Below are 144,179 nucleotides of genomic sequence, written 5' to 3'. Positions count from 1 at the left end.
CTTGAGGGAAGCAGTAAAAATTACCACAAACAGGTTAAACTCTGACAAATCTACTTGTTTAAAACAAGCTACGAATTGCTACTGTGTCTTTCTCCTGTCTTATCCTGAGATCCCTCCAGCATGTGTTACAGCAGTCATGGCCAGGTCTTCAAAAGATGCACATTATAGTCATTCTTGTAGAGATGTGCAACACTTTTAGGAGTTTATGGTCTAACACAAAGTGTAGGAATACTGCCCCAGGAGCTCAGCGCTGCTAGTGAAAACCATTAATTCACTTATCAGCTCCAAGGAACAGATTGGTGTAAAAGCAAAACATATTTTAAAGGGGAGGGAGAAAGTATTCGTTGAGAACTTGCCTGTTCATAGAGCTTTTTAGATACGTGACTTAAATGTTTACTTTTCTTTTTTAATGAAAATTAACATTTACACGTTTATATTTAAACCTTTACGCTCAATCATGTATTGAGAAATGGAGGCAAACACCATACTGGCAGCCAAGGAGAACAATCCTGTTTCTTTTCAGCTGGAGCTCAGAGCTGATGGGGAGTTAGAAAACTCCCGATTCATTTTTGCCCATCTAGTACCAAGTACAGGACACTGTTAACTTAGAGAAGCTGCCAAACCTCTGACAATATGGGCTTTTTACTGATAACTTGGGGGGGAAGCTCTTTCTTAACTTCAAGTTAATACTGTAGTCTGAAGGGCAAACTTCCTGTGTTGTTAATTTACCAGCTTCTATAATCACAACATTCCAGATCCTAATTATCTTGTAAACTACATGCCATGCCTTGGTAGGACTATTGGTTGACCCCATTTCGGAGGCTTCCTGACAGATTAACTGTCAGAGTTTCATGAGAGTCGCACTGGGTCTTATCTGATGGTGAGCTTTGCTGACAGGACAGAGCAGCTTGTCTGTCTGTCTGTCTGTCTTTATGAGCCCACATATACTCTGCAGGACATTTGTCAGTGTTTGGACTCCTGCAGAGGTAATATTTCAGATGAGATGAGAGTAGACAGCTTAATTGCATACAGACTAAACCAGAGAGCTCAAGGAATGGAAACAACAAGGAGAAAAAAAGAAAAAGAAAGATTGGGACATCTTAGTACTTAATACTAATCTGAACTCAAAAGTGGCGTCTTATCCTCAGATGCCCTTTAATTAGATGTATATTGACGTCTTGACATGGCATCTTGAGGAAGGGAGAAGCTAAGAGTTGGGGAGTTAAAAGCCTGAAATCATTTTCCTAAAGCACTTGAGTTTGCTTGGCGATAGATATCCCAAATAAAGGGCATGTCTTTTACAAGAAGTTCTGGTTTTTCTGCCTTGCCAAAGATTCACTGATTTATCTGTTGGGATTTTTCCTTCATCTTCCTTCTCCTCCTCTTCTCTTTATCCCACCCAAAAATCTGTTTAGCTTTTCAAATCACCATAAAGTAGAAGGAGCAGGACAGAAAGAAAACAGCTACTATTGTGAGAACTTAGCAGACGGAGGAGAATAATAAAGAAAACCAGTGGAGTTAGTAAAATCTATTCATCATTTCTATGCATGGTCTATGTTTAATCTGCAGATTTTCATAAAATCTCCGATTTTGGCATTTGCAAAAGGGATAGTGTTCATGAAACTATGAAACTAGCCAGTCCTAGAACTCTTCCCTTTCCAATCTGATCTCTTTACTTTTTAGAATTGAAGATACATACCCATCTAGAGTGAAAACTGCAGTTGTTACGCTGGATCCCCAACAGTATCTAGTATTCTGTTTTACACTTAGCTCATATTCATAACATATGAAAACTTACATTAATGCTTGTTCTTAAGAAGCAACACCTATGCAGTAGCAGCAATTCCATGAACAGTGTACTCACCTTTACCATCTTGGTGAGTTTATTCCTTTCCCGATGGAGCGAAACAGCCAAGCTAAAGTCTCTGGATGAAAAGCACAAGCCCAAAGGGAGGATGAAGTGGCTCAGAGCAGTTGTGGCTGTTGGAGTGCAAAAGCTCACAGAGCTGAGGTTCCCTCTGAGCCGGCAAGCAGACGTTAGCTGGAATCGCACTTGCTCCTGGGCATCCTTCAGGCAGAATGGCTTCGAGAAAGAGCACTGTTTGCTAGTGCTTTATAAATCAGCATCTTGTGCTGCCACTCCACCCCTCCCCTTCCAGGTCCAGCCCATCTTCTGTTTCACCTGTAGTAGGTGGAAAAATACCACAGTAATGGGCATGTGGGTTTCAGGTCAGATAGTTTCTAATTATTCCTTTGTAGGGTTTGCTCACAACCAGGGAACAGGTGTATTATTCATCTTGCTAGAAGCAAAGAGTTTCCTTCAGACACTTTCCAGCACCGGACTCCCCTTAGGATTTTGAGCTCTACAGTGGGGTAAAGGAGGTCTGTACACATTTTGTCTTGCCTGTTCACACGATGTTCTGTCTGACTGCCTGGGGTCCCTATAAGGCAGATCCCTGCCCTGTTTGGGTACGATGAGGGGTTCAGTGGAGTGGTGCTCCTTCGAGCTTCTTACCTTGGACTTCACTTCTAGTTCTTGCTTTGCATTTGTTGTGTTTTTAACCTACATGCATAGGTGAAAAAAGCACTTCTCAGTGCATTTTCAGCAAGAGCACTTACTTGAATAGCTTATTTAAATTGTCTTGTACCAATTACAAGCTTCCATAAAGGATTTATAATGAGATTTATGACACTTGTGATACCTGGCATATCTTATCCCTTAAAAGTAAAGTTAACTTCTTCACCTGTGAAATTTAACTAATGAAAAGCTAAGCCAAATATGGCAAAATATTTTCTGTAACATTGGGGGCAGACTGTCCTTCATCTGTCTGACAGAACTGGGCTCACTGGCCAGCATAGCATTTCAGTAGCTGGTCTTTACATTATATAATTCATGAGCTTCAAATTGCATCATTCCAGATGCTGTGAGGTGCCACGGTGACTCAGGTTGTGGTGGGAGATACAGCACATTAATGGAGATAACTAATATTGGCCATTTCATGCCAAATGTATAAACTGCCAGTGTGGGGAACACGACTAAGAAACACCAGCTCCTTCCACAGAGGGTTGAATAAATCTGCGTTCAAATCACAGCCAGGTTTCCAGTGATTCGAGTGTCATACCTCCTTAAATGAACCCTACATTGAAAAGCAAAGCTGTTTCCACTTCTCAGTTTATGTGCATTGGTCTTTTTCCATGGCATTCTTTAATCTTAGAACGTTACGCAAGATACAGAAGTGTATCTGGAAAGGTTTCGTGTTTGGTTTCTGCTGTTTGTTGTAGTGAGAACTGGATTGTGTCCCGGGGCTTGAATATAAACCTTTTCATATGTATATAAGTCTTAGAGATTTCACAACATGTGCTATATGAAAGACCAGTAATATATTGACTGTATCCCATGAATCTGCTTGTGTCTTGTGTTACCCACCACTGAGATTGTCTTCCCTATTGCTGGAAAAGATACTAGAGCAAGACTATCAAGAGGTACGGAATGTTTTCTGGGTCATTTGGGCTGGTTTTGAGCTTGCCTTCCATAAATCATGAATGCTTTCGCCTGGGGACAGATGTTTGAATGCAAATTAGAAAAGTGTTTGGCAACAAAGTACCCCGTACACCCCGGTTGACATGCAATATTTACACTGACACATCTGTCTCCTTAAGGGTATGTTTTCTAACAAATTAATTAAACTAGGAAAGCCTTATAAACAGTACCATAGCTTAATAGTATTTACAACGTATTGAGCCACGTTTGCTGCTGACAGAAGATGTGTATGGAGCTGCCCAGCTCAAAGTGCGACATTGATGTTTAAAGGTTCTGTGGCAGAAATGTCATTAATTTTGTCCACTGAAGGGATCGCTTCCATGTGAGTTACAAAGTAAAAATGAGAAACAGTGTAAAAAGACAATTCCCTTGTTGCCTGTGAAGCAGCACACTGGACAGTGTAATAATCCCACTGGTGGTAAGAATTACTCTTATCAATAGTAGTCACTTGGCACTGATGATCTTGTGTTTTGTCATTTGACTCTGCTGAAAAGGCACCAGAACTCGAGTCCACATGAGAAACTGAGCTGCAGTGTTTGTACACCGCAGAATCCTGCCAGCGAGGCACTTGTGCCTTGGTTTGGCAAGACACGGCATGTATGGAGAGGAATATCCTTGGGTCTGCGCCAGAAAGCTGTAATCGTCACCTGCGTTTCCAGTGTGGCTCAACACCATAGCTGAGCGCTGCTTAGAAGGTAAAAGAAACGGATTTCTAAATACCAGACTAGAAAAATAATATGTCCCCTCTAAGTTCTTATGCTTCACCAGAATTAAGACATATTTTGATGCTATTTGAAGTTCCTGTGTCTGAATGCAAGCCCTGTAATGACAACCAGGGGAAATCTTTGCCGTTGTTTAACACACAGAGACCACATTTCTCACTTCATTCAGGTTGTAAAGCAAAGGTGTAAATGTTTGTAAGGGAGTTGTGGAGTAAGGAGAATGTAACACATCTGCCTGCAATCCGCCCATTGGACTTTGCTGTATTATTTATACGCCTGCTGTCTTGTATGAAGCAGGGCTGGCACTAGCAAAACCAGCAGCGCACAGCTTTAGGAATACCTGAAAATGCAGGAATGTGGGTGGTAGGTGTACACTTAACTTCGTTTGTCCGCGGCATGGTGCGGACTCGCTGCCTTTCCGTGGGGAGAGCAGCAGAGGGAGCGCAGCAGCCTCTGTGCTCGGTGCTTTCCTCCAGCATTCAGTGCTTCCACACCAGCAAAAATAAGATTTCACAGAACATTGTGTGCGTGTCTTGGTGTCCTAGCACAGGCCTGTCTCCCCTGACACACAAGTGATTGTTCTTTCCTTCAAGGCCAAGGGTAAAAGAAAAGCTGGACTTAAGGTGATAGTTTTGTGGTGCTGAAATCATCTCTCAGAGGTGGGGTAGAACAGCTGAGCTAGGCATGTACCAGCAGGTATGTACGTGAGATGTATGATTTCCTTGTCCTTTCAATCGCCTTTAAAACAAGCCAGCTGTCTCCGGTCGCAGGCAACCTGTTAGTGAAGGCAAGTAGAGGGGGCTGAGAATATATTCTGTGTCCATGCAGGCTCACAGCCCACAAGTGATGAACCAGGGGCTTGTGCAGAGCTCTCAGGAGCCAAATCCAAACAAAAGCTGAGGTGAGTATTTTGACGCCGGTAATTGAGGCATCGGTTGTAAACCACTCCTTGTGTGAGTGCCTGCAGCATTCATCTGCCTGTGATCAGGGAACTGCATGGTCTGTTTCACATAGTACTGTACAGAGTTCATGCAGAGGTATATTTCTGTGCTTTTTACTCATTTCCTTTCTTGTAAATCAGAGACGAGTAGGAAATTATGGGGAGTAACAGGCGTAATTCCCAGCTTTTAAGATGGCATTTTAAACGCTGAACTGTAGCGTTCCTCACCATGAATACCATGCTGACTCGATATCCTTAGGGACTTGGCATGGTCACCACAGCTTCAGTCTGTTCCGGTGAAAGTTTTGTCTCAGTTTTACAAAGGGTTTTGACCTACCCGTACCCTTTTGAAGCTAATATACTGCTGAGGTGAGTTAACAAAGACTTAACACAGATGAAATGTATTGTTTCATATATATATAATTCAACATATAATTTATTTCTTCACGTCATCTGAAGAAGAGCTAGTTAGGCATGGGGGAAGTGGGTGGTCTTTTCATCTCTAGTCCTTGTTTACAGAGTTTCTACTTATATTTCTGCAACAATACAGTCATTTACACTCCGTTATTAATACTGCTCATTCAAAACACTTTCACATTGGTCATCAAGAAGCCATGAACTAAAACTTGCACATTTCTTGTGAAGGGGGATATTACTTAGGAGCAATCTTACCTTGAAATTTTCTGTCTCTGAGGAAGAAACCAGCAGCCACAAGCACGACACGGTATCTAGGACTTTCTTGTTCTTTTTGGTACATTATATACCTGCTTCCTGGTGCTACTGATATTCATATTGAACGTGGCATAAAAACATTAAGGAAAATTGATTTTCCTCGTTGCAACTTCCTAGGGCCATGCAAAAGTACAGTCAGAACTGGAAGCTGGTGTGGAAACCCAGTATAACGTTTTCCTTTAAATGTGGTGAGATTTCCAACATTCCATTTGCAGTCATAAATGATTTATAGGAATTTGTAAATTCTAGTCTTCCTTTCAAACAACTGCTGTCTTGATGCTTTCATCATTCTCAGGCAAAACAAAACATTTTTTTCCTTTAAAATGTTATCTGATGTGCTGGTTAATGTGCTTGCAGAGGCAGCCTGTAGTTTGCAGTCTGAATCTGCTCCTCTGGAACAGCACAGCCAGGTGGGTGCACAGACAAGTTGTCTCTTCAGGATGGAGACACGTTGGAAAAGGGACAGTTCAAACAGGAATGCAAGTATGGGCCTATGTGTAGATAAAGCTGCGAGGAGAAAATGTGTAGTAATGCAGAGGTATATTTACCCCAAAGCACCTATGCCAATGTAGATGAGGGAGTGTTGGGCCAGACTCACTTGTAAAATACATGGCATGTGTGTTTTGAAGTGTGTTTTTCCTTATTTGTCAAAAGTCTTTTTGAATAGGCAAGAATTATTTCCTAATTTCACAGAGAACCAAAGTAAGTGTTATTTGGCAAAGATGCTCCTTTGCTTAGCAAATTTTGGTCTTATGCCTTTTAGGTTGTTTTTTAAATGATGGAGAACGGGTCATTGCACTAATGTGACTGCACAAGTAATTGACAGCTGATACAGCAGGACTAGATGTTGACCAGCAAGATAATTCTCATTGGAAGGTGGCTGAGGTGCCACAGATGTTTACTGTCTGGATGACCTCTATTGGAAAGTGATTAAAAATGAGTCGGTTGGTTGAATGTGGGTCATTCAGCCAGATGATCCTTCTTTCACCCTGCGACGTCCTTGCCTCGCTGCCGTGTCACCGGGAGCTCGGCGAGCTGCGAATGGCAGTTTGCGAGCGCAGGAGCGGTGAGTGTTTCAGCTGAGAATGCCAAGATGCTGGCTCACACTTGCAACAGCTGCCAGCGGGGCCAGGCGGGATCTCCAGTCACAGCTTGCAAAGCCCAAGGCTGAGACTGACAAAGCGATGGCTCACGGTTTCCAAGAGCTGACAGCCAGCGACCATTGCCGTGACACGGATCGACCTCTGCTATCCCGGCTGGAACACTTCCAGCAGATCTGCAGGAGGGAGGCCAAGTTTAAATGGCCAGTAGTTGCAAAGGATATTGAAAACTTCAGTGGCTTAGTGGCAGAGAATAGTGAACCATGTTTAAAAATGACTGGGTTTAAGCTATTTTTTCATTTTGCCTTTGCACTTTTGCATTCCCAGAAAAGTAGGTGGACTTTGTAGAGTTGCTACCAGAGCAAGCGAGGTTGTAGGCATCTGCTGAAGCATAGAATGCTGTGTCCCCTTCTTTCTTTACATTTACATGTGATATCATTGCAGTAGAATTTTGTTGGCAACTTTAAAGGTGAGGAGGGAGAGCATTCTCTACTCAATTTATCATACCTTTTGAGATATTTCAGATAATCTGTATGTATTTTGTTTCTCATTTGTATTTCCTTCTGTCCTCTAGTAATAATGGTCATATTTGTGTTCCTGAGCAAAATGCAGAGAAGACTTCTGGGGTGAGAGAAAATAGCCTTGAAATAGTTCAGAGTGTTACACAACTGGGATGTTTGAGCCATGATATGAAGTTGCAAACAGCATTTTAGCTGTGGAATTTGAAAATCACATGGGTTTGTACGGAGCCCAGAGCAGTGTGAAATCTTATCCATACAGACATTGCTCTCGACCTTGTACAGAAAATACTTAAGGTCAAGAAAAACTTGTTTCTTATTTGTCAAAGCAACACGAAGGGGCTTGGCCCGGTCTCCGTGCCCTTAGCAGCACCTCTGCTTTGGTCCCATCCTTTGCACGGGTAGCTCGGTGTCTCGCTCAGGGTCACACAGCTGGTCTGAGGTGCTGCAGGTGGAGATGAGCAATTTGGAAGGTAAAACGCAGAATTAGAGAAAGTGCCGGTGTTGCAACATAGGGTCTTTGTGTAACAAATTCACAGTGCCGATTCTCACCAGTTTCTAAAAGCCCGGCTCTGCACCGCTGACATGACTTACACAGAAAATAACGATGAAAAACCACCGCTGACACGTAGCTCCGCGCAGAGGAGGTTTTACACACTGCAGGCTGTGCGTGCGGAGCGGTGACCGTGAAGGATCAATGGCCGTGAAGAGGAAGGAACCTTTGCACCCTCTTGAGATGCTTCCACGAAGCTGCCACGAGCTTTCTGCCTGCAGCGAGGCCGTCGCCGCCCCGTCCGCCAGCGCCGAGCGTGTCCCTGGACGTGGGCAGAGTTTCATCGTGAACTGTCAGCCGCAGGACAGTCGATGCTGTAGGAAAGTCCAACCTTACCTTTGACCTACCTTCTTCTTGGGAAGATGCCCTTGACTTTGATTCACACTGGATATTGTTTGACTGCTGCTGAGAACCAGTCCGACCACTCATTTGATGCAAATTAGAATAAAGTCAGTTAAGTAAGAAATATAGGAAGATATAGGATTGGGGCTTGGCTAGCAATCAATTCAGTGGTTTTCACAGTCTGTTTGAGTTTGTAAATGGCTCAGGATAGCATGGTTAATGTTTTGAAAAGCTATTCTATCCACAAACAATGCAAAGTTTGTTAGATGCAAGATGTACATAAGTGTTTTGTAGTCTTGTTTTAGCGAAGCATTAGTATTTAACCGTTCTGAAATGTTAGCTGGGTTAGAAAACGTCAGCTGAGTTTAGATTTTTCCCTGTAGCTCTTTCCTAAGTTGTATCTGTGGTATCTGTTTTTATCGTGTTGAGCTTGAGGAAGGTTGCAGAACTGGGCCTTTTTAGTATCACACATAAAGGCATTTGTAAAATGCCTCTCGTTAGTGAGTAGTAACACCGATGTGTCAAGGTTGGGGTTTTTTCATCAGTATATGTAATAATAATTGGCAAAGGAGGTCAGGAGCATCATCTCCACTTTACAGACGGAGAAACTGAGTCACAGAGAAGCAGCAACTTGTACAAGAGCAACCAGCAAACGTGGGGTATTGAGAGTTGTGTCAGCTTTTCCGACTGCCACCTCGGGCAATGACGGAACTCGCAGCATTACTGTGTGAAGCGGTGCAGAGGGGAGCACTGTTTGCTGGGGACATCAGAGCTCTTACAGCTGCTGATCCCCACAATCCTGTGTAGCTCATCTGCAGAGCAGCAAAGTATCGGGGGCGTGCAGAGTGTTGAACCCGAGCTTGGTGCTTCAGAACTCAATCCCGAGGTGCTGTGATACTCATATTCCAGCCCGCTGTGAGGGAGATGGGGTGTCGCAGCACAACTAAACCCTGCAGCATGGCGGAGGAGCTCGGAAGCAGCATAATCACGGCAGTGTGCTCGTGTTAATAAGCTCTGCTGTATCACGGCGGTAATTGGTACTTGTATAGCACTTTGCAAATAGAAAAGCAAATGATAAATAGGTTGGCTTCCAGCCTGCCTCTAGCTTGCCGTCTCAGCTAACTGCACACTTAGGTACTTCAGATGAATGTAAAATAAAGGATTGAATCAAATACCTATTTTACAGTTTGGTTCTGACCAGGTGGGCTTATTCCTCTTCAAATGTGTAGATGGGCTGTGGAACCATTTGAGCTTAGAAAACTGTTAGTAGAGGAATATGCGGCATATTGGGATATTGATTCCACAAGGTGCCCTAAAAGCCATGGGAACAACCGTGCTCCTGGTTTGCTTAATTTATTGTGAGCCACCGTGTGATGAATTCACAGTGCTCAGTGCAGTAATGCTGACTTGACTTGAGTTTTCATCCTCCTTAGTGTCGCTGTGAATTCACCTTTGGAAATGTGCGTAGCTTAGTTCCTGGCTTAAGGTTCTACTGGACACCGGCCGTGTGCTGTTGAGCCATAGTCAACTCCGTCTTTATCTTCTCATGTAACTGTTTTAAATTGTAGTGCAATTTGGGCAGGCAGCACAGTGCACACAGATAATGCATTCGGCATGACTAGAAAATGTGTCTTATTTCTATCTGCTATGGAAACAGTAATAATGGCAAATTAAAATACATGAGTTAGTATTTTCTTCCTTCGCAGTGAAGTCAGATACTGTGATATTTCACATGCACATAGTAATGCTTTCTTTTTAGCTGTTTCAGAACCCTGAACATTTACGGTACTTGGCAAATGAGGCTTTGTACTCACAGCGTGTAGGGGTTTAGGCTGCTGCATCATGTGGAAATAGATTATTACTCTTTAACGTGATGTATTCTAAAATGAATAATTTCAGGAAATTCTGAGCATCCATTGAAGAGAGCAGCTCTTTATCAGGTTATTGCACAAAATAGGCATTGCATTCAAATATTATGTCTTGCATTATCATCCTAAAGTATATTTTTCAGCTGCTGAACTGATACTACCAAATGAGTGTCATTTGATCACAAAGCGAATTCATGTGAAACCAAACATCAGAAAGGAAGAATTATATGCTATGCTAGTAGGAAACAGACTAAAATACAATAATAAAACGGTTTTTCAAAGGCCACTGAAGTTCAGAAAGGGAAAAACAGCATCATAAAGAAAATCAGTCTTTATAAATTACCAGTCCTGTGTGAACTGCCTTGTACTCTGAAAAGTTTTCTGTGTTTTTCTTCTCACTGGGATGATTAATGGACCGATTCTGCCAAAGGTGGCGTGTTTAAGCAAAACGTAAGCACTAAAAATGAAAGCTTAGTATTTTTGCAGCTGCTCGTTGTGAAATTGGTTCTCTAAGGAAGAGGCAAAAATTAGAACACTTGCAAGGAAAGCTGGACCAGTGAAATGAAGCAGTTCAGTATTGATCCATCAGAGGGAACAGATTGCTTGGAATTGCGCGTCTGCCTTGGGCATGTGAGCACTGTGGCCATGCAAAGTCTGTTACATGGACAGAGATCCTTTTGCAGGCGTGCTAAGCATGAATATCTTTTTATGTGCATTTTTCCTGTTTTTTTCCTTTAAGAAAAAACTGACTGTAATACCAGCATATTGGGCAGGAGAGGGAGCCTTCACTTTTGGATGTCACAGCATTGGTTGTGATTACTTCCTTTGGTTTCGTGAGAGCAAGGGGTGTCGTTGCATTAGAAAGCGTGTTTATGGAGATAATCCATTTATCAGGCCAGGAACACATTCTCTCTCTACTAAACAACAAATTAGTTCTTTCCTCACTGAGAGAATAAGGGATCTCCTAACCCAGAGGAACAGGGGGTGGCGTGGCATGAAGCTGGCAAGATCAGAAATAATAGAAGAATCAGGAGATGAAAAATACATTTATTGAAGAACGGCTGCAAAATACTGCAGCAGCTCATCCATCAAGGGAGTTTGGCCTTGCCTCACTCTAATCTAAATTGAATCTAATTTAGATTCCAAGGAAGGGATGGGAATCCTTTCCTGAACCAAAACAAGCCTTGCCACCTCCTACCTTTTCATTACTCATTGCTTAATTTGTTTGGGTTTGTTATGTAGGACATTCAGGAAGAATAGCTTAAAGCTGTGTACGCCTGTGCTAAATCAGATGTTCTTATCACTGCTTTACCGTACGTTGGGTTAATTTTTGATGAGGTTACAGCACCCAGAGATGGTAATGCGCCTTTGCCCGAGGTCCCCAGAACCCAGGTGTGAAATCTTCCCGTTCTGAATTACTTGCAGTGCTCCTTGGCTTCATCTGGGGGAGCCCACGACAGCCGCGGCCTCAGCAGTTGTTCTGGTTTTCATTCTAAAAGTCAGCTCTGCTCATGCGTACATACATCAATCAAAACCATCCTGGAGGAAGGCACTGGAAGATAGTTCATTTCATTTTTGAGCTCTCATGCTTGCTGGCCTACTTTCTGTTCTTGGATTGTAAGTTAATAAACAGCAAAACTTGGCCTCCTGGTCTGTGCGTGTCCAGGAAGACGGAACAGCATATTCCCTGAGGCTTGTCAGGACCTCAGAGGTTCAGACTGTATGGCAGCAAACAGCCTTTAGTCACTACTCAATTGCTGATATTTTGCCATATTTTTTCTGCAGCTCTTTCCTGAGGAGCGAGAGGAGGTGAGATTTGGGCACTGATTCCAGTAGAGGTTTCTGTCCCGTGGGGCATGCCAGGACGCTGCCTTGGAGCATGTCCCAAACCATCGCACTACCTCCTCGTCTTCTAAATCCCTGCCTGATTGATCGGCACGTGCTCCTCAGTATCTCAGCTCCCTCACTCCTGGAAACCCATCCCAGTTCTGGGGTGTTTGCCCCTCCACAAATACTCTGCTGCCTTACAGAAACCTCCTGAGATCCTGCAGGGGTGTGTGCTCTGCTCACTGTCTCAGCGCCGTAAATCTTGTCCTGCCTACACATGTCGTTTCCCTACAACTAGTTTGTCTCCTGGTGATTCTGAACAAGCCCAGATCCGAATGGAACGGTGGGTTGAGCAGCTTGTTACGGTTCAAGGGTAAAGAGGTTAGTTCCAAGTTCAGGACATGGACAAACCTGCCTGCAAGCAGTGAGAGACAGCACTGCTTTGGGGAACAGGAGAGCTGAATGTGATTTGTGTATCTGAAGGCCTAACTGGCAGAGGATTTTCTGCTGTCTCTCTTAATGCTTATCAGGACTGTGCGGCCTGTTTTAGGATTGTTTGTTGGTCGTACTTGCTGGCCTCCTGATGGAAAGTATTCCAAGCCACGTGAGACAGGTGGGTGATAAAAGGCTTAGCAGCAACCAGCTGGTAACGGGAGAAAGGTCTGTGGGAATGCTGCTTCCTTCCCGCTTCCGAGAACGGCACCAAAAAACAAGGACCTCTGTTACATATGAGCTGCTCTCCAGAGCGCTCCAGGCAAGGGCTGGGAAGCTTTCTTCTGATTGCGGTAGGAAATTCCAGTCGAAACCAAGGCTGGGTTGGCCTCATTAGAGCAGGACACAGGCAGCAAAACATCTGCTTTCCCAAGATTCCTGTCTTGTTGCTGAGGTGAGTATTGGGGTCTGCTGTTCCGTGCATCCAGCCGCTTTCCTTGATGCAGTCGTTGTGCCGTCCCTGCGCCCTGGTTCGGTCATGCCTTGTGCTCTGAGTTTTCTCTTGGAAGTTTTCTCATGGTTGCTGCTCAGCACTTTGATGCAGTTTGGCACATACATATCTGATGATACTACCATGTTACTGCGTTTGGAGCTGAAAAGAGTTTGCAGTTTGGTGTCCAGGGAGATTTTTCAGGAAAGTAGAGACACCCCATGAAATAGTTGGTGGAACTGTAACGGATGTTTTTCAAATCCTTATTACATTGGGGGATTCAGCGTAAATTCTTATGACGCTTTTAACATACCATGGGTTTTTTAATAGTTTTTAAATAGCTGAAAATAAGCAATTAACAACTGACAGCCTTAACATGCAGCTGATGAGCTTTTCTGCCCGCTTTCCATTGCTAAGCCTGAGTTCTGCTCGGGTAGGCTGGACCAGAGGAGGTTGCTGTCTGAGAGCTGTTTGTATGGGCCCTTCAGAGCAAAAGCTCTTTATTTTCTCTGATAGCGTTTCCATGTGACTTGGAGATGCTTAAGCAGATCCCTTTGGTGATAACGCCAGTACTGATCAAAACTAGAGGTCAAGCTCCTTCTCGCAGCGGGGCGTTTCTCTGTGTTGCGTTTTCCAAATGCAATCAGAAGACTTAAAGCTTCCAAGCCACTATTCTGGCTTTGAGACTCAAATAACACCCAGGAAAATCTATATACTCTGGAAATGTTCCTGACTGAATTAGATCTTCCTTATCAATCTAAGCCTGCGTTTGGAATTGTGCCGTGGATTCCCAGGCTTGCGTTCAGTGTTGCTCCATTTCATGCCTGTTTTGAATGTGAGGCATGGAATTGTCAAGCTGGCTGATGACTGTTTTCACTGGAAACCAGTAAATTAGCAGAACATTGTGTCAGTTTAGACAGAACTGTAGCTATTTGCATACTCACTAATTTGCAAAGAGGACCTTATACTGTGCTGCTGCGATGTCTGCCCTAATTGTGAAATTATCTAGGTTAAGAGGATGCTACTACTACCAGCAGACAAAGGCTTTTAGTACTTTAAAGGACTAAAGCGCTCCCTGTTTGTGTGAAAACCCCTGTGTTCCCAGAGCAGGATACAAGATGGGGAAAATAAGAGACTGGAAAGCTTTGCCTAGAAAGGGAAATGAGGTGAGAAGGCTTTGCTGAGCAAGATGCACAAAGGACGGAGAAGCACTGATGTATTTGTTCATTAACAAGCCTGTGTGTGGTCACGGGACAGCAATGAAGGTATGGGGGTCAGTGGTGGGGTGGAGGCTCCGTAACCTGGTCGTTACAACAGGAAACAGGAAGGTCAGAGCCCTCACCTCAACCCAGATTTAATCTTGGCTGTGAACAAATCCCTTCACCTTGATCTACCTCTGTTTCCACTCTTCCTTGTGGGAGGGAGCATTTGACATCTCATGGGTTCAGATGATAAGATTTTATTAGTTTATGGACAGACATGTATCCAGTACCAACTGCAATCAGAAGTAGGTGCAGCATTGACCCTACTTGTCTATATTGTCTTTCAAATTCTACATTTACAGACCCCGCAGTCATTGGGAAAAGAAAATCACACTTAATACTCTCTTACAGTTTAGGAGCACTCTGGCACTTTAGAGAAAGCACATTTCTTTCTAAACTGAAATAGGCTTCCAGCTTTTGTTGAGGATGTGCTCAGAAACAGCTTCATGCTTATTCCTTCAGTATGTCTTTTATGTCCTTTATTTCTACATTTCTTAGAGAAACAACATGTGTTGATATGTATTTACGTGGTGTTGCTTGTAAATGCTGGCAAAGGGTGCCATTGCCTGTGGTATGTGAGAAAGAGACTATTTATAGAACAGCTCCTTTGTTAGGAAGTGTCATTCCTTGTATGATTTACATCAGGATGATGTGGGAGGAGGAAAGACCAGTGTCAAAGAACAGGGAGTTGCCCTCGGGAGCGAGCAGTTCAGCCCCACGAGCACCTTGCACCGTGTCCAGGGGCACAGGGGGGCTGCACCAAACAGCCCCAGCCAGGGCAAGGGGACAGAACCCTTGCCGGGCAAAGGAAGGACGTGCGAGTGCAGCTGAGAACGTCTGTCAGGGCTCTGGTTTATAGTGCACAGCTTGGGGTTTAATGTAATGAAGTTTCTGGCATGATGCTTATGTGTTTTACAGAACAAGTTAATTTTGTCTCTCCCCCAAAGGCTTTGTTCAAAACCACTTTGGACAACAAGCAGACGCCCCATCATCGTTTGCTCACCACGCACTGCTGGTTCGGAGTGCTCTTTGCATTCCTTAGTCTCCCAGCTATCGTTCTGCTAATAGTACAGACTTGCCCATGGACAGTCTTGATAATATAAAATGTCTTGGGGTTTTAGAATGAAAACTGTACTTCCAAAAATGTTTTTAATCAAGGATTGTTTACATTGCGTGACAAAAGTATTAACTAGCTGCTGTAATGTCCTGTGAGCATCCCGAGTGCATGAATGATCAGAATTTAGTACCTCATGGCCACATGTGGTGCCGCTGGGATGGAAATGATGGTGCCACTGCTCAGCGGGTCACATCAGGAGCCTTTCACCTCATTCTTACGAGGCATTTGTGACCATGTGGATGGCTTCCTACATAACCACTTCTATATAGAGGGATATATCTGTGTCTCTTTAAGTGGAATATGTGTCTCTTTAAGTGGAGTATATGTGTATAGTGTTGTCTCTCTGAAAAAATCAACGTCACTCCTTATCAAATACTAGTTGTTATCACTGGATAATTGTACTTGGAAAAGGATCCTATGATGCTGCATGCAAATATGAAAGAGCAAACGATTATTGTCCAGGTGGTTTCCTGTTTTGATTATATAAATGTATTCATAAGAATAATAAAAAGGAAAATGTTATGTAAGTAGTAGATAAACTTAATTCTCTTCAGAACAGCAAGCTTCTCTCTCAAGTATGAGTAATAACAAATAACCCCCCTCCTTTTTTTTTAATAGGAAGTGGTACTCCTAATAATGATCTTCTGGAAGCATTGTGCTGACGTTCTGTATTTCTGCATGTTTAAGAGTGATCAGTGTACATCACCAGTGTCCCTTGTCCTTGACTTAAACAGCCTCATCTCCAGCGCTGCAAGGAAACTGTTCCTGTTTGCAAAGTACATACCATCCAAAAAGTTGGGTTTGGTTTAGTATTGAGGCTGAGCAGGTAATAATGGCACCTGATCATTAGGACCAAGGACTTTCTTGACTTGATCCTTACTTTGCTGGCAGTTGGCACTAATTTTTAGTCCTTGCCAGAACGCTGACCTAGTTTCAGCTGACCTTGGAATGAGCCACCTCGGTGACCTTCAGGCAATTACGTGACTCAGGTAGCTGGCTGTCCTGTCTGCGCAGCTGAGGGTGCTCTTGTCGTGCTCTGTTCAAGGGCTGCTGGTGGAACTGAATTGTTCCCTGTGCCTTCCAGCTCCTCTGATCTCACAGACATTTTTTAAAATTATTTTCTTTATCTTAAAGTAGTGGCTGATATCTGTGAGGAACACACTGGGATCTGTACCTGATATCAGCAGTTACAGATTCATTCTTAGAGCACCAGGTTTTTTAATTATAGCCAAAGCCAGCATTTTATATAGTCTGTAATGACTCACTGTAATTGGTTACCTCATGCAATACAGTCTATTTTTGTGTAGTGTCCTTTCTGCTTGGTGTAAACCACCTGATCTTTGGAGGCTCCATGGAGCCAAGAGTAATTTAATTGCCCAGCAGTGAGAGGTGACAAGGGCAGGCAAGGCTTGCAAGTAATGATGGTGCATGAGTTGGCGAGGCACAAGAAAAGCAGAATGGCAGAGAGAGTGAGGATTCCTGTGGGAAGCAGGAGGAGCGATGGAGAGGAGGAAGGCAAGGGAAGGATGTGGAGCGGAGCAGAGTTGGTGCTGTGTGCCAGGGTTTAGTCTGGAATTTCCGCATCCCTCTTGCTTTTATCCTATCACAGAAATCTAATTCTGAAGTCATACCAAGATCGTGCATCACTTAAGTCCTTTGTGGCCAAATGCTTTTAGAATTCAACGGGCACCAACAGAAGAGCTCTTCTGTTGCAGGATTTCATGGCTTTGCTACATCAAGAACTCCAGATGGTTGGGGTGAAAGAGCAGTATTTGCACTTGCATGCAAAATGTTAATTATTGCAGCTGATTCAGTTACCATGTGTGACCTGAATGTAGGTTTGCACCCTCATGGCAAGTGGATGCAGCGAGAAATACGAGGAGAGCAGAGGAACAGCCACGCGGTTCCGCAGCCCCAGGATGATGAGTGTTGCCTGGGAAGCGTCTCTGGGCGGAGGAGCTGGGCTTCCCCGCGGCGATGCCGAGGGCACAGCGCTATCTGCCGGGTCTGCGCAACGGTGCCGGTGCCTCCCAGGGTTGCACAGCGCCAGGCGCAGCAACGCACGCTCACGTACGTACTTGCACATACGTGTTCTCTCTCCCCTGCCCCCCAGCTAGAGGTTTCTCTGTGTTATCTCTCCTTTCCTGTTCAGTATTTGGCCTCTGGATGGAAACCTGCGATAACTCTGAATTTGTGTTTGTTTGCTTGTGTTTTGTTTTGTTCTCCTGATTGTTTCTTTGTTTAAAGTTAACAAAACAACTACTAAAAGTGAGCAAACTGTAGCAGAATACCTAGCCAGAAGGTGCCTGTTCAGACACTGAAGTGCTAGCAAGGAATTCCTTTTGAAAATGGTGGCTTTGAAGAAGAAGGTGATGTTTTACAGACTCAAAGCTCTGCGTAACTTCCACTATATTACACAGCCCCTTTGAATTTGACTGGGGTGATGTTCCTCATTGTCAGGAAGACAAAAGACCTTTCAGTTCTGTCATTTTGAATCTGGAAAAGCTGTTTCTCCTTCCTCTTGTGTGATGTCTAATGTATTATATATGTGCTTGATGTTTTAGATGACAGACAATGATGATTGTGCTATGAGGGGAAAGCTAGATGGAAGCTCTAGAACACAGCCAAAGACAAAACGAGTTTCTCTTTCCAACCAAGGTAAGATAGTAACACTTGCTGAAGAAGCTTTTCTTTACAAAAATGCATTCTCTGCATGGTGCTAAAATAATTGATGCGTTTCTGTGTGTTACTAGCAGTAAGAATTCAGAAATTAAGTGAGTAATGTGAATGAGTCTGTGGCAGTATGACACGCTAATGGATTTTCATCCGCTGCTAAAGTGAATGAGCTGAGGAGAGGCCTGAAAGCGTACCTGTGAAAGTGCCACCTCATTAGACTGCACATGGGTGAAGCAGCACTGGAGTTACAGCACACGCAGGCTTGTGCATTATTGGCATTGAGTCCCCAGGAATCAATACCCCAAAAGTACCTGGACCAACACCAGGGCTTAGAATTTCCAGGATGTATACCGTGACACACCTCTAAATACGGCCTGTATTAAAGATCTGAAAAAAAGTGTTTGTTTAGCTGCTGACCACAAAGTCTCACCCGCGTGCAGAATGTAGCTCAGTGCGTTTCTTGGACACAGAGGGGAGAATTTTCAGTGCAACCTTCCGAGCGCACCTGCTGCTCAAAGAGATCCAGGTCCCCTGTGTGTGCGTGGGCTTCAGCTCATGCCAGCCGAGCGTGTCTGACGAGGTATTGCCGGACAGGGTGGGGAGCAGTAAAGGCTGACAACAGCTCAGGCCGTCTCTGTGCCAGGGCACTTAATTCTCATTCACAGAGAGGAGGACTCTCTAATATCCAGTCCTCCTCATTCCTGAAAACAAAACAATTCTCAGAGCCGAGGATAAACAGAGGCATGTTGAGCAGGCTGTGTTTTCTCTAGGAGATAAGGATGGCAAGGGGACTGTCCGTAGTGACAGCAGGAGGGGAGAGCAGCCAGCATTAAGGGGTCAGAATATTGCCCATGCAGACCAAAGGCCTTGGGAATCAGTTGGCCTCTTCGCAGGCCCGAAGGGAGCTGAGCCAAACTTGGGTAGCAGCAGTAAATCAAGAAATACACAATCTGTATGTAGCGACAAGAGGTTCTGCAGCATGGATGTGACAGAAAACAGCAATTATTGAGTGTGGAGCAGAGCTTTCAGGAATCACAGGGTATGTGCAGGGGGCAGTAGATGTGGCAAACAATGATGCAATGCGGCTATTTGTATAGGGGTAGCATGTAAGAACAGTGCAAGCTAGTCCCCACCACTGGGAACTGTGTATCAGCTGAAAATGTAGGTTACAGGTGTGAAGAGCATGGCTGGAGTTGGCTGTAGCACATACGATGGGCTGTTGGCAGGTACATGGAGAATACATTTTAAACCTTGAGTGTGAAAAAGAAACTGAATGAGCTTTTATAACCCGCCATGCACCCTGTAAAGGCAACTAGGAAGTCTTCCCTTGCTACAGATTTCTATAGAATGGTTTTTAAAGTGTGTGGGAAGGATGCCTGGATCCATTAAATCCAACATTTTTAAATGATTATACATTATCTTGTGTGACACGTCTGCAAAGCGTTCCTGGTTTCATAGCGGGCAGAGGCTGCTCTTTAAAGCAGCAGTGAGCACGTGTAAAGGCTGCTCTCTCCCTTTTCCTGCCTGTTCTTCCAGCACTTGTGCATTAGGGGGTTGCTCCGCTGTTGTTTGGTTGTTGCACAGCTCCGATGGCCTTGGTGTGGTTGTTGATCCAGCTGTGGGTCTGCGTTGGCTCCTGACAGCCAGGAGGGGCTGTGCAAGGAACAAGCTTTGCTGGTGTTCAGCTGCACGACAGCGGGGACGTTTGCGGTGCAGCGAGCTGCTGTGATTGCGGATGGCAGAGGAGGCTGTCACGGGGGGCCAGACACCCGGGTTTTGTGTTCCCACCCCTATCACCCAGCTCGGGGACCATCCAAGCGAGGGATCAGCGGAGGGCAGGGTGCTGATGTTATTTTTATCTCCTCGTCTTGTTGAGCCTGTGCAAAAGTGCCAGCCGTTTTTTCTTTTTTTTTTTGCCTTTTTTTTCCCTGCGAAGCATTAACTGGGTGGGTTGCCATAGCAACCCCCGCATGATAAGTTGGGCTGCTTCTTGCAGCATTCAAGATTTCTCTCTCTCAACATTCAGTTCCCTTCACCGTTTCCCCTGGGGTGCCGAAATGGCCGAGAGCTTTGCAGCGTGGGGCACCCTGCGCCCCAGGGGTTGTGTCTGTCCCACCACAGGCAGGAGGGCTGCATTAGGGCGAGGAGGAGCCGCTGTGCATCCGTGCGTTGGATGGGGTTTGATGAATATGTGCTTTGCATACCAGAGCTGAAAATCGAAACAGGCTTCCCATGTGGAATCCCGTTTATGTGCAGATTTTCCTGAACAGGGCTGGGCAGTGTTTGTTGCACAGAGGCACTGGAGTAGTTCCCAGCTAAGCCCAGGTCATAGCAAGAATGAGATTACGTTATCTTTTTATTCTAAAACCATAACAGCTTGTGGCAGTTTAATAAACTGGTCTGACTACACTTATTTGTTTCAAATCACCGTTGTTTTGTCTGTAGCACATGAAGCATGCCCTAGGTGAAGAGCAAGCTTCTCCAGAGCTGGGGGAGAGGGTGTGATCTCCATTTGCCTCCCTGGCCTGTGGCTTTTTGCATTACAATCCACCCAAATCCAAGCTCAGTTTCACCAGAGATTTTCTTCACCTCTGGGTCCAGTTTCCCTTCTTTAAACAGCAGCTGGAAGACTGGTCTAGCATGAAGTGCTTGAGGTCTGTACACAAGCGATTCTGAGGGACCACTCATTACTTTTTTAGGATGTTTGTTTGTCAGTGTAATTTAAATGGGTTCGCAGGGTAGTTCTGGAGTGCCTGGGGTTAGAGGAGAAAAGGGTTTGTTTCTACCAGGGCTGTGCTGGGAAGGGAGTGGGAAGGACGAAGGGTCAGCCAGCAACTGCCAGCAGAGGTAGAGCTGCTGCCTCCTCTTAATCCTCTCAGCCCCCCGCTCTCCTCCCTGGCATATTCTCTCCATAATAGATGTAATTAGAGCAGCCGTAGCACAAACAGCGCAGCTCTGCTCATCCGTGCTCTGTGTTCTCTGGCAGCGCGCTTGGCTTCCTGAGAAGAGATGTGATTTCCACTGTTCTTCATTAAACAGGTGGTTGCCAAATCAGAGAGCCAGGGACATTGTCCAGTAATTCCTGTGTCTATAAAAAACCCACCCGCAGCGCTCGTCTGCCATGCACAGGCTGGATTGTTCCAGAAGAGTTAGGAGCAAATCCTGTGGCTTAGCCTGCCCTTCCTTTTGTTGAGTTGTGATTATAGCAAGGGGCAATGAGAAAAGTGCAAAAGGCTTCATGTCCTTCCATCATCTCTGGGTATCGCAGCTGCCATTTTGTCTTCCTGTGGAGAAAAGTCAGATTTTATGATTTGGTTACTGTAATATTTCAGGGCTTCAGAGGTCACAGAGTAATTGTCCAGTTAGTAAAGTGAGGCAGAACAGGGAATTGGGAAGATATCCTTAGCTAGGAATTACTTGGACTTGAAGGGTGACGTGGAGGCACTTACTCCGTGTGTGGTTATTGGCAGATGCTGGATGCAGCTCGCTGGTACAAACGTGCTCTGATGATGTCTAGGAAAAACGTTGGCTGGCTGTCTTCTGTGCCTGCTTTGCCTAAGCAGCATAGGGACCAGCCTGCATGTGCCCTTAGCAGCAAGCCCACAGTGCCGGGAGGCTGCAGAGCTGCGGTGGTGACCAGCACCAGCCGTGGGGTGACCAGCACCAGCTGTGGGGTGACCGGCACTAGCCATGGGGTGCCCGGCACTAGCCATGGGGTGCTCAGCCGGACGCTGTGTGCAGCCGAAGGGCCAGGAGCTGATGCTTTCGGATGGCTGTGAATTTCCCTGTTTGGGTGGGTCTCGCCGTCTGCGCTCTGAGGTTTGGCACTGCAAGTCGCTCACGTGTTGTTCTCTGATGGGGTTGGTCAGGTTTAATTCAATAGATTGTTCTGTTTATTGAGCTGCCGTCGGAGCAGATGCTTTAAAAAGAGAAAGCGCATTTAACAAGCACTTCATTTCTCCCTCTCCATCCACTGTGACCTTCAAAGTTGGAGAAGCCCTTCAGGGCATGGTGGCCCCAGTCCAAGAAGAGAAAGCCCAGCCTGCTGCTGGCATTAAACTCCCGGGAATCAGACTGAACATGAGAGAGGATTTCCCAGTATTTCCAGCTGTGACCTTCAGAGCTGTGCAAATGGTAGTATTAAACTCATTAGAGGTGGAGGCCTGTCTGTGACCTCGCACGGATAACTCCCCCCTGCTCTCCCCCTGGGCTGTATTTGGCAGGCTGGACGGACGGTGCTCACACCCCTCTCCAGCTCCGCCAGGTCCGCGCGGCCGGGAATGCCCGAGGGCTGACCCGAGGGAGCCGGGACGGCCGAGCCCCGACCCCTTGGCGGCTGCCGGGAGGAGCCCGGGGGAGGGCGCAGGGAGGCGGCCGCGCATGCCCGCCGTGGGCCGGGCCCCCCGCCCGGGCTGGGCCGGGCTCCGCGCACCCGGGAAGCTGCGCCCCCGCGCAGCGATGCGCGCTCCCCCCGCCCGGGCCGGAGAACAAAGGGCCGCCGGCTGCCGCCCCGCAGCCCCGGGCTGAGCCACCTGCTGCTCCGCGCCCGGCGGAGCCGGCGGCCGCGCCCGGGGGAGCGCGGAGCAGCGCGGGCGCTGTCCGGGCCCTGTCCGTGGTGCTGCCGCCCTCCCCGGAGCCCAGCCCAGCCCTGGTGGATCGCGGGCACCCTCCGCTCCCACCCAGCCCCGGCTGCCGCCCACCCTCGGCTCCTTCTCGCCGGCAGATCCAACCCAGCGAGCGCGGAGCAGCCCGAGGCATCCTGTTGCGCCGGGTCCGCACAGCGAGGAGGGGAGCAGCAGCGTCTTCCGAAAAAGCCGCTTTCTAGGTTGGGATTCGCTCCTGGCTCAGAACAATGGCTGCACTGCCAAGGCTGGTTTGCGTGTCTTCAGTCGTGTTGGTGGTCTGGGGTAGGTGCTTCCATTCTGTGTTGGCTCCGGTCAGGTTCTCAACCAAATCTGGTGCTTGCCTCTTGTAGGAGAGGTGCTTCTGTAAAGCACCGCTTTCCCTTAACACTGGCATGAAGACCAGCCTTTGAAGTGGCTTTTTTGTTCACAAGAGGAGAAGGAAATGACATGCATGCAGAGTTAATATGAATGTAATGGAGTTAATATGGGCAGAGAAAATACATTACGGCTAAGTAGACTTAAGGCACAAAGCATGTGCTTTAAAATATGCACACAAGTTCTTTACTGTTTCCTATTTGCTATTGTTTTGAAATTTGCAATGTAATTTAACGTTTAGTTGCCTCAGGGAGGATGTGCAAACCGTTCAGCAGTGCATGTTAGTGCCAGTTTTACATGGAGTCTGTACAAAGTGAAGTAAATCATTTTATTGCGATTATTACAGGTTTTGTTCTGCAACTAAGAAATGGTCAGTTAGTTTTTCCAATACAGCTACCTTCGATCTGCACGTATACCTACAGCTCTGTGTGTGGGTGCAAATCTGCATGTACATATCTAGTTTAACTGGAATAAAGCATGATACAGTAGCTTCTTCCTTATTTATCCCAGAAAGCTGATGTTACCCATGGAGCTGGTAGTATGGGAGGGTTGGAATCTGACTATTTCCAGGATACATCCCAGGATAATACAGTGCTTGAGAGAATGGGTTAATGGTATTTCAGATGCTGGGGAGGAGGGAGCAGCCAGCGAAGTCAGCATCTTCAGTGAGCTGAACTCTAGGCTTTGAGACCGGTTTGGACAGACAGAACCCAGTATTGTTTAGCCCAGGGGACAAGTGTCAGCAGGGATTTAGTCTGAGATATCGTGCTGAAGCATTCCTTTTTTTATCAAGCATGTCGCTTCACAGCAAATGATTTTTGTCTTGTTTGGGAGAGCAAAATTTTATAGTTGGCACAGATTGAGTCAGAAGCGTTTTGAACGGGAATTCATGTAAAATCAATAACTCCTCCTGCTGATAATTTACTCGAGTCCAAGCCCCTTGCTTCCCAGTACTGCTTATGAAACCTAGAAACAGGAAGGGTGGTGAATCCTCCCCGTCGGGATTGAACGCGTTGCCACATTAAAACATCCAGGCCTTGGAACTTAGCACGAAGCGCGAGCTGTCCCTGCACGCTGGAATTGCTGCTGGAAGAGGAGCATGCTCAGCATGCACAGGAGAGAAGCAACAATGCCTCTGAAGTGGCATTAATTAGACGGGGAAAAAATAAAGTTGTGGCAAAGCAGATGCTGTAGAGGTGAATCTGCATGAAGTGATCACCCTCTGTTAATTATTATGAATTATTTATGTCTCAGTGAAGGAAGCTTGGTAAAATGTAACATTTGAGGCTTATCTCTTGTCAGAGGGTGCTAGTAATGAATCAAATTATCTTCCATTGGGGATGGTGTGATCATAAATGATAACTGATGTCTCTCTGGTTTCGTCTTACACTTCTCTGTCTTCTCTGCTGCTCCTTCTCCCCAGCTGGTTTTTGTTGTGCAGTATGTGTTGAAGTTCCGTCCGAGACAGAGGCTGTCCAAGGCAAGTCCATGAAGCTGCTCTGCATCTCCTGCATGAAGAGGGAAGAGGTGACAGCCAGCACAATGGTGGAATGGTTCTACAGGCCAGAGGGCGGAAAAGATGAACCTGTATGTATGTTTGGTAGCTGAGCCCTTGTTTTCATAGGTCTTACTGTGAAACACAGTCCAGTGAACCCACGTGGGAGAAACCAGAAGGTACCTATGAGAGTGTAAGGTTGTCACACAGCGGGATCCCAAAAAAGACTGTGTAAGGGAAGGAGAGTTTGGCTCTAAGTTGCAGATCTTCATGATTTTGTAGCATTTTCACCCAGAGGTTCCACAGCACCAATTCTGAGCAGTAGTTAAAGTGTCTTCTCCTTGCTTAGCTGATTTCCACACATGAACTGGTGGCAGGAAAAGCTAGAATGTACTGTCGAGTTCAGACATTCGGGGTTGTATGTACATGAAGGTCAGTTCCGAGTTCCATTCCTTGAATACAGGAGGTCTAGAATGGAAGGGAAACAGAAGTATGGAGTGACACCTGGTACCCTTGTCTAAGTCTCCCTTCTTTTGACATTTCGAAATCCCAGAGCTGTGTTTTGGAGGTTAAATTGGGCTCTGATAAATCTGTAGGACAGGATTTACTTCTTTCAGCCCCAGGGAAAGCAGCGGTGGTATCCTGACTGTGAGCTGGTTTGGATACCTGTCAGGAAAAGGTAAAAGTCGTTTTCAGACTGAATCAAAACAAGAATCATACAGATGAGGGACAACTGGACTTCAGGAAAGAATGGTAAAATGGGGAATGAGGTAACAGCTGAGTGCACGTTTCTTTTGGGCTGTTTTACATGGGTGTGATCAGTGGTTGCACTTCATCGCAATTGAGCAGGGCCAGGCAAGATGACAAATATTCTCCTACTGTCTGAAAACTGAAGGGACGGGGCTAAGGAGTGAGCTGGGAATTCACTTTCAGTGACACGGGTGATACGTTTGCCAGTGGCAGCCAAAGAATGTTAACGGAGCTGAGCTGGGGTGGCGGTTTAATGTTGGGGACTGTGGTCAGCCAGCAGTCCGCAAGAGATCAGGTCTGAAAGCCACCCAAGCTCTGTTCTGATGTACCATTTTCGCACTGACATATTTATCCTGCAACACTTCCCTTCCAGCTGAATATCCCAATACTGAAAACCACTGTTTGTCTTCGCTCTATTTATTCTGTGGTTCCTTGTTAAGATGGTTTTCGTGCAGTGACCGACAGGCAGGCAGACTGACTGCGGGATCCTGGCTTTCAGTTCCACTGCTGATCTTTCATGTCATCATCCACGTGTCTCTGTTTTTCTGTGCTTTAGTTTTTCTATGTCTGTGATGGAGATAATTCCGTTTTCTGTCTTTTGTATAGTAGTCTGAGGTTTTGAGGTAAAGGATGATAGAATATGAGTAGCTGCTGTTACTAAGGAAGCCATAGCCCAGAACATACACAAGTGTAGCCAGGGGATGATGTTGTCTGAGATATGTATCGGTGATTAATCAGAATTCCCCTTCACATTTCCTCACAGATCTACGAGTACAGGAAAACGAACCATGAATTTCAAAGCCGTTTCAGTGGTCGGATACAGTGGAATGGGAGTAAAGACATGCAGGATGTATCCATCACTGTGTTAAACGTGACCTTGAACGATTCGGGTATCTACACCTGTAACATCACCCGGGAGTTTGAGTTCGAGATCCACCGACCGCTCTTCACAAGCTCCAGACGGATCCACCTCACGGTGGTGGAGGAGGGTACGAGGACCGGCACAAAGCGTGTTGTGCTTTTTGGGCGCAGAGTGGTTGTGTGAATGTTGGAGGGTGTGATGAGCTTGGCAGGCTGCAACAACAGCTGGGAGCAGCTGGGCAGGCATAAGAATCAGAGCTTTCCAGTTTCTCTGCTCAGAATCCTCACTTCTCCCCTGGTGACTCTGGATGCTGCAGCGCAGCCTTTGCCAGGGTTGCCACAGCTTCTGCTTCCACCCCCTCCCTCTCATTCTCCATTTTGGTATCGGTCTCGTGCTTCCACCCTCTCCCAATCCACCCTCCCTTTGCAGCGCTCCCGAGTCTTTCTGCTCCTCTTGCTTTTGCTCAGTTCAGTGCTGAAATCCTGGCTTGTTAGAAATCAGGGGGAATTGTGCTGTTCTCTTTGGAGAGGGACAAGAGCTTTTAGCCCTCATCTTTTTCTGCTGTCTTCCCTTCTCCTCCACAAGCATCTCTGTGTTTTGGTCTCTGTCAAATCACCGGTGGCACAATACAGTCGAGTAAAACCAGCGAGTAGGACGCACAAAGGAAACAGTGAGGATGAGTTAGGCTAACGGTGAGCAATCTGTGTGAATGTGTGGGCGGCAGAGAACACAAGACACATGCAAGACTGAGCATGTTTGATCCCGCTGGAAACACGCAGTGGGATCGCTCCTGGCATCTTCTCTTGGCAGCCTCACCTGTTCATCTTTTCCCCCGTTACAGTGTAGTGGCACTGGGTATCTCTGGCAAGGTGGATTAGGAAGGGTGACTGACATGAGGGTGGAAAGTGTCAGTGGAGCTGCTCTGCTCCGATAGCTGCGTGTTGTGAATGATCAGAGATTATATCATTTTTCTTAACAGCTGGAGAAGACTTCACCTCAGTCATCTCTGAAATTATGATGTATATTCTGCTGGTCTTCCTCACCTTGTGGCTGCTGATAGAAATGGTCTATTGCTACAGGAAAGTCTCTAAGGCAGAGGAGGCTGCACAGGAAAATGCGTAAGTGTGAAATCTCTCCAGATGCAAGTTGTTCTCCACGGGTTCTTCAGATATTTCAGTCCAGATCAGACTGCAGGAAGGCTGAGCTTTGCTATTGCACGTTTCTAGTGATGTTTGGTATATCTGGAAACATCCTGACGTTTAGGAGCACAAAAGACACAGTGCACTTGCCAGGTAGGGAGGGTGGCTGCAGTGCGTGGGATTCCAAAGCGGCCCAGTTGGAACTGGGCAGAGCTGAAGGGCTGTTTCTAGAAGTGCAGCTGACGCCGCAGAGATGTTCCTATTTCTATACTGGCCCGCTCCTGTCGTTGTACGTACTTGGCTTGGATAAGGGTGCTTTTTGCACATGATGAGAGGGCTGTATGTGTAGGATTGTACAGTAGGGAAGACTCAGTGTCTGCTTCTGGCTACACCAAGGAGCATTTCGTACTGCGAGCGTCTTCTACAGGTGATATTTGTCACCTTAGAGCTACTGAGAGGCATTCAGCATCTCTGTAAAGGCGAATGGACCCAAACTGTTTTCTTCACTGTAGCACATGAGGTCATGGTTTCCTCCTTCCCTCCAACTACAGGACAGACTATCTTGCGATTCCATCAGAAAACAAGGAAAACTGTGCCGTGCCTGTGGAGGAATAACAGAGAGGAGTCAGCACAACGAACGGCACCAAGGTAGGTGACGAGGAAACCCTCGATCACGGCTTTCTTCTGCCAGCCTTCCAGCCTTCCTGCAGTGGGCCACGCCTGCTAGGAAGGACTTTGTGCAGAAGACCAAAATCTAGATATTTTAAAGTCTTGTTCACGTCCTGTCAGTTATCATGCTCATGAATTCTCACTTTGGTAAGGTCAGATGGCTTGCGCTCCAAGAGGAATTCTCTCACTTGCAGGGGCTCTGAAGACAGAAGGACTGTGTCTCGCCAGCCGGGTTTGAGGGGGAGCTCTGCGCCGTCAGGAGGAAATATGGGAAATGTAAATTCTCCTCTGTTTGCCTTGGACTCTGTACAGCCTTGACTTTGGCCTCATGACTCCATTCTGAGCCGCCAGCCCGTTTGCTGAAGGACTCTTCTTTTGAAGCACGCGGAGCAAAGGGCGCAGGGATGTGGGCAGCACGGCTCCTTCCCAGGTTTCAGTCCCACCACCTCATTAATGACTTTGTAAATGTTAAGTGTCATTTCTTAGCTGCTGTCACTGCCACCTTTATTTGCTAAATACGCTACTTCTCCATTGCAGAGGTAAAGGGTGTGTATGTCATGGTTCTCCAACCTGCAGGACCAAGAATGAGGTCATCGTACGATGATGTACCACCATGTGTTACAGCCCAAGCAGTCTTATCAGTGTTAAAACAGGAAGAATTTAATTAATTACTTGTTGCTCTGGACTTGGCACTGCCTATGCACAGGCAGAGTAGGATAAGGGCTGTAATGCATTAGAATGATTGATAACGTATGGTAGGATGAGCCCCTGTGCCATGTTCACGCTTGTTTCTGAAGGAGGGAACTCAGAATATAGATCCTAAGCAGTATGATGTAAGTATAAGAATCCCCTGGACTCATCCCTTTCCTTTAGCAAGTGTCAAAACTCTTAGTTCCTTCCGTTTGCCTTGCATAGCAGGTTCACTCCTCACGTAGACAGAGACACAGTGATAGGAATAACCTGCGGAGCCACGTTCTGCAACAACAGGCGAGCCAGTGGGACAAGGTATGCGGCACCTATTTCTGGGGAAACCCCGAAAGGAAGGGCAGGCAAAATAACCAGGGTGCGTATCCCTCCCAGGAGGAACAGCTTTGTAAAATGGTTGTACTTTTCCTAACTGTGATTGTCTTGTCATACTATAGTGTGGCACCACCTAGAGGAATACACAGAAAAAGCTCACTTTTGCCTACTTAATCGTAATTCTTTCTTGTGATAATTAGTCAGTGGTTTGAACAGTTAGCACTCGTTGTAAATGATCCACTGCTGCACAAGAATCACACTGTAAATTCAGTGTTTCCTACCCAAACTTACCTTTTCAATCTTCGTGTATTAAGCAGAGTAAAAACGATTCTATGGCCTCAAATACCGATCAGTTGAGCTCAACTAGGATTGCAAGAAGGGCAGAAACATTGGCTGGGGTGGAACTGTATCTTAAGACAAAATGGGGAAAGGCTTGGCTTTCTTCACACAGCAGACGTGGTTGCATCCTTACTGCAATGGAGCCTGCACTGCTTGCCAGAGTTGACAAATTTTGCTACACTGACCGCTTCTAAATAGTTACCAAGTGCTTGTGTATCAAGGCATGCTTCCCACCGGTGGAATTCCCTCTGCTTTGTTCTGCTGCTTTTTATGTGTTGCTAAAATCATAGATATTACTCCATTTGTAAGTAAGTCAGGCCCAGGCCAGATTTCTAACTGGCAGTTGTTCAAAATCCCTTTTTTAGAGTGGGTGTCACTGCAGTAAAGCACCTACAGTGCAGCCTCCTGGGCAGGATCGCTCTCGAGTCCAGCGCCAGGTTTGGCAACTCGAGCGGGTTTTCCAGATGAAGCAGACTTGTGATCTGGGCACCAGTTCCTTAAAACTTAATATCCAAACGGGGAAAAAGCAGCTCCTCTTTGAATTCAACTGGGTGTCTTTGCTTTCCCGAGGCCAACTTGCCCGGCCTCGGTGCAATTTTGTGCATAATCCTAAATCTAAACCCACAGCAACAGTGGAGGGACTAATTGTAACTCCAGATTTTCAGTCACTGACCATGGCATTGACACCCACAGCGATTTTCAGGTAAGGTCACGTAACCTCTCTCCCACTCTGACCCTGCCCCTCAGTCCCTGTGAAGCGTTGATAACCCTCTGGTGTCGTCATGTTAAGTCAGAAAAAGGAGTAAACCAAGAACTTCTGGAGAGCTACCTCAGGTGGTAGAGAAGGGCCATCCTCTAGTCCCGCACCTTCCGGTATCTGACTCGCATCTCTTCGAGATGCTTTTTTTTGGACCTATCTTTCACTTTTCCGGTTCCTGCAGATGTGACTATTGCCCTGTGTTGGTCTAGGCAGGAGAAATGGTTTGGATGGTGTTAAAGGCAGGTTGTGTCCTGGAAGAGATGGTTCTGGTTGGTCTCTGAAAAGACTCTGTATTTGGAAATGGACAGAAGAGACTTTAGAATAGGCAGGATAATAAAAAGAACAAAGCACTCACGAGTCGCGCTGTCTGTTTGATAGATTTTCTTTTTTTAATTTATACCGTACTTCCATTGTACTAGCTACTTTACATTACGTTTCGGCTGCGTAGCCTTTACAATTCCTAGGTTCTAGCAGGTAAGTCTCATTATCGTTTAATCACATTTTGCGCACAGCGCAAAGTTGATGACAGTTAGACAACTCCTAAAACAAAAGCACAGTTCCTCCCCTCCCCATCGTCCCAGAGTTCACGTCTGCGCCTTGGCCAGCAGCCCCGGCCGCCCGGGCTCGGGGTGACGGCCCCAAGGGAGGCGCTCGCCTGCGGGTGATTGTACAACCCACTCCCGTTCCTCGCCGACGCGAGGAGATCCGCGTTAATCTGCAGTTACGCACAGCAGCTGGGGTTGGAGGCTCCAGGGCCTCGGGCGGGGAGAAGACGCTCCAGGTTTTTAGCAGCTTTATCCAGCCCTGGAGCCACGTGACGGGAGATGAACGGGGTGAGGATGGAAACGTCCCCGAGGTGCCACAGCCACGTCGTGACGTGAACGGATCTGCTGCTCCTCCCTCCCTGCTGAGCTCGTCCAGGAGCCGGGTTAGTGCTTCCGAATCTGCTAAGGGCTATTGCAAGGGTGGTGGGCTCGCGAAAACGGGAACACCGCGCGTGTGGCACAGGTAACAGCCGCTCTCCCAAATCCCAGTGCCGCCGGGGCAGTTTGGGCCAAAACTGAGACACCACCAAATGGCTCTGGAACCTGAGCTGCACGGTGGTTTTATTCCCTAACTATTCTTGGAGTTTGGGTAGGGGAAGGTGGCCATTTAACATTAGCAATGGAATTGGCCTAAATGAGTGAGGTAACAGAAACGGCCAGAGGAGTTAACCTCTCTGAGCCATGTGCAAATATAACTCCTTCAGCAGAAGGAAGTCCTTTTCCCTACTGAAAAAAAATAAAACCACATTCACTTAAAGAGCATACAGACTGCGGCAGGGAAAGGCGAGCGGGGCAGCACCAGTCAGTCCGTCTACGACAAAGGGAATGATTGTCTGGCAGCAAAGGTGTGAGCGGGAGGGAAAAGCCACAGCAAGCACTGCAGAACACGGGGGAGAGGGGAGCGCGGATCCGCGCTCAGAGATAAGCCCATGCTGTCTGGCTAGATAGGGAAATAATCGGCAGTCGATAAAGACACTAGATTATTTGGCCAGTGTGCACATCTAGAAAAATAAAGGTATTATGGCACAGAGAGACCGGTGCTGTGGAGGCTGCAAAGCACAGAGATCAGAGCATGCCGGGCAGGGATCGGCAGAGCCGCCTCTCGGAAACTACACCAACACAGATCTTCTGGGAGCCACTTACCTCGGGTGCTTTGGTTTAAGAGTCTCTGTTTCGAGTACTGTTTTTAGCAAGCCCCTGTTGTGTATTGTAACTAGTGCTGAGACTGTCTGAAAAGACTAAGCCGGGCTCCATGTGACTGCGCCGTGGAACGTCCCGCGGCAGCAAACCTGGAGAGATCGGGCACACAGATCCCTCTGGAGTTTGGCAGGTAGTGCAGAAAGCAGGTCTGTCGAGAGGGGGACGGTGGCAGCCGCCTTGACAAACGTGACAGAATCGCCTCCCCTGAGCCGGGCACTGTTGTGTTGAAGCCTTTGTTACGGACTCTGCTTTTCTGCGTACTGCCCCACCACTGAACTAGGAAGTGGTGTAAATGAACCCAAGGGAAAGAGGAGTCCCAAACGTTTTCTCCCTCCTGGTAGCACAGAAAGACCTCACTGCCCAGGACTGAATTGCTGCTCCACTAATCCCTGTTGTGCAGCTGATTCCGCATTAGCAGTGCTGGACTTTTTAGGGTTGACCTCCAGCACTGTGTCCTAGCGCTGGGTGGTGTGAAAGGTGCAGGCTGCCCTCTCTGTCTCTCTCCTCTAGTTACGGGCTGTAGGATCCCCAAAAAATGATGCCTGAGATGGCAAAGCTACCAGGAAAGGGACAGGGATGGTCTATGTCAGCTGCATAATTGAGATGCATTAGGAGAGATCAAAGTGGAGTGAATTTCTTCTCTTCTCCCAAAGGACTTTCAGGGAGACAGAATGGATTTATGCAGAAGTTAGCAGCACTTAATTAATATCAGAGTTTTCTGACTGAAGCGTGCCTTGGATTATCGCTTAATTATTGAGCACCCAGAAAGCACGGCTCTCTGCTTAATTCATAGCTAAGCTCCTATTCTTCCCATTGCAGGTACCTTTGTTAAGTGGAATGAAATAACCTGTGTCTTTTTGGTCCTTTGCAGACTTTACACGCAGGTGCTGCTCTAGATACGCTTGGTATCTACTTTATGAACGCAAGATTGCACAGCAGTTATCCAGCTCTCAGACTCCCTTTTTGCTCAGCCCAGATGCCACAGCCCAAATGCCTCTTTTAGGGTAAGTATTAGCAGACAATGTATTTGTCAGAGGCCAGTTGGTATCAAGCTGGGATTGATGAGGATGTTGTTCTCCCCTGTGAACAGGTGAGACACACAGACTGGTAAATCAGAGCCTTCCATCCCTTCTCCCAATAGGAAGCATCTTACTTGGCAAGAATTAGGCTACAGCTGTTGGCATTAGTTTGCACAGACCAAGGTTTTGTTTCAGCCCTCGCCGTTAGTGCCATTGGGGGTTTTGCCTTAAGGCCTTGCCTTTTTCACTTTTATTAATGCTGTGATATATTAGGAGGCGATGAAAGACTGTGAATCCTACCCAAAGAAAGTAAATAACTAGGAATCTGAGAAAAGAAACCTCAGGCCTCAAGGAGAAACGTTCCGCTGTCTGAAGGGCACTGCATGGACAAGGTTCTGTATGGTGACCACCACCCTTAGGCTCTTTATTGAGTGATTTAATGCAGCTGTGTGTCAGTATGTACGTCAAACGTGTTAAACCCAATTTAAAGTAATGTGTGGGCAGAACGAATGTTCGTGTTTGTGATAGTTCTAGCTGCCTCTGCGTTGATTCACATTAATTTAACTAAGCTTGCGCAATTCTGTCTCTAGGGCCAAGCCCAAGGAAGCCATGTCAGTGGGAGCATCTCGAATCTAACGCGACGGCGATCGGGAGGAATGCTGCAGAGAAAAGACTGATGCATGGATGAGCTATTGGATTTCTTGTCTCCATAACTAGCAAGAGAATGTGAAATTGGTAAGAACACAGCTCTGAACACCACCGTTTCTTTTTGACCCTCTTGGACAGCTGGCTTTCTCTGCATTTCGATGGGTTGCATTTTTCTATGTACAAAATCCTCCTGGCAAGGAGGCTGAGACCCCACATTGCAGGTTTCCCTCTCCAAACGTAGCCTTTTTGTTTTCTAGCACGGACAAGGTGGCAAGCACAGGGATTCCTCTCTGTCATCTTTCTTGGTGCTTCGATTTAAATTCTAGAAAAGGGGAAGATGGGCAGCAGGAGATTTTGATGTGCTTAGTAACTGTGCAAGTGGCTGATGGGGAAAATAAGACTCTTGGCCAGTGGGACAAGTCCCAGTGGGGGAATAGATGTATATCTATATATATAGAGAGAGATATATATACGTACAGATATAGATATGGGGCCCTCCTCTCCCAAGAGGAGCCGCAGAATTGCCCTTCCCAGGCACAAGCACCTCAGTGTCATTGTACAGTAGCTATTTCAGCAGCCTCCCTGGAAACAAGTCAGGGAGCAGTACAGTAGTCAGCAGCATTAAATTAAATAAATAATCATAAATACTCACACTCTGTAGTTGCCAAGGCTTGTTTTTTCCCAATTTTACCTTGCTTTCACATTCTTAAATGTCTTTTTGATAACCTGCCTTCATCCACACTCCTTCACATGCGAGACGTGTTGCATTTAGCACTTGGTCACAAAAGTTTGCAGGCAAGTTGGGACAAATCAGCGAGTTACTTCTACATATGTCACTTTTTCCTAATTGGAATGCACAAGCGGGGGCTTGGGAGGGTTTTCCTTGGACTCCGCTGTGTCACCCAGCTGTGCGGAGGAGAGTCTCTGGTACAGAGATACCAAGACCAGTTACTCACCCTCCTGTCCCCTGGTTTTTCAGTGCCTAATGGAGTTAGAGACAACGGACGAGCTGCAACTGCACCGTGTGCGCAAGGGGACGTGCAGCTGCTCCCTCCTGCCGTTCAGAAGGTGGAAAAGGTGGCGCTGAACAAGGTGGAGATTGAAGGCCTCACATCACCTAATCTGCCTGGCTGGGTAAGATGAAAAAGCATTTATTAAACTTTGAAATGAGCAGTCGCAGTGGTGTTTGGTACACTGCACAGTGCAGCCTCCCTGCCCCTCTCTGGCACTTGGCTGTTAATGGGAGTCTGGAATTCTCCCCAGAACAAGTAAAAATGCGTATTTTATTTTTAATGCAGCTCTACCACTTGCCTTGCTTACCAAGCAATTATTTCACCACCAAACCTATGAGGATAGCAGGCAGAGGCCTCACACGGTGGCCACCGCTCCAGGTGTAGCCTAACACCCACTGACAGGCCCTTTCTTCTTTTCTTTTTTGGTCCCCATGGCCCTTCTTACCCTCTCCTGGGTTTCTGGAGGCCTTGTTGCTATACAGATGCAGTCATGTTAGCCTAGGGAAGGAATTTGTTTCTTTCTCCCTAATGTTTTCCCATAGATTGAGACAGGTAAGGGCTCGGTGCTACGAGCAAAATGGTCTCGCAGACCAGGGGCAGGAGGGAAATGTTTTGAGCATAGTAGTGGGAGCAGTTGCTAATCAATACTAATTTTGGTTTCATTTTAATCGGAGTACTCCCTCTCTAGTGGGGAGTAGCGCAGGTAGTAGCCCTTTTCAGCACCGATGCAGATCGTCAGCACAAGGATGGCTTAATGGCAGGGGCCCAAGCACACAGAAGCAGAGGAGTGCAGAAAATGTAAAGGGGACACTGTCAAAGGATGGGAAGACGCCTCCTGCAGCGTGGCTCTCCTCCATCCATGCACCTTGTAGGCAGATACTCCCCTCCCCACCATCTCCTTGGCTATTAATGCAGTATCAATAACAGGAGGTGGCGAAGTAGTGTTTGGAGAAAGCATTTCAGCTCATTCACGTTCTGTGCTGTGCTCTCTGTGCCCAGGCTGGCCGCCACGGCACCAAATGGTATTTCTGCTCCAAGAAGTCCCGGAGGTGAGCGCCAGTGAGAGCTGCTCTCTGCAGACCTACGGCAATCCTTCCGGAGGCCTCCGCTCCAGATGTGCGATAGTTCTGTACGGGATTGACGGCCATCGCCAAAACCTCTCAGCCCTGAAGCCAGCAAGGTAAGCAAGTTGACAGTGTCCCCTTTTAATGTGTAGATAAATAGAGTCAATCAGGGACCTTCATGCGCGGGGTGGGGGGTGGGCACTCACTGTGATGCTTCCCTTTGAAACAACAAAAACTAAACAGACAGACAGACAAACAGCCAGGAATATTACAGAAGAGTGGTGCACGGGCCCAGGGGCGCACACTCAGCCCCTGAGCGCACCTCAGCGCCGGGAGAGCACAGCCCTCCCACACACGCACACACCACGCTGCCACCGGGACGCTCCATTCCAGCCAGTGTTGGAGGTCACTCCTTCCTCTCAATACGTAGGCTTTTTTTTTCCTCTTAAAATCTGTATATAATATATATATTTAGATTCTGTATATATATATATTCTGTATATATATATTTATATATCCTATTTACACATATTGCACACCGTCCTCTGGCCTCCTGCATTCCTGCCTGTTAGTGGAAACGTTTCCGTTTCTCCTCTGGATCTGACCCGAAGTCCCGGGACCCGATGCCATTCTGAAGATTTATTAGTGAATCCTTCATCTGCAAGACAAGAAATTTCTCCGCTGTGATGCCACCGAGAGGTGAGAGCGCTTCGGGACTTCCTGCCCCATCGCTGCCTCCTCTTCCCATGTGAAGTATCAATACCATAACCATCTGTTTTTCGGGAGCAGCGCGTCAGGGCTGGGATGCACAAAGAGGGGCTGAGCAGACAGGAGCCCATGTGAGACTGTTGTCCAAGATAACAGAGAAGGGGTGAGCAGCTCTCTCTGTAGGGAGCGCAGCTTTCATTTATGTGCTCTCTTCTAATTAGCTGGTGTACAACCGGCTCTTTAGGCAGTGGATATCAAAACCCCTTGCTTTGTGCTCTTAAGGATCCACGTGAGCTACATACGAATCTAGGGTTGAGGTCAAATGTCAGTTTTCCAGACTGGGATGCCAGAGACTAGATATAAGGTGTGCTAATATAATGGTTTAGGCCCTGCAGAGTTCTCTCCTTGATACGCGTGGAGCCCTAAGAGGTGACAGAGAAGCTGCAGTATCCAGAACATAGCCCTGGGGACCTGGTGCCCGCTGCTACGTCAGAAGATGGATCTACAGGGACACAGCGCGGGGGACGTACCTGACAACTACAGAGGAACCAGGTAAGGGTTGCGAGCGGGTGGCTGGAGGACACGGTGACCCCCCCAGTCACAGAACTCACTGGCCGTGCGGTCTCACCTGGTCTAGAAGCATCACCGAGGATTTGATGATCTCACGCCATTTTTGTAGCTCAGAGTCGTGGTATTTCTGCTGAGATTCTAGTAACTGGGCCCATTCTGTCTGAGACTGGGGTAACCTGTCAGGCAGAATACGAGCAAGAGTGAATCTAGACAAAGTGGATTGTGGGGGGGCATGTAGATTGCATCAGTTTATGTCTAATCTTTTCATTTGGGGGGGGGGGGGGCAGGTTTTCTTGAGCAAAAGTGCATTGAAAGGCACTTATTATTTCCCTAAATGTTACTTTGTCTTAACAACAGTAATTAATTAATAGCAAAGATGTGCCTTTTGCATAAGTTGTTGCGATGTGGGTGGAGCCAAAAGGCCAGAGGGGAATGAGTGGACAGAAAAGTGCACTCTCAGTGCTTGGGAGACGTGTTTGTTGAAAGATGGCACCATGGCATCGATGGGGAATAATGTAACGTAATGTAATGCTGGGGACAGGCAGCCATGGACAGTTTCTTTATTATGACTAATAGCAGCACTTTCTTTGTATTTACAGGTATCAAGCCCCTCCCTTCAGGCCCAATTAATCCTCCAGAACAGGAGCTGAGTGGAGCAGAATCAGGGCAGATGGAAGCACTAGAGGCACTAACCGGAGGATCACCGGGACCGGCTGCCGGAGCTGCACCCAGGGCCTCGGGCAGCGGCCCCGGGGGAGCCTGGTGCTTGGCTGGGCCGGGCCAAGGACAAATCCCAGTCCAGAAAAGCGACATCAGGAGCGCAGCAATGAGGATGGATGAGGCAGTCAGCACAGCAGCCCACTCTGCCTGCTTCTCCCGAGAGGTGTGAGTCTTTTCTACTTTAGACTCTGCTACTTTCTAAGTTATCTAGATGTCTCTAACAGTTTCTAAGACAACTAAAAGTCTTTACCACTTTGTCTTCTGCTTACCTCTTTGGGCTCTTCTGGTTTCTAGGTTAGCTCAGTATCTTCAATAGTTTCCAACGTAGCTGAAAGTCTTTACTAATTTATTTTGTCTTCTTACTTCTTTGGGTTCTTCTGGTTTCTAACACAGCTCAGTCCCTCCTCTCAGGCTACAGTAAGGACTTTCAAAGTCCCCCTTCTTAGGTAAGTCTCTTCCTGGTAATGTAATAAATAGTCTTAACTTGTTCCCCTCTTACCTCTCAGGAGAAACAGCCAGAGTGGGCTGCCATACTAACTGCCCTGGGGATGCTCCTTATCGCTACGCTCCTGATGTCGCTTTTCTGACTGGGATTTGTCCCTGGGTGGCCCAGCCAAGCACCACCAAGCACCACCAAGCACCAGGCTCCCCCGGGGCCGCTGCCCGAGGCCCGGGGTGGCAGCTCCGGCAGCCGGTCCCGGTGATCCTGATCCTCCTGGTAGCGCTTCCATGGGCCTTGCTCAGCTGGCTCCAGACCTGGCGATGAAACAAAGATGTTAATTAAGCATGACAGTAAAAATACCAACAGTTTTAAAACACTGCCCCCCTTCCCCATGGTTAATCATCTTAGTCTCTAATAAAAAACACTCTATTACTAATAAAGATGGCTTTCGTCGTCTAAGTGAAGAACTACACACTGAGCCCATCAGTCTCAGTACAACCACATCTAACAATAAATGCCTTTGCCCCCTCACCCAGCAGATGGTCCGTTCTATGTCCACAGCAATCAGGGCTGCAATGCAATTAAGTTACCTGCACGGGAGGGGGGCGTGTGATAAAGCTACCCGTGTAATTATGTCCTATACTTAAAAGACCACATTGTAGTGGTTCAAATAAATAAGAGTGCCAAAGGAAAATAAAGCAGGCAAAACCACTTAATGTATCTACCAATGGGAAAGCAGCAGGGTTATTAGGGGAAAATAATAATTTCCTTCCCTAATGAAGAGAAATGTTAACGCCCATAACATGAGACACATGCAAAACAAATCATCACGGCAGTAGCGTATTTCTAATATTTCTATGAATGCTCACAAGTCAAACCCAACTTAGCAAGGGAACAACAGTGACTGCACAACATTACAGCCAGAAAAGGGACAAAAACCGGCAAAGTGGACATGCAATGTTCCCAGCCTCTGAAAATGGAGGAGACACTATTCAGGCAGGATACCTAACATTCACGTACGTAAAGCATTCACCTAATAATGCCAGGAGGAGTTCAAAACACAAAGTTGCTGGCTAGCATTATAAACAACTTGGGACATCAGGTAACCACTGTAAAAGCCATCTATCTATCTACCTACCTACCTACCTATCTATCTACCAACCAAAGGCACTCACAAGTTCTGCCTGTGACAAGGTGGGGGAGTCCAGATAATAAACGACACTAAATTCAATCTGGTTTGACGCTGTCCATGTGCTTTCTGCAAAAAAGGGAAATGCTGCCATACAACCTAGAGCTCTACGTGTCTCAGCACCGACCAGGCGGACGCGATACTGAAATAAGATATCCAAAAAGCCTTGGACAAGGTTCCACACTACCAATTATTCAAGAAACAAAGTCAATCTGCAATTACACTTCACTGCTTACCATCTAATACTGCCAGGGAGTGCTGAGGTTGTTAAGCAGCACCCTGTGTCATCCTAGTGACCTCTCTCTTCCTCCCACACTCTAACGAGGTGCTGATACCTGCACTGACACCTTTCGAAACACTTACCTAACAGCTCCTGTGTGTCACAGGCCCAAATTCTCCTCTGAGGACAAAGGGTTTGTTCTTAGACACTGCTTTTCATACAGTTATCACAGAAGGAGAGGTGACAACCTTGGCCCAAGACTGCGAAACACCAGTTTGTCCAGCATCCTCCACCACATGGGGTGCTGGGAAGCAGCAGAGGCTGCCTCAACTCGCTGTCTCCTGCTGGTCAGTGGTTTCAGATCTGGAAATGCTGATCACAGAATCACAGAATCGACTGGGCTGGAAAAGACCTCAGAGATCATCGAGTCCAGACCCCACAGCTTCAGCTCCCTGCGCTTCACGTGTTTTACACAAAAAGGAAGCAACCTACAATACAGCCCAGGGCTTCGCTGTTCTGAGAAAGGCTACAGCATCCATAGGAAACGTGCATAAAGACAAAGCAATGCGACGGTACCTCTCCTGTAGCCGCAAGCCCTGCCACGCCGTGAGCGTCTGCGTCGTGTATTCCAACATCCAGAGTTTGTAGAACAGCATCATATTGAGAATGACCAGCAGCACCAGGCTGGAAATAAAGAGAACAGTCCATGTACAAGGAGGATTTCACAGCCCGCACTGCCCGCCACAGCTGGGAAAGGCCGAGGCTTTGGGGAGGTGACTGCGCCCAGGTCCACGCTGTGTGAGCGGCAAGTTAATCTGAGTAAGAAAAACCCAAAACTTCACCTCATGGGCGAAATATGTGAGCACGGAGGGCGGACAGACAGAAAGACAGGGATGACAGATCAGACAGAACAGGATGGATGAGGGGATGTGCTGAATGCAGAGAAAAGGAGGGAAACAGGAGTGTAAAGAGGTAAAAGGAGAGACAGTACCTGAAACAGATCCTAATGGGAGCAGGGAAGAGAAAAGACGGAGCAGCTGCAGGTTAGAAACAGACTGACACAGAGCAGGAGAGAATGCGTTCTGAGCACAGGAGGCTCATAGTGCGGAAGATCTATGGGGGCAGGAGGGAGGTAAAGAACAGCGGGAAGAGAGGCAAGGAGGACAGACAATAACCCTGTGCCTGCGTTAGCGGTGAAATCCACTCAGCAGAAGATGAGCCGTGTGTGGCTCCTGTGGACAAGCCCAAAGCGCCCGTGCAGGGCCCATCTGACTGACACGTAACCGCACGTTACAGAGCGCGCGCGTCCACGCCACGCGTGGGCGTTCCTGCTCCTGCGTCAGCCGCGCTCGGGAACAGATTCCAAAATACCATGCTCGTGCCTGTCTCTGAACAGCGCGGCTGCTGTGCTGGAAGGATGGCCCACTAGCGCCCAGTGCGGTCAGGCAGACGGCAACTGGCCAGAAGAGTGTCCTGAAAACATTATGGAGGGCTCTGACCACTCTAAGCCAACCTACCAGCCTGTCCTCAAGCTTTTTTGTGCCTTCCTACACAAAGTTTAAATCAGCTCTCGCCCGCCTAGATGCACAAGATAACACAAGGCTGTCTTCTCATCATTCCACCGCTTCACATTTCCGTATCACTGCAGCGACTGGCGGGGCTGCTGCTGCAAACTGCTGCCGACTTCACCCCCCGGCAAAAGGAAACGCAGAAAGGAGCTGAATTTGAAAAGTAACCTCATTCTACAAATCTCAGCGTCTTTCCAGCTCACTAAAAGGTAACCAACAGACTCCTCCCATACACTGAGCACTGGTGCCATAGCACAGTAACTCCTACAGAGCTTTGCATGGTCATCTTTCATGACAACTAGTTTATCAGCAGATTACATTAAATGACTTACTCTAAATTTAAAAAAAAACCCCACAGTTTCTAGATGTCACTGAAAATCTCTAAATGGAGTTGCTGAAATAAAGAAGATTCTTTCTACCTGTTGTTTTAGTCCCCTTCCCTGCTTGCTACTATCACTGTTGCCTGTGTCCCAGACAGTGCAGCTGGCCTGATAAGATCCAGAACCGACAGAGCCAGAGCAGTGGCCAGCTAAGTCCTGGCACAACCTGGGACCAAGCCAGGCAAAACAGCTGATGGGGCGTTTCAGGGAAGTTTTAATGCATTCTTTTCTGTCATTGCTCTTCTCTGTGCTTGTGCAAAGTTTGGGTCCAGAGGGGAATATGAGAGAGAAAAACGCGGCACAGGGGAGAGCACAGAACTCCAGAGACACCAAAGGATCGAAGTGAAGGGAAGCAAAAGTCACTTACACAAAACTGATGACAAGGAGCAGCTTGGAGACGCTCTGCAGGTGGAAGCCGCTGGGGGTCTCCTCGGGGACGTGTCGTGTCTGAGTGGAGCCTGAGGAAACAGCTGCACTTAGGCTAAGAAATGCTGTCCCTTTTCCGTCTGCCCACCCTCCATCTCACACACCATAGCGCACCCTCCCGCACCAGCGGCCCTGGCCCGTCCTCCCGCTCCACCAGTACAGCTCGTTTTCCCCGGAGGTGCCCAGCGTGGGGCTCTGTGGTTCCTCACCGGCCACGTGCTTGATTCGATGCGCAACCTCCTCATCCGTGGGGGTGGTGACGGGACTCAGCACCTCCTCCAGGTGTGGCACCCGCAGATGGGCATGGGCCCGTTTCCTCCGGCGCACGGTCGATTGCTTGCTCACTTTCTCTTTGGGAGATTGTCTGTGGACCTCAGCCAGGTACGTACTCTCGGTTTTGGTCAGTTCGCTCTCTGCAGAGACAGTAAGGGAAAGCCATCAATGAAGGGGCCTTGCTTGGACTGGAGCTCTGTAATGGCCCAGCTGCTGGGCCCGAGACGTGGGCAGGGTCTGAGAGACCCACGCCAGGGAACACACTACACATCCCTTACACGTTTTGCCCAACTCTGACCCCGCGCTGCCCGCGTTCCTGCCAGAGAGCAGGATTTGATGACTGGATTAATTCCAGCGAGTGCTGCCAACCCTGTGGAAATAAGTCTGGCCCCTTGTGTTACACAAGCCACTCCGAGGTCTGATCCGCAGCAGGAATCGCGCTGCCCTGCTCGCAGGGAGGCAAGTGTGAGCGGCACAAGCTGCCCGTTTGTGGGTCGTTACCGCAGCTCCAGTCATCGCCACTCTTACCCAAGTGACGGAAATAATCTTCTAGGCCGCTCCAAAAATTCTTCTCGATGAAGGATTTCACCAGCCCCCAAGGCTGCTTCCTGTAACGTAACTCTGTGGAAACCCTGCGTGAAGAAAGGAAAGTCATTCTCCCAATTTTGCTTGCTGGAGGTGAGGTCAGTTCACAACCCTTGGTCAGTTCACAACCCTTGGTCAATGTAAATACAAAAAATAATCACACACACTGTTATTTCTGGAACGGTCTCAGCCCTTCACGTTTCTCAAGGAAAAGCATTGCATGAAAAGTCCTTCCAAAGGCCATGGCAGGAAGGTCTCACCTTCAGCCATGTGGCAGGTGGACATCTCCATTACTTATCCAGGTCTAACACAGAAGCCTATAGCTTCACCTGGTACCAAATTCTTCTGCAATCCTCCCCAACCCCTTCTAACACACAAACCAGCAGAACTCCCACCCAAAGATGACTTCTGGTCATCAGTAAAGCTCTTTATCCCGCAAGACGTGTACCTGAGTCGGCTTTTGTTTCTGGCAACACGAGTCAACGTGTAGCGGTTAATGGTGTAGAAATAATCATGGTAGGGGACGTCGTGAGTTAGCACCTCTGCGTCTATGACATAGCACTCGCTTTCTTGGCTGGCTTTGTACATTGTCTGCATAAAAGACAGCATGCAAGGCAACTATTAGTCTGGTTAGAACATGGCTTTGATAGATCGGCACCTTCCCTAGAGCACTTCACAAAACCAGCTCTGCCACAAACAAGAGACCCATCTCTGCAGTGTTTCCATGAACAGCTCACATTTACGGGATGGGATGCTTGAGGAAACCAAGTGTTTCACTCAGATGTTCCCTAAGGACATATATCAAAAGGGGCATTCAGTTCGAGCAGCTCAGCCTCCAACGTTTGGTATCAGAGACACGGTTCCGCACACTGCCACCTGAGGAGCAGTTCCTTAGGGCCTCTGCAAGTCCCACCTCTTCTCACTGAACTGCTGTCTGGCTCGTCAGGGAGCAACGTGATCTAAAATCAGAGGTGGCCCCGCTTTGAGCAGAGGTCCTTTACAGCATAAACTATTCTGCGATCCTAAACACCATAAAAACATGTCCATTACTTCTTTTAAGTGCTTCTGCTCTGCTTCTTTCTTTGCCCCAGAACCAACCTCACAAAGGGGACAGTCCCTGAAACGCAATGCTCAGACACCCCCCCTTTTCCAGGCTCCCTCTTAGTATTTCCTCAGGCTCACTCTCAGTGTTGACCTTTGGCCACCTGAACTTATCTCTGGACACGAAAGGAGGTGTTTTCTGCCCCTCCAGCCGCAGCCACGATCAGATACAGCCGGTTCGGCTCTTCCCAGTGCACTGCAGATGCTCCCCCCTTTTTTACCTTTCCAAACAGATCATCTAATTGTCCTCACTGGCAATAAAAAAGCCTGGACAGCCCTGGGTAGAGCCGTGAGAAGGACTCGCCGGACAGTACCTTGTGCCCTGCTCTAGAACAACATCTGCTGGACTGGCTGCAGCTCGAAGAACACCACTATGGGTGACAAAACAGTTGTTAAAATGTGCTGGCTTGCTTACAAACTCATTTGCTTTTGCTGGAAAATGTATGGTCCTTTCCTTGCAAGGCAAACCAGTGCGAGTGCAAGGTTAGCTGTTCACATTTGCAGTGATACTGGGCAGCAAGTTAATACAAGAAAAATGTGTAAAGGAAAATGGATCTGGAGAATGAAAACATGCAAAGCAGCACGGCCAAGACGAGAAAACAAACCACAGATCTATTTCTACAAAGCATTACAGCCCTGCTCCCCTTTCACATACCTGCGTCTCAGTGACGGTGGCAGTTTTGGGGGCCAGAGGGTTAGTGAGGGTGATGGTATATAAGATCACTCTGGTCTGATTGCCGTTTTCTTCCTTCTTCCAGGGATGAAAAATAATATCTGAGAGGACAAAACAATATTCCATTCAAGTAACTGGAGCGGGATCTCGGATCAGTTCCCCAGGGAAAGGCACGGCCGTCTCTCCCAGCGCAGGACAGCGTCTCCTTGCCCTTGGAGAGCGCGGCCGCAGCAGCACCGGCACCGGCTGCGCGGAAAGCTCTGCCGCACTAACCGTGCAGCCCTGCCCCAGGCTCCGCCAGCAGCAGCTCACCAGAGAACCGGCGCTGCTCCATGAAGTCCCTCTGGAACTGGGAGTCCGTGAAAAGCAAGTCGTACAGCTTGTCCACGCTGAAGTTGAACACTTCGTTCACGTACTGACGGCCGTTCAGATCCTCGTAAAAGGCCTGGACTTCCCCTGCGAGGAGAGAGGCCCGCAAGCCCCAGTCATGATCCTCCGCGCCAATGTCAGAGGCTGCGCTTTCACAGTGCCACGACCTCAGTATTTTACTTTGTGAAGAAGGAACCCAAAGAAGATACTTCTAACCCTTTTCCTCCACTGATCCCAGGACAATAGTTGGAACATCCAAAGGGGTAATGAACTACATGGGTTATTTTAGGGACATCCTTCCAAACACCCGCCACATTCACCTTCTGCAGCCCAGGATGGGAATTCTTCACATCTTCTGAACTCTTAGGGTCCAGAAAAGGAATTAGATATTTGTCACTCCAGTCCCTTGCTGGAAAGGACGAGAGAAGGCTGGAAACAACACTGACAGGAACAACCCTTCCCCACGTACCTTCATCATGGGTCTCTGACGAGTCACTGAGCTCAGTGGGGATGTCTTCGTTGTCATTGAAGTCTAGGGAAGGGGAGTTCACGGGGCCGATGATCTCAATCTTCTCTCCCATGATATTTGCAATGCCAAGGTCTTTTTCCACAGGACTCTCCGCCACTGCTTCCTCCTCTTCTGGTAGAACTCCATCGAACTGCAGCCAGGAGAGAGCGCAATGAGGGCAGGAACAGCACCTGGACATTAAGGGTTATTTCTGAAAACTCGACGTCTGCAGGCTCATCTTCCTATCTTTGAACATTTGGCCTCAACATGTCTGGAAATGTATTCTTTAAATAATGGAGAGAGAAGGAGGGTTTCCACCTCCTCTCAAAGAACCACACACAGTTCAAGCTCGGGCCATCCACAAGGCTTTTTGTTTGTTCAGACAAGCACACAAACAATACTGGTTTTGCCCCCAAGCAAGCCCTACCCAGCCAGGAAAATCTGGGGTGATATCTAAACAAGGTCTGCGGGCACACACTGTTTCCTAGGGAATAACTGAGGCCACAGGAGAAATTACAACCCTTTTATCTCCAAAACTCTTCCTCTGAGGGTACAGAAAAGTAAATGCTCTTGCTGCTGAGAGGCCCAGTTTACCGGCTCTCAGGCCAGGCACGCTTTGCTCACTTTTCCTTGGCCAAATGCCACGCTCACAGATACCACTGACCTGTGGTCAGCTGCACTGGAAGAGGAGCCGCAGGGTCAAGTTACCTGGTACGTTCGAGGGGTCCCAGCTGGGTCCCGGGGAACAGGGTTAGTGCTCCCCGCAGGGGAGGAAGAGCACTCACCGAGGCCGGCGCTTCGCTGCTTCCCGTGGATGTCAGGGTGCTGGCAGTGACGGATTTCTTGGGCAGCTGAGGGCTTGCTTCCGCCTTGGCCTCCATGCTGCTCTTTGAGGAGCTGTCATTGACTTCGTTCTCTTCCACGGGGATTTCTTCACAGTAGCTGAGACGCCACAGAGAACACAGGTTTTTAGGTTTACCCCTCTCAGTACAGCTACAACTGGACACACAGAGCAAGTCACAACACTTGTATGAAGTCTCCAGTCTGAGCGGAAGCACAAGTGGCTCGGTGCAGGGAAGATCAAGCCCAAAGTTCTCCATTTTTTATCCAAGCATCAGCACTTTCTGACCACGTAACACACTGACTGGCCTTGTGACCAAGGTGCTTTGGCATTTACAGAACTGGTCATCTAGCTAAGCAAGTAGATGGGCAGACATTTCAATCCCTCCCGACCTCCATGAGGAAATGGTAGGAAATGGTGTGCTTTCCGCTTTTTAGACACCACACATTTAAGGACAAACATTCGGCCAGAGCCCAGAATCTCTCACCAAGGACAAACAGCAGTTTGAGGTACACGATATATCGGGACTCCTGCTCTCCTGAGGCCATCTATTCTTCATCACAGGCAGATTTTACTCCTCCTCACTCACCCCATAGTGTTGAAGTCATCATCGGGAGGCACGTAGTCTTCGTCATCGCTAGTCAGACCCAGCTCGTTCCCATAACACTGGTGGACAAAGTGCCAGAGCTCCTTTGGACACAGAGGCTAAAAGAGGGAAGAGAGAATAGCACACATTTTCACCTGAGAATACCAAAATATAATGAACTGGGAACTATCACTGTCAGCAGTATGACAACCCTTGCCCTGAAAGGAGACGTGAGAGATGGTGACACAGCCCTGGTGGGAGGTGGCTCCCCGGACAGCCTCCCCTCCTCTCCATTCCAGCAACGCCGCAAGGTGTACGGTGCATTGCTGGCCAGCCGGCCCCGCTCCGCGCTGGCCAAGGGCCACACGTGGACGTATCCTCACGTTCTTAGGCCTTCGAGACAGCCCCACCAAGCAGTACAATGCCCTTTTGCCACAGAAGGGGGATTGGACTAGATGATCTTTTGAGGTCCCTTCCAATCCCAAACATACTGTGATAGAAGCCTTTGCTGTCAGCCCAGGTTCTGCCCTAAAACCTCACTTGTTATTTTTCCATGCCACAATCTCATGTTATTCATGACTATTAGAAAGCCAACATGAGGCTACACATAGAGCAGGACACAAATGAGATTTCCTGCTACAATGCTGTGCAAGGAATAATATAAGCAGTAAATCTGCATTTCCCTTCACACACGTTTTCCCGGCCTCTTCTGCTGTGCCTCCATTTACTGTCTCCTACTACACCCAATCCCAATGCCTTAGGAGGTTTTTTCCCCTCCAAGTTTGTTTAAATTAAAGCTGCCTAAAGAATTACAGCTGCGGGGAAAATGATCTAAAACAGCAACAGAGAAAAACATTTCCTGTTGCAGTTTAAAATCAAAAGGAGTTTGTCTCACCAGAAACTATTGTGAAAAGCTCATATACACTCCCAGCTCGTAAGAGAAAAGAAATTATCAAGGCTGTTGACAAAAGCTTGGGTTTTCAGGGATGCAGGTCATTTGATCACCATACGACTGTGTTATGGGGTTCATAAGAAATGGGGCAGGAGGACCTGTGATTTAAATATGTGGTACAGGGATGAACGGGGATTGATTTTACCCCTAACAAATTTATGACCGCTGACAAAGATTTATTGGTAATGAGGGAAAACAAATCTAGCGAACTTTTCCTGAGCTGCTGGTTTGAATTTCTTCCCATAGTCACTGCATGGGATAAGGCAGGAAAGCTTTAATCTAGCTGCCCAAAGCAGCAATCAGAACTGTGGGGAATAAAAGCTCTAATGAGAAACTTTTATCCAGAAAAATGTCTAATTCTGTTACACCTTCTTCCCACAAGCACTTTAATCCACACATCAGGAAAACCGGGCCAGGCTTTCTCCCTCTCTCCTGCCAAGCATGGATCCTACATTTGGAACAAGAGCTCTGGAAGGGCTTCCTGCCTTTATCACCGCACGTCTCAGTTCCCATTTGCTTTGACCTTGAAACCAAAGGCACTGAATTTTGTCAGGAGCTTCAAAAGGCTGATCAAATTACAGCATATGGTAGCAACACAAGCCGCCCAATGCAAAGCGATCCTTTTACATACTAAATACTACCCCGAGCTTCAGGACAGGGTATTCTGGGTGCTCCATTACTTACGCCTTCCAGCATGGTATGAACTCAAGCCAGAACATCTCCAAATGCCAGTGGCACTGTAAGATCAGTTCATGAGTCTCAGCCCCTCAGTGGGGCCAGAAATACTCAATGGGCTGTGGAACAGATACTCAGATCAAATATAAGATATATGGGGCCTCTGCCATAGCAGGTGCATGTTGCTGCTTTATTTTAAAATCCAATGCACTGAGTCCCTACCCAGTGCACCCCACAGTCACCACTGGTCTCGTTTGGTTTCAGGATGCCCTGAGCATCTATTATATATACTCTTTTGCTGTCCTGTCTTGAACTCTACACTTCTGACAGACTTGCTAAGAGCTTTGCCTGTGCAGTGAGCTGTTTCTGTTGCATTTTGAACTGCTTTCTTCTGGGCAGTTTCACTTGAATTATGGACCTCGAAAACACACCTTCCTGAGACAAACACTTCCAGACCTCAGCAGAGGCAAAGCAGCATCTACTGTGTGTGCAGGACACCGACAGAACTCTGTGCAAAAAGAGAGAATTGCACCTGCAGCTACACACCTGCTCTGCCTGAACACGTGTGCTCACAGTCCCCGCGTCTTTTTGTGCACATGCATTAGTTACAGGTCTTACGCTTCTGTACATTCATCACCTCCCTTCTGTCCCACCCCAACAGGGAGGTGCTGGTCTCTGTACCTTGTCCAGGAGAGCATTCTGCCAGAGTCTGAACATCATCATGTACGTCCTGTCTCGAGCCCCAAAGGAAGTAAAAAAGTGCTAAATGGGAAGAGACGGACAGAGAGAAAAATCAGTTCAGAAAAAGGGCAAAAATCTTGCAACACACTTATGTTCCCCTGCCCCTTACAGCCATAAGGAGTGACCCCAGAGGTGGAGGCTTCAAGGCTGTACCTTTTCAGTGTCAGTGCAAACTTGGATGGCATTAGGAATGAGCCGTGCTGTTTTTTCCTTGGTCATCGAGCAGATATCCTTCAAGCGAACTGTCAGCTACAGTCAGAGCCATGCAGAAAGGGGAAGGGGGAAAAGAACACAGGTAAAGAGAGACACCGATGAGAAAGACAATGGAAAGAGTGCTCTTAGGGCAATGTCAGCAAATATGCTGACATAAAACACATGCTCAACGCAGCAGTGTGACAGCCTTACCAGTGTCTCCCAACGGAAGATGTTGCTGTAAAAGCAGATCCAGTTTTCAGAGAGGTAGAGGCGGCCCTGCAGGAGAATGTCTCTTTGTAGCGCACATGAGTAATCTGTGGGTGGACAACAGATGGTAATTTAGGAGCACATAAAGCAGAAGACAGGACAACCTAAACGTGAGGATAGGAAGCAGCATGCAGAGAAAAAGCTACGTGACACAGCCCTGCAGAAAGCCAAAGGCAGGGCCAGAAGGAACCGAGCTGCAGCTGCTGCGCTGTCCACTCGGCTATGAGTCCTCCCTCGGGCCAGCCACAGACAACCTCCCTACCGACTGACGATCCTGCCTTACTAGCTGGTCATTCTGTAGCATCCTATGAACTATTTCCAGATTCTATTCTGTCTCTTCCTTTTCACCTTGTAGTGTAATTGTTCATGTCTCACTCAGTTTACGCATCCTAAATAATTTCTATTCCTCTGCTAAGATGTGCATTTTTCAGCAGTATGAGATCACCAGTTACATAAGGTAGAAGAGCAGATGCCATGCGCTAGGCAGTCACTAATCAGCTGCGAGGCCAAAGCATAAATGGGTATGGAAGGGCAGCCATGCGTGAGCAGCAAGCACTGAGCATGTTAGAAAACAGGGAAGCTCAGCGGTACATACGTTGAGAAACGCAACTCTGACCAAACGAGGAAAGAGCTCAAACACTAACAGGCTGTCAGGTTTGGGGGGGGGAGCACTGTGGAAGAAAACACGCTCCTCAAATGATGAGGGAACACAGCTGTAGCTGATACAGATCAGCATTACTCTCACTGAAGCAAAATGAATGAAACCCATTAGAAATGGTAAGGAGGGGTTCCAACTATGCACAAGAAAGACACAATGGGCTTGGTGGCAATATCTTCAAAGAAGATCAAGCTGTATGTTGGGGGATTTCCTCCCCAAACCATGGGCCAGCACAGCAGAGCACCGCAGCAAGGGGCCGACCTTACCTACGATGAGGCGCTCCGTGTCAGGAAGCTGCTTGAAGAGTTTCCTGAAATCTTCATTCCGTTGTTTGTATGTTGGACTCAACACCTGCAAATAACAGAGCGCCTGTTAAAGAGAGGGGCGGGCATGAGGACGGAGAAATGGAGTGGGGAAACAGGAACACCTCCATAAGGAGAAGGGGGATCAGATGCACTTACAAAGCATGAGCCTAGGAGCTCCCATCACAGCAGACACACAGACGGGAGGATTTGGGATTTAGTGCATTAAGTGAGAAGAAGAGGAGAACCCGATTTGGAAGAGCAAGTACAGAGCAGAAGGGCTATACCCAAATCTGCTCGGTAGCAAAACGGAACTGCACGGAAGCTGTGGCTGCAGGAGAAATCCCTTCCTGCAGTCCCACACTGTACAAGGTGTGACACGTGCTCTATTCGCAATGCATCAGTTCGCTGCCGGTCCCCAGCGCTCGCTGCGACAGTGCAGCAACACCAGAATACAGGCGCAGCCCTGCCAGAGGAACGCGAGTGGTCGCTGCCATCGGGAGCTCAGCAATGAAGCCGTCAGCCCCTTCCTCTGGCAGCCAGGGAACACACAGCTACGCACTGGCGCAGCGAGAACGCTTCTGTGCGGCTCAGAAGAGGCTCTCGCAGGGACCCAACCATGTTCTGCTCGTACTCTGCAGACACCAGGTCTCATGGAAGTGTCAGAGAAAACGCTGCTCTTGGCTGGAGGGAGACCAGAAGATATATAAGGTGACTGTGTCCACGTCAGACCACCTCCTCTGCACCGTGCCCATGCGGACAGCTGCTCATTGCAGCCAGAACACCTTTTGAAGGCAGAATTGACTGAAATAGAGGGAGATACAAATTCAGGAGGGCTGTATCTCACATCTAATCTACCGTGTTCTTTCTCCCATAAATGCAGGAAGGTAAAGCAATCACAGGTACAAACTCTTCCCTCCTTATCTCCATTTTCTCTCAACAGCCCTCTCCCGTCTCTTCCAACTGCGCACTACAGATGTCCCAAAGCACAAAAGCGCGCACACCGCAGAGCCTTCCAGCAAGGGCCCAAAAATCACACTGATTACAGACGGTAGCTTCTGTTTGAGAAGTGGTGATGGTGGGCTTGCAGGGGTGGGAGGAATATGAAGATTATTTAGCATTAGCCTCACAAAATTGTCAAATGCTGTCAAATCAAAGGAGGACACACAGACACCATCACCTCTCCAAAAGCATTCTCTCTTCCTCACACCAATTCAATGAACTAGAAACAACATTTTGTAACATCAACTCACATACTTGCTCCAGTCCTGTGGGCCCAAAGGAAAGTATCTTACTTCTAAATAAAACGTGCTAACCAGCAGGTGACAGAAATATGAATTTTACTTACCAAACTTCTAGCCTGAACATCTGACAAAGATTTTGGCCAGAGATGGGCTCCAGCAGAGCCCAACCCCAATATTTCTTGGGACAAGCAGACAGGATGGGAAAGGAGGGGGGAACAGCGATTACAGTTAGCTCCGAGCTTTGGGTTCAATGCATTACAGCAACCCAGCTGAGCGGTGCAACCTTCACGTGGAGAGCTGCTCCCCTCCCTTCCCGCAGTAAGGGATGTTCTGACCTGTCTAAAACCTGTACTACAAGAGACGCTTCTGCTTAGCACCAGAACTTCTGGGACAGGGACAAACCGTCCAGTATAGAGACACTCACAGCTGGAATTTCATCTGATGCACAGCTGATGTTTCCTTGCGATAAGTCGAGAAGCCCCTCCAGGTCCCACAGCAGACATGGCAGTTCTTGATCCAGCACCAGATCCCAGAGAGCCCCGCACTCCAGCAAGGAATCCATAGCGCTCCCCCAGCACCTGCACAGCTCCCCGTGATCTCGACCAAACTCCGCTTTTCCTGTTCCTGCTGTCACCGCTTCTTGTTTAGATTCAAAGCCGAAAGAGACACAGCAGCTTGGCAGAAGTTCACATGCCTTTCCCTACTTTCCTGCTCACATTCAGTTCATCTGCCCCAGTGGACTCTGTAGATCTGAGAGAGGATTTGTCATCCAAAGGACTTTGAAAAAGTGGCTCATTAAGGGGAGCGTGCTGGTGGGCAACCTTCGTGCTCTTCGGCTCCAGTCTCACCAGCTCCTTGCTGTGGGCACCAGCCCTTGAAAAGTGCCCAGAGTCTGAGCAGCCCCAGACAGGTCTGTGCAATGTATGTGCAAGTCCTGAGCGAGGCCGATGCCCAGCACGGCCAGAGCCAGCAACCCAAACAGCTCCGACCGCCAGGACCCCACCGGATCGGCTGGAATTCACAGATCTAGCCGCGGTTCCCAGGACTGAACAGGACGGTAAACAGCTCAGACTCCAGCTGCTTTTTTTTTCCCCTTTGGAACCAGAAAAGCGGTTATTTCTTCAGTGCCTGCCCCAGGCTCTCCTCTCCAGTCCCTCTCTGCTTTGAAAGGCAGCTCCGGTCTCTGTTAATGTTCCTCATGGAAGGAGCAGGCGGGGAAGATACCAAAATGACTCGCACAAGCTTTAAGTTACCGAGCTGGGTAATTCTGGCGGCCAATGCCCTGCAGTAACCCGGGCTCAGCCCTGCCTCCCAGCAGATGTTTCCTGTAATGGAAAGTTGCTGGACAGAGTGTGTTGGGGGAGGCGCGAGGGGAGTAAGGAGAGACCAATCTAAAGAATACAGCTATGAGAAATCGGCCATGCAAAACCCATACAGCTAGAAACCTTAAGGGCTCTGCTACTCCTGTGTGTATCTCTGAGCCCCCCTCAAAAGCACTGGTCTTTCTAGGCTTCATTCATTACTCATGTCACTTGGAAATGAAGGGCAAGGGCTCCCGCAAATGAACTCCCTGCAGGTTCCAGTGCTTGGGGCGCACAGATGCACCTCACCAGCCCTGTTAGAAGGAAGTGGTACATCCACCCGCCACCCCGACGTAAGGGGACAATAAACAAGATTTATTGAGCCTGGGAAGCACCAAGAATTAGGATTACACACCTGCAAGGTACCTGCATTGCTTTACTGAATGGGCCTCTTTGCTGGAAACTGCTTATGGGATTAATTAAAAAAAAGGCAAACAAACAAACAAAAATCAGCAGGATGCTCCCATCCACACAGCCGCCACCTCCCTTTGCAGGACAGATAGGAAGAGCTGACCTGGGGGTGGAGACAGCAAATATTAACTCTACTGCAAACACGGGGAGACGGGACAGGATGGCACTGCAAAGGGTGGGGAGAACGGGCTCGGTGGGGACAACAGGGTGTCTCCCCGACGTTAAGATCTCCCTGTTAATTCACAAACAAGTCCTCTGACAGGAAATGTAAAGCAACTGTTGCTGGGGGGTGGGACAGGACATGGATGTCTGACAAGACAAGAACTGAGAAAGGTATAGTCTTGTACAGCACAGAAAACGCGTGAGAAGAGATTGCAAGAGGCAGAGAGCAAAGGGAAAATCTCATCCAACTTGCACGACTGATGGACTTGCTCTTGACTCTTTAGGAAAGATTTACCCTGCTTCTGGATACAACAGGAAAACTGCTGGAAAAGAACAGAATACATTGCCTGCTTGTGTGAGACAGTTTAGACCCCACTGACAGCAGGACTGCTATGCTGATTAATGCCAGCACAAAACTGGCCACCTGTCCCGCAGCATTTCTTCCAAATCCAGTCTGGTCTCTCAGGTTTTCTTCTTTATTTTTTCTCCTTTTAAAAGTGAACAAACAGCAGGAGTAGCAGCTTCAAAGTAACCACTGGCCATTTGGGGTAGAAAGTGGATTTGAGTTCATTATCACATGAGCTTGCACCAAAAGGTCACTTTAATTTAGAGCCTCTTCACCACAGTGCCTGGGCCAGACCTGGTAATGCACGCACCTAAAAACACGGAAAATCTGAAGGGAATTGCCTATGAAGAATACAAGGTCTACAAGAGGGTACTGCCAGAATAAAACAGGCTCGTTTCTTATGGTGCTCAGCCTTGTGATCGCTTGACATTGTTCATAAGAAGCTGCAAGCGCTGAGCAGCATCCCAGCAACCCAGACCCTCCGCCACCTCCCGTCTCCTAGAGCACAGGCTGCAGCGTCCCCAAAGGGAAACCTAGCCCTACCTGCTTGTGTTTAAATGGATTTACTTTTGAGACTTTCACATCCCGCAAGGCGGGCTGAAAGCTGCCCCGTGCGACAGCGCTTGTTTGCAGAACCGCAGGTGCAGGGCTCCTGTCCCACTCCGCGTAATCCGCAGCGCAGACTTTGCTCTCCCAAAGATAAGTGGGTACAACTGTGCTCCTGATTATCTTTTCAGGCTTAGCAGGATGCCAAATGTTTCTCGTAGTATTTAAGAACACCTGAAAGAGACAATTAGTGCCTTTTCACTGTAATTTTTCCCCACTAACCTGTACAGAAGGGAAGAGAGGTGGCTCACATAGTTACAGAAGAAATTCAAGCACAGTTGCAAAAGAGAAGACAGGTGCAAGGAATGTGTGCAGATAAACACAAAGGAGTACAGAGTAGAGCAGACCTTGGGATCTGTATCAAAAATAGCGTGGTCAGCAGGACAAGGGCAGTGACCCTTCCCCTGTGCTCTGCACTGGGGAGGCCACACCTGCAGTATTGTGTTCAGTTCTGGGCCCCTCCGGTCAGGAAAGAGATTGAAGTGCTGGAGGGTCCAGAGAAGAGCAACAAGGCCGGGGAAGGGACTTGAGCACAAGCCCTATGGGGAGAGGCTGAGGGAGCTGGGCTTGTTCAGTCTGGAGAAGAGGAGGATCAGAGGTGAGCTCAGCACTCTCCAGAACTACCTGAAGGGCAGTTCTAGCCAGGTGGGGATTGGGCTCTTCTCCAGGCATCAGCAATAGGACAAGCTCAGCTTCTGGGCTTCAACTCTGCCAGGGGAAATTGAGGCTGGAGATCAGAAAGCAATTCTGTGCAGAGAGTGGTCAGGCATTGGAATGGCTGCCCAGGGAGGTGCTGGACTCACCAGCCCTGGAGGTTTGTAAACTGAGATTGGACATGGCACTTAGTGCCGTGATCTAGTCAATGGACTGGAGTCGGACCAAGGGTTGGACTCGATGATCTCTGAGGGCTTTTCCAACCCAGTCCATTCTGTGATTCTGTGTGATTCTGTAAATAGTGAACTGAAAACCTCGTGGACAGATACAAACCTCACCTCTTCCCTGGTGTCAACTGTATTTGTTCTAACTTTACAAGATCATCTTGTATTCTTGTATGTTCTGCAGACTCTCCTGATGCCTAGTGTCCACCAGCACAGGGACTACAGGAGGCAATTTACAGAAGCGAGCTTTGCTATGGAGCGGCAGCTGCGGGAAATGGGAGATGTAGAACCTAATGTAGGAACAGTCAGAGAAGCATAAGGGTCAACGGTGCAACTGAGAAAGGAACAGGCAGAAAACCATGGCAGACTTGGGAGGCTCCGAGCCCCGGGTGTACACTGACCTCCAGACACAAACCCGCGAGCTCCTCCGTGCTTGGAAATGGGGCCGTTCACCCAAAGCCCGGAGGACAAGGGAGAGAGCTGTCACCCTTGGCAGCAAAATATCTCCAGTTTGTCTCCATTTTAATGACGTCTGCTGGGTGACAAATTCCTTCTACCAACTCGTGGAGTTCGTGCCACTCCCACAGCAAACGCGACCTTGTCCTTCGCGTCATCGGGGAAGTGAAACGCAAATTTCCTACCCCTCTAAGCACATCAGGTCTAGAGAGTAAGTCACATCCGCTTCAGTGAATAAAATTACAGAGAAGATTTGTTTCTGAGGTCTATCCTTTAAAAAAAAATAATCAATTAACTATTTCAACACGCAGGCACACCAGTGGAAAGCAGACACGCACTAACTGTATCTTGATGTCTAAGCACAGATTGGGGGGGGGCTAAACCACAGCCGATAGACAAACTGAGTTTCACGCCATAACATTCATTCTAAACCAGAGTCTCCATGTCTGCAGTTCCTCGCTAAAGACATGAGAAACACCTCAAGGACTCGGGCAGCCCGGTGATGATCTGCTCTTCCACCACGAGGACGTGAACACAGAGCAAACCCTCGAAGGTTGGGTATATTTATTCTCAAATCGGTGTTCTTTTCTAAATCTCACAGTGCACCCGGACCACTTTGCGTTTGTCCTCTGGAAAGCAAGGCAGAGAAAGAACACCGAGACCAAGAAAGGGCAGGTCTGCCAAACCGATCCGTGACCTTGGTTCACCCCTTTTCTCCCACTTCTCAATCTGCTGGGGATGTCAATCCCAAAAAGCACTGGTAGGGGTCAAAAGGAAAACACACAAAGCAAGGAAAGCTGGTAGCATCTTAAGGAAAAAGTAGAGAAAAAGGAATCCGGGAGAGGGAAAAAGGAGGATTCCAACTGGCAAAGAGGGATACAGTGCTACAAGGACAAAAAGACCAGTTAAAAGCAGCAAAACCTGAAGCAATCTGAAGTAAGTGACATTTTGAGCAGCGATGCTCTAGGGGTCTTTGAGGACCGTGTGCTCTTTGAGGCAAGGGCTGCGTTTTTGGTTTGTGTTTGCACAGTGCCTGGCACCCGGGGCTGCCAGACAGACACAAAGAACAATGTGGAGGGTGTTTGCTCTAAGCATAGCGAAGCTTACGCAAAATGAAAGTGGGGAAAGCGAGTAAATGGTAGGGGTGGAGACGGAGCCTCCACAGACTCATTTCTACAGCTGCTCTCAGTGGGGAAAGAAATAGAAGAATCAGAATGGTCCAAATCCTGCCTGGAAGGAGTTGGCAAAGAAGGGAAACTCTTATCAAGGTGATGCGTTAGCAAATTTTTAATGGTAGCAATACTGCTGTATAGGATTGACTGCCTGCCTGGAGTTTGTGGCCCAGCTCTATTTCCACATTGCTGCTTTTATCTGGCCAGAATGTCTCTACTAACTTGAACACGGTTTTGTTTTGCTCTCTAAAGGAAAAAGTGGGGGGGGGGAACCACAAAAAATGCAGCCAGTGCTTACTCTCCGGATGTACTGTCTCTCATGCTGAAAATATATGAAGGAAAAACAAGAGAACAGAAAGATAAGATAGAAAGGACATGAAAACACAAGAGACCCACAGAAGCAGACCACGGCAAAGCATCATGCAGCAGGGTGTGGATCTCAGCAGCTACGGTCAGAAGCAGCTCTTGTGTAATAGCAAAAGTCACCTATAGCTGTGGCCAAAGATGTACATTTCTGCAGCAGCCTGGCTGAGCCTGCGCGTCTGCTCAAACCGCCTCACTCCACGTCCCTTTATCTGCCGCTTCTCCGTCAGTTTGGCCTGTCACGGTTTATACTTTGTTCTTAATGCCATTGCCTCTGTGCTTTTCTCTGGTTCTGAGATCATGCTCTTTGCTGTCCTTGCTACTATCCTGGTGCTGATTATATACAGCAAGTAAATAAGTCTGTGTCTAGTGACTTCGCCAAATCTGACCGCACTGTATCAGCCAAAATCACTGGTTCTAACGTCTTGGGCTGCGGGAAGCTGGGAACTGTTGCTGGACACGGAACGGCTGCTGCGTTTGCCTACAAAAGCATCGTATGCTGTCACCTATGATACTTCAGAGCGCTCAAGGGGTGGGGGTTCAACCGTGCAAAGGTGACATCAGTTGTGGAAATTCGCACACCGCCAGCCTTGGACCCAGAACACTGCCCCTCGTGCTTGCAGAACCAAAACAGGATCGGGGCAGGAGCAAAAGGTGGTTTGTGTTTCTGTGAGGTCGATAGCAAACGATTCCTCTCGTGCCCCACACCACCCTCAGGGATGCAAAGGGTTTGCACAGCGGCAGCTCTGCCTGTCACCACATCCAGACCAACTCTGCTGGGGAACGGGAAGGTGCGGGATGTGGGGATCACCAGAGGACAAAGCTTTGCTCTCTGGCATCCCTCCCCTCAGGGGGTCAGTCCTCTTTGCCACGTCCGAGCCATTTCCACCTCCTCTTTTTGGAAATGGTCGGTCTGCCCCAGTGCCACTGCAAAGCCCCCTGCGCCTTCCCCCCACCCAGGCACCCCCCCAGGCACCCAGGGACAAGAGAAACGGCAGTACTTACATTATACCAACTCTGGCTTTTCTGTAAGGACAAAATAAAAGAGAAGCATTAGTTAGCACAGAGATCTTAGAATCAAAAAGCAAGCTGGACAGAGAAACTAGGCCCAATCTGGTTTGTATCATTAGTGAAGTGAAAGTGGGATTAAACAGAAGATTTCAATGTATTTCATAGCGTGGTCTAACACAGTTATTTCCAGGTACAGGAACAAAGAACAAATTCAGAAGCACGAGTCCGTAATAGGAAACGATTCAGGCTAACGTGTGCATGTCCACATGCACGCACACGCGCACACGCGCATGCTGTAATGGTTTTTGCAGAGCAGCAGCGCCTGCTAGCAACGGAGGCGCTAACCGTAACCACCGCCAGCCATTCCCTGCAGAGGCTCCGCTCTTCACCTCTGCTGGCTAGGCTGCAAAAATCACATCGTGTTGAATGGGCGCTGCGCAAATAAGCCCTCGAAGAACTACCGGGAGGCAGGGACACAATTTCACTCACAAAAGCCACCAGGCAAAACTTGCGAGTGTTTGAAATTTTAAAAGGGAGACACATACAGAGACTGCTGAAGAAAATCAGAATTTCGCATCATCTGCGCATGTGATTTTTTTGTCCTTATCACGGCATTTCAGATGGTTTGAGAGGACAGGTTGCACAGCACGCTGGAGTGTATGAAAAAGCCAGCTCAGCTTGGAAAGTCACCCGTGGCAATTTTGAGCTGGAGGCGAGATTCACCCACACAGAGAGAGGAAGGAATAACCTTCGCTCTGCCGCCCCGGTCAGACGGGCTTTCCAATGTCAGTACGCTGAGCAGATCTCACAGAACGTCCCGGTATCCCCCGTTTCAGGGGGATTTACCTCGGGGCAATGGATGCGGGGGACACTGTAGCCTTTCCCCACTAAGGGTGGTTGGCTACAGGGCATGTTGCCAGGCACGGTGTGTGCCAGCAGCCGCACAACCATGCCTGTTCCTGTCTCCCACCAGCAACAGCATGTCTACATGACACTCGGGGGAGCCTAACAGACAAGGACAGAAGCAATATGTCACTGCATTTCCTTCAAGGAAGTCATCTTGCTTCTGACCTTGGACTGGGAGTATTTTTCACAGCTTTGTAGCCAGTCTGGAACATGAAGGACAACATACTGTTCTCTGACTTGTAACAGAGCCTGCGGAAGTTTCACTCGCAGAGTTAAGCTCATATGCACAGCAACGCAGAAACTACCTGCCCTGGGATAGCCCACAACAGGACCCACAGTGTACAGGATGTTTACCATAGGAAAGTAAGTGCAAAATGTTAATGAGATCAGATTGGACCAGAGATTTCTGTGAAGACACAGGGTTGCTTACACTGTTCTTCCCCTAGACCTCCTTGCTTGCAGGTTCCTATGTTCCCTATATACTACATCAGTAGACAACCCTACTGGCATCTGCATCTCATTTATGGAGCAAACCTTCCTGAAGGGTCCCTTGCAACTTTGGGCATTTCTGCCAGTTTCGCTGCACTGGTCCCTGATCAAAAAACCCCACAGTAACACAGTATATGGCACAGGCCAAAGTACCAAAGTTTGACATTAAAAAGAGGAGCATCCCTAAGGCTTTCCCCAAGTCCTGGGGAAATGATATGAAGTGAAGAACTGAATACACAGTATGGCTCATCAACTAGGCAGAGGAATTTCCTCTTACTTCCTACACTTTTCCATACTTGGCCATATCCTCCATTCATAAAGCATCTGGTTGAAGTCATCCTTCTCTGCAAGTAGGACACGGAAAAAGGCCTTATGCAATTCAGCCTATACTAAAAAAAAATCAGGGGACTTAATCTTAATCCCCGTACACACCACCTTGTCCTCAGGAGCACAGCGCCTAAGATGGAGTGATTTTCCTGCTGATTTGTTTTGCCCCCTGTCTGCCTTAATGAGCAAAAGGCACAACTCGGAAATTCCTGGGGAAAAAAAAATCATAATCAAACTATAATTGGCATAGATAAAACAGGGGCACTCCTCTCACTGTGTCTAATAAATCAGGGTGCACGTGTTGTGCTGTCAGTGCACTGCAACAGCATTCCATTCCATTCCATTCCATTCCATTCCCTTCCCCTCTGCTGCGTTAACTGCAGTAACTCTTTTTCCGCCTCACACTTGAATTGCTGCAAACCGCGGCTCCTCTGTGCGGGGGCTCCGCAGCTCGTAAGCTCTTCCACACAATTACACTGACATCCAAGCCTCATCATTTGCCTCGACCAAGTGTTCTAAATATGAAGAGATTCATTCCCCATGACCCTTGTTTTGCATGTAGAACAGACTAGAGGAATTCCAAAGAGAAGGGAGACTCAGTCCTTAAATCTATCTGCAATTGTATTTACCTTTTTTAACTCGCTGAGAGTTAGAATATAGGGGGATGTGAATTGTGAAAATCAAGAGACAGTATAATAGAGGGGAAAAGAAAGAAAAAAGAAAAACATATTCTTACTTTGAGCAGGTTAAGTCTGTCATACTGGAAAAAGAAACCATAAGCATTAGAACTGAAAAGAGAGAATAAATAAGTAACAGAGGAATGGAGTTGCACACAGAGTGGAAAAGATGCCACTGATTTGCAGAGACGATGCTACAGGAGCAGATACCAGAGTTCACAGTTACATGGTGGCTGTAACCAGGAAGACCTTAGGAGAACTTGAGGAAGACAAAAAATGGTGTATTTTCTCTGAGCCTTTAATTAATACAGTGTTGCCTCTAAATCTTGCTGGGTCAATGATCTCATTTTTGCATATCCTGCTATGGAAGATTACAGCTTTACAGCGCAGATGGGAAGCGGTGGATCACACGTAAGTTCAGCCTGCGAACTTGATGCCAACAGAAGCTGCCACCTTTTAGCATCACTGGGAGCAGGATCACAGCTCACTCCTACGTCCTGCTGCTCCCAGGGGAGCAGAAGCGCTTTTGCCAAGTGAATTACATGCCACAGAGCTCTAGATGTTCACCTATGTCCATTTTACAACTGGGGAAACAGAGGCACAGAACCAAGGTGAGGGCAGAGCTCAGAATGGATTCCAGAGCCCGTTCTCCTGACCTGTGTGCTTTCAAAAGCTATGATATTCACCTGGCTTCTGTATGTCCATGGCCAAATAACTCAAAGAAATCCCTCACCCCAGTCCAAAATGACCAGGATTTCATGACCTACTACCTGAAGGGGGGTTACACCACCCAATGGAGGGTAAACGAGAAGAGACAGCCAAACTCTTCTCACAATCGCACACTGAAAGGACAAGGTGCAACAGTCAGAAGCTGCAGTAAGGGAAATTCTATTTGGGTAGAAGGAAAAAGCCTGTTCACAACAAGAGTGGTTAAGCACTGGAGCAGGGCCCTGCCAAGGCTGTGCGATCTCCGGTCTTGGACGTTTGCAAATTGTGGCTGGCCAAGACTTTAGAGCAGCCTGACCTAAGCACATCAGTCCTGCTTTGGGCACGGGCTTGGACTAGAGACCTTCTGAGATCCCTTCCAACTTAAGCTGTTCTACATCAAAATCAATGTTCAACCCTAACCTGGTATTTATCTTCAGCATTCATTATTAGCTACAAACATTGGGAAGACTCTGAAGGATTTGCAACGGAGAGGAAATCACTTTTATCCTTGGGCAAGAGCAAAAGAGTTACAAATACGTATTTCATTGTTGCCTGAGAGCAAAACGTGGGGTTTTGCTGAGTTCAGAAAGCTGTTCCAGAAGCAGCTGTGTTTGCCAATAAAAGCCTAAGGCTGATGCAGGCCTGTAGGGGGTTTGGTCCATGCCACAGTGCTGGACAGCATGGAAAAGCAAGCTCCAGAAAAGATTTCCTACAGATGTCACCCAGTGCTTAAAAACTCCTCGTGAAGCGCTCCCTCTGATGGCAACACTGCAGCACGACAACACAACGGACAGAAGAGGGCAAGGGACAGGCAGATCTGTCAGCAATGGTGCAGACACAGCATCAAACTCATGGGCTCAAGCTGTTTCATTTCATTAGTGAGACAGGTCAGAAAAATCAGACCATTCTTCTTGCAGAAGGCAAGTGGGGAGAGGAGAAGAGGCTGGGAAAGGAGACTTAGATTTTTAAGTTCTTTGTTCATAACCTCTGTCTTGAATTAATACCATCGTCATCTGCGTGGGGAGAACCATCTCATGCCTGAGATTCCTCACGTGTACCATAGAAAGCCACCTTGTGGAGCACAGCAAAGAGACCGAGCGTTCACCCTGCTTGCAGCTCACCCCGCGCACAGACCGCGGGCGAGCAGGGCAAGAGGCTCTGGCACAGGCTGGCAGATGTGCCCGCAATCCCCTTCCCTCTGTGCGTCAGCTCCCTCGCACTGGAACACAAGTCTGCTTCCCTCGTTCCTCTAACTGTCTTGAAATTGTTGCTTTCTTCTCTCAGAAATGCACGTGGCTGGCTGCAAGCACATCACAGTCCCGCTCTGAACGCAGTTCACGCGTACGTCGCTCTCTGCCGCTGTTCCCCTCCATCGCTCAGGCAAAGCGGCTCCAGCCTCCCACAGCCTATCCACAACCTGTTTGACCCACACACCTCCACTCACCAGCAATCCTTTCAGGACTCTCTGCTACTCCAGATCGGCATTTTCCATAGAACTTCTTTCACACCTCACCTGAGACTTCAGCCCCACAGCCCTTCTTTCTAGTTATCCAGGCTACGGTCACCAAGCACAAGACAATCTGTCTAAAACAAACACCTAGGGAAGCTTCCAGCAGACAGCAGAATGGTGGAAGGTCCGGCTGGTTACAAGAGGCATTATGACCGTAGACGTAACTGCTCTCTGAGAACTTGCCTGGAAGGAAATCTAAGACATCAGCTGGGGAAAGGCCAAGGCGTTGATTTCGTGGATTATGAAGCCATTCAAGCCATTCTGGTTTTAACTTTACTTGTATACATGTGGAAATGCCAACAGCCTGGCACTTTGTCCGATAAGCATCCCATCTGCATTTCTGATTTTTACACTCTTCTCAGGGGAGCACAGAGATGGGAGATGGAACCTCCGAGGAGTTTATCTCCAATCCAAGCACCCACAGAGGGATCTTCTACTTAGCACCTTTCAGAGCGAGCCCATGAATTCTCACAATTCATTTGGGACAGGTCTGTTCTAACAGGTTCAAGCTGGGTTCATTTGAAATCACTGATCTTTAATATTTACATCACACAGGAAAGCGTGCAGGGGCAGTAAGCTGAGATCACAAAACTACTATTCATCATCAAAAGCAGGGAAGACATGAAGGAGACCAACTCTTGCTTCTGCAAGGCATAAAGTAAGAGGAGAGGAAAGAGAAGGGATTATGGTACTGTTCAGCCTACCAAAGCCAGCAGATTTCTGGCAAAGACAGCAGCTCACTCCAAGGGAGAGGGAAAGCAAACCTTAAAACAAAGGCTAAAATTAGTTGGCAGTAATTGAAGGAGTGTGATGAACAGCCCAGTTCTCACACCATGTGAGCAAATATTAATAAGATCCCAGTGATATAAGTGAAACCAGCTTCTCGGCTACAGGCATTGGGCTGAGCTCTTGCTGGCATTCTCACGGGCGCAGCAGGAGAATGCCTTGCTGGGGTCACCGCTCAGCACCACGGGGAGGGGTTCTGAGTGATGAGACAATTCTACAGTGGGGACAGGAGAGAAAAAAGAAGGCTTACTTTGGAGAGGCGCTTGTGTGACTTAATCGGAGAGAAAGCATGCAGGAATGAAAAGAGAGAAATTAAAGAAAGAAGAAAAATCACCTCGCAAGTCAAGAGAAGGAAAACCCACAAACCCAATAGAAAGCATTATATCCCCCCTTTTCTTATTAAAAGCACTGTGAATTAAAGTCAAGCTTTAGCAGTCACTGTGTTGGTAAAAATCGCGCTCCCGTGGCCTTAAATCACAGTGCTTTACGGGCCAGGGCAGGGCGACTCATCTCTGTAATTCCCCCTTACCAAGGACGCTGTTTCCCTGACGGTGTCCCCCAGTGTGGCTATGAACAGTGTGCCCGTGGCTCTCTTTTGGGGTGTTTGTAGGTTACTGTGTGCACAGGAAGCACGTCTGACCTCAAGGGCAACCTCAGAACTGACGGGTCTCAAATGATTCATCTGGAAAAAACCCTTCGCCCTCTCTTTTGAACTCACATACACCATCCCCCTTGATGGCGAGATAGCGGTTCAGCCCAGTGGCTGTGGGCCAGTGAGCCCCGTTTCCTGCACTGACAGCGATGACAAGGGGAGGGGATGAAGGCTTCTTGTGTGCGTGACACAATCCAGCAGTAAGTCAGGCAAAGATCTAACAACTCATTTCGCACAAGCCATCAGAGTTATGCCTGTGACACTGTGAAGTTATTCTGGCTGAAATATTTCACTCCAAAAATCTGGAAACACACAAGTGCTCCAGACAGCTAATTGTCATATAATGTGCCAGTGACATCAGGGTTATAATCAAAGGTTATGTTTGGCTCCCAAGGCCCTTGTGTCTGTTTCTGCTCACAGAAAATCAAGATTCCCCAAACCTGAAACCCTCTTCAGTACAGCAAAGGCCGATAGTGTTTCTAACACAATCAAAAGACACAATACCTTTCTAGGGAAAGTATCATCTACCCTGGCCAAGGTTTGCAAGGAATTTGCCAGACAGTCATAATACTGCACTGACAGGAGGTATTTTGAAGAGCATTAGCAAACTGATCCTGTGGCAACCTGAAGCTCATCTCAATGCAGGGCTCAACAGGACCGGAGGGCTGCACGGGCCCCTCACCGCCCGTCTGCACAGAGCAACTTTCTTTGTTCCAAGACCCTTTAGGATCCAGATGATAAAAAGTATTTGCACCACCTGACTTTCAAGGTCTTTCTCAAAACCACAGAGCCTCCCAGGGAAACAGGGGGGCAAAAAAACACCATCATGGAACTGCACTACAAGCCATCAGCAACTCATGGACGTGGGTGATGGAGAAGGTAATAGAGATGTGCAGAAGGCTGACCCAGGCAAACGGCTCCCAGCTAGGAGAATTTTCAGAAGTATGATGGGGGAAGAAGGCAGAAAGTTAGCCAGAGGAAAAAAAGTGCAAGACAAAGCTATTTGCATTAGAGAGTTCAGAATGGAGGACGTGTGCACATCTTGACCAAAGTCATTTGCTCGCTCCTCACCTTGGAATTCTTGGCCCCGCTGCGGCCTGACTGAGAGGAACAGCTACGCTGTACACCCTGCTCCGGCGTGGACGGGGATTTGTCCGACGAGTGGTCTGAGCCTTTTTCCACCATGGCGTCTCCTTGGGAGTCCTGCGGCGTCGGGGAGCGGGAGCGTTTGCGCAGGATCGGGGAGCAGGCAGGCGTGCTGCGGTTTGAGTTACTGGCAGTACTGCAGAAAGGAGGAAAGAGTGGGGTTAATCATCTTCAGCTCAAACAGAAAACAACTGCACCCATGCCCTGAGGTGGAGCATTACCCGCAGATTTCTCCACTAGCACAGCAGACAAATCTGGCTTCCTGAAGCAAAGCACCCGCTGTCACACTTGGGACTTATGTCCCCAGTAAAATGAGGCTGTAAACAGTTATCACTTTCCAGAGGTGACTACAACAGCCTGCCTGTGCCTTTCTCCACCCACTCTACAACTCAGCTGACCACAGATGAACGCCTGCAAGAATGAACTCATTCTCTCCTGTAGGCTCTGAGACTTTAAAATGATGATCTGAGCTTAGAAAACCTGAACGTGCCCTCAAGAATGAGGGAGCTGTCAGTATATTCTCAATACAGTCCTACTGTGTCCCTCCTTTATTTTATTTCAGCAAGTGTAACTATTCTCAGCAGGATGCACTAAAACGGAATCGTGTCTTTATGAAACACTCCATTAAAGAACATCTAAAAGGATGGGGCATGGGGAGGGGACTCACAATGACAGACAATGCAGTCATGATTTCCTCCATCAAATCATCCTTTCCCACAGCAGCTAGAGCTGGGCACGAAGATGTTTTGCTATAACATAAAAGCTTTCATGATTTCTTTTTTTAAAGTTCCATAACGGGAAAAAGCAAGACCTTTCAGAGTTCTACAGAAATTATGAAACATTTAGGGGAATGGAACTTCCCATCTCAAACCTTCAGCAAATGCCCTAACACCTTAAACCAGAAAACCATTTACATACATATTTATACAGAACAGGAAAACTCAGATTTCCTCACTGTTCCTTCTCTTTTGATGCCTCTTCTTCCTGCCAGACTCCAAAATACCACATGCTACATCCATTTTTCCCTACGTAACTCGTTTCTTTCTGCACTCAAACCTATTTATGACCAGCACAAACATCTTTGGGGCTTCCCAGCCAGTTCAACGCTGGAAGCTGAGCTGATCCAAGGACCAACTGTGCTAACTCTGCCATGCTGGGTCATTACGGTGCCCTATAGAAAACAGGCCACATCTGAGCACCAGCAGGGCGGGCAAGAGAAAAAAGGTGAGGGAATTACAACTGTAAGGGGTTGAATTAAAGAAGCTGGTACAATCAAACTCTTAAGGGTTATAATTTAAGCCCAATTATATATAAACTGAAGTTTGTTTCTCACAATGTGATGTACAGTGAGGAAGTTAAAATGGATCGTTTCCTTTCTGAAAATCTAGAAGAGCTGAATATATGTCTGAGGTTTCATTAATTCTCGGATAAAAATCATATCCACCCCTTATCTCTGAAGATATCAGAAGCATTTTACAGATGTTAGTTAGTGGGTATGGGTAGATAATCTAATAGACTCCTCCAGCAGTTACCAGGTTTAGTTTGGTTTAGTGCTGGCTGAGCTGCTCTCATCTATTTGCTCACTGCTTGTGTTAATGCACAAACCATGACACTTTTCCTAAACAATTTGCACAAAGTTGCAGCAAAGTTGCTTATGCAAACAATAAGAGAATCACATTTCATACTCATACACACTTGCGATTGTCAAGTAACACGGCACTTTGCAGAAAACCCTTTTAGAAGATATTTTCAATAATACAGTGTGGAAATTCATACGGGTAACAAACAGGCTAGAGCAAATAGGTCTGCAAAATGTTCTGTATACAAGAAGAAAGATGGATTAAATTACAGACTCCACTCTGTTCCGTATTTCTACTTAATAGACTGAGAACCATATAGATACAGAATAAGGAAAAGCTGCTTGTTCAAGTGCCATCCAAGTCAGCTCGAGTGCATCAGCAATGCTTCCAGAGATGGAAATGGGTTGAACTGCCATTCCTCTGGTTACGAACTCTCAATTCTGGGGCTGTATGGCTCCTGCAATGTTATTTGTTATCTGGCATTACATCAAATTTCCTAAATCTTGCCCCCGAGCAGGCTTGATTCAACACAACCTGGTTTATTTGAGAGGTCCCCAGAAATACAAGGCAAGAATTTGAAGCGAATGTTCCTGAATCACATACCAATACACTAAACTTGTCTGAACAGATGTACTAATTTTTCTTCTACTGCTCTACGAAACCGGAGTTTATCAGGCACAACCTCCTCCTCAGTTTCTGTTCGTATGAGTTCATACTCACGAGTTTCACCCTGAGTTTCAGCTTCAAGCAACTCTATAAAGACCAAGTCAAATTCAGTCAAGGTTCTGCCCGCTTTCAGGTTACAGTAACGAAGGAGTTTTTACTGCTTCTTATGTAAAGCACGAAATAACCAGTTCAAAACCAGGGTACAGCTGCACCATTTTTCAGATGAAACCTGCTAAGAAGTTCAGCAGAGAGCTGATCAAAATCAGGGGGTCTGAACCCACCTCATACTACCTGATGACTGGGCAATACTGAATATTTCTCACACAAAAGACTCCAGAGGTGTGTTAGGACAGGGAACTGCTGGAGAGGGTCCAGTGTAGGGCAACGAAGATGATGAAGGGAGTGGAGCATCTCCCTTATGAGGAAAGGCTGATGGAGCTGGGGCTCTTTAGTTTGGAGAAGAGGAGACTGCAGGGTGACCTTATTAATGTTTATAAATATATAAAGGGTGAGTGCCATGAGGATGGAGCCAGGCTCTTCTCGGTGGCAAACAATGATAGGACAAGGGGTAATGGGATCAAGCTGGAACACAAGAGGTTCCACTTAAATTTGAGAAAAAACTTCTTCTCAGTAAGGGTGGCAGACACTGGAACAGGCTGCCCAGGGGGGTTGTGGAGTCTCCTTCTCTGGAGACATTCAAAACCCATCTGGACATGGTCCTGTGCCACCTCACCTGGGTGTTCCTGCTCCAGCAGGGGATTGGACTAGATGAGCTTCTGAGGTCCCTTCCGATCCCAAACATACTGTGATACTGTGAAACAATGAAGGACACGAGGAGTCTGTGCATTCAGCCTTTCATGTCCAGCACAGCACGGATGGCCACAAAAGCTCCGTCCCGCTCGCCTCCCCCTGCCCCGAGCGCCTCCAAACTCTCGCCGCTCCGGCTCAGCCCCTGAAGTTTGAATCCGACCCAAGGCACAGCCATGACGAACGCTTTCTGCGGTTGCCATAGTGACCGAGGCCTGCAATTGAACCGGGAATCAACGCCTGAAATGCCAAAACGGCTTGACCCACTTTGAAAAAAAATAATAGTAATAAATAATGCTTTAGAGACCTAATTGACCAGAGCACATTCAGGGCCTCACACAGCCCTGCAGTGTAGCCTTTAGCAGTTACAACAGATGAGGGCAGGCACAGAACACAAACAAGCCCACCTAAGCAGCAGCCCCTCACTCCCAGGTGAAACGCTGCACCCAGTATGTGAGAGCACACAAGGCAGAGCATGTCTTCTTGGTTTATGTTCCTCCTGTGCCTAAGAGAAACACCTCGTCTTATGATTAGAACTGTGGTAAAAATAACGTGAGCAGGTGTGACACGGCTGGGAAGAGGCCAAACTCTGCTCAGGACAGGCCTCGATACCTGCAGCAGCATGGAGAAGAACGGAGCTTTTCTTTACGTGATGGAAAAATGCACAGCCAAACGACCTGCTCACAGCCTGCCCCGGACACTCCACAGGGCAGGGACACAGGGCAAGATGCACAAAGGCCAAACTTCTTCTTCCGACAGAGTATTTCCTCTAAAGATTCGGACCAGCGGTGAACAGAGACCTCAGCAAGCAGCAGCTTCTGGGAAAGGTGACAGTCTGCACCCCACCAGCTAAGCCTGGAACTCCCACAGCTATAAAGGGACCCTGAGGACTCAATGCAATGGAGAACTCAACAAGAAGCCTGATTTTGCTCAAGTCTGTTAAATAAACTCTGCATGAACGCCATTCAGGCAGTCCTGAATTGACAGGAGAGGCTGTCCATCCTGCGAGATCTTCTGAAACAACCACTCTGCCTGCCACTACAACACAGCCTGCTACAGCCTGCCTGCTACAACACAGCCATCCCTGGGCTGCGGATGAGCACCCTGCAACAGTTCCTTCTCAAACCACACATGCCCCAGCAGCCAGCAGCCATCCTCTGGACAGAAGGGCTTGCAGAAGAGCGCTGTCACAGCACCGTCACAGCACCCGTGGCTACACTGCACAGCAGCGGCTTGTCCCCCGCGTGGCTAGTGACACGCACAGATTAAGAATACACACAGTAAATCCATTTGAATCTGCCGGTTGTAGGATATGAATTAGAATTTAGCCAGAGTAATCACTATGTTACCAAGAGTACCAAAGGATCTGTAACAAGCAGACAAGCTCATCTAAACAAGTGGCAATTTCAGGCACAGGATGCTCCGCTCCCTACCTTGGTTGTGATCACCAGCTTCTCAGCAGAAACACATCAATGACATCATTTCCTGCAGTGTATTTCTAAACTCCTTGGACTTTCTCAAGAAAGTCCTGATCTGGAAAGCTAACGGGCAGCCTCCAAGTGCACCAGAGTCCTCACAGGACCTCTTTACAAGGATGTATGTGCTGAAGTTGCTCACATCTCCCTGCAGCCCGTAGCACCCACCTGATAGTGAGCTCTTCAAGGCCCAGAACTGGGGTTACCAACAGCATTGAAATGCTGGGCTTAATTCTGAGAAGTGCTGGGCACTATGTCGCCAAACCAGCGAAGAACTTAAGCAGATATTTAACTCTGTATATAGACCCACTGAAGTCTACGGGCTGTGCAAACAAAGTCAAGCCCGTGCTGACACACTTTTCTAAACAAGAATGGAGAAGATCCTCAAGCATTACACAAAACTCTTCTGATAAAGTCCTCAAAAGAGCAAAGAAAGCTACGAGGTCAAGAAGGCACCTCAAGCCTGGCTGGAGAACAAGAAGAGTTAATTCTCATCAGAAACAGGTAGTAATGGGGCTAATTAGACGCCTGCAAAGATACTTTTCTGTGATACAGTCCGACATCAGTGGAAAAAGCTGAGATTCAGAAAGCCATTATGCAGTCTACCAAACAGCAAGCAGATGGTAACAACTTTTGGTCATCACCAACCTACACCCACTTCAGATTGATAATCCAAGAATGAAAACCTCCACATATCCTCGAGCAATTGCCTGGGCCTGCCATTGCTCTACAGGCAATAACCAAATACTGGACTTCTATTGAATCACCCAGTAACAGAGACAAAAAAGAAAGCGCTGAATTAAAAAGCAATGACACCTGCAGAGCTGTACAGAAAGCGAGCGATGTTTCATGACAATTGTTTGAGAAAGAATAACAAGAATAATATACTTTCTGCGTGTTTTTTTAAATAACTAGTTTTTACCAGAAAAGTCCATCCTTGTCAAAGATTGCTCTGACTATTTTGACATTTCGCAGAATGGCATCCTCCTCCAAGACATTCAATAGCATGCTTACATATGCATGAGATAAAATTAATGCAATTATTATGCTTCAGGGGATTAGCAAATCAGTGCAAGCGTTAGGAAGGAATTCGCCTTCTGCCCACATACAGCACTGCAAGGTTGGTGAAATGTATTATTAACAATGTCTTTGTCTTTCTCTGAATCATCTGATACTGGTTACCACTAGAGACAGACTATCAACTCTGATGGACAAATGGTCTGATTATCTTACAGGAGCCCCCCCTGCGCCGCGTTTGAACCAACCCCTCCAGCGCTCCCTTCCGACTTGGAGTTAGTGCAAAAATCCCAAGAAAAAGTTGGAAAATGTTTTCAAAATACAAGAAAGATCTCAGTAATCCTGTCCAACAATGCAACGGCTGTAATTTAGAAAGAATCGTTACTCTGCAGAGAACCAACACGTGTTATAAATCATACCCTAAAGCACTCCATCACTAACTAATATAATTCCATTTGCTCTGAAGGAAGACAAAGCACACAGAACAAAGTGTGATGGGTAACACAAAGAAATCTGGAAAGCAATAAAGGGGAAATAATGCAAAATAAGAATTTCACATCCCTCTGAAGGTGAGGCCACATCTGCTTCAGCCCCAGCCCCAGCACCGTCACCTGCAGACTCAGCCTATGGCTGCGCTTCCACGGACCAACAGATACGGGCTTTCTCTTCTCTTCTCCTCACCACACTGTCAATGGCTTTTTAATAGCAAGAATTGCAACATCTGACACTGTCTTCAAAACCTCAGAGCCAGGAACTTGAGACAGAACAGAGCTTGGAAGTCTCGTTTAAAAAATAAATAGAATAATGGACACCGTTAAGCCATCTCTGATGTGAAGTCTGGAAACGTGACAGCTCAAAGAATAAAAACTAAAATGAAAATAAATCCGAGCATGTTTACTTTAAACCTCGTTATTTCCAAGCTAACATCAAAATCTTTCAATGGTCTGGAGACACAATGTTGCTGTCATACATCTAACCCATGTGCATCATGTCAAGGGAGAGGGAGAAAAATGCAATATAGCACTAAATAGCTAGTGATAAAGGTCCATGCCCACATTTGGATGCAGACATAGGTGTGACACAACTAGATTACCTGGAGGAGAGCACATGCATTCTGTCTGCCCATCTCCTGCTCTACCTTCAGCAAGGCTATGAGCACGCCAGGACTTTACCCCCAGCACAGGTCGCATCCCCCTGAACGCATCCCGAGGTTTTAGAAACCACAGATTAAACGTCGAGATTAAACACCACATCTTATCAGCGGCAAGCGGGGGCTGGACAGGGATATTGTGTATCTCAGGAGCAGAAGACAAAGCCAGAGCTTTACATCTTCCCACTCACTCCTGCTGCTCACCAGCATCAGCTTTCATAAGTTAATGGAAGATGCTGAGATCTTCAAAGCTGGGATTCACATCAATTTCTTTCGCTCACCTCTTGATATTCCATCCCTTTACCATTCTGAACACAACAATGCAATGATTTCATGTCCCCTCACCCTGATATCCTCCAGGCAATCTCTCTCCTTGGCTCTGACCATGCAGCGCACTGTCCAGATCAAAGTTAAAAATAGAGAGGGCCGAGGGCTGCTGCTGACAGTGGGGAGAGCCAGACACCCTCAGTGCACCGGCCACACACAGCTCTTTGTCCCAAGGACCTGGTTCAGGCTTGTCCCCTCCCCTGGCACATTCCCTCTGGCTTTACCCCGTTTTCAGTGGCAGGGGCAGCTGGGGGCTCCCCTTGGCAGAACACTGGGCACCCGAAGTTATTGCACTGATGTAAAACACGGCTCTGAGATGCAGCTTGAAGTTTCCTTCCATCCTATGGAGCCAAAGTCACAAGCTCCATCCTAAATTTTCAGAGTTCTCCTGCAGACTTAATGAAGCAAGGAAACAGGAATATACCCTCTTTACTGGACCGGGGATTTCCGTGATGGACAGGACAATGCTAGCCACTGGTAATCTAAGAAAAAGCAATTTTGTAGTGAATGGAGATTCAGCAGATTCTCACTGCCTATGAACACGTAGGGTGCAAGGAGCCCTCATTTTCTCCTGCTCTCCCCTGCCGAAAAAATCCTGCATGCACAGACTCTGGAGGAGAGCCTGAAAAATAAAGAGGCACAAAACAAATTCTGCCTCTCCCCATCACCGCAAATATATAAAAATATAGGAACACAGAGAGGAACGCAAAGCACAACCAAGACATCAGCGTGCATGCTCCAAGCCTTTCTAAGAGCGAGGGAGCACATGGGCAAACAAATACACCATATTTCTGCAGCAGCTCCAGCTGCCCCCCTGTGACGCATTGCCAGTTCATCAAACTTCAACCCCGTTCCGACTCGCTCCGTGTACCCAGATGTTACAGAGCAATAACTGCCCCTTCGGGGCTGGGGGATGGGGAGACAGTAGGCGTGAAGGGAAAAGGAGGAGGGGTGAGGGGAAGGACAGCTGAAAAAAACAATCAGATTTGCTCATCGGTTGTTTCCAACAATTGAAAAGGCTGCTTTAGCAATTCCTCTGCAGGAGAGGTAGGGCGCGTGCATGGGGGAGAACAAGGCAAAAAGGAATCAGGCTGGGGAAGGGAAAAGAAACGAAGCATCTCTGCAACATGATGTCACGCTGTCTGCTTTCAAGTCCCCCAAACAGAAAGGAGCAGCAGCAGCAACCAACATGGACTCCAGATTTAATCTGCCTTGAAAGTGTATGTCTCAGACAGTAGATTTGCTCGTCAAACCTGAGCTGGGCGCAGCACACACAGCCCTTTGGCTCCGTGTTTCACATGCACAGATGCACACATGCACGCGCGTGCACACGCATTCGGAGACCGCACATAGACACCCCGAGGGGAGAGGAAGAGATCTGCAGAAGGAACAGGAGAGTAACACTAACCTGGTAGCCATTAGGGACCGGAGTGCAGCACGGAGCAGCTAGGAATTCATTCATTCATGCACTTGCGTGTGCTGGGGGGAGAGCGAGGGTGGGCCAGCGGTGAGGTGGGAGGGTACTCACCTCCTGCACCATCTCAGAGCCCTGGGGCTCCCCACGGGCACCCAGACCCCTGTCTCAGCTGCCTCGCATGCTGCTGGGGCTCCGGCCACGGCTCAGCCTCCGCTCCCCCGCCCCGCTCTTTGTGGCTCTGACGGACCCGGCTCCCCCGGCCGCCGGGCTGCAGCCACGCTCCCGCACGCGCACACGGGCGCACACGCGTGCGCAGGCAGGCGGCCCGTGGGCTGCCGCTTTACATAATGCAACCCCCTAATGCCTTCGGTATCCACCGCTGCAGGGGAGCAGGGGGAGGGGGAGCCCCTGCCGTTTTTCCCAAGGTCCCCCGATCACGTCCGTCACTTTGACACGAAGTTGGGCGAAGGCTGCAAGTTAAGATCCTACAGGTTGGAAAAATCATACTCGTCCTCCCTGTGTACACGCTAGACCGTTCACACAGGTGGGAGAAAGTTTAGAAACCTGTGAGCGTGTCAGTGCATGAACAGTCAGGAAAATGGAACCCTAATTAACTGGTAAAGTGGATTATCTAAACCGAATTAAACACTGTGCAAACACACTCATTCAGAATTAAGGTGACCTCAGCTCCATTTAGCTTACTTCATCTAGCAAGCTAATTTGTTTCCATTTTTCATGTCTATCCGTGTGTAAACGGGCCTGGGATTTTTAAAGAAATGTGATCAAGCAAAGTTTACGACTCTACCGTGTATTAGTACAGGGTGTTTCTGTATCCCTACATACCCACTCATGGACATCTTGATGCCAGAATAAGAGGGGTTTCAGACCCTCTCAAAGGCCACAGTACAATATAAATAACACAGGCTGAAGGATGAAAAAGAAGTGAGCAAAGAATCAACTCGCTTGCATTTTTCCTTCCAGGATATGAAATCAAACCTTGTCTGTACAAGGAAATAGTGTAGAACCAATCTGGCCCAGTCTCCCGCTCTAACACGCTTGATTTGAAGCACAAGTGCTGGAGATCTACAAAGAGTACCGAACAAAATGGATCCATTACACAATCACAAGAGCTGACAACAGGATTTGTCACTTCACCCAGTAACATCCGACTTTATGCTTTCAGTCTGCAAGTCCCCATCAGGATGGAGCTTTCTGCCTATGTGGAAACGCACTGTTTCCAACAGAAGTTGTAAAGCTAAGTAACAACTGGCAATGAAGAGTCAGGGCCGAATCCCACGCCATCCTGTCCTTACACACGCTGACCTTCTGCCAACGCACAATACACTATGAATTTTGCAATGCCTTCCTCTCAAGACTTGAATCTTCAATGCGTTGCACCATGTTTCAGTGCCTATGGGTAAACCTGTTGTGTTTTACAACTGGAGAGACCCACATGCAGTGGTCTCGTGGTCCTCACCAAAAGCACCAAAGCATTTCTCCAACACAAACCTAAGCATGAAAAAGAATACAGCACAATCTCATTCTCCAGTCAGAAACACCAAGGTGAGAGCAGAGCCGCTATAATTTGCACCTTGACTTTTCATTTTCACATATGACCATAGAATGTTCAAACGCTCACAGAAGTTCATGAAGAGGTGAATTTACAAGTGCATTTAAAGCTAATGGCACATAACATACAAACTTTCCTACTCCCTGTCTCCAGTGCAATGGTCCTTTGGTGCTTTTTTCTTATGGCTTTCAAAGATTTATGAAAATAGGCAGAAGCGTGATTCTCAGCCTCTACACATTTTGGTATGTTTTGTCTGAATGACTATTAAGGTTTGAACAAGGTACTATTTTGCAACAGTCGGGAAAGTTACACAGAGCCAAAGGCTCTGATGAAATTCAGTATAAGGGGTACTTCACATCTGGAAACATGGAGAACACGCCAATGCTCAAAGCAGGTCATAAAGTGGTAGGATAGATTCAATATATGAGAGCTAAGCACTCTTCTGACTGTCAGGAGAGAAGATGAATCAAACCAAAGCTCTGCTTCCAAAAGCACTATAAAAGTAGCAGTAAAAATGGAAGGCGAAGAGAAAAGCTTCTTAGGCTGTATGGGAGAGAGCGCGAAAGGCAAAGCTACAGGCAATTGGAAAAATCAGGCAACGCCTCAAATGCTTTACAAACTTTATCAGATCTTCAAAATTCAACCCAGAACTCTCAGAAGGACAAATACTCTTATTAGATTTCAGGGTCTCTGGAGCACCATTCATGTCACTATGAAGACAGCTTGTTTCATGGTGATAATACTGCACTGAGGATTCTTTAGGGGTCTTCAACGAATGTAGAGCTATCAGGTTCCCGTTGTGTTCCAGAGCTGCAGAACGCATTTTGTGTCGACTGGGTTTACTTGCAGAAATGTCTCTCAGCCCTTGGCCAGGTACCGGTGTTAAAGAATCGAGACAAGCACCAGGGCGTTATTTCCTGTGTGAAGAATAGCTTTGGGAGGGCTTGACCGCTGACCTATGGGTGACATGACATGGTCACGCACCACAGTCCGAACCCCGGAGCGCTTGCAGGAGTGAGGGGCAAGGCTGGTTCCTGCTCTGCTCCTAACACCAGCACGCTCAGACGTATGGCACCTCTGCCCAAGTAATTAAAAGCCCAGGGCTGACGACACACATGTACAAGACAGTCCAGTGCCTGAATGTCAAGGCCAACACAGCAATAAGTGAGATAAACTCTGTATTCAGCTAGAGCAACCTTACCCTCTCTGTAAACCACATGAGTGATACGGAAACAAACAGCAGCCTTTAAAAGTCTGTCTGCAAAATGTCCGGGACAATGAATGTCTGCATCAGAACACGTGTTAATGTTTCTCACGTCCCCTTTCCCAATAATTCCTTGTCCGCTTTTAATATGATCTATTTTGAAAACCTAAAGCCATTGAGACAGTCTTTGCACACCACCTCTACTTTTCAGATGAGTTCAGAACAGAACCAGGAGACACCTTAACAGAATTTCTGGCCCTGTCTTCAAAAAGACATATTAGAAATGTCAGGAAGGCACGTCCTCAGGGAAAACTCAGTGTAATGCTACAACCTCAAGATCTGCAAGTAGGATTAGCGGTAGCAGGTAACTGGCACATCTGGGTAGAAATGAATATGTTGCACCTGTTTAATTTTTTGGCTTGCACCACTGTTGGAGCACGGAAGCTGCGTTTCTCCTAGATACCCCCTGTAACTGTGAACGTATGGACTCTGCTTCTGAACGCACAGCATCATACAGGCTGAATTCTCCAGATGGGACTCGTGGTGCTGTTTGCCAGCTCCTGCTCAGACCATGGAACATCCTTCCAGCCTCCCGCGTACAAATGGGTGCTACTCCTCAAACCCCCCAGTATTCTCATCCTATCAACCAATAAGGAGCATTGCCAAAACACTCTCTTCTCCCTTGCAGAAAACGGGCTCCTAGACAGGTACCAGATTAAGCAGTAGTCTTTTTAGAGTCCTCTGAACTGACAATGGCATTTCCATGGAGCAGCGCGGGTATTCCTGCAGCGGTGGGGGAAGGAGGAGGAAGGCAATCATGTGCTCCAAGGCATGGGGAGGAAGAGGGGGAGGAGGAGAACAAGGAGAGAGAGAACAAAGTGTCAACATCTTAACTGGGACACACAAAGAGCCAGTTCTTAGTAAGAACTTAATCCAGGATTAACAAGAGGTCAGCTACCTCTGCAAGGAGACTGCACTAAAAGGAGCTAATTAGCTCTCCTTAATTGCACAAAGGAAACCACACAGAACTGAAGACATTCACCAGAAGGAGATCCCACCTCGCCTAGGAAACTGAGCCCTACCTGTTGTCCTCAACACCACATGAAAGCCCAAAGCAGGAAAGGTGAGCTGACAGTATGGAAGAGGCTGCGGGGAGTCAGGCTCAGCATCGACAAGTGGCTGAGTGAGAGCTGGAGCTTACATCCCATACAACAAGGATTTTTAGCATGGTCAATGTCTTCCTAGACAGCTTCTTCAGCAACCACTGCCATCACATATGGAACTGCCCGAGATCTCTGCGGTAACTACAGCTATCACGTTCATAGATATCCACGAGGATATTTACTGCAGTTTTAGCCCTCTTTAGTTCAGTGCGATCTCCGAAAATGAGGAGGAAGGATAGCACAAGGGGAACCAGTGTAGGCTCAGCTCTGCACTGTAGGCTGAGATGGACAGAATCACATCCCAACATGAGCAGGCACTGCATCCTGGTCAGGACAGAGAGCACAGGGCAGATGCACCATGGATCACGGGCAGGTAATAGCTCTGGCCCGGTACCCACCGGCTCAGGACGCAGTGGAAAAGCTGGCTGAGCGGACCTCCCACAAATTCTCTGTCTTGAACTTCTAATCATATATTACAAAGACACCTACATATCCTTAAGTCCCCTACTAACTTCCACTTGATACTAAATTCACCTCTTTTTGCCTCTGAAACCAGTATATGTTCTGTTCTGCTGCACTGATGAGAAGCTGATGCATATTTTACCCCAGAAGCACTTGCACTGCACTGACGGGTACAGCATACAGCAGGGCAGCGTACTCGAAAATGAAGATTAACGGCATATCAATAACGCTAACAAACATCTCTGAGATCGAGCACTAATAACAGTAACTCCTGTATTTATGTGCTTTATAGCACCGTGCTGCGGGCTGGGCAGCCGGGGCCCTCACCCCGAGCAGCGTACAGTGCGAGACCTCAGCTGGGCGGTGGAAGGCACATTAAACCCTACGGCAATGAAGGGAGTCACCTCCGACCAGCCAGGTCCCAGTGCATCCCAGCTGCAACGTCAGCGCCCAGTTTTAGAGAGGATGAAGAGAAAAGCAAAACAGCAGGTTGATGGGGGAAGGCAATCACACACACACACAAAGAACACAACAGGAACAGATCATCGATGAATTACAGGTCCCTGTGGAATCATTACAACTACTGTCTCCACTATCTACGCATCCTTTTCTTACCCCTTCAGGACAGAGTTAAACATCATGCCATTAGATTCATCCCCATTCTCACTGATTGACTTTCTTAACCTTGCTTGACCTTTTCTTCCAGAATGCTCTCAGATTCCTGTAATTTGCTGTTGGGGGCACCAGAAAGTCACTAAGAAAACCAAACAGCTACTCAGTGGAGCCCCTACTCCCATGAAAACAGAACATTGCTCCATAAGAGTCCTGCTCAGCTTCTCCCCCCATATCTCCGGCCTTTCCAGCCCAACTTGATTTCTCAGTCAAAGCCCCCAGGGTGTCCAGCCCGCCCTGCAGTGCATCAGGGCATCCTTTTTCCTGAGGAACCGCCTGACCTCACGACACACGCACGAACACAAAGGAACCTGCATCCACAGGAAGGAGTCCTCCTGCCTGCCTGGGAGATGAGAAACGAAGAGCTGAATGATCGCATCGCCACCTGTTCCCACATCGCATTTCCCGGGGCGCAGCTGCGTGTCCTCCCTGCTCCTCTGCTCTCCGATTCTGAAACCACCATTTAAACTGCAGACAGAAGCAATTCTGCTGGGGGAGAAATCATTAAACCGTTCAAGAATCTTACTGCTCCGATGCATTTTATGCTCTCCAAATCAGTTGACAAAAAGATTCCCCGCTCTGATAGCAGCTTGGCATGGCTGAAACAAAGCCTTCTTTGCAACTTGCTACCCCGCTCTGGCATCTGAACTGGCTGCTGCCCACTAGAAAGAAAAGCACCCACTGTCTCTTTAAGAATGCCCTGGAGCCCACATCACTGGCGCTCAGTTAACCCTGGCTGCTCCTCACCGGTCACTGATGACAGCAATGAAATGTCACGATGATTCTCCTATCCTTCCCTGCTTGTTCTACTGCCCCAGTACAGCTTCTCCACGTCGCTGCACATCCCTGGCATCCCAAGCATTTTTGCAGGGGCACTTTAGCTGAGCTTTATTAAATATCCCTGCTGTAAAAACCACCAGGGAGTACTTCTGCGACAACAAAGGAGCAGAGCAGCATGGACCTAAGCATCCCCGTTATCTCTAACTGCAACGCACTCCCACAACGCACCCTCTGCCTTAGTCATTTCTACAGACACACTGGCTCTTCATCTTGCCGAGCGAGGGGGACTACGCGCCCTCTCTAAACCTTATCAGACACAACACAAACCATCTACTTCCCTGATACAACAGCAGGCGACACAGCCAGCAACAGGGGAAATATTTGCCTCCAACACATGGGTTATTTCCAAATATAAACTCTATGAAAGGCCACCTTCTACAGAGAGGTTAGGAAACACAGAAGGTGACAATGTGACTCATTCAAAGCGTACATAGACACACATACAAAAACCTGACTTACAGGAAAAATAAACAGACTGTGACTGATTCTCTTCTGGGCAAAGCATGAAGAACGCTACCTGCCACCGTCCTTGGGTTTGTACCTACTCCAAACACGTATAACAGAGGTGACAAAGTTATGTCCAGCGATTCAAAGATCTGAGAAAGGAAAAAGGCAGCACGGCTCGACGGGACACATGGTAAGAGCATAAAGCAAATTAGACATGTTCTTATAGGAGAAAGAAGGACTACAGTGATTCAGAGCCACAGAGTCTGATCAATCGTATCTCATGGAAGCTGATTAAATATTTGCTCCGCATGATCAATCTCTTCTTCTATAGCTGCTTTACTTCTATTCCTACAGGGTCAGAAATACACCAAAATTACAGCTCTAACTTTCCACCAGCTTTCTAAAATGCCTCTGTCTCCAGTGCAAACCTTTCAATTCACAGCACTTCATGTGTCATCACCACACGGGGAAGGGTGAGACCTTGGCAAATGGTTTCTCCGGAATCCTCAAACCTTGCTGGTCTATTCCTCCAGTTATTTAAACACAGGCTTGTTTGATTAGTGTTTCATTAAAGGAATTATTCTAGTTAAAGAGAGCTGTTCTTACACTAAAGATAAACAAGTCACCCTTCCTTCTCCCTCCACAGCTGATTTGTTACTTTATATTATACGCATATATGGATATTTTTTCTGTTACCAAATTCTTTGAATATATACCTCCTTCTTTCCCTCCTAAGTCTTCTTCATTCAATCCACTTTCTCCTCCATTTTCCTTCTTCCAGTTCCAAGGCCTGAAATTAGGTGTGGTCAAGCCACGTTCTTCCAAACCTGGTATTCCAAGTGGTTTGAAAATGGTTCCAAATATGTACCTCAAATATATATCTCCACTCCCGCCCCCCTACAAAAACTTAAAACATTAAAAATCCATCCTTCTCTGCTCCTTTGCCACGTGCATAGAGCAGCTGTGACATTGTCAAATGGGAATGGCAGCATTTTACGTCTTGTTTTAGCTGAAAAAAAGCAGAGCATCTACCCCCAGGTCACTTGGCTGTGACCACGGAGCGCCACAGAGAGTATTCTGTCCAGGAAAAACGGCTGCGGAGGAGAAACCACTGGAAAATAGAAAGTATAATCAACAGCACCGATGTAAAGCTGGGCAAACGGAAAACTTGAGCAAAGGAGAAGCTCAGAAAACATTCCACCATCCTGTATTCAGCATGTGCCCCTGCAAAGCACGCACAAGTTACAGCAAAGAAAACCTACTGATTTATTTACAGCATTTGTTTGGGTGTCTCCATTTCCTGAACTTATTTTATACTTGGACACTGTTATTGCTATTATACCTCAATTTATATAGTTTACTTACACCAGACTCAAAATACTGAAATTTACAGTTACTATTTGTAATATGTATCTATTATAATAACAATGGCAGCCTGCCATTAAGATGCGCTTTCTACCCAGGACTGAAATGAGAGGCATGCAAGGGAAGATTCAAGCATAAACACAGCAGCTGTTCCATCAGCTAAAGGAATAACCACTAACTAGTTTAGAACAGCGAGCAAAGAAAAATCCTGTTCCCAAGGGGAATTTCAGTTGGCAAATGTGATGAAGCAAAAGAGATCTTGACCAGGATAGAACGACTCTTGCATAACGTGTCACAAGAGCTTTGATGGCAACGTTTGGCTCTTTCAGACCTTGACCATGGCCCCTTGCTGAGAATAGCCCCGATCAAGTAGAAATTTTAAGTATGTGAGTGTTTCCACTTAGTTCGATAGAACCATTAACACGTGCGGGGTGAGTCACATGCTTACAAACCGCGGAACGCTGTTGAACGTCCATCTAGCACCATCACATTAAATATCAAACTGCTTCAGTAAGAGGGAGCACAAGGGGAGAAGGAAGAGAGGAATAGTATGGCCTCTTTTGCAGACAGGGAAACCAAGGCAGGAGCAAGATCACCATACAATGCCAAATCCAGGCATAAAACTGCCCTCTCGTGACTTAAGAGCTCAAACAGCCAGGCCCTTCCTCCTCAATTGAAGGGACCAAGCAGTTAAACAGTCTCAGCTCCACACTTGAACTTCAAGGGAAAGAACCAGTATCTGCTAAACTCTATCTACAGCCTCTTCTTGACTGAATTCACCTCTTTCCATGCTCTTTCCTGCTGTATGCATGAAGAATCTCTGGAGAAGCCTCACTGCAGCCTCATTCATCTCAAGTGAAGGCTCTTAGCAAAGAAATGGCTGTAGAATTCCAGGCCAGTTCCAGTGGGTTTGCCCTTCACTTGACATTTGTGAGGCTGCTGAAGGACTAGAAAGAGAGCAAAATGATTTTACCATCTGATAAGCAGAAAAAGCAATTTTAGAGCAAAACAAATGATTAGGATTCAATTAGCCAACATAATCTACAGCCCAAGGAGAGATGTGAAGGAGAGATTCTGGGTGTTGGCAGCAACCTCTGCCGAGCGCAGCATCAGCATCTTCGTGCCCCAAGCCAAAGAATTCTTCTGTCTGCTTACCCTCAGAATAAAATGATGGATGTTTATCCAGTTTTAAATCAAAAATTGATGCCAAAAGCACACCACATAACAAACAGAAAAGACTAAAGTGGTAATTTGGCCAGTCTGTCATCAAACAGAGGTACAGCAAACCAAATGTCACATCAAGGGCTTCATCATGACTCAGTTTTTTGTCAAACAGTCTCCTTCCACTGTAATTTCTTTCTTTTTTTAAACTAAAATAGTCACTTCACTTGTACTTTGTACCATATTACCACTGAAGGTATTAATTCAGAGTAGGAGTGTGCAGCCCAGGACAAGAACCGGTAATCATCTTGGTTCTATTTCTGGCTCGGTTAGTGCCTACAAGCACTGTTGGGCCAAGTGAATTGGGTCCAAGTTTCTTCCTTGACATTAGTCCACTTGGATTAGGCTCCTAACCACTCGCTATCACTTCCCGCTACTGAAAAGCCCAGATCAATTAGCACAAAAGCTGCTGCTAACCATTTCAGTGCACCACCAAACATGTACAAACTAAAACTACCTATACTGTTCAGAGCTGTTCTTCAGGTCACCTCACACAACATGATAACATTTCTTTCTGTTGAGAAAGGATAGAAATGTACTTTATGGACAGAAGGACAGTCAAATTCTTCAGAATATTCTGGATACAGGGAGAGACGAGTGGCCTATTAATATAACTTCCTTTTCCTACCGCACCGACAGCAAACAGGAACGTTCTGATTCCTAAGATCCATTTGCAGAATTTATAAGGAGTGAAAGCCTCTTCTTTCCAAAATGCTAGAGCCCTATTATATGTATGTGGGTCATCTTTGATGCTTTTTCGTGGAGGATTATCAGCACCTATTTCTTCCTTTTGAATAAAAAGCACAAAGATGTAGATGCAGAAGAATCGATGAAGGCAGAGGAGAAAAGAACACTGAGACATAACATTTTAACCCAGAACGTGAAGGTTGAACAGCACAATATGCACAGCAGCACAATTATGTAACTTCAGCTGAACAATTTTGCCAGCCCTCTCCAAAAAACTGAGGAAGAATTGAGTTGGAAATTCATCTTTCATTTACAATGCAACAGAACCAAGTTCATTTTCACTGCACACGGTAGCTCTTTAAGGCTCTGCAGTATGGATATGAAACTGAAAGTGATTTAAACGGCATCATTGTTTCCCTATGTAATTACGGAAGCAAGAATCCCAACCACATTTGTCACCTTTCTGTATCACAGCAAGTACAAACGCTCCCTAACTGAAGGCAGAACACATTCCTCCTGTCTCTTTTTCACTGATCTGTTATTTTAGCCTCCAAAGAAGCTGTGATACTCGACTGCAAGGACAGAGCTGCGCAGGGCTGGTGTGACAGCTACGAACACCCTCCACCCCCGACATACATGTGGCCTTGAGACACCGACACATCAATGGAAAGAGCAAATATCATCAGCCTGGTCCAAACACGGAGCACTGGAGTCGCAGCCTTACAGCACGCGAACTCAAACCGCCTCATGTTAATCTGCGCTGCTCGCTGCCATCAAACGACTTCTAATTTTAGCTTTGCTGTTCTGTAACCCTACCTAGTTCCCATCCCACCCCCACAACTATATAATACATCCTTCCTTCAGATAAGTAGGGTGTTGGAACATTGAGAGGTTTTTTCTCACCCACGGGCACTAGCAGAAAAATGAATTACAGATTTATTTTTAGGTAGAGCCTTTGGCCCTTGTTTTCTCTGTGGGTTACATATAGCAGGTTCTGTGGCTCAGAAATATTCCCATCAACAAAGCAGCACAAGCAATGCAGAAAGAGAATCACACAAACAGTGTTTTGTTCAGTATCCCATTTATGAGATATCAAGCTCAGCTACCAGCTTGCTTTTGTCCCTGTAATACTCTTCAGTCCTTTCGCTGTCATTTTTCATAACAGATCCATATTAGTATCCATCTATGCTGGACGATGGGCTCCCCAAAACTCCTAAGGAAGAAGACTGCTCCCTCGAGGGCCGGGCTCATCATAGTCCCCAAGGATCTATGAGATAACACTGATATAAGACTGGAAGCAAAAGTTCTCTATCGCAATATCACCTCACAACATAAAGACGTATGCAATTGATATTAAAACATTACACTGTGACATGAAGATGACCTATCAAACCAAGATAGTAGGCCCTAACCAACAAATGTATATTGCCATATGATAATAACACATCCGAGGACTGCAGTACCATTTCTGATACCACGATATTGCACCATAACACAACGATGCTGCGATGGTACGTCAGGACCTTGCATCACAGTCTAATCCAGTCATGTTCTGATGTCACGAAGCTGTGACGGTTACACATCAGGACTCGCCGTACTGCAGCGTACTATGGCCAGCTAACCACTCCAGGGTATGCAGCTATGCCACAGTATGATACCAGATGGTGATGAGATCATTTGGGGCAGAATTGGGTGGTGTACTGTAAAAACGCACGGCATCGTATTAGAGATCAGCACACTGTCTTGTCCCAAAACAAGCCAGCACTGAGACTCAGAGATGAACAGAAGTTCCCCAATAAAATGCATTATGCTATTTTGTACAGTCAAACAGTGTAACATGAACGGTGGTCTAAAAACAGGCAAGAGCAAGTCCTGTTCCTAACGGCCAGAGAGGGCTGCTCCTGCTGACAGCATTCTGTTTCTGTCCCTGTGCTACTGCCCTTCCTGGTACAGAAAGAAATCATGTGTTTTGCTGAGAACGCTCCATAAGGAAATGTGCATTAACCCCAGCAGTGCCACCTAGAACCGGGATCACCGCTTCTACAGCAAGGACCAAAAGATCTGTTTGTATGCCATGCGTCTGACACGGTTTTTTCTTTAGACAGATACTAACCCTGTAAAGCCATTTCACTGCAAATATTGGAGGCTGTACAGCCCACATTAAAGCGCCCTAAGGAGGTTCGATAGACAGCAAAGAATAGGGAACTCTGTGTTCTATACTTAGATCCATATTCCTCTAGAACCATATCGATCAGGCCAGTAGAGACAAACATATATACTTAGGTGAAATGGGGCTTGAAATAACATCCTTAACTCACCCTCCTGTACCTGGATATTTCAGCACAATCAAATAAACAAAACTGCCTATGGTGAGATCAGAATCACTGCTGCAAAGATCCAAAATACTCTATACTTTTATTAAACAAGGCAAGCAATCAGAATATTTGACTCGTTTCTCTTTGGGATTCAGAGGAAGATGAAGGGGGGTGCTGAAGAGGCAGCTCCAGGGGGGCTTGCTTAGCATCCTGCCAGTGTTTCCAGAACAGCCCGTGCTGGGGACCCTCTCTGCACCCCCAGGCAGCACCGCACAGTGTCCCCAGGTCCCTGCCAGGAGCCTGCGACGGCGAAAACTCAGAGGGAAGAGCGTCACCTACTGAAACACCGCTAGTGTGTCACCCAGCACATGACTAATCTTCTTATGTCCCCATCCGGCTCCTGAGTCCAGCCTCGCTTGCTTAGCTCTCAAGTCTGACAAAATTAACAGCGGCTTCGATTTTAACTGTTACAAAGGCTGTGACAGAGCTGGCCACGCAGAATCAATCCAACAATCAACAAAACCGTCCAGTGTTGCTCGTGGATAAGGACAGAAACGAATGCAGTAGGGTGCCATGTTATTGCAGATCCACATGATCCCGGCATTTCTAACCCATGCTTTGCTCTCCCGGTAGTACGCTAAGCTATTATGCAACTCATCAGCCCAAGTGCATACCACGGCAAGCAGCAAATCAGTGCAAGGGCCGGGCTTTTCTTTATAAAAAAAGAGAAACAGAAATCATTTAAGATTTCAAACGCTAATGGCTGTATCATTTATACAGTCTATGTTACACGTGCCCATATACACATAGGAAGATTTCAAAGGCTCTCAGTATAATGAAAGAAAAGACAAAATTATAGAAATTAGAAAAAGAGATGACCTATTGAGTCATCCTGGCTCCAGCACGTCCCCTGGGGCCCAGTACGAGATGCTTCCTAATGCCATGCTGTGGTGCTTTTATTTTTTACACAGAAAAAACCAATGAAAATAACGACAATAAATAAAACAGCAAATGAAAAATAACTTCACTGTTTTCTCACACTTCGCAGGCAAGAATCTCAGAGCACTAAATTCAAACCGGTGCAAAACAGCCCACTTGAGAGGGAGGTTGTTATTTCTATGATTACTTCCTTTCTCATTACAGAAGAAAAAATGATTAAGAAACAAGCCTTCCCATCGCTCTTGTCCAAATCACAAAGTCACATTTCACTACTAACTATGGAATTATTGCTATCTAACAAAGTTCTGATTAAATCAATTTCACCACAATAATTCAAAAGCTATTAATTCTAACTAAGTAGTTTTGACATACTAAAGATTTAAAACCGTTTTGATAGACTCGAGATTTTATATAAATCTTTGCTGGCCAAGTTTATACTAGGTGCATTATGCATATAATTGCCTCCATGTATATTACATCCCTATTTACTTACCCACCCATATAAAATACAAACTTAACCAACAAAAATATTTAGGTGCAAACATTCCAGATCCACAAACAGCTTTTTTGATTGACTTTCATTCGCATAACGTTTTCTTTCCCTGCCCACTTGCCCAAACCTAGAGAGTTTTCCCCAAAGAACACCCCAGGAACAATCAAAACATTAATGAGCACTTTGGTACCTTCAAGGAAGCTCTTCGTTCCCTGGACTCCAAGCTCTAATACATTATTACACAAACACGCCGATAAGGTGCATCCCCAAAAGCAGCTATTTAAAGGACAAGCTAAGCAGGAGCCATTCCATGCACATAAGATTCAAAACATTTTCTCCACCTTTCTTCACCAAAAAAAAATTGCACGTACTTATTTTCTCTGTACACAAACAGTTACTGAGTCCAGGCGCTCAGGTGTGCGGATGTTATGTGCGTGCACACACAGATGCAAATTCACGCACAATCATAGCGAAAGCCGGGAAGAGGAGGAGAAGGGGTGGCGGCAGCAGGGAGGAAGATGCAGCCAGACCAGAGGGAGGCTCACGGCATCACAGTCCTGATGCAGAGATGCCCGGACAGAAACGGCCCGTCACTGCATCTCCTCCCGACGACTTCCCCGGCGGTTCCCTCCCAGCTGCAGCCCGCACAGATGTCCCCTCGGCGGTGCTGCAGCGGCCGGCGCTTTGCAGCGCAGGCACCGGCCAACTTAGCGGAGCGGAGCGCATCCCTTCCCTGCGCCGGCCCCGCCGCCCCCCCCGCCGGCAGCGCTGCGCTCGCTGCCGCGGCGGCAGCGGGGCTGGGAAGGACGGAGATTTCGGGAAACAGAGAGATCGCGTCGCCCCCTTTCCCCAGCGCTCCGCTTACCAGGCGAGCTTGAACCCTTTCATTAGTACAGTCACGATAATCCGATGCCCGCGTCCTTGTCTGCCCATTGACAGCTCCAGAGGTCCCAGGACATATTGGAGGAGACCCGGCCGGCGAGCATCCCCCGGGGAGCGCCGAGCCCCATGCACAGAGCCCCCCGCGGCGGGGTGCGGCCGCCGCCCGCCCCCGGCGCCCCCCCAGACCCCCGCCGAGAGGCACAGGGCTCCCCGCACTAGCAGCGCCAGGGGCTGAGCCGGCCCGCTCTCTGCTGAGCATGTGCAGCACCGGCAGGCCGGCGCGCCGCGCAGCATGCCATGGAGCCCTGCCCGCCCGCCAGCCCCGCGGGGCGGCCCCGGCCCCGGCCCCCGCCCGCCGCCGCAGCGATGCTCCGGCCCGGGCCGCCGGCTCCCTGCGGCACGGAGCCACGGCCAGGGGAAGGCGCCCTCCTCTCCTCTCCCCTCCTCTCGTCCCAGCCCTCCCCACTTCACATGTTCGGGCAGTCAGAGTCCACCCCCCCCCCCCCCCCCCAACACCCAGGGCTCCCTCTAGGTCTTTGCACGGGGAATTCATTAACCCAGCGCACCGAGTGCAGAGCATCATTAACGCTGATTAACAACTGCTACAGAAAGTGACGGAAGGGCTTAATTGAAACTGAAATTTTCAGAGGCAGGAGACAAGTTCCTGCACGGGAACTGAAGTAGAGAATATTGCATTTGCATAAACACAACAGGAGAGGCAGCCCTATAGCATTATTTATCACATTACAATCATGACTTCTTACCCCTTACACCGTATAATAAAGATCTCCTGCATCAAAGCTCTCAGAGGGCTGGACCTTGGGCACAGCATACCCAAACTGGGAAAGAAGTGCTAGTTATTGCACCACAACCCCCCACGCTGTTCCTGGGAATGCTCCTATTTATCTTAAAAGATCTAAATACACAGGAAACATGGCAGAATTTTTCGCATCACTTGTAGTTTAATTATTTCTTCATAAAAGATCATCTGAAGTACTTAAAATAGGGAAGTTTGGGAATGGGCACAGGTGAACACACACACTGAATACAGAGAGCACTGAACAGCTTTGGTCTAGGGACAGTCTTGCTTATCAATCCTAAGTGGCTTCGATTACATGTTCTAAACTGGTGCTGCACAAATCCTATGAGGGATGCCACAGCTTCAGTGACAGTAAAGACAGCAGTCAGGTATGTGGAAATTAAAAGATAGCACAAACCCCCCCCTATAAGGCAGTACAATCTGTTATTCTTTTGCTCCCACACATCAAGGTTGACGTATATTCACCCACCACCCTCTGGCCATGTCTCTGTGTGGAATGACACAAAACATGTAAAGTCACCAACTCCATTCTATTCCTTTCCCAGTGGACAGGGAGGGAGGTCAAGTCTGTTCTGGTTGACAGAGCTTCTTGTCAAACTTATCCTCACTACTGAAGGAAACAGTGAGATTATGATGCCCACGTCACCTTTGGAAAGTAACGTGCTTTTCTTTCATATTTTGCTTAATAAAGGTACCAGATGTTTTCTTCTTATTCTCCCAAATTCTGAACAGATGGACAAAAGCAAAGTTTCAGTTCTGTATTGAGCAGGAAATCACTTCTGTTGGGCTTTGGTCATTCCAGGGCAGGTGAAAGGAAACGGGATCTCTGCAGTGGGGCTGAAGTCCCAGAAACTGCACAAGTAACAACCCAAATGTCTTTCTGGGGAGTTGAGTCACAAAGGGAAATCTGAGCACAGTGCTAACTCATTCCAAATAGCTTCCCAAATGCTTGTGACATGGTGCACCCTCTGCTTCATTGTTAAATACCATCATGCTCAAGTGCCTGCTGCAGAAGGCAATAGTATAAAACTGCATCTTGTGTAGGACTGTCTTCCACTCCATTTCTGTAGGAAAGCAATGGCCAATACCCTGCAGGAGTGCCCCAGGGTAGGCAGAGAGACTTGAAACACCTGCTTTGAGAACTGTTTCCAACATGAACTTTGCAACATACCTTCTTGTTTATTCCTAGACAAAAAGCACCAACTGCCATGAAGCTGGGCACACGCATTGCCACATAACGCACTGTATGGGAAAGCCACGTTCAAATCTCACTTCACATAATCCCAGATTCAGCCCTCATTAGGTCCAACCAATACTGGATGCCTGGCTTGGACTCAACTTTTCTCCATGAGACGCTTTGCAATCTGTGGCCTGCAGGTTGTCAAGGAGGGAAGCAAATCACAATGCTGTAAAATGGGTCAGGAGACCTGCAAGCTTGGCAAATCTGGGACAAACTAATGCTGCAGAGTCACATGTTTAGAAATCAAAGCTCAGGCAAGAAAGGTATTAAGAGATAAGCAGTCATGTACTTTTTCTAAATAATTTGAGGGGGTTAGGAAATTATCAAAGGAGACAGAACACTGGGAAGAAGACGGTGTCTGTGTAAGCACCCAGCAGCGGGCACAGCCACCTCTGCCACAATTCACCTGCGACCTGCTCTCTGAACTCCTTGGTGCAGGGACTGCGGGTCACCCCAGTCTTCAGTGCACCCCAAGCAGGTGACCCCACTGTCACTGCTATTTACAGTCTCAATTCCACATTCACCGGACCGGCCCATCTGTGTCAGCTAATGGACAAGCCTTTTCCTTTTTCTCCATCCTCTGCACATAATGACTTGAGGCAGGAGGGAAAAAAATGTATATTAAAATTTAAATAAGGTAACAAAAGAGCATATGTAGATACCAAGAGACAGGCTATGCACCACCACCCCGTCCACCTCCGCAGTGCTAAGAATACTTAAAAGTCACATGCAAGTTGAATTCCGGATAAATTATCTACCTACTCCATCCTGAGCATCCATCCCACAAAACTGGAAAATGGGAAAGCAGAAGGAGCACAGCTCGAACTGCGGCTTGTGAGATCCAAACCCATTCTGACTCTGCTACCAACAATGGGTGAAGTCCTAGAATCTACATTTTTCACCCACCCATGGAACTACCTGTTGTAAGGAGACACTACATGGTTGTAACAGGCATCGATGACAGATCATTTTCAATTGTAAAAATGTCAATGTGAGATTTTCTTTGATCATGTCTTGCATGCAAAAGAGCTTTCTCACTCCATTGTTATTCTGGTAAAAAGTCTTTTATTTTTCCACACATATAGTAAAAAAAAGAGCAAAAGGAGCAATAAAAGTATGAACATTGATTTTCCTTTTAGTTTGTTTTCATGTTTTGCAAAAACAAGCCTAAGAGTTGAGAACAGTCCAAGATTGCTGAGAGCGGGTGGGTTTTGGCCAACATGAGCTATCACAACCCCCTGGAAACTCCCCGATAACATTGTCTCCTTTATGTCTCACCCGCCATGGCCTCTCCTCCCTGGCACCTCTGTGCAAAATGGCCTCTTCTGCCTCTTCCTAAACAGCCCCCTTGTCTCTACACCTACTTTTCCTTCCTTCTCTATTTTATATACCTCTCCATCAGCTATTTCACACCATTTTCGTTGAGTGCCTCCACATCCTGCAGTGCCGTGTGCTGTTCTCAGCTCCCTTTTATACCTCAGTCATCAGATCACCTTTTTTCCCCCCCAACTCAACCCAATATTTTCCCACTATTTCTTTCCATACCGATCTCCTTTGTACTCTTGTATTTGACCTATTTACAGAGCCATATGTATATTTTCACCAACAACCGCCCTTTATGCAGAATGTTAGATCAGATGTTCATCATTTTCCCTTTCTAGCCATAAAAACCTAAGTCAAAGAATTTGCTTGTTGCAATAGAGTTGTGTTTGGGAAATTGGTCTCCTTTTTTAATATGAAGTACATCATTTGCTAAGCATAAACAATAAGCAACAAGACAAGCTTACATGGTGCCTGTTGTCCGTCCTCATCCTGTCTCTCCCACCAAGCAAAACTCCCATAAACTACAGAAAGGATTACACAAGATCTCTTGGATCCTGGCCCACCGCCAGTAGCATTTTCAGTACATCTGCTCCAGAGCAAGAGCACCATGAATCCAGCCTCCCTTGTGGCTTCTGGTGGCTTCCATCACCAGCCAGGATGAGGAAATGGAGCAGCACACACACACTAAAAACAGCAACAAAGCAAAAGCCACGCAGAACTTTCTCAAACTCAAGACAGACCATTGAGTAGGAGAAAAAAAAAAGAGTTAGAAAAAAAGACCGGATGTTTTCCTGACCTGTAACTATAAACTGTCAAGGCCACATGAACTAAAAAGAGTCAGGGCTGTAATACACAAAACCAGAGTTGTTTGGGGTTTTTTTTTCTTTCCTGACTTTCAACTTGGATGAAAGAAATCCCCAATGGTTCTGCCCAGCTGAGACAGGCTTTGCATGTCCTCTGCACCGGCACAGCACCTGCACAAGGTGACAGCCAGCGCTGAACTGTGCCCTGGTGTTCTCTGCTCAGACCGCGAGAAACAGGCAAATCAGCTGCAGCGTTTTGCCACCTTCCTCATCAGGGCCTGGATGCAAACTGGAAGCACAGAGGCAATTACACAAGTGTCATACAACAGTATTTAATATTTAACCTTATTTCACTCACATACCAGCTATTTCGCCTTAATTTCTTGTCCTTTTCCCCTTAAACATACTTCTCCAAGCAATCCCAGCCTGAGCAAGCGCTATTTAATAAAAGCCAAGGAAATAATCTCCAAGAAAAAGCTCTATGGTACGTAAATAAGTGTATTTTCTGGCTTCACTCGTCATTCCCATTAAAGCTCATAAGAGGAACACATGTCCTTCAAAATGGAACTAATAAATCAGGTGCTTAAATATCTGTCCCCCTAAAAGATCTGAGAACTTTCCACGTATGTACTTGTGGTACAGAGAACAAGAACCTTTCGGTGTCTGGGGAATGAGAGGCAGCTCACTGATTGATGTTCCTTATTTCCACCAGCTGGTTACCTGGAAAGTGATTCACGCTTTCCCAGCACACATTCCAGCTTCACATGGGTGTGATGGTGCTTTCTGGCTCTTTAACAGGTTAACTGCACAGTGTCACATCCCACCACAAGGTGCTCCATAGCCTACAAGGGACAAGCGGTTGTCTAATTCCACCAACAGTTCTGAAAAGCCTCAAGATGAAAATTAATGATCGTTTACCCTGGGATTAAAAACACAGGCTACAGAATAGGAAAAGCTGCGCACCCCTCTGTTTTCAGTGTGCTAAATACGGAACCATTCTTTGGCATCTCAGGAAATGCCAGTTCTTGAGATACCCTAAAAGGTGCCCCAGCAGCAAAGGAAGCAACACAATGGAGAGCAGCCGTGGAAGTAACATCCTGATATGACATTCCATGTCCGCTTTTGGCATCATCTCAAGAAAATAAAGCTGTTAAACCTTCTCAGAGGTTTGTTGGCAGCCCAGGGCCCAGGCTAACCCAGTAGAAATGAAGCAAAATGAACAGCGACCCTTGGAGGCTCCAAATTGGCCATTCAGGAGTAACTGACTCAAACTCAATGGAAAAACATTTGGGTTTCAAAAAAGAATAGGGGGCTAAACATCGGCACTTGTCACGATCCGAGCCCAAATAAACCCGCGTACATCCCAGCAGCATTTACACCATAACTCACTTCTAAGATGTATCTGGTTTAGAAGGTTCAAACTAGACTCGGTTTTTCACTCAGGATACATTTTCCTGGAAAGATAATTAGGTCTTGAGCACATCTGCACTAAGATGGTGCTTTAACATTGTAGGTCATTCAAAGCAAGAAGTCATTAAAAAAACTGGTACAGACAAAAATTTTCAAGTGACTTTACTGGTTTTGTCTTTGAAAATGTCTGGTTTTCAACACAGAAAAGCCAGAGTTCCCCAAAGTGCCACAACAGTTATAACTGGAGTGTAATATTTAACTGGCTCCCACGCCGCTGGACCCTCAATTCTCAGTGGTCATTTTTTCAAGCACTACCGTTCTTGGTGGCTTTGTAGTACCAAGCGGTTGAAGCTTGAGCAAACATGATAGTGAGGATGATTTCACCTTGACAAAGCACCATTTATTCAGAAGTACTTAATGCAATTTTTTGTCAGGCATTCAAAACTCAAAACCTGCACTGACATGCAACTCAGTCCCAGGGCAAAACAGGGCAGCTGTTCACCAACATCACTCAGGCTCCCGGGAAATGGAACTTGAAAGTATAGAGTAGTTAGCAAAAATGTACATGAAAAATGAGAACTCAAACTCAACCTGAATCCTAGCTGAGGCATAAGAACGAGTCCCACAACCTGCCAATGGCTCCACAAGTTGTTTTTAAACCCTGGACTTGTACCCGCAGGTAGAACAGCGACTTGCCGGCGCACAGCACACCGTGCACCGTGCTACAGCACCCGGCGCAGCGCAAGCTCCAAAGCACAGCTTTCATAACTACTAATGCCATCTCCTGCTCTTTCCAAGCTATGGCTCATTTCAACCATGCTTAATTTCAAACCCTGCTGAGATAACAGCACAAGATACATTTTGCAGACACATTGCCTGCACTTTAACCTTGTTCTGATGCCAATGGCAGTCACGCCAGTGGCAGGTTCATGCTGGAAAACAAACCGTTTGCTGTGAAGACATCACCAGTGGTCCCTGCCATGAGGCACAGGAGACAGTCCTGTGCTTCCCAGGTGGCACGGAACCATGCTCAAGCCATGCACTGTATACATTCCCATTTCTACCCCACAAGCCTGTCTCCATCCATCCAGTTCCACTCTCACCCGTTTCCAAGTCTGCCAGCCCACAGAAAGCAGAACCTACAGCCTGGGAACAGCGAGCAGCACGGGCAACGGAGCAGCCTCACAGAAAGGGCGGATGCATCTACAAGCTAGAATTACCTTCTCACTCGGCACTCCCCAAGATCCTTTCCAAAAAAAAGAAATAACGCTGCCAAAAGGCATTTCTACTCACACAGCAGCGCCCGGGGGTGGGAAAGCTGCCCCTAAAGCACCCCCTAGCGTCATTTTCTCATACAGCAAAGCAGGCTTCGGTCAGCATCCCAGCGCCATGAACAAACCACCACCACCAGCAATGCACTCCATTCCTCCACCAGCCACCTCACACCTTTGCCTAGAGCATCAGCATGTCAAGTTTGCTCAGATCTTAAAAGAAAAGCAACATGTAGAGACTGTGGCCACAATGTTACTTCCTCCCAGAACCTGACCCCCATCATCAACCCCAGCACTACTACCAGCTCCCAGCGCCAGGGAAAAGGGTCGGGAGAAAGTAAAAAGGGCAAGAGAGAAAGTAAGAAGTTGCCAAGCGAAACCACTTACGCACAATGAGGCCGGCAGCATTTCCATCCTACCTTTGCTGTCGCCATATCAGACGTCTCCATGTTTTCTGCTTGGCCTATCAGTAAACAAGAGCATTGGAGAAAGGAGGGGAGAGAAAGGGAAAGTCAAGAGGATGAACAAGAGAAGACCAACAGCTCGACAGAAGGATGAGAAATCACTTATCAACTAGTGCCAGGTTTTCCCTCCTGCCCCATAGATGAGCAGAAAAAGCATCTCAGGGAGATGGTCCCAATTTAGTCACTTGACTATAGGCTGTCACAAGACCTTAGTCACTGCCACCCGCCAGCTCCTCCCCAGCCACCACCCAAAGGTCTATAGCAGGATGCTGAGGAACAGAAAGAACCCTCCTCCCAGCTTCCTTTTCAAGTCGGAGCTTCTGCAGGGAGCAGGCAAGCAAACCACCTATGGACATGCTGCTCGTTCTCCCTCTCCCTTCCCCCTAGAGCAAGAGTGGCACAACCAACCCCCCCGATAGGTGCTTTAGGAATCAGGAGGAAGGAAGAAATCAAGTGGGTTCTGGGCAGTGCACAGGTAGAGGGATCAGACATGAGGAGGATGGAGGTAGGAAAGGAAGAGGCAGCTTCTAAAAGAAAAGAGTGAAAGGGCTCAGCCAGGCAAGTTGAAAAGCAACGGTGCAAAATAAACATACTGCAGACAGACCATTTAAAAGGAGATTCACACGTGCAGAGAAAAATGCAAGGTGGAGGCTAGTCATCTGCACCCTGCCGAGAACACTCACCTCCGAGTAACACTCAAATGACTGGGCCTAAACTAGGAACTATTTGGTGCACACACTCAGCTCAGACTGAAAATATCAAATCATCATCTAAGGTAAAATTTGTCCCGGCATCAAGAGGCACCCGTAGCTGCTGCAGCCCTGATTGGCGGAGCAGAGTGACTTCACACCGCCCCATTCATCACCCCGCATCTCCCTCCCCGGTCCTGCCGGCTCCTCCTGCCCTACTTTACTACAGTAAATCAGTCGGGAGCCTATTAGCCGGCCAGCCCGGAACCGCCGTACGCAGCTCCTCAGAGCGCTCTGGCACTGGCAAACCAGCCAGACATGAGCAATCCTGGCTGGGAGGGAGGTAGAGAAAACACTGCAGGGCTCAGTCAAATTAAGAGCCTCTGAGGGCTAGAAACATCAGCGCTTGAAAGTGCTTATTCATGCCGAGCGCAGCGCACGGTGCTGAGGCGCACAGCAGGCACCGCAGCGTAGCACCCGAGACCAGGGGCGCCGGCAAATGATTTACAACACACTAAACAGTTTACACACGTTGAAGGGCAGCTACGTAGTCTCTGCAAAAACCATACCGCTACTATTCCCTTACATACAGGCACACACAGTCCCATAGAGCAGACCAACTGGGTTTTATTATAGCAAGTATTTTGCAGCCCTGCTATTAGTACGCACTGGAATATGCCAGATGTCACTATCGTGCAGATGTGTGATGTAAACGGTAAAGAGGGCCCAGCAGTCCACAGACAGACAAGCATTCAAGTCACCTCTAAAAAGGGCCAGCAGTATACAATATACACTGAGAACAGCCCTGCCAAGTCCTGTCCTGGCATACAGGAAAATGTACGTTGCTGGTACCTATTTGTCGTGATGCTGTCATGCAGGCTCCTGCTTATAGAAATCAAGGCTGCCACACTTTACCTTTTTACTCAGCATATTCAAATACACCAACCTCAAGCTTATCAAAGACATAAAGTCCATCTTATGAACACACATGCATTGTTCTATCTCAAGCATTGATGTGAATATCACATACTGAATCCAACACCACACAGGAACAATACCACTACACCACCTGAGTTAGTAACACTGAGGTAAGAACTGTCATCCTTGCTGCACACGAGATGAGTTTCCAAATGCCTCCTTTGCTATAACATGGGTAACAGTAGCCTGAAAACCAACAATAAGACACCCAGTGCAGACACAAAGCTACGCAAACAACAACTGCACCACGGTGGACAATCTACTCCTCAACCCCTTTTTTCTGGAGCCACTGAAATCCCTTAACAGCAGTTTACTCAGTTGTGTCCATTTTACTACAAGTGTTCACAGCAGAGTAGGGAAAAAACCCACAGCATCATGAAGGACCTTCAGTAAATCCTAAGCCAGAGAACTAGTAAAGCCTGACTTTGCAATTTTTAAAAAGCGGAGTTTTTACATTGCAGTCTCATTACAGCAGAGGTCATCTGGCGTTCCAGCAGGGTGCAATAGTGCATGAACTTAAAAGCTAACAAGAAACTGCTCCTGAGGAAGTCCACTTCTCAGAAGGGAACAATTCCCTATGACACACTTGAGGTCTGGGTAACAATTCAAAGCTTTATAAATAGCTACAGCAATACTTACGTTAGCTTGGGGGTTTAGCTTGTAATTGCCTCCAAAAAGATGTATTACAAATTAGAGGACACTGCTTGTTATAAGCACTACCTGCAAGTGTCAGTGACCCTTCAGATAGTTACACACTGTCCCAGCTCACAGCCATTGGAGCATCCTCTGTGTAGATATATCATTGTGGCTTTACTGCTGCCCATCATTACAGTTCAAGCTTCACACTAACCAGAGTGGACTCACCTCTGAAAGATTCATGGTAACCAAAAAAATTGCTTATTCACATACCCACAGGGTGGAAACAGACTTGGGTGGCTCAGATGAGTTCACTGGAAAAGGTGTGTGACCTGCAGGCACAGAGTGCAACACGCTACCCGTGAGGCACCACCTCAGCTTCAGTTTGATCCTCCTGTATGACAACACATTCTGCAGGAGTCTGAGAAGCAGTAAAAAACCCCATAACACGCATGCAAAACAAAACCTGTTAGTGACAGAACTACTGGGAGGGAAAACTAGAAGCAAATCAAGCAGCATTACGGGGAGAGAAACAGAACTTGTACAAAGAATGCCAGAATGTAAGGGGAACAGATCGTTTAACTGTTATGCACCTTAGTGTACAGGTCTACGGATCTCCAGGAAAAGGTGCCAGCTGGATAAGCTCCTGAATCTTTCCTGAAGTCAGTGTTCTGCAGCTCTACAGCCTCTGTGGCCAGAGAATCGCATGCAATCGCAGCATCTGCAGGCTGGGCACACCTCCCTTTACCCAGGAAAAAAGGACTCTCAGAAGGAACTCCCTCTTTGCTGCAGCAGCTGGGAAGTCACGTGAGACTGCATTTCCAGAAAGAAAATATGCATTTCACACTCTTGGCACCATGGGAGCTGTAGTCACACCGTATATGGAACAGAAAGTGCCTGCAAGCCATTTCTTTCCGAGCTATGTGAATGCAGCGATTATCAGGGCGTGCACAGGGCTTGGAAGGGAGAGTGAAAACGTTTAGGTCAAGATATTCTGAAATAACTCATGTCAGCCACATCACGTCATAGCCCAATACATCAACTAGATTTTTTTACTCGGGATAATGCTGAACATCTGCTCTCTCAAAATCAGAGCACTTTAAAGTGCCTAACAGCCAAGACACTTTGGATCCTTTGTAACTTCAAATATTTCAAGTACATTGAGCTAAATGTTTACCTGGAAGAATCCAACCACCTTCAGTCTTTGAGCTGGCCCTTGCTAAAGGACAATCTGTAGACACGCATAGGTAGCACACCAGAGAAACAAAGCTTTCTGCACTCATTTGGACCCATGGGGTGCCTAATGCAACACCCTATCTCCTGAGCAAAAAATCCTAACCTCCTACACTGCATGTAAATGGTGATAACCTTGTAGCAAGAACACGCACCACAATATTCTGGCTTTAAGAATAAAACCCCTAGAATAATGACTGCAAATTCATGAGAGGAAGAAAAAGGTCCTGGATCCTTCATTTCTGAAACCTGAGACTAAAGTCGCTAAAGCACAGGCTCAAAAGCCAGGTCTTAAACACAAGTTTCCAGTTTGCAGACAGAGCCATTTCGAACCAGCAGCAGAAGCCCCTCAGCTCCAGTCACTCGCTACCTCTTGCGTGTTTGAGGCATCTTCCAGGCCAAGTGGCATCAATGACAGAACAGAACAAGGACGGCGGGCTGCGAGCATGCCTGCTGTCCCACAGTGTCACCAACAAAGCCACACTCCATTGGGAACCCGGAATAAAGATCGCTGGTTTCTGCGTGCACTGACGCACAGCAGGTGCTGCACAACGCAACAGCCACAGCCTGCTCAAGCTCGCACGTACAGCTCAGAATACTCACACGCCTAAGCCTGAAGCAAAGATTCTTCTCCAGAACAGAGATAACAAAATCTTACAATGCTGGAAACTGTTACGCCCATATCCTTCAGGCAGGCCCATATCACCAGCCATTGAAACAAGAGAAATGGGTTAAGAAGATAAAGCACTTAACAGAGCATCTTACAGAGACAGACTTGGGACTTCGGAGGGAAGGGAAAACAGGCAGCAGAGAAGGGTTAAGATTGAACTTGCAGGAGAAAAAAAGCAGAGGGACTCAAGGGCAGAGCTTGGCTAGTACCATTACAGTACTGACCTTGTTACAATGCACGGGGTGGTGGGGAGACACATGCTGCCATCTGATCACCCAAATGCACAACAAATACTCCGCAAAGGCCGAGAAAGAAATGGATAGGAAAGAAAACCCAACACGACAACAAGGAAAGAGCAGGAAAAGAAGAAATGCAGAGGTCAGCACTCACACGGTTACAGTCATCTGCAGCAATGGGGAGGGTTGTCCAAGAGAAATGTGCACCCCAGCAATCTGAGGAAGCGTCACTTCAGCAGCACTGTGGAATTAAGAGAGGACACGATCCCAGCTTGTTTACACACGCATAGTAGTTTTGGGGGAAAAGCAGCACAAAGCAGTGAGCTCAGAATCCACAGTGGAAAGATGTAATGCCACCACTGACACAGTTCTTTAGTGATGTTATTGTAGGCACCGCAGTTTGGCCCCGGAGAGCGCGAGCAGTGACTGGGCTGCTGAGAGGGCAAAGCTATGGAGAGATCTCCAAAGGGCTTGATCTGCACAAGAGACACTGGTCTCCTCTGCTCTCAGATTTCTTCCATCACAGGCAATGCAATTTTAAAGGCACAGCTGCCTTTAAGTCTCTGCCAGATATGCTGCTGCTATGGGATAAGGTGCAAAAATCCAAGAAAATTCAGAATTCTCTATTGAAACAAAAAGAATTAGGTTAATAATTACCAGAACTGAATTCTCAAGGCCACAATTAACCAACTACCATTTCTCTTCAACTAGACAGTCCATTACCAGGCAGAAGCTAACATGGCTTTTCCCAAGCCTCCTGAAACAGGGAGAAAAACTGCTCTGAGCATCAACATCACAACTAATTTTCTTCTGGGTGAAGAGCATGAGTGCACAGCTCAGATCAAAGGCCTGAGTAGGGCTTGCAGGGGTAGAGTCCATAACAGGACGTTCCAAGCCCAGCTGACCCATCACAAGGAACCTTCTCTGCTCTTTGGCTTTTCTGCCAGAACTCTCATCCACTGGTAAATGGCACAGTCTGAGCCAGCAGGTCAGCACCCTGTGTGCCTTCTGCTTGGTGATTGAGGTGCCCCCCTTATCCCACTAAAACCCACCACCAATTCACACTTCCTCCCATGGATACACAGATGAGCTCCTCTTAGTTTCCTCAATGCTCTGCTAAATGGAGTCACAACATCAGTGTAGAGAGGAGCTATGTAAAAAGAGTCAGGTAAAACACCAAGTTACAGGTATCTCTTTTTAAAATAAGATTTTAAATTACTGCTTACATTAAGTAGCTGTTGCTTGTGCACCGAGTTTCAGAACAGCTTCTTATATCCCATGGCCATGGAATGCAGCAAGAATTAAGTACATGCTCACCACCATCACCCAGCTCCCCGCCTCCCCACCCCGTGTTGTTTCTGTTTATTTTGTATTACAACTTTGAACACTCAGTATTTCCCCATTTAGATAGCCAACCATAAAGTGTAAAAATGCATGTTTTCCAAGGTAACCATTACAAAGACTTGCATAGTCCAAAGACACACAGCACTAGAAGCATGGAAGAGGCCATGGTAAAGTGTTATGTGCTGACTGTAGAGTTAGGAAAAAGCTGGTTTGTTCAGGGACTCGCACTGCGGACAATCTGTCCGACAGAGAGCAGCTTAGAGTAGGAGGATGTTTCAACAAGCAAATCCAAAATAACTCGAATGCCCAGTTCAGAGGAGCACCCTTAGATTTTGGGGGAGTTTTTCTATCCCTACAAAAAAGAAATACCCAGCACTGTGCACTTGGGTTTCAGAAACAGCTGATGACTGCGCCCTAAACAAGGGCCTGTAAAGGTCTCTATAAGGGCAGGAGTACATGCACTCAAGCTGAAAAAAGCTGTTTCCCAGATCCCCTCCAGCACTCGCGTAACCCACCAGCATCTCAGGGGAAGCTGAGGCAGCATCACGGGTAGCGGCGCCTCCTCCTCCAGCCGCAGGCTGAGGCTTGGGCACAACCATCAATCAGCCTCCGCGCATCCCGCTGCCCTGAGCCAGCAGCTAGAGAGCCAGGGCAGGGAACAGCAATGCCAGCTCTGATTTACACATGTACTATGGTCCCAGATTCTCAAAAAATTGAGGTTGGAGAGCTAGAAGAAAAAGTGCTGTCAAGAAAATAAGCTTTCAGTTCCTGCCCTTCAACATATGCCAGTCCTGTCTGTCAATTTATTGGCTCAACAAATTGGTTTTAACTTGCTTATCCCTGCAATACTTCTCCTCCACCTAGTTAGTTGAGCACTTTTCTTTTCTATGGCCGCTGCATGTCAAACAAGCCACTATAAACTAGGAGATTTTGCTCAGCCTCATCTCCAGGACCATTAGGTAAAGCTTGAAAGCTTCGAGCTCTTATTAACAACTGAGGCAGATTAAAGCTGCAGAGTGGTTACTATTAAAACCTTGAGAGACCCTTCTGACTCCAACACTTGGAATTGCAAACCCCTGTACTAAGGATGGTAAGAAAGATGCTACGTACTCCTTATGGACATCAGGATCAGCGGTTCCATCTGCCAACTTGACTTTTCAACAGTAGCACAAGCTGAGACCCTGTATGGTCCCTTTTGAGCTGGGATGTCTGTTGGACATCACATTTTAGTCTTTTATTGTCATTAAGTGGATACACAGGCCTCATTTCCACCTCCCAGGAAGTATTCTGAAGAGGGAAACAGCCCTTTCAAACTGCCTTTTTTGGCTCCAAAGGCCACAGAGAAGCTAAAAGACAAGTTCCACTATGTGCATTCTCCTGTATGATTTGTCTGTCAACTGACTGTTGGCTGAGACTTACAGTTTGAGTTCTGTGCAGATAAGGTCACTTTTGCCTCCACTTTAATAGCGTAACAGGTCCCAGACTATGGCCAGGGATCCCAGGCACTGCTGTATGAAAAGAATGAATACTAATAAAAGATTTCAGTAACACAAACTAGATTTGCGGCTATTCTGTCTGGGGCAGGAGGAACGAATGGCTCAGAAAAATAAGACGCTTAAAGACTGAAAAAGTAACACAAAACTCCAGCAGGATATTTTGCGATGTACTTCTCTGGTGTTTGCTCAGCTGTTTCCCCAAACATCCCCTTCGCTTCACAAGGGAGATTAGAAAAAGGGGACCTGAAGAGCTGTGCACCATCCCATCCTATTTTAACACCACCTTTGTTTTACTGCCCCGTACTGATCAGTCACACCACCTAAGATGGAAGCAAGGAACAATGTACTTTCAGAGCTTTTCTTCCCAGAGGCCACGCACATTCACGACATGACTCACAGGTACATTTTGGTTTTTGATGACTTCTCCATTAAAATGTTCCCAGCATGAAGAAAGGTGGGTTTCTCTGACAGGGAGACAAAGAGGTATTGCCTACACAGTTCCTTTACTGAGGAATCCCCACACTGATTTCTAGCATCAGTTCGTTCCTGAAGTGTTATCAAGAAGAACAACGATCACTAATACCATTAAAACTCTCACACCCTTACAGGTTTGGGCACATGCAATAGAATTGGAAGGACAGTTACAGCCCCTAGATGCACTCCAGGCCACACCTCAGCTTAAAGAAGGCATCCCCACCAAAAGAGATGTGTTGTATACCTCAGGATTTAATTTGGAAGCCTGCAATATACATTCTATAGCAGTCACTCCCTGCATGATCTCTCAAACTCCCAGTCACTTCTCTCCCTTCCATTCCCCTGCAGCCTACTGCTTGTCATGTTAATTAAAAGATACTCAGCATCCTAAACCTGATGGGTGTCCCAGTGTCAGGACAAAGAACGAGTCCTCGGACCAAGCAGAACAGGCTCATGGGCTTGGACTTAACCTAGATAAAAGCTCAGGTTAATTCATACGTAACCTTGTCTTGTTACAGTGGTTATGGAGTCTGTGTGCGCACATCTCACCCAAGCCTCTGGCTGTCTCCATCCCAACCGTACCCACTCTTGAAATTACTTTAAGTCAAGCTGCTATCACAAGCACAGTTATTCAGATGCTAAGTAACTCAGCACACTATCTTTCTGCATTTACAATTGCGGTGTTTCAGCATCTGAGCAGCTCAGACTTAATGCTCCACTCTTTTCTTTCTTTCCTGCGAGGCAAAACGTATTTCATAAACAGCAATATGAAATGGCTCAAGCAAACTCATGCAGGGAACTGAGCTTTCCGTTTATACAAAACCTGACTCTTTCTAGCCTGTTCCACTAACTTCTCCCTTCTGTGTCTCTAAAAATACCCAGAACACATATAGTTACCCCAAGACAAAAATAAAATCTGTATAGGCTCCCTTCTCAGCATTAAGAACCAAGCACAGCCACATGACAACTTACATGACTTTGCAGAGGGAAAGCCTCTTCCGCAGAGATGACACACGCAGGGGGCAGACCTGCTTCACCGCTGGGCTGCAGGACCCCTTCTCAGGGTGTGGGTTCTGGACCATGGCAGTACCTGACAATGCTCACACCTCAACAGAAACAACTGCTAGAGCGCTGAATTCACCTGCCAGCGGTAGGGCAGAATTCTCAGCCTTCTCTGAAAAGACCAGAGGGTTGGAGTGTGGTCCTTGACAAGCCACCACTGAAGTTAATTCCGCTAGCAGCACCCCCTGCTACCATCTTCTCCTGTTAAGATCTTGGCTATGCCTAGTCCACATTTCAGCCATCCTCTGCTACATATTCATCTCTTTCTTTCATCCCACAGTCAACTTAGCAACTCAGCATCCCTTTCAGCACTTTCCCAAATGTGCCGAGGTGGGTACACTCTCTGCCCGTGAGATGAGAGGCAGCGTGCCAAGAGAAGGTGCACCTTTCCGTACATACCACATGATGTTTGCTCTCCTCTCTCCTGCCCTACTCCGTCCAGCTTTTGTCACAACTCTCAGGATTGCTGAAACCCCGTGTGGCTGCAGTTTTGTTTGGCTTTCTTTTTTTAAGAGCTGTTGTACAATAGTCAATTGATCGAGTGAACAGAACTGCCTGTAAGTCTTTTTAAGAGAAGCAGAGAGCTCCAAACCTGTGGGTGGAGGACTCTTTTTAGTGCTCAAATATACCACCATAAGAGCAGCAAGAAAGACCCTCTTAATTCAGTTTTCAAGAGCCTAGCAGATCCAAGATGTCTCAGAAACAACCTTCAGCGTCATTAATAGAAAGAGTAAACAGCAAAATCTCAAAGGCTTTGTTACCCTTCTCACTAATTCATGTCCAGCTTCACATCTTACATGAAACTCAAAATATATTGGAATTGCTTTCTCGTTAAGTTCCATAAGCACAAGCCACTGGTATCCAAAGGAAGATTATAGCAGTGGAGCCTGATGCAATTACGCTAGCAAAGGAGGAAACAAAAACATAGCGGCAAAGCCCTCGTACGGATCATTTTAGGATCGCTATCCTCCCCCAAAACACAGGTTACTTATCATTAAATCTAGGCAGCAGGCATGTGGCAGGTTCCATATAAGAGACATTAGTAGGCTCAGCATCACCTTGGCTTTGCATAAATAGGCCTGAGATCTGCTTGTGCTGCACGTAAACATGACCCTTCGGCCAGGACAATATTCTCGGCACAGTCTGAAGGCGCCAGCTTAGTCTACACCTGAAACAGGCAGCGCTTCCAAACCATTCCCTTCTTGCTATGCCAGAAATAGCCCATCTGAATATTAATGACGCCCAACCCTATTTAACCTACAAAATCCCAAATCAAATGGTATAACAGCACCCACTACATAGAGGGAGCCCAGTTATGACCTAAGTACCATCTGCTTTGCTGTCAGAGTCTTTATTTCCTGGTTGCAAACACCGCTCCTCACTAGTCAATTATGCCAGGCTCTGCAGCGCCAGAGAGACTGGTAATTGGAGTGAAACATATGGAGGAAAAGGTTAGCTACAGCTACCAAGTGCTAATTCCAAGCCAAACTCTGTTGGGATGTTAATTAGCTCTTCAGGGTCAGGATGTTCTCTCAAGTGAGTCAATTCCTCAGATAAGGTACTCAGTTCTTACCCAATCCACTGGCTTTTGACACCATAGTGGGGAGCATGAGTTTGCTGAGTGTTTGCCACACCACACAGTTATTAGGAAGAGTTCAGAGGCAGTTTATGTGAAATAACTGAGACAGAGACCTGAGACAACGCTCTTCTGAGGGACCGTGCCCAGATACAAGCACACGGAGTAGATGATGCCACATTCAGATGCCTCTTGTAATCCACTACACAGTAGCACAAAGGAAGCTGTTCCAAGCTCAGAATATGCCCTTGTGCATGCTCACTATAACCCCCAGTCACAAGATCTGCTAAGTACAAAGCAACGTAACTCCAATGTGCAACGCAGTAACAAAATAATGGGAATTCCAGAAAACCGAAGTCCAGATGTAATGCTGGACCCAAGGATGTTAGTAGGGGAGCAGACCTGGGATAGAAAGGCGGTAGTAGCTCAGGGCTCACAGTTCACGCACAGAAGAAAATGAAGCAGATTCAGGCTCAAAAGATAAACTACAAGACACAGCAAAACTCTTTATCATGTGGCTCTGAGCAAAGCAACAATAATAAATCATGCACAAAAATAAGTCTTCATTTTTCAGCAGCTTTAGTGCCAATGCTGCGATTTGAAGCAGTCATTAATCAACCTGAAGTGTAAGAAACTGAAGTTTCTTCTGGAACTTCACAGTTCTCAGCCAGCTGCTACACATGAGCTCTAGATACATCAGGACTGTCAGACCACATCAAAAGCCAACAACAACCAAGTTCATTGTTGTCTTTGCTGAGGACAAGAACCACATACAAAAATTCCCTTGTGTGTTTTCAAGGATCAGAGCTGCTGATCATGAATACACAGCAAGTTGATGAAGCTTTCTACACCAACTACAGTTCTGGGAAAGGAGTCTCAAAAGAAAACGCAGGCTGCTTCAGTAGTTGGATGCATCTGTCCCACAAGCCCTACCTTTAAGGAGATTAAAAAAATGCATCTTTTTTACACCTTGATAAAACCAATGTATATCACACATTAAGCAACTCAGAAATACAGGAAAAATAAATAAGGACCTCAACCATCCCAGCCCATGTAATTTCATCAAGTCATTGCAGGCGCTCCCCCAATATAGCCACAAACTTACCTGTCCTCACGCATATAAGGGCTCAGGAATCGGGAGGAGTCATCATCGTGGCTGCTCTGCTGGCTGCTCTGCTGGCTGCTGCAACGAGACGGGAAAACACAGGCAATGAGACGGGATTGTATAAGTCCCGATAAAACACTCTGGTTTAAAGCCAGACCAAGAAAAATGCAAGGTTCATGCTTCGTATTTAGGGGGGCAAATGGAGAACAACAGAAGACACTAAGTTCATATCTGATTTACAACAGGAATGACTGGTTTGAAGGCACTTTGTGAGGTTTTCCTAGCAACTCTCTGAAATACAGAAGTGACCTTACAGTGTTTCATCGTGCCATCCCAGAGCAGCTCTTAACATTCAAACACCAAACTGCTGCATGTTGATATACCCCAACTTCCAGGCAGCAGGACACAGCAGCAGTTAAAACAAACTCTTATAAGGATGAAGCTGCCAGCACTAAATTTCTGGTGAGAGTTGCGTGCTGAGCCCACAAGATGTCACTCTCCTCCTTTAAAAAGGTGGTTCGGGGCAAGATTTTTTCCGTACACATCTATTGTATGAAGTTCGCCTTAGTTCCAGCAGCCTCCACCTGACCCAAGCACTCAGTTTCTGCTCCTCATATCCATAGCTTCTTTTATTTGCAAAAGCTTTCCTCCTGAACAGTACATTCATCTGATTTACCTGCAGGTAACAGATTGCAGCACAAAGAGCATAAATTCCCAGGCTAGATTTCATCTGCTTCACCTGGGCACCGCTGGCTATGGAGTCGTGGCAACACAGCTTCAGCACAAACTGCACAGTCCCACTGGGGACACTGGAACACCCGCCTGAGCGCACTGGCTGTGCCAAAACTGCTGCGGCTTCGCTGCCGGTACAACCTGAACCCTTCCAATCAAGCCAGTATACATACACATTCTTGCTTCTACTGTACTGTACACAGATCTGCACATCACGTTGCCCAAAGGCACAGAAATACAAATACAATACCAAAACCACCCAAATCACAAATCCTGGAAAAGGTTTAGAAGTTGATCTAGAATCTTGTCTTCATACTTGCAAGGAATGATAAAATACAGCCAAACAGGCAGGGGGGTGGTTAGTAGATCGAGAGAGGTCCTTTTTCCCCTCTACTCTGCCCTGGTGAGACCACATCTGGAATATTGTGTCCAGTTCTGGGTCCCTCAGTTCCAGCAGGACAGGGAACTGCTGGAGAGGGTCCAGCGTAGGGCAACAAAGATGATGAAGGGAGTGGAGCATCTCCCGTGTGAGGAAAGGCTGAGGGAGCTGGGGCTCTTCAGTTTGGAGAAGAGGAGACTGAGGGGTGACCTTATTAATGTTTATAAATATATAAAGGGTGAGTGCCATGAGGATGGAGCCAGGCTCTTCTCGGTGGCAAACAATGATAGGACAAGGGGTAATGGGACCAAGCTGGAACACAAGAGGTTCCACTTAAATTTGAGAAAAAACTTCTTCTCAGTGAGGGTGACAGACACTGGAACAGGCTGCCCAGGGGGGTTGTGGAGTCTCCTTCTCTGGAGACATTCAAGACCCACCTGGACATGTTCCTGTGCGACCTCACCTGGGTGTTCCTGCTCCAGCAGGGGGACTGGACTGGATGAGCTTTTGAGGTCCCTTCCAATCCCAAACATACTGTGATACTGTGAAGAACTAGAACCATCAATAGCCCTGTGACCAGAGACACAGCTGGCACTGTCTGCTATTTTTTGCTACTTGTCCAGAACATGAGGCAGAAAACTGGTCCTTATTTTAAGAAAACAGAAAGGAAAGCAGGCTGAAGCTTGCAGAAGAAAGTGATCTGAGTTTATAAAATCCTCAAACAAATAAAACAGAAATTAGCCTTTGAGGTTGGACACGCAAAACCACAAAACTCACAGTATATGGGACTTTCAGCTACAGATTTTAAGTATATGCTTGCACAGAAATCACAGGCATGCCTCTTGTGTGGGCACGTACAGTTCCACAGCGCATACTTGTGTTCCCATTGCACACTATAGAGTTCTACCATCAGAGCCAAGACAGGTAAACATTTTTACAAAAGCCTCTCAGCAAGGGGACATTTAATTTTCGGCTCCCACACCCACACCGTTAGTCACTCTTTTCTGAAGTGTCTCACTGTACAAAGAATCATCAGAGAATAAAAATCCCATATGGCTTCAAGCTATAAATCAACAGCGGGGTAAGAACAATTTACTCCAAAAGCAAATAAACATCTTCCTGCACTTCTGAGTCTAATTATGGCCCAGTGAACTGGTTTGGAAAGAGCACAAAAGAAGTCACACTGTCCCTCCTAATTCAAATAAATTATCACCCTTTTGATAGGAGAAATCATAGCAGGGGCTGTTTCTAATAACTACTTGTTTCTTCATAAAGCCTCCCACAAGACTTTGCCATTTCAATTCACATCAAGCAGATAGAACACAACTTACCCAAGGAGAATTCCCCATATAGCGCAGCCCAACGATAGCACCCGCAACGCTGGTAACGCATGCGACAGTTCACTTCTGGACAGCTATACAAGATGAACCTTAGACCTTGTCATACTCACCCACCCATCATTAAATTTCTCTTTCAGAAACTCCATCCAATGAGGGTTTAAAATTTAATGGAAGTCGGATGTTGCAACACACCACCTTACCCACCCGTTATCAGGGAACTCATGATTACAAGAAACTAAAACTCAGACCAGGAGAGTGAAATTCGGTTTTACCCACTTGTCTATTTGACCGTATTCACCATGAGCTACGTTGCACTACAACAGAGTTGAGCATGGAAGCTTTGCAAAAGCTTGTGGGCTTTTCACACAAAGAAAGTCATTTCAGCAATCTGAACAGCAGACAGTGCAGCTGTTCAATTCCCTAAAATGTACGGAGCGGTTGAAATGCATAGCGTACTGGTTTACTCTGCTTTTCAGTCCATTGTAGGTTGAGTTGCTTGTAAGATGACAGCATTCCTTTGAGATGGCACAACAAGAAGTTACTGTTATATTGGAGATAATACAAGGATACAGGAAAGGTATGATTTGTACTGAAGAGTAATATAGGGGGAAGCTTTTAGATACAGTTTTGTATCCAGAGAAGGCTGATAGCTGGTTAAAAATCTAAGGAAATGAGCAAAGCAAGCTTATCTTACTCTAAAGCACAACAACTATATAGTTCAGCTTGGACAAGGTTAAATCTCTGGGTACACAGTGCGCCCCTTTCTCTCTTATAACTCCAGAGGCACTGAACATCACTTTAAGGCTTGTACCCTGCAGTTTGCCCTCAATTCTCATGCAGACTCCTAACATGACTTATTACTTTGGAAGCTGATGAAGAGTTTTCAGTACAGATTAACCCTGCCTTTGAACCATTACATCTTGGAAGAGTCAACTTCCACCGCTCCTCCGCCTCACTGCTCCCAAACAATTTATCCAGGTACCCCAAGTACTAAATCAACATTTTTCTGCTGACTGAACACCAGGCATTCTGATCACACCCGCTCCACTTACTGTGGGGATAAACCCCACAGTTTGCACTATTTGAAAGGCTTCTGCATACTGAAGAAAAAATTGTTTTCTTAAAAACCTCAATTAACCAACTCCAGCTGCAAGTAAAACATGACAAATTGCAACCCATTTGCCTCTTCCATCATGAAATCACTGTGGAGCTGTTGGTATCTCAACACAAATGAGGTTTGAATAAGATTTTTATCCCAACTTGAAAACGCAAAAACGGCTTTACAATCCCAGTATGCACATATCACCACTTGCTGCAGCTGCTGCTTGTATTTCTAAGGAGAAGCCCCATTTCCTCTCCTCTGACCTAAAACTCAAACATAGTTTATGAGAGCCAGAGTAACTGAGAACTACCACATTTACAGAGTTACTCATCCGGCAGCTTCATGGAACTGTGTGGCATGAAATGAACCAAACCTGGGTCCTCCAAGCCTTCTGAGTTCTCTCCTTCATCACAAGCAGCACAGCACTGTAACAGTTTTCTCTTCATCAAGTACTTCTGTTAGTAAATACTGCCACTGGTATTATCCGAAGACCACAGTTGTCTTTGGTTACATTTCCATTATGCGAGAAGCTCTATAGCCTTTTCTATGCACAGAATACATTCATTTTTAGCAATGTCAACAACTATAGGACCGTCTCACTCCCCATTGATCCAACAAAATGAACAAATTTTACATTATTTGCAGCACCAACACGTTAAATCCTATTACTAACTAATGTGGTGCTGTGACTGATCCAATTTAACTTCTGGACAAGCTCTCAGAAAACAAAACAGGTGAACCTGGAGAGCGGGGGGCAAAGGGAGCTCTGGGAAGGGACTGGAGGCATCGGGCACAACAGCTGCCAGGACCTCCTGCAAGGGCAAACTCAACAAGGAACAACAACGGGGAAAAGATGATTCAAACCTTTTACCATCCTTGGCATTCTGGCTTATTTTTCTTCCCACAGTAGGGGAGCACGTTCAGATTACCACTAGTACAATCTCTGCTCAGCATGAGCACCTCACAGGAAACTGTTGAAAAACAAAATATTTACTATAGCTCAACTATTACTTACATGCTGTTCTTGAGCATTCACATGAACCTAAATCAGGCAGTGATAGCGCAGGGCCCCCCTATTTACTCTCAGCTTCTGCCAGTGCAAGGGTGGAAGCACAGGATCTCATTCCAACACTGATTTTAGGCTGAAATGAGAGCGGTCCTTTAAGCCCAAGTGATTTTTGCCTTACATATCAAGAATCACACGCAGTTGCAGAGATTACTAGTGAGGGTGGCTTTAAGCAGTGAATAATAAATTAAAGCAGATACAGTCTCACATCCCCACATCAATAATGCATGTTCATTACATGCAAGGCAAAATGCTGACAGATTGCATCTCCTGACCTGTGTGGAAAGGCACATCATCACATCTTAATGAAAAAATTTGTGCACAGTTCATACTTCGGAAAGCTGTATGCAGGTAAATAACTTCTATCATTACGTGGGTGGTAAATGATGGATGAGGAATACAGATTATAAAATCATCCTATTTATCATCAGTATAGGCCTCTAGAGTACTGAACTTGTAGTTCGGATCGTCAAGCTTTTGAACATGGACAAGTTACAGGTAAAGTCCTACCCCTGGGAAATGGCTTCTTCCTGCTCTTTCACCTTCAACAAAACCGTGTCATAGGCAAGCAAGGCTCTTCCATGCCATCTCAGCTGTTTAATGACAAGAAAAACAGTCTGTCTTCTGCTCTAACAGTCACCTAACAGCTCTTAGAGAACCAGCAGGTAAACAAACCTTAAAATTATCCAGGCTAACAACCAAGCAGTGCTACAGAATGTTTTACAGGCTGGAGTCTCTGGATGAAAAAGCAGCCAGCCTTCACCAGACCTTGAGCATTACAGGCAGCCTTTGAGTCCTGAAAGCATTTGTTTATTCACTTGGATGCTTACTGTATGCTAATGGTCACAGAGCTATTGCTGTTGCTCAGGGGCATGCAAGCCGCACATGCATCACTGGAAGAAGTCAGCTGGTGCAGTTTGCTCTCAACTAGCAGCTCTCTAGCAGTGGGAAAAGCCTGCCTGCAAACCCGCAGATGGTTGCCTACGGAACGGGGTGAAGGTTATGGACTCAAAAAAACCCCAATTTGTTACTTGATAACAGTTTAACTAGAAAGCGGGAGTGACTGGAAGCAAACTGCATTCATTTCCGTGGGGTGAACCACAGGCTGATGGCTGCCCCCTATACCTGGGGAAATTTGGGAAGCTTAGCAGTAAACGGTGTACCGGCACTCCTAGCCGATGTATGGCACACTGACCACAGCGATAATGCCTGTTACAATAGTGTCACAGCTCAAGCTCCATCATCCTGAGACAGGGCTTGGTGGAAAACACGCTGGATGAAGTGCTTCAGCCTTCGCTCTAGTACAGCAGTTTCTGCTGCCCTTAAATGAACAGTATGGTAAATGACATTTCCAGCATCTGTTACAAACAGGAACATCACAATACAACGGCAGCAAGAAAGAACCAGTGCTCCAGATGACCAAGTCTAAAGTAGGGGAAGATAGGCAGTATTTATTCACTTTACAGAAAGCCAGCTTCCTGTCCTGCTATTTTAGAACAGGCGTTCTTACGTAACAGCCTCAGGGCACAGCAATGTTTGCCCCACAGTGCTAGCTGTTAGTCCTTCACATTAATGCCACAAAACCTTTAGGGTTCATCACTCTTTCTGTGACTCCCCACAGATTCTGCTTTCTCTGTGTTGTTTCCAAGCCTTCTGAGTTTTGAAAGCCCAGTGATCATCTCCACACCACAAGCCCAGAGGCTCAGCACAAAGTGATGGGCAAACTGCTTTTTCTTTTTGCTCCAGACTAGAACAGGACAAGATAGATTTGAAAATATCCTGTTTCCCACTGCATACGGGATAGATTTGGAGCCTTCTACACAAGAATGGAGGTGCCATGCTGACTTTGGTATGCTAATGCCTCCTAATCCATCAACCACTTCAGCTCATTTCCAGTCACTGCTTTACAAACATAACCAGGGCTAAGGCAGAAATGTCTTAATGATCCACTTTATTGGAGTGGACATCAGAAGAAGAAAAATCTGTCCTATAAACACTGAAGCAACACTGCAGCCAGTAAGTCAACCTAGTGCTTTGGGTGCAGAGAGAGTACGAGAGGAGGTTTTGTATGGAAGCGCAGTACATACTTTCAGGCATAAACCCAACATAAGCTGCATGGGAGTTGCAGAGCACCAAAAGAAAAACTGGCCCGCATTAAGCTTGTATAAGGATTTATAATACACTCATTTCTTGGAGCAACTTCACAAGTATCTTGTGTATTTCTGGCCTTCAGGAAAGGTAGGTTGTTCCACTCTGACATGCGCGCTGTAGACCCTGATTGCATCTGCAGAGGGTTACAGAAGGTATAGCTTGTTCTTTGTATGGCCACATAATAACTTCCTAGGGATTCATTTTCCTGTGTTGACAAGCTCTTGGAGGTCTTTATGAACAATTAGTCCCCTTTTGAGCTGAAGGACTGAGTGACTTTCAAGTCTGTAAAGCAGCCAAGAGCTGAACCCAGACATCTTGACATGGAAACCCACCTACTAGACACAAGGCTCCTTTGTTTCTCCCTCCTGTCTTCACATTCTCCCGGTATCAGCTACTGGACTGAGGATTTCAGACAATGTCTCAGCTTTAGGAATGAACATCACCAAAAAAATGCTGATAAAGGTTTGTCATCATCACTTTCTGTTCTAGTAATCCCAACTGGGAGGTCACCTCCTCTCTCTCAAGAGTCTCCTCAGGACACCTTAACGAAGTTAAGTCTCATCACTGATGCCTTCAGGACAGGCTCCCTCAGAAGTTGTTCTCACTGGCTGTGTGTTACCTGTAGAAGGGACGCAAAGGACCATGCACAAGGACAGATCCTAGCACTACCATTTCTAACATTCCTGCTGCTGGCACATAAGGATTATGCCATTTGGTCTGACATCGGCATGTCTGGTTACAACTACGTTACCCATTCCAGTCACTAGTTGAGGACATAGTCCCAAGGAGAAGTACGCAAAGATCTCTAGGGGAACAACAGAGCCTCCCTGCCTGTTGCAGACAGGCTCTTCTTGGAAGCACGGAAGGGAAAGTGGCCAAAAACATACCTGCTCTCACTGTATTCCTTCTTCTCTCTCACACGCAGCCACTTCCGAAGGAGGAAGCGCTTGCGCCGCGGGGAGGCACTGGGTGTGGAGCAGTTGGACCAGGGAGTGTCCTCATCACTGGAGGGGGTGATCTCAATGGATGGGAGCTGCAGGTATTCCTTGCTGGAGGAAGGAGTATCCTGATACCTGTCGGCCTCCAGGCTCTGCTCCTGCACATTCTTCATCCGCCTCATCTTGAAGCGCTTCCTGCGCAGGGTTGGGGTGGACGAGCTGGACCAGGCAGGGCCACCCTCCAGCACCTGCTGCTCCGGGACTTGCAGTGCTGGGAGCTGCAGGGTTTCTGTCATATTGGCAGCTGGCATCAGATGCCCTTTCTCTTTTGCTCCCACCCACAGGCACACTAGCTCTGATCTCGGTGTAAACCACACCACAAAACTACAACTTGCCTTCCTCCTCCCTCACCCAGACCAGTACTGCCCTCCCTCTCAAGCAGGAAACCTCATGTTCTTCACGTGCTTTCATTTAACAAACAGCAGGGTAGGGAGGGGATGTTCAGGACACAGAGATGCCACAAAGGAAGCCAAGTTTCAAGTTTCTTTTCTCCTTCTCTGCTCTACAAAACAGAGTCCGTCCCCTGCCGGGTCTCTCTCTCAAAGCAGTGGGTTTAGCACCGAGACACGGGTTGCCAGCAACAGCTTGGCTCACTTTCGGCTTCCCCCACCCACCCCCCCGCCTTTGCCTTCTGTCCTCTTTGCCTAATGTTGGCTCGGGAAAGCAAATCTCCTGGGGCTGCGCTAGGAAACTCAGCTGTGGTCTTCTCAAGAGACGAAGCAAGCATGGAGTGGAGCGGCGTGGAGCTGTGAGGAGGTCAGAAAGAGAAACAAAGAGAGGGAGGGAAGCAACAATACTAGATAAAAATCAGGAGGAAGAGTAGGAGGAGCAGCCTGTTCTTTTTCTGTAGTGGGTAAAATATAGGCAGGCAGCTGTTGCAAGTGTAACTGCGCTCTTAATCCCAAGAGACAGGGTTTAAATTACCAAATATACTGCTGCTGCAAATCGACCAAATGAAAAAGCGGTAGAAGGGATAACAGTCCTTTGTGGAAACCAATTGGATGGGCTTTCCGCCTGTCCCACCTCCTGCTCAGACAGCCCACCCTGTGGAGCCAACTCAGACTTCCAGGTTTCTTTCACAACTAGGGGGGTTTTATCCCCATTGACCGCTCACCTAAATGACAAAGGAGAGGGACTGAGGAACAGCTACAGTAGCAGCCGCAGCATCAGCACGGGAAGGCTGTTTGATTTTTTAGCTCAGGTTCACACAAGTGAAAGCTGATAAAAGTTCTTGGAGAGCAATGCTGCTTCCAAAATGACAGTGGATGACGGATGGGTTCAGGTCCAGGAACCAAAGACAATACATAAAGACAATTAGACACACAAAACAGATTTTAGACCAGAGGAAAGACACATACTACATGGAAGATTCCCAGCCATTTATTATGCTAAGGAAACTAATAAGGGTCAAGCACTGGGAGGAATAGCAGCCTAAGGACAAGCCTTGCAAAATTCTGGTAAGGAGACCAAGTCAGGAAGAACAGTGTGACATTGTCCATTGAGATCCCCAAATTTTACTGAATGCTCCTAAATTAAGTGGTATTATCAAGTGGGAAGATCGACATAGAACTTCTCTAAGGGAGTGACTAGAATTCAGCCGTGTACATTTCAAGCATGCTGTCAGAGAACAAGCATCTCTAAATCAACCTGACACAGTTTTAGTTTTCATTGTTCAACTGCCTGAACCTTTAAAAATATTACTTTCAAGTTAGAAAATATTTGTAAACCCAAATCAAAATAGTTGTTCTTGCATGGGCTGCCTCAGTTTTGTTTGAAAACAAACTTCACAGGAACTTTGAACATCAAACCTGCCATCTAGGACATACAGAACTCACTGTGGCAGAAAAGGAAGATGTATAACAGGAGGAACAAGGGGGAATGAAACATCTCAATACTATGTTTTGGTTAGTTTTAGGTTTTTAATCCTCAACGGCAAGATTCTACTTTGTTGTACCGTCCTTTTCACTCTGCTCATCCTGTAACCTAATAGCTAGAGTCACTCTTCAATTTCCAGAGCTCCTGTCACCTTGGTATCTATGCAGCAAGTTCACACATGATCACAACGCCTTCTACAAACACCCACTTCAACACAAGAGCCAAGTGCAATAACAGGTTTTCTCAAGTCCAAGAAACAAAACCCTACTGATTACACAGAATACCACTATTCCAAATGTGAAGACTTGCAGGAGTAGCTGTGCATCCTCTCCGCCTTTCAAAGGCAGAGACCTTCTCTTCCTTCCCTGCAACACAGAGAAATCCGATGACTTCAGCCACCTGTTGCCATGATTTCTTTCATGTGATCACACATTCAGAAGTCACTTGCACATAATATATTACCAGCTACCCACTAACACAGAGAACTAGCTTTCATCTTCTTCCCGTAGCATCTGGAAATCAAAACCCCACAATATCATTCCTAAATTTTAACTAAGTATATGCAACTTTGCAGAAGGGCTCAGTAGCCCTTTGGAGACTATCTAAACAAGTTTTGCTCCATGTATTAACAACCTTAATCTCGTGTGAAATCTTTTATCAACTATGCAACATTCTCTTTTATTTGCAGAAGCGCAAATAAGGGTCACAGTTTGCACTTCTGCAACAAACAGTAGACACTGCAAACCCTCAAACTCCTCAGACTTTATCTAATTAATGAATAAGAGACTCGCACTACTTTGGCCTGGGCAACAGCAGCATTTGGTAATCACTTGTTTCAGCAAGGAAAAACTGGCCCTTTCACCAGCCTGCTCTCTGTTGCCGGTACCATTTCTTCACCCTCAGCCTCTCTGAACACCAGTGGAATCAACAATACAGGGGATCCTTCCCCAGCCCTTCACCTGAACACAGTTCTCAGGCTGTGCTATGATAGTCCTTCCGCTGAGGGCAGGGTACACATGCATGAGGACTATCCCTTTAATTCCAAGTACTTCGCTGATTAGTAAGCACCACTTATTTGCACTCCAACATTCTCAGCGTATTTCTATTTTAGCGAGAGGATGCTGGCCACCTGTCTGATGTTCTTCACAGAAAGAGAAGCTATGTAATGAGAGACAGCTCAAACACCGGACCCGCGGAGTGAAAAATACCAAGCACGATCCAGCTCTATTTCTGTACAAATCACAACAGCACATTTTATTTCCAGGAGAGCCTGTGTGTTGCTAAATCCTTGTTTAATAACTATTCCTGTAGTTTAACGATCTAACGACAGTTAATTTCTTCAGGTAGTGCTTTTCCTCAAAGATAGCAAGCAAAACAAGTTAAATCAGTGTCATGACTTTGTAACAGTAATTTATCAGAAGATGGCAAGAGGACAAAGCTTCCATGACCTTGTTCTCAGTTCGAGTTTTCTTTACAACTTCGAACTGAAGTGAATTATGTGGCACTGCCTATTAACACTGCTCCAGACCTCTCGCTTGAGCATCCGAAAGGGAAACTTATTTATTCTTGTAACTTTATGGATGGGGATCTAAGGCAGATCAAATCAATTAATCCCTCACAAAACAGACCAACTCCTTAGAATGAATTTTCTAGGAGCTTGGCATTGGTTTGTACTATACACATCATATACAAAGCAAGCAAGAGGACTGTCCAAATTTCTCTACCTGCACAGCACCTACCTAATGGGTCACAGCTCACAGCACACACCATTAACCACAGCGGAACAAGCCTCTGAGTACAAAAGGTCTCTGAACAGTTCATTCTTCCCTCTCCAGCTAAAATACCTGTTGCACTAGCTCAGGTCAGTCAAGTTTGCCGTATTTAACGCAGACCCGCACAAGGAAACGTGCACACCAGCTCAAGGAACCCAAGCACACTACAAAACCCTTCACTCAACTATTTGTCAAGAGAAATCCCATTGCCCACGCAGGTGTGACAAGCTCTCCCAGTTCCCATTAAAAAGTTGAATACACCTGAGTGCACAGGTGTGAAACAGCTGATAAACACCCCTGCAATACACTAAGGAATGTAGCAGATCCTTTATGTCTCAGCAGCAGTCATTACAGCTACTGCCCAAACACGACACACAACGCTCCCAGTTACATCTTGCCAGCAGCAATCTGTTACTGCTTTTTTATTTGCTAAGGCTAATGTTGCCTTTGCTGCAGAGTATGTTACACTGCTAATACACACTGCTAAATATACACACAATTTCAAGTGCCACACAGTCCCTCACTGACCCAGTTCCAAAAATTTGCAGAGGATCAGTCTAATGGTCGTCTTTTAAGGAAATAGCTCCGAACTGTCACGTTACATTGCGATTGCTAGAGAGCTGCTTCCCGTATTTCCCCTCCAAATTATCATTACGACACTCTTGTGAGACTTCTGGGGAAAGCAGCATCAAACTCCGCACTCAATTTAGGTCAGGGTCAGGGGCTTTTGGGGGAAACTTAAACCCGCCCAGACTGTGCTCTAGTTCATCTATCCCCACAGCTACAAATACCAGTAATGACCATAAACTAAGAAGTTTCCTTTGGTTTGTTTCCTTTTTAATATAAAAGCAGCCACAGAAGTAAATAGCTGATACGTCTTCAGCTGTTGAATACTATTTCCCATTTCTATGTACCAAGACTTTTACCCAGCAGGGTCGTTAGATTTGAGCAGCACTCGGAGGTTTCAGCTGTGATCTCGGTGGGCAGGGTTTGCACCACACATCACCCTTCCCACCCTGTGAACAGTCTCTGAGCAATTCTCACAGCACTGCAACCAGTGTAACAGTCTTCTCGAAAGGCTTCACTTTTCCTTCAAGCCAGGGAGATGAGGCATGAGCGAGATTATTGCTGAGACTGGTTATCAGGGTTCCTGGGATGCAATCTGACTTCTCTGTCCTTCAGGGAAAGCCATTTCACATTTTGTCTCAATTTCCTTGCAGATAAAATTGAGATTAAGATAGCTGCCTAATGTGTTAGCACCGTGTAAGTTTAATTAAAGAAAGTACATAACTCACACAGCAATCTTCAAAAGACAAAATGTACAGTCCTGCAGACGTGAAGAGTGCATCTGAGCTAACAGAGCTGAAAATTCCATGTCCTGTCACCAAGAAGAGTACAGAGAAAGCATCCATTTCAAGGTGGTGAATAGAAGATTAGGCAGTTTATTCTTTCTCCTTCATTAGAGCTGAAGCATGCATTCAGTCTGTTTCTGAACCAGAAAATGGGGCTTTTTTTGTCACCTAAAGAAACTTTAGAAAAAACAGTATCTTAAATTCACATTACAAAGTCCGTTTGTCTCCCCCTCTGAGCTGTGATTTAAGCGAAGCATCCACAACGGAGCGCTTGTTCAACCTGAGGTTTTTGGACATGTCTCTGCAGTAAGATGAGCTTTACGCTTGGTCGGGCTTTCTGAAGTTCACAGCCCCATAGACCCCTGCAATCCCAGCATGGCAGGAACAGCAGCTGCTGGGGGAGCCCTCACCCGCAGGACCCTGCTGCTCCCTAGTGCCCGCGGAGCCGCCGGCACCCAACAGCCTGCACGCTCAGTTTGCTTTTCAGTTGTTTCTTGCCTCTAAGATGCTGTTAATACAGGTACACAGTTACCTATTGATCCTATTCACCTACTGGGGAACTGCATTGTTAAAATATTAAACACCGCCAATCTTAAGTGTGTATCAAGTAGGAGGGATCGAGAACATCGGGGAGGTGTGTGGATGTGCGTGTGGAAATAGTGTGATTTCAAGGCATCTCTAATTTCAACTGTTTGTCTTTAAACGTGGTTTTTGGTTTGTTGTACATTTTAAAGACTGAACTAATAATTTACAAGCAGAACAACATCTTATTCTCAGGGTCAAATTCCAGCTGCTGTGAGGGCTGAGGGGAAAAAGGCAGTTCCAGCAAATGATGTCCCTGCACTTGGAACATAACCAGAAAACAGGCAGAGATGAAATCTTTGAACTGTTACTTTAGTTTCCAAAGTTCTGACTCTGTTACCAAATTATTCAGCCCCGACTCAGCATGAGTCAATAACCTCTGCAGGAATGAATCTTTAGTTCCTCACAGAATCTTTTCATTAGTTATAAATATATCTGCCATTCATTCTTGCCTGCATGCAATTTTACTCCCACTTCTTCCCAGCCAACCTGTATTAGATCCAAGCAAACAATGACACTTATTAGATTTTTTTTGTTAATTATATTTCTGGGCTTCTCATCAATTTGCCTATGGCTAAACTGCACAATGACACCTTTATAAAGCTGTAATAAAAAGAAGCCAGATGAAACAGAAAAGAAAAAGCCCCAGTAAGCAGAAGCCCAGCGAGGCATGAGATAAATGTCTGCCTTTATTATACTGGAATCTGGCGATCACCTACTTCGGTGTCTCTGTGAATAACATCCGTAATTAAATCTATGGCACAGAGTTTATTTAAGAAGTTAATTTGAATCTAAAATAACTAATGGGCTTTAATGCATTGCTAAAAAGGTATCGATAGCACTAGAACAACTGCCAATTGCCCAACTCCATTCCTGAAGGCTGAGAAAGCAGCAAACCTGTTGCCATCTTTTTGGGACCTGTTGATCTTTCTTCTCTTCCAGTACAACTCAGTCTGCCTCCAAAGAGAATGATCCTGTATTTCATTCCCAAGATCGGACCTGTTGCATCTTAGATATTTATACAAAGATGTGTCGTTGTCTCCAAAGTCGTATCAGTGCGTTTTAAGTCATCCCTTGTTTTAAGCATGTTGGAGAGCAGCTCACAAACTTTAAGCATTTGCTTCGACCACTATATAGAATTACCATTTGAATCCCACTGAAAGTCTGCAGATAGCAAATTAAACTTTAATCTCCAGTACAGCACAGGTAATTAATATTTCTACCAGCTTTTCCCTAAAAAGACCATAAGGCTTAGAGGGGAAGAGATTTGTTCATACTCATATTTTTTGTTCTGCACAGTCACAGCTCAATAGGATTCAGATAATCCTTGAATCTTATAGGAATTTCACCAGCTTTCAGTGAAATTCATACTCCCATACTGAGCAGGTTTTTTGGATAAGAATAATTGCTAATGAACCTTTTACAAGGTACTTGTGCTCAGTGAAATAAACTGCTGTGCAGACACCGTTACCCCTTTTTTCCTAATTTAGGTGGACAGACAAATCAGGTATAAAAATACCTACGCAAAGAGCTGCATGTCCAAGACTACAAAAATAAATCTCCTAACACGTCAGATCAAAATAATCTGCCCATTTAGTCTAAAATATAGCACTTAATAACAAGGCAGAAGCCCAGACAGATGGATGAGCAGGCTGAGTCTCTCCCCCTCAAGAAGCGAGGATTCAACAGCATCTGCTCAAGACATCCAGAAGGTTTCTGTCACACAAATAAACATAATCATCATCTGTCAGTCCCCAACCACTTCAGCAAACTCGCACCCGTGAAGAATGGAGATTCTTAGCTCTAGGAAAACCAGCCCTACTCCAGAAGAACTACACCCAGCTTGTGAACATACAAGTCAGCACTGCCTGGCAGTAGAGAACCTGCATCTCTAGTCACCGCTGGCTGGCATTTCCCACATCAAACTCAATCCGCTGCAGGAATTAGATATTTACTTAAGATCACACAGTACAAACACTTTCAGCAGGTGCTTACACAAACCATTTTCTCATATGAAGCTAGGGCAAAATATTAAGACTGCAACAACGGAAAACCACAAGTGACTTGTCTAAGGACTTAAAGAATAAACAAAACCAAAAGCACAACCACCACACACTCTTGCTACAGGAATCAGAAGAAAGAAGAAATCAACCGAGATGTAAAATTAGAGCACGATGTTGCAGTGTTCCCTTTCCCTAGAACAAAACGCCCCGAGACAGCACTGCAGCTGTTTATAGGTTAACACGAGCTGAGTCAGCGTATCTCAGCCGCCTTCCCCCCGGCCTCGTGCTGCCAAGAGACCTGGGAGCAGCACAGGCTCCATTTCAGACACTTGTTCGTAACTGTGACAGCGGCGGATGTGACACTCATCTGCCTCACTTACTGTGCAGAATTTGGACACCACTAATCTAAGTCTGTTATAAAGGTGGGACGCTCAGTGCTGCCCATATGAATTGCAGGAAGACGGTGGACATCCAACACCAACTGCAGCAGTAAAACCATCAGCAATGCCGAGAGGCCCTTGTTGCACCCCAGGGAAGACATGAGCATTTCCTGCCAAAGCTGCACACAAGTGCTCCACACAGTGTCCTAAACTGTTAACAATCGGGAAAGTGAATTCTCTTTAGCCATCATTCTACTGACGAACATGTCTCACTCTTGTTTCAAGAGCATACAATAGTTCCCATTTGGTTAAATAGTCTTTGGTCCCCACCTCCCTCCAAAACAACAATTCAAGAGAAAGCAGAACACATTCAGCTACATTTTTAATGTGTGTTATCATAAGCTTCTCCAAGATACAAAACCCGCTTATTTCTCGTGTTCTAGCCACATACAGATAGCAAACTTCCCTCAGAACATTTAAAGATGTGCATTTACTGGAGTGTGAACACGTCCACCCACCTCAGATTTTACAAAGTTATCAAGTAGAACAGTTCAAGAGATCAGCACATTTCAAACAAACATCAACTATTAAGACCAAACCCAAATTGAAGCAGTTACCCAGCCCTCTCGGAATCAGTTTACAAAGGCATTTTATGTTTTTAACACTGAAGATTGAGCCAGCTGTCCACACAATATTTAGAAAACATAAGCATCATACAAATTATTCATTTAGTGTTGCTTATGTACTTTACAAAGCAGAGCAATTACTTCAGAATGCTGACCATATATCTCAACATACATTATGAGATAACTCCATGTCCCTGTGGAACAGAGTAGTACATTCAACTGAAAACTGTGTGCAGGGCTAGTTTTTATGAACATACAGCAGCATTTTCTTCGGTAGCTATTTTACGGTGCATTTGCATTACTGCAGCCCACAACAACTACTTCTTAGGTGCCAGATAACACCCATAACATACCTTGAAATCCATACAACAGTATTTAAGTCATTTCACCTGTATATCGCTGGTCAAGAATCCCCATTTTGCAAAGCTGACCTACATAACATCATAATGCTTTCTCTGTATAGCACTTTGACACTTCAATTCCACTAGCAGACTCCTCCGCACTCATTACAGTTTCCTTCAAAAAGATAAAGGAGGCTGTTCTGTACAGCCTCACATGAAAAAACAAGCTACAATCAACAAGCCTGTTTACTACCCACTGTTGCACATCCTCTGCTCACACTTTCCTCCTTTCTGGTAGCTGATACTTGTTTGAGCTGAAATGACTAAGTTTAAGTAGTTACATGCTCAGTAAGTAGATTATACATTTTAAAGAGCCAGTATGAAATGCACATGGTAGCACAGCACTTACGGGGTTAAACCAAGAGCAGAGAGCACAGGCAGTCTTCTGTGGCTGTCTTCAGCAGGGACACCTCTAAGGCACAGCACTGGATTCATTTCACACCTTTGGGAGCTGCAGGGGTGTTGGAGAAAAGGCACAATCCATATGGATTTGTGTGTGGACAGAAAAGAGGGAGTGGGGGAAGTGGAATAGGGAGGATCGCCAGATCATAGGAAATCTTGCTGAGTAAAGTATGAGAATCAGGCAGGATCTTCCTTGGCTCTCTGACCGTCCCTTCCCACCGCTATCCTAAGAGCGGTTTCAAAGCCAGAGGCAGTACACAACAGGACTATGACTAACAGAGTTCACATTTATAACACTGGCCCTAATCTGTCTGAAAAGGCAGTAAATTAACAGCTTGCTCTGGCATTCCAGCAAGCGCAAAAAGCAACTGCAAGCAGCAACTGCTACTAGAGCAGCTGCCACAAGGACCAGGAGGAGACTGAGCAGCTGCCAGGTGGGCACACACCAAGGAGGAGAAGCCCCTCACATTGGGCTTCCTCTAAGCAGCAGCTTGTCTGCTGCATCTGTTTCTAGGACAGAAGGCAGCGACAGATGTGAGAGGAGATGGTCTTACAAAGAAAACACTGAAGACAACTCTTCAGAAGTGACTCGTGATTCCACACATCCTTTTTCACTCTGGAAAGGGTCAGCAGTCTGGACGTGTAAAAACTGGGATATGCCTGAAGGAGTTTCTTCGCTCGTCCCAAGAATTATCAGTTGGACTGCAGCAGGATTTGGGCTTCCATGCAAGTTTCTTCACTTTCAGGTGCTGCTTATGAAAATACACACACAACAAGAGCAGAAAGGGAACTGAAGCTCTGCATGTGAAACAACAGCTGTCAGTAACCCAAGGAGCAAAGACACACATGAATATTAAACTGATCCCTTACTAGGACACGCTCCATGTTAGTCACTTTCAATTCAAGAAAAAGCAAGTGACAAGGATACAAAGAGCTACAGTTTCCTAACAGCAGACTCAAGGCACGCATTTCCCAAGGTTCACATCATTTTTCTGCAGGCATTTCTTTAATATAATAGTTGATAATCCACCCCCTGACACTCAAGCACTTCAACTCAACTCACAAAATTTGCCACAATCTACCATCTTATTTGTGAGTCACTAGCAAAGCCTTTCCATATTCCTCTCAGGTAATACCACTGAAATGCAACTTCTAGTCACTGAACTGACATACATACCCAGGGGTAAGTTTCTTAGGAGAGTTTCTGGCACCTTTTCCTTCTGTACGATTCTTCAAAGGATCTTTAAAGATTAAAGCCGTAGGATGTGATCCAGAAATCACTACAAGCAGCAAAACCTCTCGTCAACTCCATCAGAAGTAAAACATCTCTAGAAGTGGATGCACCCATATGAAGGACCTGCCTGTTCTTGACTACTTGTCTTAAGTGACACTAATATCAGATCAGTAAATATTGTTAACTAAACTAGGCTCTTTTCACCTCCAATCAGCTCAAATTCAAATAGCTGGCTGGGGGCAGGGGCCCTGCAGGACAGAATGTGGCATAGCTGTCCTTCAGGTAGCTTAAGACCTGCCTTGTCTTTTCCCCTAAAATGTCTCGTATCCTTTTCTAACCAGCTCCCGTCCAGATTCTTTGTGTGAACCCCACAGATCAGACTCTGCTGTTTCACCTGCAGCCATTTCCTACCCCTGCTCTGGTTCCAACACAAATGAGCTCTGCTTCCCGACACTCCTGAAACTGCACAATCCTGTTGCTGTTGGCCTTCACAGAATTTATAGTGAGTATTTTACTTCCTTCCTCCCCCCAATACCGCAAGTTCAAAAGAAAAAGCTTTTTTCTCTAGATATACAGTTTATTTTTAAATTATTTTACAACCTCTATAAATATTAAAAACAAAAGCTGATGATTTACAGGACTTATTACTATCTTTCTACAAGACTGACGTTGAACGAAGTTACATTACACCACTCGCTTCTGATCTCAAATGTCTTAACTGTGTCAATGCTGTGTAGAGCTGTAAAGTTTAACTGTTCAAAATTCCTTTTTTTAACTGTAACTTCCAGAGTTTGAGTTTTATTAAGTCAGGCAGTCCCTCAGGCTTTTTTCCACAATATTTGACACAGCTAGAAAACTAATAGGGCTATAACACTGCCATCCTGTGTGTTATGAGCATCCAACCATACATGGGGCTTCCCAAGAATCAGGTCTTACTTGCTTCAGGTATCATGGGATCTTCCCTCCTCAGATGTTGCCATAGGAACCTCAAATTATGTCTATAGGGGAGCACAAAAAAGGTTTCCTAAGGTATGGATGAAATAGCTCCATGGAAACAAGCCCTGACTGTCAGAGGAGATGAAGGGAAGGAGCTTGTGTGGGAAGACACCAAGATGATGATCATCATCTAAATGTGTGAAACAAGAGCCATGCAAACCAGACAAGCTGTTATTCAAGTATCTGCCTACTTCACGATCAGCACTGAGACCTAATGGTGTAAGAACTCCTGGTGTATTTAAGATTAGTTGTTGGCCAGTGATTCCAGTATCTGTCTGTATGGCTATAATACACCATGCCACAGCTAAACCCAGGAGCCAGTCCAGGGCAACCTGGCAAAACTAAATATGACACAAGATACAAAAGGTTAGAAGAGGTCCATAAGTTCACATAAACACACCCCTCAAGTATTCTCCACCTCACAAAAATCTGAACACCTGCTCTGAAAAAAAAAATATGAAGAGGTTTCTGGTAAATTTACATCCTGCTCATCTACAAATATCACTAGATCAGCCTCTTTTGAAAGAAATGGTGTTTATTCTTTGAGGCGATGTGGAAGTGCACGCTCTGGAAGAGGCACCATCTAATGCAAGAATCAGCAAGAAACCTTCGAGAAATTCCCATTTTGTTCAGAAGACAAGATTAAACCATGGCAATGTGTATCATCAGTGGATTGTGCTCGTGTCACTGAGACTGAGTCAGCAACCCTAAACATCTCAGTCTGTTACCCTGAGCTCCCTCTATAGCTCTCTGAGGTAAACATATGCTGTTATCTCATGGTGAAATAAGCTTTTAAATGCATCAGAAGCCTAGAGCAAATCAGTCAGATATGATCCTTAATCAGCACATGCTAGTCCACTAACCTCAGTCAAATTATTTAATGCTGTTTATTTGAACCTATCTGAGCAGCTGATTATCTGCACCTCCATTCCCCAGCTGTAAAACAGGAACGTTATCTCAGCCAATAAACGATTCATTCATAAAGAACTGATATGGGTAAGTAAAGTGCAGGAAACAAACAGGGCAGCGTGCCAGAGACTTCCAGAGAGGGGAAAAAATCAAAATCACCAAAACACACACAAAACCAACACAAACTCAAACAAAAATACCCAACAACAGCTTTTGCAGCATCCAGCTGCTTTGTCAGCAATTTAAGCAGCATTCTATGCAGTTACAAAATGTACAGAGTAAGAGATACAGAGTTACAGTCTCAGCCTTTTTCTCACCTTGGTTTGTGTTTTTGTTTTACTCTATGTTTCCCTTATTCATTCTCTCTCTCCGATTATATTTACCTGGAAAGAACTTTGTATTCAAACACTGTTTTGGAAACTCACATTAATCCACCTAGCTGTAGTTCACAACCCTGAGCCTGTGAAATACCGTGAAACCACACACAATCAACTCACCCTTATTTTTCATGAAGTCAATCCAAGGCAAGACCCCTCCAATAAGACCAGAATTGAACTCTGGTCACACTCAATATCCTGCCTGCCCCAGCTTTCCAAACCAATCTCACGGTTTTTGCAATCTTACACCACAACTCTCTGATTTTCTCCTGCCCTGCTTCATTTCACATTCCCCCATTGTCACCAGTTCAGAACTACAAGCAGTGGGACACTGTCCACAGGTTTGTAGTAACTTAATCAAAATACCAATCAAAAAAGCTGCCACCCTTCTGAGGTGCGTTTCTAACAGATTTCCTACTACCGCTGGACAGAATTACCTTGAAAGGCTAATCCAGTATTTATTTGTCCTGCTTTTAAGCAATCTTCTCCAAACTGCCTACATTATCTTCTTTCATTCCTCAAACCACTTCATTACTTCCATTTCTGTCCCATATCAATGCATTATTTGCATCTTCCGTTACTCATCATATAGAAGCTGCATTCTCTACTTTTCAGCATGGGCCTTCTTGTTTTTTTAATGGAATCACTCCTTAATCCAAACCACTCAAGTAGGTGTAGGAATTCCTGACTTCATTTCCTCCTCAGAGTTCCAGTAAAGCCAAATAATCAGCTGAATTAAACCTCTAAAAAATATATCTTGGGAATTCTGCTTACAATCCAAGGGCGTTAAAGAAAGGAACAACATACAGTAACGATTAGCAAGTTATTCAGAGCTTTACTAGAAAACACACAGATGGCACACAGACGGCACACAGACATTCAAATGCTACACATACATTTTATGACATTTTGGAAGCAGCACATTTGGATTCGAATACGCCAAGCTGTTACTCAGAGCAGCTTACTTGCCATCAAAACTCTACCCCATTTATTTTCATATTTAAACACACATGCAGCATATATCTTTAAGCACGGTCATAGTAAAACTATTAACATGGATTTGCTATGTTGCTGTGATTAGTTTTCTTCTCCCTCTTGAATCTGGAGGGAGCTAAAAGCCAATGCAAAGAGAAAAGCAATATGTAAACCCATGAAATGGTACCTAAAGGAACAGACCCCTTCAGAAAACTTCCTTACTCCCAGTTTATGGCAACAGTGAATCAAGTGACCGTTATAGCTGCCTCTGTCAAAGTCCTTATGGAAAGGAGCTCAAGACTCTTGTATTTCCTCTACCCACCACAGAAGTCGAAGATGAGCTGTTCGTTGCCATTCTCATGCTTACCAACCCATGTAGCAGATCAAGATGACCAATTTCCATCTCTAAATGATTCAAATCCTCTGACAGTTTTGAGGCCAGCTGCACTACTACAGTAGAATTCTGCTCCATTGCACTGATACACCATAAGATTAATGAGTACTGTTACACAGGGTACTAAAATATGCTTAAGTGAAAGGTATTCCACACGGTTTGTAAATAGTGGGGTATTTTACAACTGAGGAAGCAGAGCTGCTAGTCTGAGAGCAGCAAAGGATAGTACACCATCTGAATTCATGAATTCTTTCAAGCAATCCAGTGTTGCAAAATCTCCAAAAGTACCTGCTCTAAACCCACAGTGCAGAATCACGCAGCCAATGTCCCTCATCTGAAGGGCATAACCCAGGAGATGCTGACCCCCCGATGGCTGCTGCAAACCCTAGACCACACTGAGCTAATCCCAGCCCTCTTTCAGGCTTATGCCAGAGATGAGCGAGACTCAGTTACTCCTAGTAGTCCCTTGATCATAAATTAGATACTCAAAGTTCCACTGCAAAGTGGGCAAGAGAAAATGCTTTCTCGTGGACAGAGCTTACAGGTTGAGATGGCTTGAGATGGCCTCAATTGTGCTCACCCTTCAGGATGAAGAGATGTGTCCAGAGAGTGAAAGGCACTAGTAAGAAGATCATCTCAGCAATAATTACTCTTGGCATTTAAATTACAGCCCAAAATAATTTCATTTAGGCCTTCACTAAGTAACAGGGAGAAAAAAAGGAAACACACACACACACACACCAAAAAACCACCACATACACCACCAAACCACATCACAGAACAACGACAGAGCAGCTTTAAATTCCTTAGATTCCTACAATTTGCCCAAGACTCATGAATGAGGGGAAGGGCAGATACAAAACAAGCCTAAAACCCCTGCTCGCAGAACTCAATTGTCTCAAAAACAAGCAGATCTCATAGTAACAAGCGTGTAAAAACTAAACTGCATTTAGAAACAAACAGAGCAACAGTCACTGTGCCCTGTTTGGTTTAAGTGGTTTTCAAGGGCCTGGAATTCGAGCCACAGCCCTTAATGACATCAGGTTTAGGAAAAGGGTCTTTACAACTGGTTTAAACATCTTAAAGGTTTCTTTTGTTGCCAATATAGTGCTGAGATCCACAGCCACTCAAACCCATTCTACCACCCAGTGTTTAAACTCAGAGCACTCAACAGTGTTTAAATAGAGGGAGCTCAAGCCATCTCCCTTTTCACATTCAAATTTAAGCAGCTTTGCTTGTTATTAACTGTCACAAGTCAAGCCAGAGGAGATAACCAACCTGGGAACAGCACTAGACCTGTTAAAAGAACTGCCTTAAATGGCAATGCCTGCAGAAAGCAAAACAAAAGCACTTTTTCCTTCTCTGGAAGGCTCTTATGTGCATTTGTCCTTCACACCCATGAAACGCTGTCAGTAATACCAGCCGGCCTACTCTGCTCAGCCTCAGTGTTTGCAATTATCAGTCAAAGGAGACAATGAATGAAAAGATATGGCCACATAAAAGCACAGACTTACAGAGCCCTGCAGGACCACATTAAAAAGCCAATCACTGCAGGCAAAAGTTCTTAGCTGGCATAAAGTACAACAGCTCCATTGATTTCAAGAGAGCTGCATCAGGTAGTACTGAGCAGTGGGGAGCTTGGCTTTATGTCCCCCAGTTGCAATCCATATCATCTGTGCTCTGGCACCAAGCATAGTCTACTAGAAAAAGCCATTTCAGTATATAAACCACTATCGAGGTTAAAAAAACCTCATTCTTATTTCCTGCTCCAGTGAAATTTCCTGTTCCCCTGAAAATTCCTCACATGCATCTCCCCCATCATATAGAAAGGGATAATAACTACACAAAAACAACGCTATTAATGGTATAGCGTTAGAGCCAAGGAGCTCTTGTAAATGATAGAGGACCATGCCTTCAAATTTTAACTGCTCACGAAAGAAAAACATTTCACTGATTTGGTAACTGATTCTGCAGTTAAAAAAACATAACAGGAAACCAGCCAACTTTGCCACCAAGTAATTTGGCTACAAAAATCCCCTTGGCCTGAGGAATTTGTGTTTCCAGTCTCCTGATTTTATCTTGCCAACCACTCCTAAGACTTCAAAACCAAAGTGTGAAATACCAGTTAATTTCTGGGTACCCTAAAGGCAGGAAAAGCCACATATTTGAAGGGAAAAGAAAACTGGTAGAATAAAGAAAAAACAGGAATAAGTAAAGGAGAAATTGATAAATTAGGGTAGAATAAAGAAGTTTCTATGTGTACATCTTGGCTGGATGACAGCTGCAGTGACTCATATGATAAAGCACCACACAGGCAGAGTTCTTCAAGAAGCCTCTGGAGTGTGAGGCAAGGAATAATGGGATAAAAATGAACCAAGACAATTATGTGGAAGTTTTTCAGTCAACACAGTTCAACTTGAGTGAAAAGATAGGCAAGGGGTGTTGGTTGAAGCATAAATAAGGATTAAGGCCATTTTGTAAAACTTGCATCCAGATATAGTTTGTGATTCCCAGCCTGGTGATCAGAAACACATTATTCTGTAACCATTTCCCAGCACAAAGGGTGGAACTGATTACATAAATAAACCATCTTTCCCACGTCTTTCATTAAGGCTGGACTAGTCATAACCATGGAAAACATCACAGCAAACAGTCACAAAGGCATAATGAGCAAACTGCTGGTCTTCTCCATCCTCCTGAGCACTTTTCCAGGTGTCCCGTTTCTAGAGCAATTTCTAGCACAGGGTCTCTAAGCCCTAAGCGTGATCACTGACCTTGCATGGCCAGGAAACCAAGTCTTAAAAACTTCTCCACAGCAAGACTGCTGGTCAACTGCCTGCGGTGGCTTGAGGTTTTGGGCACACCATCACCAAACTCTTCCTTTTTATCTCCACTAATTCAACTAACCTGGTGCTCTTTGCTCAAGAACACAGCTCTGGACACAGCTAGGAGATACGAGTCACTTACAAGCAATGGTCATGAAGTTTAATCAACAACGGGAGAATCCCCAAGTTGTATTTGTAACTCCATCTTTAAACATGTCTGACATTACACTAATTACTTCCTCTCTCTCTCTCTCCACTAGTTTTCTGACCTGTTGAAGAGGGAAAGCATAAAAAGCATCGAGGCCATAAGGTGTAAGTGCATCATCACTGAGAGGCAAGAACTGATCCAGGCCAAGCCTGGAGCTCATTTCTCTCCCTGGAATTTAAGGTTGCAAGACTAAAACTAGTAACACAAAAGGGTTCACATCTAGCAGGCAAATACAGACCAAACACATTCCAAGAGTGACAAAAGGTGTGTTTGCCTTCAAAGAAAGGACAGCTGAAGGGACAGGAACTAAAACTGAGCAAAGGAAGGGAACAGTCAGCAGACAGACAGGGGCCAGGTGATAAAAATAGCTTTGCTTGGTTTCTCATTCTGTTTGCCATAAATACATTACTTAGTTTCTCCGCACAGGAAGAAGAAATGTGCATGAAGCTTGCCTTCCTTGGATGAATGTGTCAGTATTTCTTATTCCCTTACAGCTGCATTCAACAAAATAAGTTTTCAGAGCAACTTAGGAATCAAGTCTGATTGTTTCTCTGCTTGCAACATTTACTGGGCACAGACCTCTCATTTTTAGCATCAGAGATACCCTGTGCACCCCACACCGACTCCACAGTGCCAGGTCTTAGCCTGCCTAAGCTCCACCAAAAAACACACTAGTATCCTTTCGAGTCTCCCAGTCACTGTTCCATCTTCCCAGCCCTTTGGCATGCTAGATGTCATTATGTGGCCTGTTTCGTGCACAGTCTACATGACACTTTTTTCCTCTTTGCACTTACACTCTCCCTTGCAATAGTTAACTGTACTGGAGTAGTTTCTACAAACTACAATCCAAGGTCACAGTGGGTGCTTTGCATATAGATAATTGCAGGTATAGACATAAATGCTCCAAGGAACCCAAGATGGAGTAAGTATACTTCACCCATCTCCCTTTCTGACACTTAAAATACTCTGCCAGCAAATAGTACCAGTTGAAAGATCATGAATCATTTGGGTAGAAAAAAGAATATCAACCCAACAGTGCTCTCTGCTGAGACTCAGGCCCCAGCCAAGTAGCACAAGTCATTAGCTGAACTCTGCAGCTCTGCCTCTATCACAGCAGCACATCAGAGCTGCTCCTTGGTTAATCTTTTATTTTAACACAGACAATCTGTTAATATTTGAGGTTATTTGTCCTCTTTCCCTGCCACAGAGTTAATTAAAAACATAACAAAGAGTAACAGTTCCAAGAGTGAAGTTTTCCTGTAGTGTTATCAAATAACCTAATATATAGATTGGGACCTGCACGCATGCTGATTCTCTTCTTCCTGACCCCCCCCACTGCAGATTTTCACATAAGAGCTGTTTTAAATAAACACCTTATTCATTAAGTAGGAATTGGAATAGAGAAAACGTGTGGCTCTATTGCAATGATCAGGCCTGCCAGCTAGGCACGGTTACTGTAAATGACCTAGTTAGAAATGGAAATGCGCGAGAGAAAGCTGCAGAGATCTCAAACTCCATCAGCACTCCAGCCTAGACCAGCACCCTGAGCCTTCAGGATTCATTTCCCTACCCAGCTGTGCTCTGTCCTACCAAAAGCAAACATCCCTCCGAATGGCACAAACAGTTTTGGGTTCTGAGCAATCTGGTTAGTTTAGCATTAGACCAGCACGGCACAAGCCAAGATGCATCTTCCTTCCCTGTGTATGCTCTGTTCCGCATTTTATACAATTAACTTGAAAAGCAAGCCTGTCAGATCAGGTGAACTGTTCCTTTTTGATGGGTTCCCTCCTTGCTTCGGGGGGCAGGAGGGCACTAAGGTTCTACAGCTCGTGGGTCTCTGTCCTTTCTATTGCATCAAGTGTCACAGTGATGAGTGTCACACCACAGGCAGCGACAACAGCTTGTTCTTTCATATTAGCTTCTCTTAGGAGACACAAGGGCTGAAGATCATCATAATTATCCCCAAACAGCATTTCCAATCCCTCTCCCTCCCAATGTAGCATGCATAGGACACAAGTAGCGCTGTATGATTCATTTGTCTCACGAGGAAGTGGTGGTGGAAGAAAATACTGGACAAGCTTTCAGAATTTGGGCATGTCATGGAAAAGCCTAACGCACCACAGCACCGACCACGGCAGCTACAAGCCCAGGACATGGCCTGGTCTGTCTCACCTACTGCTCCTGCTTCATCTGTCAACAGGGCAAGATATTCTACAGCTACACCTGAAACACCACCTTTTGTTCTTCAAAAGATAATACATGCTACGAAAGCTTGTGAAAATATTGCTGTATTCCTTAGACTGGGTAAGACTAAGCTTTGTCCCTTGTCTTCTACAGTGCTTTTTACCATCACCTTTTCACATCACTGCTCATCCCAAATAAGTTGAAGATTCTTCCTTAACCAAGAACCCAGAACTCCAGCACTTCATCCTTTATGGTATAGATCAAATTTGGTTCCACAGAAAAGCTTGGCTTTAGAAGTCTGAAAATAAAAAAACAACCAAAAACCCAATGGAGTGTGAATAATCAAGTAAGACATTTAAGTTATTCATGTAAAGAGGAGAGGCTTTAGAAATAGTAGTTCTATGTAGAACTGAAGAAGTTCTCCAACTCTGCTTAAATTCACCTCTGATAAAAACACATTACATTCCAGCTACAAGCATAGTACTTCCCAGACAACAGCCTACTATAAATTCTTTGTCTTATTTATAAATGGAACATCATAGAAAGTTTGGCCAAACAGACAATAACATCATTTCCTGTCAGATACTGTACTTCACTTGGTTTATTACCTTCCTGGGGATTACGCAGTCTCCTCCAAGATTCTGAACTTCTTCAAGATGCAAGGTATCAGCATCATGCATTTTCTGCCCTTGGGCAGCACGCACAGCCTTTCCATAAATAACTCTTCACTCTAGAAATCATTTGTTAGTTATACATGGTACACTTTCCAGCTTGTACTGATCAGCCAGGTCAAAATACATTCCTGCTTCTCAACTGAATAAGAATCCTTTTTCCTTTGTGAAATTTAAGTGAAAAAAACATACTCCAAGCCAACAGTAAGGCACAGTGCTTGAAGGGGTGTGGGGGTGTGTGACTTAAAGCCCATATATTCCCCACCTCTCTTCAAAGTTCTTCTCCACACAGTTACCACATACACATTTTAACACCATTGCACAGGTCTCCCATTTCCTCCTAGGGCTAACAAGGGGATCATCCCTTTTCCATAGCAATGACCATCTCAAAAATGGAGAAATTGGGTCATTCTAGGATTGCCAGAGAACATTAACTAGAGCAATATTCTGTACTGAAGTAGTGCACATTCTCAGCTGCTGCTCAGTAAATAAAAGCCAGGAACTCCTGCTCACATGGTGCTAGCCCGAGGTGTTAGATTTTTGCCCACATCCTCTGAGGAACCTCAACACCACGTCTCCTCCACACACACAGGACCCTCAAGAGATGATGCTCTAACTGTGCTCCCTCCGTCCCAACATTCTTTTGTCTAGGAGTCCCTGACCTCTGACTTCGTAGCAAGGAATTGATGAACTGCCAGATGAATTTTCATGATATACATGAACAAGAAAAATGATGCTATGAAATGCTGATCATATTCTTTCCAGAACAGGCTAAAGCCAGAAGTATTCGCTCGCTGCTTCCATACTCAGGGAAGAAAAAGGCAACAGGAGCTGCAAGCCTTAAACATTTGGTTTCCCAAGACCTAAGCTCCAGTCTGGTCATTGGTATTCACAGAATACCACTTGCAAAGGCGAAGAAACACGAACCATTCAGAAGTCATCTAATCCAGATAAAGCAAAATCCAAATCACAGCCATACTTGAATACATAAAAATTCATACAACTCTGTAACATTTACCCAATTGTTTCAGGTTTCTTATGTGGGAAAGGTCAAAAGCAGACAATGGTAACAGCACCTGATCTCTCCATATTTACCTTAATTTTTTTTGCCTCCTGTTTGCTTCAGCCTGTTTTAATGCAATACGCACACAGGCACAATGGATTATGTATCACATGGTGCAACATTTTGTTGTTTGAAAATGCAAGGCAAGCACATCAGCTCCAGACACAAGCCACAGTATTATTTCATTCCAGTTTACATGCTTGCAATTGCTATCAGGAACAGGACACTAAGTAGCTGTGGAAAAGACTAAGCAAAAAAAAAAGAGAGAATGCTCCCTAGACTTTAAGTCAAGCTTTGACCAGCTTTTTTTCCTTCAGAGTTTGACATTTCTACCGGAATTCTACTCGCTTATGAAGTTTGTGATTTCTCCACTCTATGCATGTAAACATATAGGGCTAATATTTGATAAATATTCTTTGTCAAACCTTCAGAGAATCACAGCCAGCTACCAACCAAGATTCAGTGCCATCTTTCATTAAGGCCTAACACCTGCTTCTGAGAAGGATCACTATTAATAAGATCAGGTGGGTATATATTTTATGAGCCAAGTGCATTCACAGAATAACCAATGTGTGGTCAAAATCCTTGTCTAGCTCAGACCACACTCCAGTCAAGGATTTTTGGCAATTCTCTTCATTTACTGCACTATGTGTCCTGTTACACAGAGATGTATATATGTTTGAATTATGTAAGGTATTCAGGAGCCTTGTTTAAATTCATTATAAAAGCACACAGAAAACTAGCTATGAAAAGTGTGGTCAGACTGATACTAATTTGTTGCAATTGCCTTTCTGCAACTCAAACAAGAAAGCTAGACTAACCTGCTATGTTCAGTAGCCTGCTAACTCACATTTAGCATGCCATTTCCAAGGCAATCACTTAAATGTGCCAGCTAGGAATACATGTTGACAGAGCTAAAAGCTCTTAAAAACCCAAACAACTAAAAAATTATCCTTACATGGTGTGTAGTAGTTTCATACTGTGACTCAAAGATCTGCTTCAAAGACGTTTAAATCTTGTGAAATACACCAAGAGTAACACAATTTCTTATCTCTCCAAAAATACAAGTCGATCTTTCCCATCACAGCCTTTTTAACAGTCCATGTTAATAGCTTTACTATTGACTTGCAGTAACTTCAATGCTTCAAATAGGGAACATAGCTGGTAAGACAATGCAAGCCCCCCTCATAAACACCTCCAGAGGGGACAGTATGATGGTGTCTCCAAAGATCTGTACTTCTTATTGCATGCTGAGACCAGCATGGCCACATATCTGCCTGGGTTCCCACAGACCATGAAAACCCAGTGCCTACAGTACTTCCACTGACTCCCAGCTAGAATGAACACGAGTAAGGCTGCCTTACCTGGCTCTGCTCGGAGGGGCACTCATTCATCAGGAGCTCCTCACAGCAGCGTGCCCGGGTCAGCCGCCACCGTGCCAGGAGGGGAAGATCCCATTCCGGAGAAGCAGGATGCAGGGTTGGGAGGCGGGGATCCTTCAGGCTGAGCCAGACACCAGCGCTGGAGATGCAGGGTTAGTCTGACAGCCGGCAAACTGAACAGAGCTGCTCCACTCCTCTCGTACTGTAGCACATCTCTCACTGCCAAGTGCACACACAGCCTGCACAGGAGCTGTGTGCCTTATTAACCCTCTTCTGGCTGGAGGACAGAAAGCAGGAGCTCTCTTTTCTTAAGGGATCTTCCTTTCCAATGCATCCTCTTGCAGCCACACCTGGAGAAACCCTTCTCCCACATCAGGGGGGATTGTCTAATGTAATCTAAAAGAGAGAGAGTTAAAGAAATGACAAGAGGCTGCCAAACCATTAAACAACAAAAAAGCTGCAGATGTGGAACACACAAACAAAACATTATCAGCAGAACAAGGGTCTGCTGTGGAATGAGGGTGCCTAGACCAAATCCCACACTGTTACCAAACACAGGAATGGAGGTGGAAAGAAAGTAGCTTGAATCTTACAGTGGAGTAGTCAGTATATTTATAATTCCTTCATTTGCAGAGGGATTTAGACAAGGTCAGAAGTTTTGTGCATCTATCCCCACCACCTGCAGTAAGAATGCTGTTATTTGGGAGTTTATATATTTATTTGTTCCCAGAATCACGAAGGTTAGGTCATTAGGATTACATATACCTGAAAAAACAACAACCAGAAGACACAGATAGTGAGCTAAGACCAGGTCAATGGGTCATCAGGTTTGTTTTAGCATTAAATCACCTCTGAGTAGAGCACACCACTCCTCTCTGCCAAAACAATCTCACAGCTTTGATGTGATCCTCTTTTCCTGATCACGATCACTTTGCTTTTGCACATTGTCTTAATTCAGTGATCACAGCTGAAATTCTCCTTCCTTAAAAACATGCCCTAGGGATTTGGACACCAAGTTCTCATTAACTGTAATCAAGTCAAAATCCATTGTGTAGCCTGCAGCTCAGACACCTGAGCCTACTTTTTACCACAGTTCAGTGTAGCACTTAAGAGCTCCAGTTCTGACAAACACCAGAACCCATTCAGTGGTTGACAAGTCTCAGGGGACAGACTGACTTTACAGTGCACGTCAGAGAAAGCTGGTGGACTTTTTTAATAGGTGGACATGCTCTACCATAATCAGAGAAAAAACTAGATTAAGAAAAGCAGCACATTTCATCAAAACTAAACACATACCGCAAACAGACCATGATCAGAGAGATGAAGTGGAGCTTCAAGCGCATGGTAGAGACAGCAGATTAACAAAAAACCTTCACAAAACAAAACCCAACCATCTCCAGCACCCTTTCCCTCCCAGCCAGCCTAATTCAGGGCTTCTATACTGTCTGTTCTCAAAGCAAACCTCAGGCTTCCTATCACAGTTTTAAGTCAGACATTGGCAAACTCCAGTGTTTGTTCTTTAATAGCTGTGAGGACACGTGATGTGGTACAATCACACGTTTTAGGTTGTGAACAGGCTGCAGGCAAAGAGCAAGTAGTCTTCTAGAGACAGACCTTATCTAGCAAAAGGAGTATTGCAGCAGCCAGACGAAACTGCAGAGACAAAAGGCTTGTCTACACTGCAGTACAGACACCCAAGTTATCTTGGCTAGCAGATGAAATGTAAATGGAGAGAGCAGCAGGGTGCATTAGCCTGCTCAGCACGCCCCACACTGTGCAGCTAGACTGCTTGGCTCACCTACACAACAGCACGCATAGAGGAAGGAAAAACTGACATTTCCCACCTCCTTCAAGTAGAAAAGGCAGTCTTCTCCCCAATTCTCAGTATAAAAGCCCCCGTTCATAAAGAGTACCAATTAGACATTGTTCTGATCTAATTCAGAACAGCAGCATTATACATGTTAAGATGCATCACTGCTGTGACTGCCACTGGGTTATAGCACCATTAGATATTATACAAGATAGCAGGTAACAAGCAACACAACCGCCTCCCAACAGCTTCCACTGACTGCTTTTCTGCAGGTGTTAGCCAAGAAAATTCGCTCCAGAAACTTTTTCCTGCTGGTTTGCCTTTGCTGGGGGGAAGAGTCAATATTTAAACCCATAACAGCATCTAGTAGTTCACAAAATATAGCCTCTTTACCTTTTACTGAGGAAACTGTTTTGCCTATACTCCTTACTGGATACAAACACACATAGAACCAAAGCCACTGCTCCTCAGCTAACTGGGCTGTGTTCTGTGGGCTGACAGCACAAGCAAAATGTCTGCAAGAGACCATCCAGACATACTGCAAGCTTCACATTGTATTCAGTATCTTGTCTTAGTCTAACCCGACTTGAAAATAAATCCTGTGCTCAGAAGCCAAAAATTCATCAGGCATACAGCTATTACTCAAATACAGCCCTTACTCAACCAAGTTATGTTAAGGTTATCTTCATCTCTCTTGAGTGCTCATCTATAAAAAGCAAAGCCAACCCCTTCCAGAAGCCTACTCCTTCACGCATCACCTGATCACTCAGAAAAGCATCCTTGAAAACAGATCGTCAATGCAGAGCTTAAAATATTCTTAGAACGACAGACTTACACAAGGATTTCCATAGGAGCCAAGACGGTGACTTTTAAAGGTAAAAAAAGATGGTAATATTACCAAAAAGCATGCTTCCTGTGCTTACAGAAATTATGCAATTAGACATCAGGTTTACACCTGCCTATTTTCAGATCTAAATCTGTTCCCTTGGGAAGAGGAAACATTTGTGCCCCTACAGCCAGCTCTACCATTTTACCTCCCACAGGCTCTAATCTCCCTTCTGCAAGCAGGGAGTCAGGACAAAGCTAATCCAGTGCTTCTGAGAATGGAATTTGACCCCAAAGACTTATGTGGATATTGATAAGCTGCAAAAGAAAAACAGTTTTAGAAGAAATAAAACATTTTAAATAGCCCACCTAGACCCGAGATTAAGTCTAATTGCACAATAGGTTCCTATTTATTACCCTCAAATATGAAATTTTGTGCTAATGCTTTACTCAAGGGTAAAACCAGCATTTTGGTTTTGGTAAACACTCCGTTTCCGACACAACAATCAGTCACATGCTGCTTGATTACTACACATATGCAGCATTTTTTTCTCTGAGCAGACAGACTGGACCTTTCTCCTAGAGAAATAAACTACACAATCAGACTTCACACTTACGTAGTCTTCCCTGCTTTCAAAAGTGTCTCAGTAGTACCCCATCAAGGCAATACACCATCCCATGAAGAGAAAGAAGAGACTGCCAGAGATGGGTTTAGAATTTAGGACCAAAACCCTGTCCACACCAAAGAACTCTTTCAGTAATTCTATTGCTTGTATTTTTCGCAGACATTAGGTTCATTTCTATCCCAAACCAAGTAGAGAAAGCAGCTGGAAGCTCAGCACTGCAAGCACAACTCCTAAATCACTCACCATTCCAATTGGCTCCATCCAGCTAGAAACCGCTGTGACTAGCTTTTACTTTTTCAGCTGCCAATTAGAAAGAAAAGCCAAAAAAAGACCTCATTCTTCATTTGAAAGTCCTTAGGGGAGACCTGAAGGTAAGCAAAATTTGGCCCTTCCATTCCAACAGAAAACAGAGCAGTGGAATTTATTCCTTCTCCCACCACCCATAAATTAGAATGCAAACCAGTTAGGAGTGAACTGGAGCGGGGAGAACGGAAAGCAGACTACTTAAACATCGGAAATTCACAAAGAAATAGAGCAGCTTATGCTGTTCCGTTAGGCAGCTGGAGCATGGGATCTGAGCGGCTTCATCTGATTTAAGAGGTCACTAGACATCCATTCAGTCCCCTCGGGCATTCTGCAGGATTGTTCCCCACTGGAGATTGATACAACATGTAATCCCATGTTCAGGAGAGTCTAATGTGAAATGACACAACCAAAGATGGATTCACCATCTCTCTGGGAAATGACAGTGCATTCGGGTACCTCTCCTAGAAAAGGTTTCAAAAAGCCTACTGTTCGCTAGCCACTCTGTAAGTTTAAATCCATAATATGAAAAAAGATTGGTGTGCTGATCACAAGGTTGAACTGGCAATTTGTCAGCTACTAAATACTATAGCAAAAATAAAAGGAGTCAGGAAATGGGTCCTAAGTTCTCACCTAATTTCCTTCCATATATTTTCTACATATCCAGTATAGTTTCAAGTTAAAGCATCAGGTAATTGAGAGGATAAAAGCCATTTTACTACTTGTCAGTACTGAAGAAGAGGAGTTAAAGCACAGGAAGATGGCAGAGAATTTAAAACAGCAATATTAGTTACTCTCTGAACCTTTTCCATGAAGGCTTCTTGGTCTACAAGCTACTCACACCAGAAGAACTGGCCATTCCTCAAGTCACAGAGCTCAGGCCAGATTTGAAAAATACTTGTAACAGATGTATCTCTTCTCCAATTAAACGCTCTTCACAGAAATGCTCAACTGTCAGTACTGAATTTCTTCAGTGAACCATTGCATCGTACTCATGTTTACTTCAAAATACCCACATAAAATAGCAAGAAAGCACAGATGAGTAATTGAACACAAAAAGTACAGTCTTCAAAGGCCTTAGCACTCTACCAACAGGGGTAGGCAAAACAGACCTGGCAATGAATGCGATAGCTTTGAGCTTCCTTTTCTCAGGAGATAAACTTATTATCTACGTTTTGCATGCTATACAATGACTCTCTTTGACTTGGCAGACTCCCAGCAGAACTGCACACCAGTGAAACTCTTCAACTCGAGGAGCCTTTTCACTCTCGCCCATTTCCTGAGATACTGGGCTACACTAGATTTAAAGATGAAGCACACTGTGTAATACAGCCAGAGCCTTGCAACACCTACAGCAATGAAAGGATGGCAACCAGTCCACCTCAGGGAAAAAGGCCTCATCTCCCAGAGGTTAAGCTATCAGGAGCAATCCAAGCAGATGATAAAAGCCTATCCACCAACAATACCACTTGCAAACACACATCAGAACTTTGGCAGGTTTAAAACTCCAACTCCAACCTTGCAGCTTGGAATTTTATCTTTTAACAAAAGGCAAATCTGAACCAATTTCCACACCAATAAAAGCCTTATGCAAGTTCAGATACAAAGTCAATGCTCAAACTCAGAATAAAAGGTTTGTTCTACTTAGAAAAGCTCACAGGGCTTTGGGGGGAGATGTATAAACACCTGGGGCTAACCATAGGGCGGAGTTAGTAGCTGTGCATTCTTGGGCTAGAATCCCACTCATTTGCCGCAATAACAGCCACAGATAGAATTTGGTTTTAAAAACCAGAAGCCAGGCACAGAAAAGAGCCACAACATCTTCACTATACTCCTTTCCCCCCCATTCCAGTGGTCATTGCCATCAAGGCCAAGATAAGCATACAGCTGATACACCAGAGGCAGACAGGGAGCAGGAGACAATAAATACCAGAGATATAAAAGTTCATCAGAAAAACTGTGGCCTCAAGGCTTTTTTCAAGGACAGGGTGTTTAATAATAAATGCAAGATTAATACAGCTCCCAAGCACCAGGGCAGGCCTTCGGGGAAAAAGACAGGGCTTGAGTCTGTTTTATGAGAGTCATTTAGCATATTCACAATGTTTGCTCCATAGCGAAACCACTCCGCACAAACAGATGCATTGTCCAAATTTAGCTCTAGCATTTCCACACACAAAACATTCGTCAAAAAGATCTTTAAAGCAGCAAAGAGAACAAAGCCTGTGAAAAATCACCAGTATATCAAGGGCATCATTTCTGCTAAACAGTAAAACAGTTTCTCTTCAAAACAATCTAATGAGAAAGCTTCCAATGTGATGCCTGAGAAGAAATTGTGCTGAGCATATGGGGAGATCATCTGCCTTCAAAGCCCAAACTCCCCTGTGTTTCTAAAATCTAAGTAACTACAATAAACATGCCCCAGTCTGACCTCGGGATCATAGAATAATATTGACTGTCACCAGTTTACACACAGATGCCAAACCCCAACCAACCACACTCAACTCATTATGTCCGAAGCTCCAAGACATGTGCTTCAGTGACAAGAATGATTAGGTGCCTGGAGCTCCAGCACAACCACTGTCAAACCTGGGGTTTGATACCTATGCTCACCAACACAGTTTCTTAACCCTACACTGAGGGCAATCAACTTTCATTTCACCCTGTGTGAAGTTACCAGTGCAGCAATAAAGTCACAGCTGATCCCACCTCTTCAATCAAGCCACTGAAACAGGTAATTATAATTTACAACTTCTGTGGCTTCTGCCATAGGGTTATTTAAGCATGCCTACTCTAGAAAGATTCATATATGTAACTTGCAAATTTTTGCACCTTAAAATAGCCAGGGAACAAAGAGCTACTTGGATTTCTTGGCTTTGTCATCTATTTTTATTGCCCAAATTATAA

General features: G+C 46.1%; 3 protein-coding genes across 9 annotated transcripts in view; 1 reads left to right on the top strand and 2 right to left on the bottom strand.

The window, feature by feature from the left end:
* ATP12A (ATPase H+/K+ transporting non-gastric alpha2 subunit) overlaps positions 1–1,873 on the bottom strand; it is a gene marked incomplete at both ends in the record, with an annotated part of 17,820 nt that extends 15,947 nt beyond the window's left edge. Inside the window, one exon of the mRNA XM_080357986.1 lies at positions 1,865–1,873. Coding sequence (XP_080214112.1) covers positions 1,865–1,873 — 9 coding nt within the window. The remainder of the gene's footprint in view (positions 1–1,864) is intronic.
* A 22,735-nt stretch (positions 1,874–24,608) lies between these two features.
* Positions 24,609–27,981, top strand: SCN3B (sodium voltage-gated channel beta subunit 3; the record flags this gene model as incomplete). Its single annotated transcript, XM_080357961.1, has 4 exons — positions 24,609–24,707; positions 26,129–26,354; positions 27,207–27,345; positions 27,918–27,981. The coding sequence occupies 4 exons, from the start codon at positions 24,609–24,611 to the stop codon at positions 27,979–27,981; spliced, it is 528 nt and encodes a 175-aa protein (XP_080214087.1).
* Positions 27,982–36,211: 8,230 nt separating this feature from the next.
* On the bottom strand, positions 36,212–115,351 carry GRAMD1B (GRAM domain containing 1B; the record flags this gene model as incomplete). Of its 7 annotated transcripts, XM_080357933.1 has the most annotated exons (23): positions 36,212–36,301; positions 36,980–37,097; positions 40,069–40,176; positions 40,484–40,495; positions 41,808–41,898; positions 42,076–42,279; positions 42,668–42,771; positions 43,173–43,315; positions 44,481–44,599; positions 44,811–44,954; positions 45,337–45,526; positions 46,161–46,374; positions 46,806–46,921; positions 49,111–49,191; positions 49,324–49,419; positions 49,576–49,679; positions 50,557–50,641; positions 57,527–57,550; positions 58,597–58,617; positions 64,256–64,276; positions 65,729–65,939; positions 107,333–107,410; positions 114,990–115,351. In XM_080357933.1, 23 exons carry the CDS (start codon positions 115,349–115,351, stop codon positions 36,212–36,214), a joined length of 2,736 nt encoding a protein of 911 aa, XP_080214059.1. The 7 variants fall into 7 exon arrangements, with proteins under 7 accessions (XP_080214059.1, XP_080214062.1, XP_080214061.1 ...); XM_080357936.1 differs by lacking the exons at positions 40,484–40,495; positions 57,527–57,550; positions 64,256–64,276 and adding an exon at positions 61,061–61,084 and having other exon boundaries at positions 46,161–46,317; XM_080357935.1 differs by lacking the exons at positions 40,484–40,495; positions 64,256–64,276 and having other exon boundaries at positions 46,161–46,317.
* Between the last annotated feature and the right edge of the window lie 28,828 nt (positions 115,352–144,179).

The sequence above is a fragment of the Nesoenas mayeri genome (assembly GCF_963082525.1).
Source record: "Nesoenas mayeri genome assembly, chromosome: 22".
Taxonomy (NCBI): Eukaryota; Metazoa; Chordata; class Aves; order Columbiformes; family Columbidae; genus Nesoenas; species Nesoenas mayeri.
This window is presented reverse-complemented; position numbering and strand designations above follow the sequence as displayed.